Source organism: Anoplopoma fimbria, chromosome 6 (assembly GCF_027596085.1).
Source record: "Anoplopoma fimbria isolate UVic2021 breed Golden Eagle Sablefish chromosome 6, Afim_UVic_2022, whole genome shotgun sequence".
NCBI lineage: Eukaryota > Metazoa > Chordata > Actinopteri > Perciformes > Anoplopomatidae > Anoplopoma > Anoplopoma fimbria.
In genome coordinates this window covers 2,973,958-3,111,457 of record NC_072454.1, presented here as the reverse complement: position 1 = coordinate 3,111,457, position 137,500 = coordinate 2,973,958, and the positions used below count along the sequence as shown (strand labels likewise).

At 38.8% G+C, this 137,500-nt stretch overlaps 2 protein-coding genes across 2 annotated transcripts; one reads left to right on the top strand and one right to left on the bottom strand.

Annotated features, from left to right (window-relative positions):
• Positions 1-1,478: 1,478 nt before the first annotated feature.
• On the bottom strand, positions 1,479-4,217 carry ciao2b (cytosolic iron-sulfur assembly component 2B). Its single transcript, XM_054600453.1, has 5 exons — positions 4,000-4,217; positions 2,819-2,898; positions 2,309-2,434; positions 2,024-2,069; positions 1,479-1,925 (listed from the first exon to the last, which is right to left on the bottom strand). The coding sequence occupies exons 1-5, from the start codon at positions 4,124-4,126 to the stop codon at positions 1,822-1,824; spliced, it is 483 nt and encodes a 160-aa protein (XP_054456428.1). The 5' UTR covers positions 4,127-4,217; the 3' UTR covers positions 1,479-1,821.
• Positions 4,218-49,414: 45,197 nt separating this feature from the next.
• On the top strand, positions 49,415-124,096 carry LOC129092700 (contactin-associated protein-like 4). The gene is made up of 23 exons (XM_054600718.1): positions 49,415-49,499; positions 73,784-73,894; positions 78,691-78,884; positions 81,746-81,893; positions 84,878-85,081; positions 93,227-93,399; positions 93,503-93,649; positions 95,056-95,323; positions 96,139-96,288; positions 96,700-96,871; positions 101,272-101,378; positions 102,851-102,970; positions 103,127-103,327; positions 104,278-104,440; positions 105,391-105,518; positions 105,644-105,814; positions 109,415-109,654; positions 111,604-111,837; positions 116,361-116,494; positions 117,349-117,436; positions 119,325-119,540; positions 121,178-121,249; positions 123,897-124,096. The coding sequence occupies exons 1-23, from the start codon at positions 49,415-49,417 to the stop codon at positions 124,094-124,096; spliced, it is 3,726 nt and encodes a 1,241-aa protein (XP_054456693.1).
• Positions 124,097-137,500: the final 13,404 nt, after the last annotated feature.

The following is a 137,500-nucleotide window of genomic DNA, read 5'->3' as shown; positions in this document are numbered from 1 at the left end:
AATGTCATGGTTGACTGAACCCTGGCTATACACGGCTCTGGGTTCGGCTAATGCAGCTGTGCCGGCTGGGTCTCTTATGCAGGGTTTTAGCAGTGATGCAATGTTTCCAGATGTGGAGCTTGAGAAGAAGAAAAAAAAAACATCTAGAGGCTATTAGTTGAGTTTTAGGAACAACAATTATTTACCCACTAAATATACACTTAAAAGGTCTGTTGTTTTTTTTACGATGTATACTTAAATAGGATTTTAAAGTAGAATTGATATAGGGTTAGGTCATGGTTTTTATTATCAGGGCCTGCCAACAATCACCCAGTTGGTGCTTTTGGAACAGAGTGGGAGCAAAGATTAACAGTGGGATTACATAACCATCTTTGCAAAGTATTTTATTTTATTTCCTACAATAAAGGACAGACAATAACGACACTGTGTTTACTGTGAGATAATGAAATTATATTTATTCGGCAGAAGTCCAAAGTGACTTACAATAAGTACATTTAACCCCCAAAACCCTGTGCCATGTTATGAAGTTAATACCCATGTGGAGAAGATCGTACAAAATCGTACAAAAGGCCCCATGTCATATATATTACTTGTAAGTTTCAGATAAAAGATATAAACATTTGGTAAAATGTATGTATATCTTTTCCATATGGGTAGAGATTTGTAGCAGTATTACTTTTCCTATTTGTGTGAGAGATTAGTGAGCTTGTCTGGTGGAATATGACGTAAAGGAAAGTGCATAGCTGCTGAGTGAGTTCAGTCAGGTGGGAGTGGGTGGACAAGCATGTTGGACGACTCTGCTGTGTTTTGTTGCTCCAGATATCCTCCTCAGTTCTGATGGACAGAGGCTTCTCATAATAAGTTTCATACGCTGGATAAGTACGCCTCCTGCTGGACAAATATAGACATTCAAATAAGTTGTTTTACTGCTTGGATAGTTCAGGACAGTCCACACTGCTTTTGAAATATTCCCATGAATGATTAAAACTGATGTTGGGTTGGGATGTGTCACTTAAGACACCACCACTATACAGCCTCAAAAATAACCATAGAAGAGACAAGCCTCTCTCTGACACGACTGACAGCTTTATTGAACTGAATTAACTTGAACAATATATCACAAATTAAATTGAATTTCCCTAAAAACAGCTCTTGGCCTGCACATAAATAAGTGTATATTTATATATACAGTACCAGTCAAAAGTTTGGACACCTTCTCATTCAATGTTTTTTCTTTATTTTTTCTACATTGTAGATTAATATTGAAGACATCCAAACTATGAAGGAACACATATGGAATTATGTGGTAAACAAACAAATGCTCAACAAACCAGAATATGTTTTATATTTTAGATTCTTCAGAGTAGTTGAATGAGAAGGTGTCTAAACTTTTGACTGCTACTGTATATATATACACACATGCCTACCTTTTTATTCTTGTTTCACCAAAGAAAAAAAACACACCCAGACATAATCAGTTGAATTTTAATTTCCATTTTTAATAAAATGTCAAAAGCATCAATATTATATACAGGCAGGGAAAATCCCAATATTATTCTAAATATGTTTCATTGCATATGTTAAAATAAAGATTTATTCACAAAAAACAGGAATTACACTGACAACCACAAAATTCACAGATGGAAGTAAAATTGGTTTTGCTGCATCAGTGTCCACCAGTTTCAGCTGTTCACACCTTGACTGATGATGGGAAGGCCAGATAGAGAGCTTGGCGACAGATCTCAGTTGTCAAAGACAAGAGTCAAACATGATTGGCTGATCGGTGGCTGAGAGCAGAAGACAACAAAGCTGATTGGCCGCTCAGATGCCCCTGTTGGGGGTCAGGCACTGGTTGACCACCTCCAGCAGCGACGAGTTCTCCAGAGCTGCAGCAACCCTCTCTTTGTCGGCCAGCTGTTTGTTCACTGCAAAACATAAAACCATGTAAGAAAATGAGTGTTATGACTAGTGGAAATATGATCTTATAACTCCAACATGTCTGCTATCGCTGTATCATATTTACCTGCTTCCTCTGAGGCGTGAGTCCCGGGAGTGATGTGAACATCAATCTGAGAAGAAATAGAGAAACATAAAACACTGACACCACTAACCCAACATTGTGTCTTGTTCATGTTAACTAACACTAAAGCAAAAGAGGTGATTTTGAATGTGCGTCCATAGCACCAACACACACACACACACACACACACACACACACACACACACACACACACACACACACACACACACACACACACACACACACACACACACACACACACGCACACACACACACACACACGCTTACCTTGAACCTGTCTGGCAGAGAGCGTAGCAGCTTGACTTTGATTGACAGACCAATGAGTGTTGCCATGCTGCAGTGGGGGATTGTAGGCGTGAACTCAATGCCCACCATGCTCTCTGCGTCATTAACCTGAGGAAAAAGGACAATCGCATGGAAAGGGACATCATGAACATCATATTTTCTGTAAACTTGTTTAGGATGAATGGTGATTTTGCAGTGTGACAAATGTCTTCTACACCACAGCAATCACAAAAGACAATGAGATCGAGTAAATGTTTACATTGCTGAAGAAGACTGCAGCATGAATGTTATTAATGTCTTTTGTAAGCTCAGTGAAACAGTGTAAAGTCACACATGATGATGAAGTACAGAGATGAATGGGGGTCATGTTCAGGGTTGCTTTAACTTTGTCTTCAATCTTATGCAGAATGTATTTCTTGTGTTTCCTCATTCAGCTTGTAGTAAATACAACTTCAAAAATAACCACCAAAACACACAATTATAGGTCCGTACCTTGACTCGGACCTGCTCCACCACATTGAGCTCCTCCAGAGACAGAGGATGCTCGGGGTCGCTGATGGATCTGATCAGATGTGACTTCAGTTAAAGAATTTAAAACACCACAAATAAAAACAACACAACTATTGCCTCCATGCTGCACTTTGATGTAGTCTGAATGTTAATATTATGCATCATGGGTGACATTAATACTATTCCAATGCTTTGTGTGCAAAAAGCAAGTTATGTTATTGTACATTTACTTTAAATAACCTAAAAGCACAAAGTAATAAACATCATAACTAAATTAAGAGATGTTTGTCACTCATTTGAAAGCATATGTAGCTATATTTGTTTTAGCATTGATCCCAACATTGTCTGTATATATATATATAATATATAATGCATATATATATATATAATATATAATGCATATATATAAAATATAATGCATATATATAAAATATATAATACATATATATAAAATATATAATGCATATATATATATAAAATACATAATGCATATATATATTCATATATATTGCAGCCCATATATAAATATTAAATGCAGATAAATAATTTCCCCATATATAATAAAGGATTGATTATTATTATTATATATTATATATATATAAAATATATAATACATACATAATACATATATAAATAATATATAATACATATATAAAATATATATATAAAATACATAATGCATATAATACTATATATATAAAATATATAATACATATATAAAATATATAATACATATATATAATATATATATAAAATATATAATATATATATATAATATATATACTATATATATATATATAATACATATATAATACATATAATATATATATTATAAAATATATATATATATATAAAATATATAATACATATATATAAAATATATAATACATATATATAATACATATATAATACTACATATATATATATATATATATATATATAATAATATATATATACATATATAATATATATATATAAATATATACTACATATGTATAAGATAAAATCAGTGTTTATAGTGAGTTGAATTCAGTGTGACAGACACACGTGGTATCTGTCAGCTGTTGGAGCAGCCTGCAGTAATGTGGCTAAGCTAACGTTAGCTCCGGTGGCTAAGCTAACGTTAGCTTCGGTGGCTAGGCTAACGCTAGCTAACAGGATATCGAAGATCTCCCTGTGGTCGATGGGGTCGTGGACGTCTTCATCCTCGTCGTTCGCGGTCAGCAGTCTGTCTCCGGACCGCTGGAACACCATGGGGTTCGCGTTCTCCAGTTGGGTTCCTCCAGACATTGTGGAACGTTGTTTTAAACACTAAATACCTCGACGAGAACCTGCGGCGCTGCACAACACCTGGCTACGGAAAGCGACAGAGTCCAAAAGCGCGAAGTCTTAAAGGGACAGTACACCCATCACGTCCTTCCTCGAAATAGATGGCATGCACAGTGGTGGAAGAAATGCCTATAATAAGTAAAATACAGAGGTATTATAAGCAAAGTGTACTTCAATTTTTAAAATATTATATATATATGTATTATATAGTTTATATATATATTATATATATGTATTGTATATATATGTATTATATATATGTATTATATATGTATTATGCCATGCACAGTGGTGGAAGAAATGCCTATAATAAGTAAAATACAGAGGTATTATAAGCAAAGTGTACTTCAAGTTTTAAAATATTATTTATATGTATTATAATATATGTATTATATATATATATATATATATATTTATATATATATTATATATATATATATATATTATATATTTATATATCTTATATTTGTTTACTATATTTTACCATTATCACTTGATTTTATTTATTTTATTTTATTTTATTTTATTTTATTTTTTATTTTTTTATTTATTTTATTTATTTTTTTTTATTTTATTTATTTTATTTATTTTATTTATTTTATTTATTTTATTTATTTTATTTATTTTATTTATTTATTTATTTTATTTGTTACTTTCCTCTGAAAAGTAGTGTGGTTAGCAAAATTGTAAATACTTAAGTTAAGTAGAGGGTCGTCTTTGAACACAAGACTGGCGTTCGATCCCCGTCTCCTAATCCCCGTATGTCAAAGTAGCCCACTGCTCCTAAAATGCTTTGGATGGGTTAAATTATTCTATATGTACTTTATTGCCATTAAAATAGAGTTTAAGTATAAGTTTTTTTAGAAGACATTTAAAAAAAAAACTGTTCACAACTAGATGCATTTGTAATTTTACAGAATGAACCAACCTTTTTCAGCTGTAAAATGTGCCAGCTTTTAAAACTTGCGTTTAATTCTAATAATATCTATTATGTTCTAATATATATATATCTTTTCAAATTTAGTGCCTTTTTATTGTTTCAGTTTTCTTAAAAATGGGATGTATTGTCTCTAGAATGCTTGAGTGTCTGGTGGGTGAAATGTAGCACAAAGGGAGAAGTTTGCCTTCAGGGATTACTGCCAGAAAAGGTTTGAACATGATCTTCTCCTAAACTTTACCAAGTAGGTTTTTCCCCAAACCCGGGGCAGGCACATTTCTCCCTTTTCAAATGTCCCTCATCTGGTTGTTTTGTGACTTCCTGTTTGTCCTGCAGATGGCAGAAACTATCCATTTATCCCTCAGCAGCCGAACACCACTTAAATACTATCCAGCCTGCAATATGATCACTATATTCTGATAAAGGCCAGAATAGTTCCCAGAAGCTCAAAATGATCTATTAAACAGGTAAAGGCCACCACGCTGTGCTGATTTAACTACCTTAACATCATGGCACTGTGATTAAAATGTTCAGTTTGTTTTTGTAAAAAAGAGATCAAGAACTTATAACTCTAGTTTAAAGTTTGCATGCTGACAATTATGACTGATTATATGAGTCATTTATGCATTCAATAATTTGTTTTCAGTTGTGCACAAAAGTCACAATCAAATTTAAACTGGAAAATGGGGGAAAACACTCAAACACGTGAATTCATTTTAAATTTCAAACGATGTTGTGTTTCCCCTTCCAGTGATTTGTCTTGAACAACTCAACGTAGGTGGGTTGGTGGATTAGCTATATGTCACTTTCACTTTCAGTGTTTCCCAATAGACAATTAATCAGCCTCTCTGGAATGCAGAAAAATGGCATTTTCTGTCCATATTCACAGCTAAATTGTTGTCAACAGCTGTGATGTAATTGTCAAATATGCTCAAACTGTTCAGTCTAATCCAGAAATAGCTGTCAATTAATCTCAGAAAATGAACAGAAAGCACAGCTGTCATGTTTTAGCTTCTTTTTTCATTTTTTTTTTTAAAGAGATTGATCTTTAAAAATCACCCTTTGGCAAGAAAAATATTCCGTTCTTATACATTCTTCACATGCATACTATCACCACCTTGTGGATTTTATCAAGACAGAATCTTAATGAGTTGCTGAAGTCAGTTTAAATGTAGGAGACGGGTCGATATGAGCAACTCAATCTCAACAGGTTCACCTTTTGGGAAAAAAGGTGTGCATGCAATATAATGAGGCTGCATAAGGCTGCTGACGCCTACATGACACTTTGTAATATAAATGTCATGCAGAAGGGCAGCAGCAGAGAGGAAAGGGCAAAGCATTTTCCTAATTGCTGTAATTTGGACGAGCAACCTTAAGATTTTGCAAGCCCACCTCTTAGATGGCAAACTCATTCACGAAAGATGGCTTTGATGAAATAAGTACGGTTGCCCTGAGGGTCAAAACACAGCGGTGGTGGGGCCGGTTTGAAGCACCATGGCTAGACGGAAGGCATTTCAGAAAACAACCCTTGCTTCCTTCTTCCATTATTACCTGTAATATGTAAACAAGGTACGAGTGAAAACAATAAATGGCAAACAATACCCTTTTGAGTGATCATACAAGGGCTGCAAACTGATCTGCAAAGATGCCAGAGATGACATACTAACATGACATCCTAACTAAAGAGAAAGAATTTCACTTCCAGCTAATGATAACAAATCCAAACCATAAAGGTTTTTCCATCTCCCTGTTGGGCATTTCTGAACATTTCGATGTGAAGCCAATGTATAAGTGTCTTAAAACTGCATTCTCTCTCCTGTCCATCAGGGGGCGACTCCTCTGGTTGTATAGAAGTCTATGAGAAAATGACTCTACTTCTCTCTTGATTTATTCCCTCAGTAAACATTGTAAACATGAGTTTATGGTCTCAATCTCTAGTTTCAAGTCTTCTTCAATACAGCATGATGTTCATTTAGTAAATGATGCTCCATTTAGAATCGAACAGACCATAAAGCAGGGGATGCTTTAGGGCGGGGCTTAGTGTGATTGACAGGTCTCTACCAGAGACAAATATGGTAATAAAACCTTAACTTCAGTTCATCGGTTGCATAGAAGCCAAGACGGTGACGGTGAAATAGCCGACCACAAAGTCCACAAACCAATGGGTGACATCACCATGACTAAGTCGCTTCTTATTTACAGTCTATGGTGATGCACAAGGTCCTTGAACACATCTTTAGATTATCAGAGTGAAATGGGAACAGAAATCCAATGCTGTAACATTTTCTACACACGTTTGAGTCCTTGAAGTGATACGAGTCTGATGGTGCTTTAATTTGGGCAGTTTTTCCAGACAAAAACAAACTTTACATTTATCTCTAAGACCATAATATGACAATTATTGACTTTCTTACTTATTTTAGTATGAGTGCACCTTTACTGATTATTTTTATTCTTATATGTGACAAACCTGCAGGTTGGCAGCTGTGTATTAATTAATAAAGCAAGCTCTTTCAACCTGACAGGTTTAGATTGTTAAACATTTATAACGTAGTCCACGGAGTCCACAGCCTTCATACTACATAGCTGTAGGTCACTGGAGAAGTACTCCGAATGTATTATACATGTTATTATTTTTGATAGAGGCTTTGCTTTTCTGTAGAGAGCTGCTGTGTTTTCTCAGAAAGTGAGATGCTCTCCATCATTTATGATTAACTGAATTAAATATACAATTGTGAGGTCAAAGTTAAACTGAAGTCTGCGAAATTCAAACTAGATAACTTTTTTCAAAGCTGAACAGTGACGGTTAAGTTTAGAATATGCTGAATATAAACCAGCGCGGTCTCACAGGAAAAGCCACCGTCCATCATTTGTGGTTCACTAAATGAAATATTCAGCTGCAAGGTCAGGTCAACTTCTGTCTCAGAAAACAAAATGAAAATGCTCAGTGATGAGAAGTCCCAAAATCCTGTTAGGAGTGTTTTCAAACTGAAGAGAAGCGACTCATTATTCAGTCAATAAAGATAATGTTGCAATCGAAAAGCTGATAACCAAGTTTTGCAACATTAAGCTTATGGACCCTCATCCTGGTGTGAGCTGCACAGACACTTTATACTCGATTATTTTACAAGCATGCAAGACTTTAAAACAGACTAATTTGTAAAAAAAAAAAAAGAGATCCATAATCTCAACATGATTAAACTGGTTAGTTAAAGGTTTGAATAAATTAAACAATAAATAATTACTAGAAGCCTTGTGCTGTTTTAGTGATGAGAGGTTTGATGGGGTTTCCTCCCTGCGTGTGTGTTCATTAATTATGCCACAATCTCAAGGGAAGGCGTATGAAGAGCACTCATTTTGGGCTTTTTGCACGTAATTTTATGCCGCGCCATTACCGTGAGAGTTAAGGCAACAAAATCACTTACATAGTTTGAGGAAAAACATCATGGTTGGGCTTAAAATAAGAACGTAAAACACAAACAATGTAACATTAGTAAGGAAAACAGGTCACAAACATCCCTAACTTCTAAATAACAACACTTTGGGACATGAACAAGGGTCTCCTGGTTGCAAGTCCTGTATGATTGACCCACCTCGCCTCCCACGTTGTACTACATCACTTGCTCTGAGCAAAGTGTGATATTTAAATGGTTTGAAATGACACACAAAAATAAAGAATGGCGTTGTTGTTGCATGCTTAATAACGTACAAATTGTTGCTTCATTCATAAAGAATGGCGTTGTTGTTGCATGCTTAATAACGTACAAATTGTTGCTTCATTCATACGCCATTTGATGCACCATGCTGAAGACATAGAGAATAAGAGAGAGAGAGAGAAAAGGTGAAAAAAGAGGGGAGATGTGCACAAGTTGTTGGTTCAGACACTCATCATCTCTGGGAACAGTCGGGGTTCTCGTCACTCACTCTTCTGAATGTCAAGAGAGCTGATGAGACCCACTTCAGTTCAGTCACTGAGAAAAAACAGATTCAGTTCAGTCACACTGACATGAAGTAAACTCCAGTTCAGAACAGAAACCTGTGCAGGAAACCCCTCTTTGGAAAGTGAGACACTTTTAACTGTAAGCTTGTGGAAGACCATCTAGTGTGTGTAAAGAGAAAAACAAGACACCGAACCTAAATATATTTTCAACAGTGTCATTATGTCTCTCAGTGAATTTGAATCTCTGCCAGTATTTTCTCTGCTGACATCCCCAACTATAACTGAGAAGGAGAGCTTGTTTTTTCTGTAAAAAACACCTCAAATGTCTCAAAAAGCTTTGTGTAATATTTAGGACAGACACCGAGATCTCCTTTCATTTAGTTAAAGTCTGAACACCTCTACCCGCTCCACCTCAGGGCCATGTATGACAATCTCCGCTCTTCATTTAGTGTCATTTAGCTCCACAGGTACCAGACCTGACACCCCCGTTCAGCTCCGTCTTCACAAAGCATCATCACCAAGGTGGATATTGAGTCTGACACTTACCACGGCGTGGGACTCGCATGCAGCTCTTCCAGCTAATTGGTGTCTCTCTCCTCGCAGCTTCACTCTCACTTTATTTAATGACAGTCACACAGTCGACTCTGGTCCCCAAAGCTATCTCCACGTATCAGTGTTTCCCGGCTATTTGTTGGCTTTCTGGATGATGCTGAGGGGAAATGAGCCTTCACAAAAGGGAGAGCAACATGACAGCTCCCTGATAGCGACATGTAATCCTTTATAGCCACAGATCTCTGCTCTACAGCGGTGGCAACGTTATCCATCAATCACACACACACACACACACATGCTGTTGTTGACTATCTCTTCATCATGCATTGAAAATGTCCTCATCATTTCAGCGTCAGATTTAGATTCATATCTTCAGAACATAAACAACACTAACGATATAATCATAAGTAATGGCGCAATTAAAGAATGCGCAATACAATATTTTTCATATTTAGTGGTGGAAGAAGATTGTTTACTTAAAAAAAAGGCGGCAATACGACTCAATAAAAATACTCAAATCCAAGTAAAAGTCTTAAAGGTAAAATTACAGAAGTATTAACAGTAAAATCTATCTTAAGTATTACAACTTTAAGCACATATTGGGCAGAATGGTTTCTTTCAGAGTCACTTTGTATAACTGCTATATATCTTGTTGGTCAATCCTCAATTATAGCTACTAACGAGGAACTTTCATTTAGTCTTGATTTTGGCGGTCCCTGTGGACCAAAGTGGTAGTGTTTAAAAAACCTCACATTATACTGCAGCAGGTGTCTGACCGTCTGCACAAGTCAGTTCTGGTTCTGGTTCTCCCCTGCCTCCCTTCCTTCCAGAGGGCCCAGCAATTCGGCCCGGGTCTCCATCCGCCTGGTGTTGACTCCCAGAGAGGAGGAGGAGGAGGAGGAGGAGGAGGAGACGCTGCTGCTGCAGAACACTGAACTCTCCATGTTCTGATGGAGCTGCAGCGAATCCGGATCTGGGTTCATCACAGCTGGAGGCCCTGCTGGAGTCTGAGCTGAAGGAGTTTCTGGTGAACCTTCATGATTTCATCTGATTTCACCAGAATCCGACCCGGTGGCACCGATGACGAGCTTTAAGAATAACTTTATAGAAAATCTTCTTGCTGATGGTCTTTTTTTATACTTATGTAGGTCATATAGAGGCATCAGTATTAGAATAAAACTGTTTCATAACCAGTAGAAATTTCTCACAGTCATTTTAATTATCAACGGCATTTTTATGGGTAAAAAGCGAAATATTTCCAGCTTCTGAAATGTGAGAATCCAACGATCCAGAGGGAATTTAAAGAAGCTCACCGATATAAGATATGCTTGACATAAAAATGAAGTTCTGAAGATTTTCTGTGTGGTCTGTCCAGCCAAGTCCAGAATCTATAGTGGCTCATTAAATTCTCAGCACAATCTTCAGGGTTTAGTCCTATCACGGTTTTGAAGGTTTGTGTGGGCTGAACCCTTGGAGGTCATATTTTCCAGACATTACTGTTTGATTTAATGCCCAAAATCCACACTGGCAAGAACAGAGGAGGAGTTGGTTTTTTCTTTTTTTCTTTCTGTGTAAACATTTCAGATGTTGGAGAGATAGACGGATGCTTTGACTTTCCATCAGTTCTCTTGTGTTTTCTCTGACTGACCGCTAAACATTTTGACTGCTCGAGTGTGTGGGATTCACGAAACAGTAAATATCTTACACAATTTATGCTTCTTACTTTCTGCAGTAACATTTCAGAAGCTTTTACTTCAGGCTGGACCTTTGATTTCTCTCTACAGAGCATTTTGCTTTAGTCTTATATTCCAAAAGACCTCTAAAACAGCCATGACGCTGGAAATACTTCTTAAAAAGACATTTGAACGTCTGAACTCAGTCAGATTTCCCAGTGTGAGGGCTGGTGAAAGAGACTCACAGTGAATTATGAGGACATCAGTTCAAATCCTGACTCAAGTAAACATTTAGCCCTTAAAGCCACAAAGTGTAGAAATTTTTAAAGTGATTATAGCATCTTTCAAAAATCATCTTGCAGTTTTTTGTTTGCAGAAAAGATTAAAATGGCATGTTTGGACTGGGAAGAAGTCTGTGTCCTGTTTATGGGCGGAATAAGAGACAATGATAATCTGTTCACAGACGAGGACCCACCAACTGTACCACATAGGAGAAGGATACACAAACATCATAGTTGTTGAGCTTCTTTTTGTTGTTTTATATCTCTTTTTTTACGAGTCTACATTTTTTTGGTTCTTTTTGACAAATTTTGTCGGTTTACGTCTCTTTCTATTTGTTTGTGTATCCTGTGGTTATTTTGTGTCTCTTTGTAGTCAATAAATGTCTTTGTAGTAGATTTGTGTGTCTATGTAGTAAATTTGAGTCTTTATGTTCTTACTTTGTGTCTTTTTGTAGTCATTTTGAGTCACTTTCTAGTAGCTCTGTGTCTTTTTATAGTCCTTTTTAGTCTGTTTGCAGTTGCTTTTTGTCTGATTTTAGTCATTTTGAGTCACTTTGTAGTTTCTAAGCATATAGTCATAGTCATTTTGAGTCTTTTTGTAGTTTATTTGTGTCTCTTTGTAGTCATTTTCAGTGTTTTTGTAGTTGCTTTTATGTCTCTTTGTAGTTTATTTCTGTCTCTTTGTAGTTTTTTTGGTCTCTTGTTGTTATGTTTCTTTGTGTTCGTTTTGAGTCCCTGATATTTTGGACCCCTGGCCCCTGTGACCAATAGACCCGTTCAGTAATCCATCCATGTGTGTGAGATTATACACTAGAGGTAGATTATAAAAACAGGCCGAGAGAAAACCAGACAAACACAGCTGCTCATTCAGCAGCCAGCCAGTAAACTTCAGGACGGCTTCACATTTTTTAGGTGTTTTTTGTTTTTTCTCCTTTTTCAATCACATTTACTTCATATATGAAAGACTATGATGAATGTACCTGCTGTCTGAGGGAGAGACGGAGAGAGAGAACGTTGTTTCAGAGGCAGAGTTCAGTGTTAAAGGATCGTATGTTTCAGACAGTGACACATGAGGGTGGAGAAGTAGAAAGGATTTCATATGGATTCAACCTCAAACCCTAAAAATAAACACAAGCTCACCAAAGCTTTATTTCTTTATTGGGAATCCACATGTAACTTTGTGATCTCGTAGTGATTCGCTCATGACTCATCAGATTAATGAAAAGGCTTTAAAATGTCACACCAATGGAACAAACCTCTTTCTTTTATCACATGATAAGCTTTTTGACATATTCCAAACTGGATTTTAATCTCTCCATTCCACTGAAACCACACCGTCTGAGGTAACAAATTATCTCTCAGTTATTGAAGCTGCTGCTGCATCAATACTGTTGATCTCAGCTTGTTATTACACTGTTTCCACGACTACAGTCCAGCCCTAGTACAGCCACACTTACAGGGAACTCCGCAATTTGTCTCACCTGAAAAAAAAACAAGGCTTACAGTAAAACACCTTCAGCATGTTTTGGTTTTCTCAACAATCAACTTCTTGTGGTTAATACTAATGATACATTTATGAAAAAATTACCCAAATATGGAAAATCCATGGTTGCTTGACATTTTAATGAATGAAGCGCCCCGTTTTTGCACCACCATCTGTTTCTTTTGTCAGTAATAAAGTTTGGGCAACAAAAAATTAGGTTAAAGTTACTGTTCCTGGCCAAAACAAATGCTCAACACATTACCCCAGTTCCATGAAAAATTGTCATTCAAACATTTAATTTTATTTACTGATTAAACAAATTAGATTCAACATGTTAACTTGTGAACTTTAGAAATTTGCAACCTATAAATACCTGGGTCGAATGAATAAAAAATTGCTATTGACGGTAGTTTGTGCAGGATGTCTCATGACGATTCTCTGGTACCAACTTCTGCTGAAGGAAATGTGAAATGAACCGAAGCAAACTGAACTTGATTGAAATGGACTTCTTCATAGAAAAGCTGCTTTTGTTCCAACAATCCAGTTGAGTTCAGATCAGACCTCCACGGCATCGCAAGATAACATGTGCAACAAAACACAATTAAGCAGTGAGATAACAGCGGACATTGAATATAAAATGCAAAATAAATGATTGCACAATGGGAATGTTGGAGCTCCTCACAGTTGCAAAAAATGAATTGCAAATGGTGACAAAATAGCTCCAGTTGGGGGTCAATTGCCGTTCGGTGGCGCACAAATGACATAATATCATGTTAGTACAGCACAGTAAAGGGCTGACTTATTGCATGCTAAAATAATCATTTTAAAACCAATATACCATGTTCATTATGAGATTGTTGTGGGACACCACCAACAGAAATTGCATCCAATCAAAAAAATCCATTCCACCAACAATTATCCGCCAATAAAATCAGTTTAAAATTCTCCCCTTCAACAGCAGAGCATCTGCGGTGTATTAGTGCAGAAGAGCATCAACGGTAATGCATTACAGTAGCAAAGGGTTCATCTGCTCTTCTGTAAAACCAACAACGGTCGTGAAGTGTCGATGGCTTTGCTTTCAACAGCTCGGTAACGACCTGCAGCTGCGTCTCCGGCTCTGCCAGAGGGGCCTGACGCTCTCCGGCTTCGGCCAACACTTCCCATCCCGTCATTAGAGCAGATTGGGTCTCCATTGACCTTTTACTGTAATTATGTTCTGTCAGCGCGGCCTGTCTGCTGCTCTCAGTCTAATTCATATTTGGCTCCAACGGAAGGAGCTGACCGACCGCTGAATGGGGTCTGCAGAGATGAGTGTTTTAATCCGGACAGCGAGAGCTAAGACTAACTATCACCAAGGAAGTAAAATGGGTCTATCTATCTATCTATCTATCTATCTATCTATCTATCTATCTATCTATCTATCTATCTATCTATCTATCTATCTATCTATCTATCCATCCATCCATCCATCCATCCATCCATCCATCCATCCATCCATCCATCCATCCATCCATCCATCCATCCATCCATCCATCCATCTATCTATCTATCTATCTATCTATCTATCTCTAATGAAACAAAAAGCACCTTTCTTGTGGCCCTCTATTTTTCCAGGGCAGTGAAAACCTCCAGCTGAGCGTCGACCTATTTCACTCCTGAAATGAGTCGCCGTGAGGAAGAGGATTTTTTTTTCGGACGGCACTGATGTCGTTGTGTGATCCATGAGGGTTTTAGAGTTTTAGCGACCTGATACCTGGTAGAGGAGAGAAGTAAAGGAGCAGCACAAGGGGTTTTCTACATATCACCCCTGTATGATACATATGGAGTTGGAGTCCTTCACTGTTAAAAAAACTACTCGTCATTTATTAGTTCCTTGTCCTTCTGGATTTATGCAAGAATTATGTTTTTTCTCCCTCTTTAGGCATAAAAAAAATATACTGAACACAACACTCTCAACACTGACTAAATATTTACAATAAATAATAATTAATACAATTTTATATATTATGTGAAAGAAAAGTATATATATTAAAATGCTGTTAAACTTGTTAATATATCTTAACATGTACTGATACTGTTCTTACTCTTACTTCCCTACTTCTCTGGAACTCTTATGTTTTTTCAATGAACATTTTCTACAAAAAAACAAAAAATTGATTAGCTTTATATCTATTTTGTTGTTTACGTCTGTGAACTTTCAGTCCGTGCTGTAAATTGAATATTTTTTTGTGTAACCCCCCCCCCAACACCACAGCTATGGCCATGTTTTGTTTCCAGCTGCCATCCGCTGCCAAAGGGGTGCGATTCAATACATAGTGTGGTCTCTGAGGGAGATCTCTATTAAGATAGACCTGAGTGACTGCAGGCTGTAAGAGCTGAGCAGCTCCTCCTCAGCCTGTAATGGGATTCAAACCGGACTGAAACAGGACAGGGATGAAAACAAGCAAAGCAGAAACCCCACGGAGAGCCCCATTCTGTATTTATGGGCTCTTTTGTTCTATTTATGGACTCCATCAGAACAAAACGACAAACATTTTGTTTTATTTATTCCATCTGTGTTTACAGGGAGGGTTTGCCTTGTGTGCATCCCTCTCTCTTCAGCACCGCCTCGCTTTACTTTCAGGCAGTCCCACAGCGCAGAGAGGATAATGAGAATGTTAAAGTAATAATATAGTTTTTTCTTCTCATACACATTTTCACTGCTATTTAAAAATTCTCCTAGAAAATGCCTTGCACACAGGAAGTGATGCTTTATATGCGTACCTGGCTCTATTGCACCACAGTTTCACAATGAAATGAAATCATTTTTACACTCCAAACTGATGGGGTTGTGCATTTCAAGCCAATTTGGTCTCAACGTGCAACAGATTGGTGCATCTATCTTATACATAGTTGTTTTTGGATGTATCACAAATACATTTCTAATAATCGTCTGCATAATATTTGGAACATAATCCACATGTTTAAAACAAGACACATAGATGGAGAGCGACTCCATACCTTAGCTTACCACTGCTCTTGCCAAATATCATGTTGGTGTCACAGAAACAGAGACGGGCTCTTTGGAAATAGGACTGGAGTGCTGAAGGCAAAATCTCTGCTAAAAACAACTCACTTTCTATGATCTTAATTTACAACCACAGCATTAATCCAACAGCGAAGAACTTGTGACCCTTTTGAACGCCCCTCTGTAACATTTATGATCCTAGAATATGGGGAACAAAACTGCACTAAATAACTGATCGGGTCAGGTCTGACGGCTTTGTAGTTTATTCAGTAAACTCATATATTAATCTTATTACTCAGAGTGTAAGTGTGTATTCATAACCTGATCAGGTATGGGCGAAAACAGATAGAAAATATTCCTGTGAATTTAGCTCTCTGAACCAGCTCAGTTCTTACTCTGCAGTCATCCCTGACCTTTGCAGCCTGCAACATAAAGTCCAGTGCTCGTATTTATTTCACCTACCTCAGCTATCGTTTCCAGTTTGTTAATGTTCTTCTCTCTTTTCCTCTTTGTGGGTAAATCTCAGTATAATGGCATTTACTCCGTGTGGGAGGTGACACAAGGGCCAAGTCCCAGATTGTGGGGAAGTAAATGGTAATGTCTTTTTGTGGTCAGTGGAATAAGTCCGTGATTTCATTTGAACCACCTGTGAAGAGGCACATTTGTGTTGATGCTGTTGGCAGTCAAGCTTTCGGACACTGGGCCGCATCCAGAGAGTGAAGCCAGCAGGCCGCAAAAAAATGACAATGTTGGGTTTGTCATTTGTGTGTTTGAGCGTCCGTTATTTGCAGGCCAAATAAAACACAGCATCCAAACGTTTCTCTAATAATTCCCTGTTCCCAGATGCTTTCAAAGCAACTCTCTCTTCGCTCTTGTATTCAGGAAATGTTTCAAAGTTTTTGAACGATTTTCTTTTTCTTTGAAACTTTCATTCCCTCCCTGAAGGTAAAAAACCACTGAAGACTCGTTTTCAAGCTTAAGAGCAGAAACACCCCGAGGATCAACACAGAGCATCCTTACTCTCATTTTATGGCAGACAGTTGTGCTGGTTTTGTCTCTTTTTATTTTGTTTACATGTATTTATATATATTTTAAAATACAAAAAACTGTAACATGCCCTCCAGTCTTTTGTTATTTCTTCATCTCTTCCTCTAAAAGTATTCTCAGCTGAGTTTCCTCTGTTAGATTATCAGGATGTGACCCATCATCAGCATGCACGTGTTGGAGTATCACAGGTCGGCTTCTCCTTGGTACAGATATGTGGTTTATGTGGTTGAAGGATCTGCTCTGGCTCTTCTCACATCCCTCAAATACCTTTCAGCTGAACAGGAAAGCAGATCTGCAGCTCTATGTATACGCAAAATTTGTACAAAAATGATAAACTCAACACTTCTGTTTTTGCTCTCATTTTTCACGAGTTGAAATAAAAGTTTCAAGACTTCTGCTAAGCACATAAAGGGCTTGTTTTCCTCAAATTTTGTTCACAAATTTGTTGAAATGCATCTGCATTGACAGGCCATCATATAAACTGTGTTTGGTGTGAAATATTGATACTCTCCTCTATTGTTCAGATGAGAGAGAGTCACCAATCTTGCAGGACCTGGTAAAGCTGAACAGGAGGTTTCTGGGTGCTGAACCTTTTCATAGACTCATATGAATTCTCTCCACACGGACCAAAAGGTGCCATTTTTCTGTGACATTTTGTCTTGATGATTGACAGGGGAATGGCATGTTCCTGAGTTAATGAGATTTATCCAGAAAGGCCAATCTGCTGATCGAATGGCATTTCTTCCCCTTTTTAAATTGATCGTTTAGCGGCTACAACAGCAGACTTTTCCCCCCACAAGCTAAACAAGAGGGCATGACTCCAACTTCACACCATTAAATCATCTAGCACTGGAAACCCTCTCAGGAACGAGGCTGATTCATTTCATAGCTACAGTAAAGAGCGGCAATCATTAGAGCGGATAACATGATAAGGCTTAAAAAGAGGCACAGGCACAAATGGATCACATTACCTTAAATGAGGACGACAATTTAACACATACAGCACATAAAAGCATGACTACTATTAGGGGAAAGATCCAACAGGAGCGTGTTGTGAAAGGAAAAATCCACCAACTTGTTCATTTTATTTTATTTTGTCTTCAGTTTTGATTTTCTAGGTGTGTTTCATTGTGAATGTGGTTAAAAACTGAGATTTTAAGGTGTCTCCACATTTAAATTTTATCCTTGAAATCATGTTTAAATAAGCATCATATGTTACGTAAATGTCCAAAATCCTTTCACTCTTTTCCACCACATGTATGTTGGTTTTAACGAAGGTTTGTAGACAATCTTTTATCCTGTAATGGGACAAAATAAAAGTCACATGGAGGTATTGGTAACAGAGAAGGACACGCTAACGAGCTAACTAATTAGCCATCCGTCTCCGGAGCTTCATCCACATTCTTCCTCGTGATCTGCGACATCATTTTATGGCCCAACTGAAGTGTGTTGTCACCATGACAACTCACAACATTCACAATTTTCTTTAGAAAAACAGTTAAATGTCCGTTATACTCTTATTCTATTTCTATGTGTATATGAAAAAGAGAGTCCTCACAAGTACAGTTCAAGTTCAACTGTGTGTGAGTGATTGTATGTTTTATTTATGCATGTATGAGTTGCATTTGAGTGTTTTCTATAATTCTAATCAGGTGTGTGTGTGTGTGTGTGTGTGTGTGTGTGTGTGTGTGTGTGTGTGTGTGTGTGTGTGTGTGTGTGTTTGTGTGTGTGTGTGTGTGTGTGTGTGTGTGTGTGTGTGTTGTGTGTGTGTGTGTGTGTGTGTGTGTGTGTGTGTGTGTGTGTGTGTGTGTGTGTGTGTGTGTGTGTGTGTGTGTTGTGTGTGTGTGTGTGTTACCCCCTGACAGCATACAACGATAATCCTTTCATTCTTTAACCAACAGGCTTGAGGGTTCACTGGTTTTCACCAAGGACAAATGCTAATCAGATATTAGAGCAGATTATACGAGCGTCAAGAATCTGTTTTTCATATATTTTATATTTTCAAATAATTAACAGTGTTGGCTTCAAACTTGTTAGTGAAGCCAGCTAGTGAAGTTTCAGTGACTGAGGTCGATTTTACTTTCTTTTTTTCTTTTTGTATTATATAATTTTCATGTGTATAAATTATGTGAAAATCTGTGAAAGAAATGCAAATTATTGGTACTGTATATATTTATATATATATATATATATATATATATATATATATATATATAGTACCAGTCAAAAGTTTGGACACACCTTCTCATTCAATGTTTTTTCTTTATTTTTATTTTTATATTTTTCTACATTGTAGATTAATATTGAAGACATCCAAACTATGAAGGAACACATATGGAATTATGTGGTAAACAAACAAATGCTCAACAAACCAGAATATGTTTTATATTTTACATTCTTCAAAGTAGTTGAATGAGAAGGTGTGTTCAAACTTTTGACTGGTACTGTAGATATATATATATATATATATATATAAATAAACATACTACTCAGACAGCTCACAACTTATATAAACTACTAATGAAAATCCTCCACAGGTGTGCACACAGCATGCTTCCTCTTCCTTTCCAGATATTTCGGCTGATCACCATGACAACGATGGGTGAATCTTGCTGTGTGTCATCTTCAACTGGACACTCGTTGAAACATTTCAACGGCAACCAAACAGATGCTTGGTTGATTGAATTAAAAACTTGTGGTTGCCATTGACGACAGCTTGGCCATTTATAAACGGCGAGTTTGTCTCCTGCTTCTAGTACTGGTTAAGCTGGTGGTGGTACCGAGGATGGAGTCGATCTATTGGTACCATCTACAACTTTTGCTAACGGAAACATAAAAATAACTGTTCTTATGCGTAACAAACTGAACTGAAATGCTTGGAGAAAACACGGCTTAACAAGCCAATATCAAAATAATGATATTAAGAATAACATTATTCACAATATCTCCAAATAAAACATAAGTGCAAATAAATTACAGAAATTCACTTTTGCAAAGTATTTTGTGTACTCTGTGGATAAACAAAACTCAACCGTCCATGTCGAGGTAATTATTTTCATTACATGAAATCTAAGCATGGCTAAAGAATGGAGGGGCCTAATCTGTAAATGTTTCTGTATAAATAAAACTAGACTGAAGTTTTGTATGTGCCATCAGTAATTCTGAAGTTGCCCCGTTTTCCACAAAGGTGGAGATTTAATATTGGAAAGAAAACAAAAGGCGAAAACAAGCTTTTCAACACAAGTCATTACAAATGCATGTGTTCCATGAAAAAACAAAACTAGCTACAACAACATCCTCGTGATGAATTTCTTTCAGCTATTGTTTTGCTTCACAAGAAATTGGGGCTGTGATTTATTCGAGAGCAGAACCTGTTAAACCTACAACGTATGGGACTGAATTAATAACACAAATCTCCACAGCACCTGCCATCTGTTACTGTGTGTGTGTGTGTGTGTGTGTGTGTGTGTGTGTGTGTGTGTGTGTGTGTGTGTGTGTGTGTGTGTGTGTGTGTGTGTGTGTGTGTGTGTGTGTGTGTGTGTGTGTGTGTGTGTGTAGTTTTACACCCTCACAGATGCTTGTTTACATGTTTGGAATCACCTCCAGTCATCGGTCTCAACAAGTTCCACAGAGAGCAGACGTGTTTTCTCCATAATCAGCAGCGCTATCACCTCCATCTCTCTCTCTCTGTTTTTTTTTCTTTGTCTCTCTTTATTTTCCTTTACTGTGTTCTCATAAATAGGCTACTGGATGTGCATTTCTTCAATTATGAAAAGAAAGGGCCATAACAAGGCCTGGATTCCTAAAAATCCAGTTTCCATACAACAAAACTGCACTGACAATAACATATCTAAGGAACCATATTTTCTCACTGATTAGTTTTTATATTTAACAAATTATAAATATGTGAAGTTTGTGTGGGGAAGAGGAGGCTGGGATGCATGGATGGGTCAACAAACAAAGGACTTTCACCCAGCAGGCCACTGTTCGTGTCCTGTGTGAAACCAAAATGAAACATTGACTCATCCTAACTTGAATGATGTAACAAACGTACTTACTTTAAGCCAAAGTGATGTTTTTTTTGTCTGTATGTTTGAAACTGCAACTGTAATCTTGGAGATTTCCTTCGAAGCATAATTGAGAATGCAGTTCCGATGAATGGGAACGTATTTTTGTAAGAGACAGGGTTGGACAAAGACATAAGGGTGAGGTAGTTAACATGCATAGAAGTTATTAGGGCCATTTTCATACTGAATATGAGAAAGTCCAACTTATTTACCAAAGCAAGTATGTTGTGATGGAAAAGCAGAGTTTTCTCTCAACACAATGAAGAAATTTTGTTAATTAGCATATTTGGGAAGTTGCAAAATGTTGATACTGATATGTTCAGCTCTCTGCTCCAGACAAGAGGACGTTCTACCCCTTTTGAGGCTTTTGCATCTTCACTTTTGCCAACAAACTATCCTGATTTTCTGGGTTTGGGTCATTCCCTTGCTTCTTTGCGCTCCACACCCCTTGTATTTCTTAACATTTAACTGAAACCATGATCTTTTCCAACGCTGGAAAAAAGTGCATTTGTTTCCTAAACCTGACCACAGATGGGAATCAGGATGTAAAGCCTGGACTCTGATGTTAAGGTCCTGCACAGTGTAGTCTACGTCCACCATGCAACCCATCCACCTATCCATGCAGAAGATAAGCACAGCGTTTCATTGACTCAAAAAGCCCTGTCTCTATTTACCAATTATTGATTTTCAGGGTGTTTACAGTCCTTTTGCTTTATAGAAAACATAAACAAACAAAGAAAATAAAAATGGAGTAGAGCTGTGTGTAGAGAAAAGTCTTCTATACATTGCTAATCAATCTGTTTGCTTTTCTTTGGAGGTAAAGACATGTATTCTCCTTTACTCCCCTCCACTAATCTGTGTTCAGATGAAGTCTCTGCCAACACGACATACTCTGGCAATCACAGCCACCAGAATCAGTCTGGGAAATCACTGAGCAGTCAATCAACAGCACCAATCACAGGCAAGGTGAGATTAATCAGGCCGGAAAAATCAATCTGCTCCATGTAAGCCAATGTTAACGGCTGCGAGGAACAGGCAGCGCTGCTAGAGTGAAGCTATTTCAGAGCAGATTAGTTTAGGACTGATTAGCTGGTTCTGCCTTACCACACTGCTGCTGCTGCCAGGCGGACAGCTCCAGGCAGCCGGTGAAGGTTTGAATGTTGTGTGTGTGTGTGTGTGTGTGTGTATGTATTTTGGGTAAAACTCATTTATTCGTTTTTTTGCATTTCTCTTGAAGCACTTTCACAGAAACAGAAAAACAGCCAGGAATAAGGACAACAAAGCTGGACAAAAACCCAGTAAAAAATGGTGTTTATAGGGTTATTAATGTTTTGTTTATTGTCCCTCGAAAGGGTAAATATTTGTTTCATTGTTTGCTTTTCAAAAAGTTGTCTGTGGTCAGTTATTTGAAATAGTGTGGTCTAAGTGAATAGAGTTATTGGATTTTATTTTGTTTATTAAGAGTAATATCAGTTTCACTCAAAACTGATATTAAACCTTTGTGGTAGCTACCTTCGAAAAAACGAACCCAAACACAACATCATTCCAGGAAAAAGGTTTAAAGAGCAACTGCTAAAGAGCACACACACACACACACACACACACACACACACACACACACACACACACACACACACACACACACACATATATATATATATATAAATATATAGAAAGACCCAACAATGACCAACATTGGATTTATATCTAAGTCCATTGTTCTGAAAGTTGTTAACAGTACAAATAGTAATACATTTTCGCCTGAGAACACATGCTTTCAGCTTTTCTGGTAAAATGTCTCATGTTCGCAGCGCCTTCATTAACCTGTTTAATCCGGCTCAACCTGCTGTTCACTCCATTTTACAGAGTCATGCTGAGCCGCCAGCATCGTTCACAAACAGAGAAATCCATTTTAAACTCTGGAAGAGTCCAAAAGTGAATACGAGTGCTGAAAGTGGAAATATGTCTAAATTGATGCACAAGACATCTAAATGATCATATTTAAATATTCATTGTTTTTTAGCCTTACTGAAAAACTGCACTTTGTAACTTTAAGTCTGCTTGAGAGGAAATTTAAAGGGACTATTGGAGATCAAGAGGTTAGAGCATCTTCATTTGGTGTAGTCTGTAGAAGTCAGAGACCTGAAGAGAATCTCAACCCCCTTGCAAGTCTTGATTTTTGCCGACCTTGCTGCAGTGATGCACAGGTGTACTCCAGGACCAGTTATGATGCGGATGGATTAATATTAGTGTCATACAGACACTTAATGATTTGCTGAGGGGCTCTGATCAACAGGCTGTATTTTACAAGTTGTGAGTTAGAACAGGTCAGATTTGTAACGTCTTTTGAAGACAAGGACAAAGATGTCATCTCGCCGATAGTGTCTGTGTGTGCGTAGTTATAAAGGACAATTGCTAAAAAACAATTTTATTGTTTACTTTGGAGGACGTGTTCAGCCTCCCTCCATCTACCTTTAGGCTCTGAGTCGACCTTATCTTACCTGTAGAGTTAGCATCGTCTCTCTTTTCACTCCCTGCTGTGCTGAGTTTGTTTTTTCCTTGTGGAGAGCATTGAAGAGCCTAGACCCAAATATTAATGTTGTAAAAAGATTTTAATTATCTGGTGCCTTTCTTTGGAGTTCATTTTGAGAACAGAAAGTCTTGAAACACTGGAGGTTAGTAATAAAGGTAGGACGTTGTGGTTACACAACATGCATCATAACCATCGGACCGCCGGGACGCCTATAAATGTTATGTTATATAATTAAAATGATGAATACTTTACCTCATAAACACTGACTAACAACCAGAAGAAGAACCACTGTCTGCCTCGGAGTCCTCACAGTCGCCTCCTCTGCTCCGTTAAATCCTTTTTAATAAAACGTACCTTCATCAGAGGGATTAAAGCAGAAACATCCTCGACTCTGAATAGCTTCCATTCAGACGGAGTGCAGAGGACAGAGCTGCCTCATGCCTTTGTGTCTCTAAGCTGCTCTGAATAAAGAATTCATAATTACTTCTAAGGGCCCACTGAAAGGTTTTCAGTGACCTGAAGCACAATAACCTTTCATGGAGTAACTGCTCGGGCTGAAGGCGAGATGATTAGATAAAACCTGGCACTTCTGCAAAACACAGGGTGCAATAATGGAGGGCCGGTTAAAACGATAATTTGTGAAATGAATGGCGGCTAATGAAGCCACAGTGGCACTCGCTGAATGAATAATACACACAGCGTTTTAAAGGTTCAGCAAACAGGACCTTGAGCAGTTCCCAGGGTGCAACAGTCTGGCGCTCCATAAAACTTCAACACTTTAGACAGTGACGGCTCTCTCACAGAGGAAATCCAACACAGTTTTCTTTTATTAACTTTTATTTTATATATTTATAAGACTTAGTAAAAAGCCCCTTAAATTCAGGAGGACATTCGTTATTTTCTGCATGGACTGAAAAACATTTATTCTACATAGAATGTTTAACATGAGGTTGAGATTTTGGATTCTGGTCTTTGACTTTTTACCAAATTCTGTTTCCAATCAAATTATTGAAGTATGAAAAAGAAACCAAAAGACTGGAAAAGCAATGCTGAAGTGTCTTAAAGCTGCATTCTCTCTCCTGTCCATCAGGGGGCGACTCCTCTGGTTGTATAGAAGTCTATGAGAAAATGACTCTACTTCTCTCTTGATTTATTCCCTCAGTAAACATTGTAAACATGAGTTTATGGTCTCAATCTCTAGTTTCAAGTCTTCTTCAATACAGCATGATGTTCATTTAGTAAATGATGCTCCATTTAGAGTCAAACAGACCATAAAGCAGGGGATGCTTTAGGGCGGGGCTACACACTGATTGACAGGCTGCTACTATGGCGTTGTCTAGTCTGGGAGATGTCAGTGTTTTCGTCTTACAACTTTAACTATCTTACATCATGTTTTCAGTTTATTAAAATGAAATTGTAACATTTTTGTCACCTAAAAATGTCTCATTCAGCTTCTTGTTGTACTCCATCGTCTCGTGTCACCTCTGGTTGCAAAAAAACCAAGATGGCCACGGACAAAAAAATCAACAGAACACGCCACGGTGACTATGTCCCCTTCTAGTCATGAAATTATGAAAAATGTACATGACAAATTACTACAGATGGTTATAGGGATTATTTCAGTAAAATAAAAAAATCTGTGCACAAGTGTAAAGTTTTTTTGTTTTACACTTGGTGTTGGATATTCTAGCATTAGCACCTTCTGGAACATTAATTAGGAAATCCAAAGCACAGAAACTTTAAAAACTTTGTGGTCAGTTTATTTTGATCGGAAAGACGTGACAGTTCATCATCATCTGTAAATTAATTGGATAGTAATGACACATAATTAATGTAATGTGTCAAATTGATGTCCTGTCACAACCCCTCCATGCAAGTGTTTGTTTACAGTCACGATCTGACAGCAGATGATTCCAAAATGTTCTCTGTCACGCTGCTGTTTCTGTAAACAAACTCAGCTCTGACGCGGGTTAACGCTCCCTCTGTAACTTCATGCACACTTTTTTAAAGATAATGAGGCGATTTAACACTTTTTACATCAATCATGACCTAATGCTGTTTTTGTCAGAGCGTCGTCGTAATGAGGTGGATAATTATTTTAGTGTACCAGCATCCTAATTCCCTCCTGAGAGTCAGCGATGGAGACGCTTCAGAGGAAGGAGGCTGAGCATAGATGATGTTTTTCTCCGCCAGTGATCAAACAGAAAAAAACTGTATTTTTGTCTTTGTCGAGGCAGAAGTTGCTAAATGAGCCATCTTTAACACCAATATACAGTCTTTGTCAAATGACTTATGATAAATTGGTGCAATTACTGTAGGCAAATAAGGTCTCTAAATAACGGTACATTTACGAAAATATCACATTTATTAGCGAATGGATGACTTAAATTCTATTTCTGATCATTCTTATGGGTGAATATCATATTCGCTGCAGTAAATGGAGGAGCAGTAAGCCCTCCTTTGTTTGTTGTATAAAGGATTTAAAATAGTTTTTCTTATCACAAACAATTTTCTGTAGTAAAATAGCAAGAAATGTTTGCGAGGATATATCTCCATTATTGATGTTTTGATTAATGCCGTTATTATGACACATTTTCTCCTCTTTGTGTTTAAGAAACTACTATTGATTTGTATACTTATTTACATACTTTCTTATAAATCCCTCAATATTTCTTATTTTCTTAATATATTGACATTTTATAACATTCATATTGTATTGTGTCAACCAGCATAAATGTGTTCTCTTTGAGTGCCTGTTGCTTTTTAATGTGTGCTTAAAAAAAGCATAAAAATGACAAATTCTCGACTGAAAAGAGGCCGTCACCTCTGGTTTGCTTCTGCAGCTCTCTTGTTATTCTGTAAAGCAATGTAACTCATTAGATGTGAATGAGGCAGAACATAGTGTAAAGGTCAATAGATGCACATTTGTTACTCTTTATTATGATGGTTTGAAGCAATAGATCAACATTTTGGGAAAAACACCTGTTAGCTTTCTTGCAGAAAGTTCGATGAGGAGATTGGTACCACTCTCACAATAGTGATGTCAAAACAGCATGTAGTTGGAGCCAGCAGCAGATTAGCTTAGTTCAGCATAAAGACTGTAAACAAAGAGAATAAAATCCCCCCACCAGCACCGCTGAAGCCCAAACATCATGTGTCCCTTACGTAATCAGTTTTACAGGCTGGTATGTGCTGAACCAGAAGTTACCAGAGAATCAGTGAAGGTCCCGTGAATTGGTTGGAGACCAGAGTTCACCTCCCATCACAGACCTGCATCAATATTTACATTTTTTTTTATCTTAACCATGATCTTAACCCTTACCATACCTTATCCATATTTTATTTTCCTCATAAATAATATTATTAACCTTGGGTTTTCCAGAATTTTCCAATGTTTAAGATACGATACTCCTATCCAGGTTTCTTGTGCGTTTCTTTTTAAGTTTATTAGTAAATTGGTTATCTTATCAAACATTATTATAGGCAAGTATTTCACAGGATAAACTTAAAGGTGCAAAAATTGATATTCTGAACATTAATAATTATGGTCTATGTAGAGATATAATGAAGTATGTTTACCTGAGCAGAGAATGAAGTCGCTCTCCTTCTGTGTGTGTTGTTATCTGTTAGCACCGCCAGCTGCCAGCTGCTAGCTCAACCGTCGCCATGTTGAGAAGCAACAGATATGCTCTGATTTACATACAGAACCTATTTGTAGTTTATAGGAGGAGCAGTAAATTGGATGGATAAAAAACTCTGGTTGTCATGGTTGCGTACAGTCAAATACAGAAAAATGCTTCATGACCACGTTATCTAGGCTGAACTCAAAATAGAATCAATCAAACATGCAAAACATAGACATTTTGGCTCTTTTGATGACATTTGAATTCTGACTTTTCTGAAACAAAATGGAAAGAAAACAACAAAAAAACTGTGATTCTTTTATTTCTACCAACAAAGAGCCGGCCAAAGGACGAGCTCTCCTCTCAAACAGATGGAGGCTCTTCACACACAGCAGCCAAACACACAGAGGTCGACCAGAGTCCAGCATTGGGATGGTTTCAGGTTTGTATGAACGCACTACAGTAAATGTGTGTGGAGGAGTGAACAAACCTAAATGTGTCATCCTCTTAATCCACACTGTCAGAAATACAAACCCAGCACCTGGCTCACAGCCACCAACAAAAGAAAAGCTGGAAACATGCAACAGTGAGCCCTTTGCAGTGCATATATAATTGAATAGACCATGAAATATTGAATATAATGAGGAAAGCGAGGCAGCACTCTCTGTGGGCAGTCCGGTCCACATTAACATACTGCAAATTCAAGAATTTTAATAGCCCATCATCCAGACCTGGAGAGCTGTGTTTTTCTTTCCCTCTGCTCGTTGTTTTGCAGTCGCTGGTTCTTCCTTCTCTTCCACTTATAGCAGCACACCTGGCTGTTTGCATCTGCTTCTTGCAGCCGTGTTTGTTGTGAAAAATTGTCACGGTATTTCAGTGCTTTTAAATTGTCTTCGAACCGTCGTCAAACAAATATTTGGTAACATAGTGCCGTAGTTTACACGGAGCCTTTATGGACAGGTCCCCAGTTTAATAGAGAATCAGACCAGCTAATGTGATATAATTATTAGCATTGCATCAGTCTTTCATGTTCTTTTTTTACCTCCAAGGCAAGTTGGTCATAATATTGAATGGCTGGAGAACATTTCCAAGAGAAATGTGATTTGCACAAGTTCAACCAGAGAGTGAGAAGCTAATTAATGCAATGCTTTTTTCTCTTCCGTTGTATTGCTGTTTGGATGAGACACTGATGTGGGAAGGTGACACATGAAGGAATGAGAGCGATGTCCATATTCAAAAGAAAAAGAAAGAACACAAAGATAGCACACACTGTCTGCTATCATATAGCCCTATCACTAAATAGAAACATGACTTTAAGAATCTATTTTCTTCTTGTTCACCTCAATGTGAAGTTCATGCGCAGACATTCTTTTACAGCTTTCCTAGCAATGCCTACGGAAAATGAACGTGCAGTAATTCCTATGAAATCAATTCTTATGTAATCCATGTAATCACGTACCAGAATGTATAAACACCACAAAAACCCTCAAAGGGTTGGTTGGAGTGAAGGTGGTTGGGTCAAACAAACACTTGTCCTTCACCCAGGAGACCGCTGTTCATGCTGCATGTGAAATTAGAACGCAACGTAATTTAATTACCAAAACGTAGATATTCTAACCTAAACAACTATCTTTCCCTAAACCTAACTAAGTTGTTTCCTATGAAGACAGAGGTTTATTTTTAAAGGACATTATGCATGTAACCAGTGGAAATTACCAGTGGTAACCGCATGAAAAATGAGGAGTAACTTATGCATAAAACATCATACGAACCGTTGTATTAGTATACGTTGTCTTAAATCACCTTAAGCGTGCTTCCACTCATATCGGTAGCAAGAGCAACATATAGCAGACGTTCTGCACACACAAAGAGGTTGTGTTCATTTCTCCCTCGGTGAAACACAGAGATCAGAGGAGAGAAACAAGGGTAACAGACAGTAAACGACAGCAAAACGCAGTAAATACTGAGCTGAAATGAAACCAAAACTCCCGATTATGTTCTGTCACTGCATCGATGTAGAACTGTTCACGTCCGCATCATGACCTCAACTCTCTATGTGTGATAATGAAACAACATCTGCATGCTCCGGCCTCAGTTAGACACACATTGGTATGCTTTAACACGTCACACCTGCAATTCAAACAAATACAATTTTATTTGTAAAGCCCAAAATCACAAATTTGCCTCAGGGGGCTTTGCAATCTGTAAGCACACGGCATCCTCTGTCCTTACACCCCCGCATCGGAGGATATCAAACCCCAAAACCATGTTGTTTTCGGTCCCAACAGTTGGTCATCATCTGTTACTGCGGCCGTGTTTATCCATCAAAAGTTGACTCACAGATAGTATCGCTGACACTCTGTTGACACCGAGCAACCACTGCAGCTTTTTAATGAGAGACAAAAACACACTCTTATCCTCTCCTCTCATCCTTTCAGTTCCTACAGTAGAGTGGCTGCAAAGCTCTAAACACATTTGCTAAGCGTTTCCATGCCTCTTGCTGCTTGAGATCTGTGTGTGTGTGTGTGTTTGTGTGTGTGTTTGTGTGTGTGTGTGTGTGACAAAGCGAGGTTGCAGGATGAACACTGAGTGAAACAGCGAGACAGATGGAAGACATAGAAAGCGGGATGGAGACAGAGAGAGGGGAAACACGACAACACTGGGAGCATATGGAGGAGCAGGTGGAGAGGAATCCTGCGTATCGCTCCTCTTCCTCCCGTAGTCGTATTTCATGCCTGCGCTCCTCTTAACACCTCAACAGTTATCAAATCATTAATTAAACGGCATCAGATCTCCAGGGCTCAGCGAGGGGAGAGAAGTGGAAGCCATCAAACACCATCAGCCAGCTGCTCCCAACGTGCTCCGAGCAGAATAAGGAAATATTCATGATGATGCTACTGATATAAAAGAAAAGCAAAGAAAAAATCTCCCCCTAAAAAAAGAGTATTTGTTTTTTTATTGGTTTTATCTCTTGTTGTTTTTTAATGCCCCTGATCTAAAGCAATTTCCTAATCTTGTTTATAACACAAGTGTCCTTAATAATTAAATAAGAACAAAGGTAGTTCTGTTGCCTGAACCCAGGCGGCAACCTCTGAAGAGTGAGGCCAATGCTGAAGTGTCTTAAAGCTGCGTTCTCTCTGCTGTCCATCAGGGGGCGACTCCTCTGGTTGTATAGAAGTCTATGAGAAAATGACTCTACTTCTCTCTTGATTTATTCCCTCAGTAAACATTGTAAACATGAGTTTATGGTCTCAATCTCTAGTTTCAAGTCTTCTTCAATACAGCATGATGTTCATTTAGTAAATGATGCTCCATTTAGAGTCAAACAGACCATAAAGCAGGGGATGCTTTAGGGCGGGGCTACACACTGATTGACAGGTTCTTACTAGAACTGTAAGCGGCCTCTTTACATCACTCCTCTGCATTCCAAACATGGTAACAACTGAAGATGGAAGTATATTTTGAAAAGACTTATTGCATGTAAGGAGCGAAAATTGACATGACCAGTGTATGTTAAATAATCACACCAGACCAAACTTAGATATGAAATTGCAATCATTTGTAATGATTAAATAAGAGGGTTATGAAATGAAAGTGTAGGGTCTCTCTACGTCTCACTTTCAAGTTTGACAAATCTGTCACCTCAACTATGATCTAGATTTTGTCTTCAACCATCTAAAGCAGCCTCTCTTTTAAAAATATGATTAGGTTACATGATATTATCCATGTCCATATCCTAATTGAATACAGTTCTCAAGGATGATGAAATATCTGCAATATGCACTTTTTACTTTATTTATGCAGAATCAAACCTCATCGTTCACCAGATAAAACTGTAGGCCAGTAGAGGACAGCTGAAGGTTTGTTGCTGACTCTTGTACTGCTGTAGTGTCTTTGAGCAAGACTCTGAAGTCCACCGGGAGGAATAAAGTACATTATCGTGACCTCAGGAGCTCACATCCCTCCTGTCACTCATCCTGATGAGCTGTCTGCTTTGAAACAACATCGGTCCTGAAGCTGAAGCGACACGCGTCACTCAAAAGCACCGGAGGAGCTGAAGTAAGAAGACAGCAAACACAAACTAACAGAGGATATGTGATGCTCACAGTGTTTTTATATATACATGTATGGCAGCGTGTCGAGCAAAGTTTTGACATAGTTCGGTTTGATTCAGCACTTCTTATCATAGCTGGCCTTTGGTGGCCATATTTCATGGTACGGATCTGCTAACTTCCAGTTCATAGTCCACTAATGGAGCAGAGCAGGCGGCTGCACCGACTAGTGATTGGTTTGAAGCGTATGTGTGTGTGTGTGTGTGTGTGTGTGTGTGTGTGTGTGTGTGTGTGTGTGTGTGTGTGTGTGTGTGTGTGTGTGTGTGTGTGTGCGAAGTTGATGACAGGTAAACCTCACAATCATGGAGTCCTTTGAACAAACAAAACCAGAGAAATCACGATGAGGAAGGCCGACTCGTCAGCCGTGTTGACAAAAAACTGTCATTTTTATTTCTTAAATGTAATCAAAGCTCTCGGATCGGCTCTGATTGTTCAGAGCTGCCAAAGTGACACAGTCTCTGTTTCTGAAGTCATAAACAGAATACAGAATGGTGTTCTAGCGTGGAGCAACTGCACTCTGAAAGTAAAAGCTTTGAAGAACATTTAGAGGGTTTTTCCCCAAGAAGCTTCCTTCAGATGATTCATGATAATACATTCTTTGAGTTCAGATTTAAAGATTAACGCCCGGACCACACTGCCTGTGTGAGCAGAGCCTGCCTGGCTTCGCTACTGCTTCTCTATCTTAGTGAGCAGAGTCCACGCATACAGTTTGACTTTTATAACATTCAGAAGTTTCATTTCATTTCATTAGAAATTAAATTTATATTTGTTTCAAACAGAACATTTAAAAAGGTGTGTTCTCATTTATAAATAATGATATTAACCCCGCAATTAAAATCTGGTACTCTTATTTGGAGCTGTGCAAGGTAGTTCTCCAATCAGAGGATCGGTGGTTCGATACCCGGCTTCGGCAGTCGATGTGTCCTTGGGCAAGACACTTAACCCCAAGTTGCTCCTGAAGGCTTGCCATCGGTGTGGACTGGATGTTGCATGAATGTTAGTTAGAGTCTGATGGTGGCACCTTGATGGTAGCCTGTCATCAGTGTGTGAATGGGTGAATGATATGTAATATACTACTGACTGTAAGTCGCTTTGGATAAAAGCGTCTGCTAAATGACTGTAATGTAATGTAACATTGTCCTTCAAAATATTTCAGAATAAAAGCCTTGTGTTAAGAAATTAAGCGATTGTGTCCACAGGAAGATGCTAGGATGTGTTGACATGCTCTTTTTTTAATGTATGTGACATGATCAACAGATAAAGACATCAAACTGGAGGAATGTTGGTGAATGCTGGTTTGATGTCATTATACCGTGGAAAGATCATTTTTACTGTAGGGCACGCAGGCTGTTCTCATACAGTGTTTGTAGCTAAACATAAAAGCGATTCATAGATATCCCACGTAATCGATTTGTATGTAATCCATGTGATCATGAACCAGTGAGTATAAAGACAAAAAAACACGCCAGGTTAACGAACAGAAGAATTACAGTTTTTTTATTCTATATTCTTTTATAGTGCAGAGTTTTGCTATCACATTTGCTAGAAGGCATCTTTTGGGGTAAAATGTAATTGTGTGGTGTGTTCAAGGACAGCCTGACATTGAAAAATATGTCAGCTTCCAAACAACAACCACAATGTTAGATTCTACCAAACCAGAATTTTTCTTTTCACGACTCTTCATGCTTTTGTATTAATTCTCTTCTGAGTGACGTTTCACTCCCAGATGGAGAGCTTATTTGTATTTTCCATACAAATAACACATTTTCCACTCACGCAAGTGTCAAGTTTCTGCAAAGTACATTACTACACTTCAAATCAAAATGAAAACACAGACTGCCTGTGTGACTATTCCAAAACTTTAAGTTTGCTTCAGAAAAGGTTCATTATTTAACGCACAGTATGATTTCTACTTAATGGTCTTAAACATCTAAAAACACCAGTATGGTCCCTGAAAGAACCTTTGATACATTTCCACATTTTGTTTTTCAGTGTGTGATGCTTCTAAACTGAAGGACGACAAGAGGAGGTTAAATTATTTTAAAAAACTTGGAGGAGATCCAAGCTCTCCTTTCCCATTTCCCTTATCAGCGCTTTCAACCGCCAAACTGAAATGCAACAGATGACACATTTACAAAATGGGCATGAATACATTAGACGGGCGGCTCGCTGCGTGGTGCGGACTGAATGCTTCCTTTCATCAGCCCGGGCCTCGTCACCACTTCACTATTATCGTTAAATGGACACGAAGGATGCAATTTTAGCTGTTTGTTGATGATTTCATACTTAAATGTCGACAGTTTGAGAGCAATTTTCAATCATTTGTGTTTGTCTCTTTCTAAGTGTTTCAAGTACATGTTGGTTTTTGGCAGAACCATTGAGGGAGGAAAAAAGTCCCACGACAGGAAAACAAATTGAAGGGCATGACTGCTATGTGACACACACACACACACACTCACACAAAAACACACACATGCACACAAAAACACACACACACACACACACACACACACACACACACACACACACACACACACACACACACACACACACACACACACACACACACACACTAAAACACACGCACACACAGAAACACACACACAAAAATACACACACACAAACACACGCACACACAAACATACACACACTCACACAAAAACACATACACACACAGGTTTAAATGAATGCAGGCAAGCTCGAATTTACAATTCCCTCTTGCACTTATGCAAACACACACATGTGCACAGTCTCTCTCCCATTACAACACACACAAACACACACACACACACACACACACACACACACACACACACACACACACACACACACACACACACACACACACACACACACACACACACATTTCAAGAGGAAAATTGGGATTGTTAATCCAGATGGAAGTAATCTGATCCAAAACGGCTTCGCCCATTTTCATTAATGACTTTAACATCAGAATTAAAATAAATGAACTCAGATGACAAATTCTTCAGCTTTCATGGAGAGTTTCTGTCTCCTCCAGGACTTCCTTTCATTTTATAAATCATAAGCAAAACCAAAAAACAGTCAACTAAACAATCGGTACATTCAAAACTCCTCCAGTGTCGAGGTCACAGATGTCAACACTGCAGCAAAATGTGTCACCGTCTCACTTCAGCAAAAATAAAGTTGGTATTCTTTTTTTTTTTTCTGCAGACTTCTTTGCCCCCGCAGACAAAAGGAAAAGTTAAGTTATCTGATTTATCGTCCTCTCCCTCCAAGCAGACAGAGAGAGAGAGAGAGAGAGAGAGAGAGAGAGAGAGAGAGGGCCGGGCGGCTGTAAATAGTTTCAGCACAGATGAAAAATTGCCGAGATTACGACCTTCAGTGACCAGAAACAGAAGATAAAGACAATGTGGAGAAAACAGCAGATGTGGAATCAGTATGTGAAATTCTGAATATATTAAACTGTTTCGACTGTTTCCTGAACTTGTGGTCCAAGATCTTCAGTTTCATTGGCACAGATTATATTTGCTTGTGACTCTATATCAGTTTCTCTGGATTCCTCCAAATAAAACAACAAAATATGTTGTTGGTTAACGCTTTCCAGAAAGTCACATTTTAGCATTTTCTAATCTGGCCCCACTATTGACAGGATGACATCCCGTTTTAAAGAAATACAAAATAATTCTTCAGTTGTTATGGTTCATTTTATTTAAAGATTTCGGCATAAAAGCAAGTTGGTTAAAGTTACAGTTCACCCCAAAATCTAAAATAAACATGTCATTTCACCTGTTTTTATCAATCTAGATTGTTTCTGTGTGAGTTGCCTGGTTTTGGAGAAACTGGCCATTTAGATGTCTGCGTTCTCTTAAATATAATGAAAAAATATATAAAAAAAATAAACTCAGTTCCTACATGAAACTGCTCACAACAAGGTGTAGGATTATCTTGATTAAGCAGGTCATGATTTATTTTGTTGTGGAAAAATGCAGCAAAAAAAGAGCCTGTTAAAAACCTTTAAGGAGAGCTGCTTGCAAATCTATGTGTCTCAACTGATCCATTACACTAATAAAGTAAGCCTACCAAATAAATAGTATTGTACATTTGCAAAGTACAGGAGAAATAATAGCAAATTGGTCAAGAGTGAGATGGACAAAAGATGAATGACAACGACAGATATTGGTTCTTACTTCCTGTCGTTTTTTTTTGGTTTACATCACAAAGTTCGGACAGCTCTGGTAACGTCATGACGAAGAAATATGATTCCAGACCTCCACACTCTTTCCTAGATGTCGTGCCATCGCCGTTTTAAAACCAGTAACACCCCATTAACCCAGTGACCCTGAAGCCACTGAAGCACAAAAACCTCCATTACCACCCTGTTCTCGTCGTTAGGCTCTCCATTAATTTGTCACCTCTGTACTCTGCAGGTTTAACGCAATAAAAACTACCAGGGCAGACAATTCAAACAGCGGGAGTGATTCAACGTGCACATCTTTAGTGTGATTGAGATGAATGTTGTTTCAGAGCTCCATGATGTCGGGCTCGGAGGGAGAGACGCTTTAAATGCTGAATTAACTGTGAAGGCTTGAAGTTCGTTAAATGAGAGGAAGCAATTTGAGGTGTTTAATCTGGTGCTTAATATGAAGAGAACAGCTGAGCACCTTACGTGGGATTTATATTTTAAATGGGAATGTGATGAAAAAAAAGTCTTATCGGGAGGTTTGAATACAGCATATTATAATAACTATCTTCTTTAAAAAGCTTCCTGAAGTAGTTGTTTTTGCTGAAATTTTATGCTGAGGTTTAATATTTACAAACTTAACAAAGTCTCTTTTTTATGACACATTTGGTCAACCAGACCAAAGCCTTCATCAGGTTAAAAATAATGCTTAAATTATAAATTTGGTCAATTGACATAAAATAAATCCACTAGAATTCTGATTTAATTAAACTTTTCAGTCATATAACAAGGAAAAATGAGACATATTCTTTCCTTTGAGCTTCTCAGGTGTGTTGATATGCATCCTTGCTTTGCTGTTTTTTTTGCTCTTTGCCCTGCAGATGACTGATTGGCTGATCTGGAACACCTGGTCCCGATGTTTCTAGTTTATTCCAGACAGGACTGCAGCTTTGTCTCTCTCTTTGGTAAACTCCCCAGTCTGCTTCTCTTCTATCTTGTTTGGTTTGGTTTTGTCATGTTGCTGTAGTTTACCTTTAAGTTTTGTCTTATACACAAACACACATTTTCCAGTCTTGCACCAATGATTTCCACATTTGATACAGTTAAAAATTGAAGTTGTGCATTTTTACTTTGGTATAATTTGTTAAATTAAGCTTCTTCTTAAATGTTCATCATAGTGTGTCACTTGAGCCATGTGACTACAAAGGTTAGTTGAAAGGTTGTTAGGTGCAGCTGATTAGGTGATTTGGTTCAGCTGTGCGCTGGTTTTGATTGATTGCTTTATTGTTTCCAGATCTCCTTTAGTCTCTGGTTCTGTTCTGGTTCTGTTCTGGGTTTCTGAACCTGTTGGATTGTTGTGTGCTATTCAGAAGCTAAGTGTTGCTGTTTTAGAGAGATTTCTTTGTTAGGTGGTTTCATTTCCTCTATGGTTTGAGTCTGTTTTTTCCGTGTTGTGTGGTGGAGAGTGCCGACCGTTCCTTGCAGACAGCTATTTCAGAGGCACATCCGTGAGATTTTGTTTAAAGACTTTTTGCTTCCCAAACTTGCTCAGTGTGCTCTTAACTTACCTGCTGTAAAACCACAAAAAGCTTTGGTTAGGCGGTTCATTTGCTCCAGATGTGTATCTGCAGTGCACACATTGTTTTCTGTATCAAATAATTTGTAACTTTTGTTTGCTTGTCAGATGTTTTTGAGGTGCCTATGGTGGCGTTTGAGGCATTAAAGTTGAGTTGCAGGGAAGAAATGTAAGATGAAAAGTTTGGTTTTGTTGTCTTTTTTCGAACATGGTGTGGTCTCACCTCTTCAAGAAGTACTACCCTGAGCCTTCCTCGTAGCACTTATTGCATTCGTATTAGTTGTTGCACTTACTGTATTCGTTTCGCTGCACTTATTGAATTTGTATTTGTTTACTGCACTTATCCTATTCGTAGTAGTTTGTAGCACTTATTGTATTCGTATTAGTCTGTTGCAATTATTGTTTTCGTAGTAATTTGCCTCTGCACTATACTTTTGCTCTGGTTTATGCTTTTAGATGCTTGTTTAAGAAAGGAGATGCACTTATGACTTCTGGTGACTAGTAGTTCTCTTGAATACCTATGTTGAATACACTTCCTGTAAGTCGCTTTGGATAAAAGCGTCTGCTAAATGACTGTAATGTAATGTAATGTCTGATTAAGCTGTTAAACTGAGAGAAACATCTGGAATAGCCTGCTAAGCCTGCTTTCCCTGGATAAGTGGAAGATAACAGCTGGATGGAAGTAGTTGTGGAGATTTGTGGTTTAAGAAATCTCATGAAGAGGTCCATTTCTTTTGATGTGATGTTTCCAGAGATGTGCATAAGGCCCCGCTGTATTTTACCTTGCATTTAAGAAGATATCGGTTTGCTCAGATTAACGCTGCTCTTGATTGGAAGAGAGGAAACAGGTGTTGGCGGTGACGGACAAGAAGGACGTTGAGAAAACAAACAAAAAAAGAAGAGTCAGATAGCAACAAAGAATGGAGGCAGACAGAGAGGGAACAGTTAGTCTGGATGTAGATGGTGAGTGGGTCGGAGAGCAGAGGTTATCTTTGTGTCCGTTATAAATTCTCCCGACTCTGAGCCGGAGCAGCAGAGATACGTGCCGTTTGGAGAAAATCTGCAGAGCAACTGCAGAGAGATTTTTACCGCCATCATAAATTTAGTGCGGCAACTCACAGAGAAATGAAACAACAGCCAGCAATGTGGGATATTTATGGAGCTGCTGAATCAGACAATGAGAGAGAGAAAAGGAAAAGAAATCTGTGGGGTGAGATTTAACCGAATGATTACACAGAGAACGGAGGTCAGAGGTCATCGCTGTGACTGATTTACTGACTCAGTGTTATGCTGCTAACAGAGATACAGGTCAGACAGAGCGATATCAATCTTTAATCCAATTTCACCGGTGTTAGTGGAAACTGATCACATCTGTTTGACGTGTTTATTGTAAGATGTTAACAAGAAAACGACAAAGGGAAGTGAAAGAGAAAGGATCTGGGTGTTTGAAGGCAGTCTGTGTTTCCATACAATACAGTCCATATCTTGGATAATGTTTTTGATTGTTCAACTCTCTGTCCAAAATATCTCAGGAACATCTGGAGGGAATTTCTTCAAATTTGGCACAAACATCCAACTGGATTTGAGGCTGAACTGATTCGTTTTTTGCAATCAAAGGTCACTGTGATCTCACAAAACACATTTTTGGACGTAACTCAAGAATTCATATGCTAATTATGACAAATTCACATAAATATTTAATAGAATATTGGTATTAAGTGATGACATTTTGGACAGACGTGGATGTAAACTGCAACTTGACTGGTTGGTGGAAGGAAACAACCACAAACTGGTAATTCTTGGTTTCAATTTGTGCAAAAACAAAACAAAAGAGATGGGAAAACTAAAAAGTACCCGTCTTACATGTTAAAACATTATGTTTTAACAAATTGAACGACTGAAAAACTAATGCATTAAAGTATCATTTTCCACAAAAAGGATGACACACAAGCTTCCAAACCATTAAAGGAAACCTGAAAATAGTACTTTAAGAGCTGACTGACCGGCTGCTAATTTCCATTCACTAATGGTTAAAGTAAAGTTGAAGTCAGTGGTGGACTCAGGACAAAAAAAACTAAAAGGGCACAAGGCTGCAAAAAGCTTTCTATTATGTTGAGCAGCCCATAAAACACTGCATAATCAAAAAAGCACTCAAACAAAAAGACAACAGGTCAAATCAAAGGTGAATCCAGCCGAATCAAATTCAATATTCTATTATTTTTACAAGAAACTAAATCTGTAGGAGATGAGAGAAAATTCACAAACCTTAAAACTATTTTCAAACCATCATGTGAGACTAAATCTTCTAAAAAATTCACCACTTATTTAATGTGTGTGTACGGTTGAGTGTGTTCTGTGCAGTACGTCCCATGTTGTGCAGTAATCTGTGTTCTGACAGCAGTTCTGCCCCGTTGTGGCACAAAGCGGCGTTTTCTTCCAGCTGAGCGGCTCCTGTCTCTCACCGCTCAGAGGTCGCCGATGCTTTCGAGATCGTTACGGCTCCGAGGAGTCCCGGCGCGAAAGACCTGCACCTAATATCACGCTTCACAGCCCCATCAATACCCCCACAGCACAGCAGAACAGCCACGCTCGGCCTAAACGCTCCCAGAGCACCAAGAGGACACACGCATTCACCCCGAGGCCCACCGAGGTCAAAGCCAACCGGAAGAAATCAGCCGTCGCATGTCTGGAAGGAAATGTAGGAGTCAAGTCAGAAAGACAGCCCGTTAGCTAGTCAGGCAGTCACTTAGTCAAAGTCACCGCTTGTGGAGTCAAGAGTTTTTTGTTGACTTGATGTCATAAGCTGTGCACGGTTGTTCATGGCATTCATTTAAAAATGAAGGTGCTTTCTCTTCTAGTTTTATACCTTTAGGGATATCTACACTTTGATTGGGAACTGCATGAACATACTTGCAGAAAGCTCAGATCAAACATGATGCAACCAGAACATTGTTAAGTTTATTATGGAGGGGATATATACTTTTGCTCTGGTTTATGCTTTTAGATGCTTGTTTAAGAAAGGAGATGCACTTATGACTTCTGGTGACTAGTAGTTCTCTTCAATACCTATGTTGAATACACTTATTGTAAGTCGCTTTGGATAAAAGCGTCTGCTAAATGACTGTAATGTAATGTAATATACACAATAAAGATCTTTTCAGACGGAGGAGCAACACTCGCCTGGAGTCTCCCTGCACTCCTCTTGTGAAAAGACAAGCAGGCAAGGGCTTTTTAAAAATATTTTTATTTACTAATCTGTTAATATATGAGATATATATATATATGAGATTTTTAAATATATATTTTTCAGACAACAGTCCTTGTTGTTTCTGACTATTGCCGTCACACCTTTGTTCAGAGAGGCTGTTTGTTGGCGGTGCTTTAACGGCTGAATCCTTTTATGCAATTGTGTATTCTCTCTCCTGATTGGTGTTTGTGCTTCACCTGTGTGTATAAAATTGCCATTACTGCTGGAGTAATTACGCTGATGATGGCTTCTGAATGTGTTTTTATTTATTTTTTTTGCACATACTAAACAAAAAGACCCTTAATCTGTGAGTGCCTGTGCTATGTTTCCTCTGTTCTGCTGAAGGAACAAAAGGCTAGATATACCTGGCTGTTCTTATGTTCTGCTCTCCTCTTGTTGAAAATGAATAACTAGGCTCCATCTGAAAAGATCTTTAATGTGATTAGATTTAGTTGAATTTGAGTGTCACTTTCTGCCTCTTTTTCTCTCCAAACCTCCCCACGCCTGTTTGTTGCCATCCACTTCCTGTCCTGACTTTTCCAGCTCACCTGACTCCCTCGTCCACATGCTCACCTGTTTCCACTTTCTTTCCTCTTCCTTACCTGCTCACTATCCTTGAGGTCAAGATTTACTTGCCTGTTTGACCTGTCTTCATGTTGCCGACCTGTAAGCATTTGTTGATGCCTACAGGGCAGTGAAAGGAACAGCTCCTTCCTATCTCCAGGCCTTGGTCAAGCCCTACACCCCCGCCCGACCACTCCTCTCTGCTGCCTCGGGGCGATTGGTTGCCCCGTCGCTCAGAGGTCCCTGCGGCCGATCCACCCGGTCACAGCTTTTTTCTGTCCTGGCCCCTCAGTGGTGGAATGAACTCCCCACTGACGTCAGGACAGCAGAGTCGCTGCCCATCTTTAGACGCAGGCTGAAAACTCACCTCTTCATGAAGTACTACCCTGAGCCTTCCTCGTAGCACTTATTGCATTCGTATTAGTTGTTGCACTTATTGAATTCGTATCAGTTCGCTGCACTTATTGAATTTGTATTTGTTTACTGCACTTATCCTATTCGTAGTAGTTTGTAGCACTTACTATATTCGGATTAGTCTGTTGCAATTATTGTTTTCGTAGTAATTTGCCTCTGCACTATACTTTTGCTCTGGCTTATGCTTTGAGATGCTTGTTTAAGAAAGGAGATGCACTTATGACTTCTGGTGACTAGTAGTTCTCTTGAATACCTATGTTGAATACACTTCCTGTAAGTCGCTTTGGATAAAAGCGTCTGCTAAATGACTGTAATGTAATGTAATGTAATGAATGACAAACACTTTGTGTTAGAAGTTGATAAAACATGAAACGTAAACAGGTTTTATGTCTGTTTCTTAAAGAGCTTTACTTGATCTTTTTGGCCATTTACACCACCTTTAAACAAACATAAGAAACAACCAGTACACAACTTATGAAATAAAAAAAAAGTTTGCGTCCTTACATTTCACTGTATTTGAATGAGTTTGTGACAAATAAAACCTTTGAAAGTAGAATCTAATAATGCAGCTTTAGCGGTACAGAAGTTTTCTTTAAAAACATTACTAGCCGAAACTAGAAAGTTGACCACCGATGTTCAAAGAGAATTGTTACAAGATATCCTGCATGCCCACGATTTTTTTCAAAGCCAGGCTACCATCAATCGCAACCACTTTTTTTTAAGTTCACTCAACCCAGATTTAGAAAATAGCAGCCCACTAACAATTTGCCACCAAACCTTGAAGTAGAAATGAGGCACAAGTGCTTTCAGGAAATACACAAATTGGACGATGAAAGCAAAGGCAAGCAGACAAGGAAATAACAAAATGTAAAACAGTATTATAAAAGTAGAGGAAAAAGTAAGAAACAGGCACCATGGAAAAAACATAAAACACTCACTAAGGCTTAGATGCAAAATAATATATAAAGAGAATCTCGATGTGCAGAGAGTTGGAGAGTTTGTGAACTTTACCTGTAAAGGTCTGGTCAGCAGAGCCTCGTCCACTGATCTGAGGCGAAGCACATGAGGAATCAATAAATCTGTGATATTTTTTGAGCGAGGCCATTTGAAGCTTGAGAGCCGCAGAGATATCGTAGATGACAGCTTCCCCGCCTGCAGCAGATGGAAAAAAGACATGAATGCAAGACACGGGAGAAACTTAACTACAACACCAACTCCTACAAGGCGCTGAAACTCAGGAATCAATAATTCTTACAGTAAACGCACAGAGTTGCCTGACATGGGTTTTTCAAAAGATGGAGAGAGTTTCATCGATGTTTCTGAACATTATTCATGAGGAGATAGTATCCAAGGTAACTGTTTGGAGGGCAGCCACGGCACAAAGAAAACACCCCGTGTCTTCTGGTCAATAATGGAAAACAAACTGGAGTCGATAATGGAAAGAAAGCCACATCTGTGAAATGAGCAGCACCATGTAGAGCTGCACATAAACCCCCTCTATGCAGAGGAGCTCGCTTGTTACTGTTTCAGAGAAAGGCTTGTGCAATGAATCGTAAAAAATAAATAAATAAATAAATTAGTCCTGCTTTCAAACTGCAAGAGGAAGCAGTTTTCTAGGAGGGGAATGCTTCAGGCGTCCCAATAAACAAGGCATGACTGTGCAGAGACCCCTCGTAAACAAGTCAGTCTGTTGCAGGTTAATCATTCATATTCAAGGTGAATGAGGACTGAACATTAGCATCTCATTTTATTTTGTGCAGGTTGGTCTCAGCCAGCATTAGTAGCTATATTTTGAGCAAAAAAGTGCCATACTTCGTAGATATCACACGAAAGCTAAAAAACCTTTAAAAGCCCTCACAGAAGGGGGCTGTGGAGGTGTTATTTTTATATTTTGTCTCGTAACTTGCGTACTATAGAAACAGCACTTCCCTAGTTATTCGAACCCAATTTCAAACCTAGCCAAGTTTCCTGTGAAGACAGATTAAAAAAAAAAAAAGATTGTATGCATTCAACGAGTGGAAATCTAGACGAGTTGTTGTCTTTCGTAGGAAAATGCACGGAAAATGAGGAGTCATTTTTTGTAAGATATCATACCAACTGTTGTATGAGTAAACATCCCAGTGTCTTTTTTTCTAGAACAAAAGCACTTTACATTTCTAACTAACTCCGATACCATTAACTCCATCCTGATAACGATTCCGATACCTGAACTTGTGCATTAAGCTGAGTACAGATCCGATCCATGTCATTGGTGGTATTTTCCAGTGTAAAATATTGCCATTTTGCTAGCTCTAGCTTACATTACACTCGGCTAACATTTCCCAGATGAGTACTACAGATGTGCCACTCTCAACAGAGATGAGAAAGAAGTGCAATGGCTCTCTTGTTAGCTACTTCATCTAGGACCTAGCCATCATTTTTGATGATTGAATGTGTGTGTTAGAATGATGTGCTGCAATGACAGGAACAATTGAATTCTTAGGCAACTAAACCACTCAGTTAGATTTAGGAAAAACTTCATGGTTGCACTGAGAAAAAGTAGACGAAAAGAATTTCAAATAAGTAGAATAAGTCATGAATGTAACTTCACAAATACTCAACAATGGTCTACTGATTGAAAATGTTGAAAAGTTCTGTGTTTGTTTGACCCATCCACCCACCATAAGTAGTCTTTCTCACTGTATACATGAAAAGAGATGAGAGATGTGTCTGTTGACCAAATTGACCGTTTACAGCTAATAGCAGAATCCCCTTTTCTCACAATATCTCTACATTTAGGTGGATAGAAAACGAGTTCTGTATATTTATTTTTCTGTCAGGTACAGCATCCCCGCTCACCTCTTAAACTAAGAGTCTTTTCTGTTTTGGCCGGCCTGCTTGCTGGCCAAAGCCAAAAATCCCCACACAGCTTGCAGCAGGTGTTGTGAATATAAAGTAGAGTGGGAGTGCATCAGTCGTTGGCCGGCTTCATTTGGTATGCAAAATAAAAATGACTTATACAAAACGAGGCCTGGCAGGGGGCTGCGGAGGGGCTCGAATACAGCTGCAAAGCCAAGTGACAAAGTCCAAGCAAAACACAAAATCTACTGAAAAAAACCAACATAATGTCAAAACAAAGTCAGTTGTTTCCCTTAAAAACAATGTTGTCAACAATGTAATTAAACTCATAATGAATGCATTTAATCATAGCAAGTTGTTTCTTCACAAATAAAAACTATTACATTTCAAACTCCTGAGGACTAAGTCTCTACTACTTCTTAATAAAGTCCTTGCCCTTCAGTAGATTTGTTTTGGTGACTCTGACTCATAATGAGTGAATTTGTTTGCTGTGGCTTTTCCAAAACTATGTGCTAAAAGTTGTGTTGAATTGCAGAAATATTTCTAAATTGTCAGACAGCTGTAACAACTGTGACAGTTGAATATGCCTCTACATGCATTCTTTCAGGAAAATGGTTCTTAAAAAGTTGCAATATCTCTGTTTTATTGGTGTGATAGCATGCTTTGCAATTATGGGAATATGTATTGTAGTTATTAGGCATCTGTCGCTGCATAAGCACATCAGCTATAACTCCATCAACAGTTTTCAGCAATACCTACAAAAAGAATGCTATATAATTCAAATATAATCCACGTAATCAATTTGTATGTATTCCAGGTAATCATAAGCCTGGACAGGTGAATTAATGTAAAAGAGTGATAAAGTACGTATATGGAGCAGGTTGTGATGGATGAATGGGTCTAAAAACACTGACTTTCACTCAGTAGACTGCTGTTCATGTCCTGTTTGAAACCTTAAGTTACTTTGACTTATTTGTCCACCCTATTATGTACGAAGTTGTTTTTTTTGCCTAAACTCAACCAACTATTTCAGATGTAAAGTTACTTATTTTAACCCAAACCACGAACTTTTACTGAACCTAACCAAATAGTTTTGTTGTCTAAGAAAAGCATGGACTTGCACTGGTGCACAGATCTCATGAAAAAAAAAAAAACTTTGTAGACATGCCATCGGCTCTATGAGGCTTATAGACACAAAAGTTATTACAATTCATCCTCTTGGGAACATGAAAGTTGTTGCCAAATTTCACAGTTTATCACCAAACAAACCAACACTACCATGGGGTAGATGTTTCACTGGATGGTTTCAGTTCAACATTAGTATTTAGACAATGCATCAATAAATGAAACACTGAATTATTTGCAAGTACTGAGTACTGAGCAAGTTCTTTTCATCACTTAGACAAAGCAAAGTGAGTAGAAACCTTTTTGAAATGTTGACAGTCCACCCAAACGTGGGCACAAAATCCAGAAATGAAAGACATGATTAGCATACTGTACACTCTGTGTCACTTTTTCTCTGATTTGTCTCCACTTTACAGACACACAGATGAAAAAACACACATTTCTATCTGCTTTCTAAAAGGTTTAAAACAAAAACTCGTAGGAAGCATTGGTTTCCTGCCTCATTCACATTCTGCTCCTGAACCGCCTCTCTGACATGTGAAGTCATCATGGCAGATAAAAACAACCACATGACATGATCCTGTAATAGTATTATTAACCGTGATAATACTGATAAGGAATGCAGAATAATCTCTTTCTTCACTCTGCAGAACTGAGATATTTCCACCGTATTGTACGTGAAAACCAAATTTGGACAGATGAATTACTTCTCTCACCTTCCTATTGTGTGGTGGTTTTCAAAAGATGACTGTGATGTGATTGTGCCAGACATATTGAAAATAATTCTATCCAGGAGACATAGCATCAGTCCTCTCTTCCATGTATTTTTGTTTAATCACAAAGCCTGGAATTGGTGAAAAAAAACAGAAATACATTTTTCTCATTTAATCGTCATTTTCAATTTGTATCTAGCCCTGAAATCTGTGTTTTAAATGTCTTAGCTACCACATAGGACTACACCTATAGAAATAACAAATAACTGAAAATTTGGTCTTAAACAACAATAAAACAAGTTGAATTTAATTTGGTTTCTATTTGGGATTTTACGGCAACCCTTATGTTGCATTGCTGCAAAACTGAAATGCAAATAAAACCCCAATGAAACAAAACAGAACACTAAGTCTATCGTTTGACATGTTTTAGCAATTAACCAAAACCAAAGCACAGACAGAATAATGCTTTCAAAAGAAGTAAGCGTAGATCTAAACTAGAAATCCCAGTCCCCCAAGATGACGTCACTTGGTACATTTTGATTCTGGCTGATTCCTGCATTTAAGAGCTCTGCTTTAGGGGCGCATCTTTTGATCTGGAAAGCCAAGATGTCCCTCAGCACAGATATTAAAATGACGTAAGGCAAACTCATCTGAATAATGTACTGCCAACATAACTTAACAAACCAAAGATATGTGTCTGTTTGCTGGTGTATGTGCAATGTGCACAAGGTCAAAAGGACAACAAACTATCAAGTAAACTATAGAAGTGTGTGTGTGTGTGTGTGTGTGTGTGTGTGTGTGTGTGTGTGTGTGTGTGTGTGTGTGTGTGTGTGTGTGTGTGTGTGTGTGTGTGTGTGTGTGTGTGTGTGTGTGTGTGTGTGTGTGTGCAGGAGGGTTACCGACATTTAAATCAGCTTTGTGGCAATAGATGCAGCCAGCACCTTCAAAATCTTTACTGGAACAGCAAAAGAGATGGTCCACAGTTGCGTTGTCCTTTCCAGGGATGTGGTGAACCTGAATGGCTGCAAGGCTGGTTCCACCACTGACCGGTGATCCATTGGGGTCTTTTCATCCTCTCCAGCCGCTGCAGTGTTTTCTGGTCAGTCTCACCAGGAGATCACTTGATCGCCAAGACTTCGACCAAGGTTGAATAGTGGACCTATCTGGGAAATTGCGTGCAACTCGTACCTGCAGAAGCTCTACTACCTCTCTCAGATGCATCAGTTTGAAATATGATTCTGGACTGTGGAGAATTATGTTTTTACTCTGGGATTTGCTTGATGTTCTTGAAAGCTTCCACTGCTTCTGATGTCCACTGGACCTTGTTGGGGGACTGTTAGCTGGTCGTGTCTGTTAGTTGAGCTGCCCTTTCTGGAAAGTTTGGTGTGAACCATTGATGGAAGTCTGTCACATCCCCTGGAAGGATCTGAGCAACTTCCAAGTTTGCGTGGCGACACATTTCAATGGCATGGCACTTATGGACTTTTGGTTTAATCACGCCACCTCCAAAGATGAATCACTGTGTTTCAGTGTTGGCCAGGACACATTTTGCTGGATTGATGGTTCGGCATATATTGTCAGGACAATTTTGTCTCGATAGAAGAAGCTGGCAGAGCAGCTGGTCTTAGGAACCGTGGAGCCCAAAAGGCAAGATTCTAAACTTGAAGAGTCCCTGAGGAGTCTTAAAGGCTTTCAGCTCCAAAGACCTCTGGGTAAGTAAGGGGTTATTGCCAGTAAGACGGTCAGGTATTTTTCTTTCCCCGGGCGCTCAATGAGATCAATTCGTGGAGTTGGATGTGAATCAAACACTCACTCGCCTGTGTATACTTGTTTTGAAAGCAAAGTCAGTACGGACGGCCTCTCGTGGTTCAGCTGTTGGTTCCCATGAGTACAGACAAAGTTTAAAATGAAAAGGTCTAAATTTAATTCTGATGCCTTTATATGAAAAAACATGAGTAAACAAGACCATCAGCGTCTTCTGTTTGCTTCCCTTCTGTAGTAAATGAGAGGTTTTCTAAAGGGAGTCTGGTGCTCGGGAACACTACTGCCTTTGTCCACAGGGACTGCCAAAATCAACACCAAATTAAAGTTTATTGTAGTAGCTTTAAAAGTTCACGTCTAGCTCAAATGACAAAATACGCTGTTTGTCAACGCCCTCCAGAAAAACACATAAAACAATTTTTAGATCTGAGACTCCTATCGGTAGATGACTACTTCTTTGAAGTTAGGAGGCCTTTGTCGTCATGGTTACAATAATAAAACCTTGGTTAAGGTTGTGGAACCATCGTGGTCATGCTTTAACACACCAGACAGTAACTAATAGTAATACTAGTTAAATCATTTTTTTAAACTCAAATATCTGCAAGAACATGATTTTCAGTAAAATGTTCTCTTTAAATACGCTGAACTTCCCACTTGGAACGAGGTAAAAAATAAACAATTTTCAGTGTTTATTATTCAAGTCCATTTTAAAGGACTTGGATAGATAACACTCTTGGTGAATTGTTTTGTTTTCCAATTTATTTGGATGTTTTTTTGAAACTTCAAATACTTGTTTGCTCACTTTAACTGCATATTGTTTATACGCCGTGACTGTGAAGAGCCTGTTTATGTTTTCTGTATTGAATTCATTGTCACAACAATGTTTTATTCTGCTTCTTTGGTCTAACAGATTATAATCTAGTTGTAAAAGGAAGAAAAACAGCCAGTTTCACTTGATTTCTTTCCCAAAAAAGGCTGAATTATACACTGACAAAACCTACACTTTGTTTGTGAATAGTCATTTTAATTCACAGTGGGTTACTTTCAATTGATTTGCACTGACTGAGTCGCTGTGCTGGTGCTCACTTCCGTGACCATCGGACCTGAACTGCTGCATTACATGATGACAAACAGACTGAGAGCAGCCGACCGGAGACTAACGGGACCTCAGACGACTCTTTCTCAAGCATTGTTGGAGCAGAATAGTGAAGCCCGCAGGGGGTTTTCTGCTGAAGGATTCTGGCAGAGCACAGAGTCTTCAAGTCCTCTTAAATGACTGAAGTACCTTTTCCTCTGGAGCTGTGACAGTAGAGAAAGCTCTCTCTCTCACTCTCTCTCTCCCTGTGTCTCTCTCCTCACTCTCTTCCTTCCCCTCACTCTGCAGAGTGCAGCCGAACAGAGAGTACCCTTCGCTGTCATCACTGTGGAGCCGGGCGGATGCTGGTGAGGACGCTGCAGACGCAGAAGTGAAAGAAGTGTGAGAGTGGGGATTAGAAGTGGAGCAAAGAGGAGGAGGAGAGGAGAGGTGAGGAAAGGTTGTCTCCCTCTTTCACCCGGTTGGACTTTTTCTGCAGCATCCTCCCATTTCACCATGGATCTCTGGAGTAAAAAAGTCTGGGGAATTATCACGCAGGTCACCCTGATACTTGTCAGCTCGTATGGGGCGACACATGGAGGTGAGTACAGTGAGGTTTTATTTTATTTTGGGTGACAGTAGAGGTGGAGTTGAGGATATGCTGATGATCAGTTTACGTTCAACTCAAATGTCTGAAAGTGTTTCTCCAAGTGAAGGAGTAACAGATATCATACAGATATTTTACCTCTCTCTTTGTAGAAACTTTAGTTGTGCATGTTGTAAATCAACTAATGCAAAGGAGTCTTTTTGAAAGGCATCTGAATTTAGTGATTTCTGACATCATTGATTTCTTTCCATGCACCACTCTTCAATGGGGCAGTGGGAGTCCGTGTAGGAAGCTTGTGGGTGCAGACGGTGATGAAAAACACTTTCCTCTCACCCACACATATTAAACAGTTGCCCCCGAGCAAGGCACTCGAGCTTCATCTGCTCCAGTGGAGCTGCTGAAGAAGTCGGCGGTTTGAACTTTTAAGTATGACTGCCTGAATATGAAGAGGTACATATTTCTTATTACTCCTTTTTGGAGTCATTTTCATTTGTAATTTATACATTTATGATTTTGAGGGTTTCTGTGCTGATGTTAGGGATAAAAAATTAAATGTGTTGTTCATAGAGAAGAAAATTACCAGCAAGTGGAGAAATTTAAGCTTTACTGCTAGATTATTGTTTTCTTCATCTTCTTCAGTGTCAACTTGTGATTTCTTCAAATTGTCATTATTTGGTAGAATTTTTCAAAGGCACTTGTTTGTTTTACATGTAGTTAAATTATTTATTGTATATATATATATATATATATTTATGAGCTGCATGTGTAAAATCCAAGTTATTGTTTCATTTTTAAGTTGCCATTCTGAAAAAACAATTCCAGAAAGCCTGAGTCACAAAAGCGCACAACATAATTTATGGTCCGTTGGGAATCCTGATCATACACTGTGTTGATGGAAATGTCAACATAGGGATCATTTCTCACAGGAGCTGTTTGCATGTGCCAAACACTGGCACACGAGCGGCAGTTCTGCTAACACGACCTTATCAAGCGAGTGTCAAAGGGTCGATGTTTATGTGATGCTGTATCAGAATGTATTTTGAGTCCACAAGCCTGGGCAAATATGATGTATTAAACATCTGAGGAAATAATGCCACTAAGGGATTCTGTGTGGGCGGAGTGGGGACAAACGGATAAATGTTAGATATTACCACGTCAGGTCTATATTCCCTCCGGACGGACAACAGCTGCTGGAGAGAGACACGTTGAGGTTATGGGCTTTGAAAGAGTAACATAAAGGAGATGAAGAGCTTTCTTTTCCACAAGGGAAATGGTTTGGATTCAACAGATTGCGTATCAGAAAACCAAAAGAAGAAAATGTGGCTGTCTCTCTCAAAATCAATAAAAACTGCTCGAAACCCTTTGTTGTCCTCTCAGAGAGAAAACATACAGTTCATCATCGTCCACTTTATGATCTCTGATGCCCAGACCTCTCTCCACATTTTATTTGACTTTGTGTTAGAGCTGAAGCACCGCCACAGGCAAGGTCTGACTAAAGCTATTTGTCGGAGTGAACAAAGGAGGTGAAACCGTCGTGAGAGGGCAGATCTTTCTGTTTTTTTGCAGCACGGGGCCACAGTGACGGTGACCTACGCAGCACTGGAGCAGACCTGGACTTATTTAGGGAAAGGCAGTGGGTGGAGAGACATTCTGTGTCATGATGTTTGACTGTCAGTCTGGGATGAGCAGCACCGAAAACGTCCAACAGAGAACCACAAAGCAGCAATTCTGCATAATCCTTCTAAATGTTAAAGTTTAACAAAAGAAAATGTTAAGAAATCATAACTCTGGAACCTCGATTTGTATCAAATCACACAAACAGACAAACATGCTGCAGCCATAGAGTGTATATAGGACGTGGACGTAGTCATTGTGACGTCAAACATTGTTCTTTTCAGCGATTTTGCTCTCGCCGTCTTGGATTACGGTTGTCGCCATGATGTGTTTTTTGTAGCCAATGCAAGCAAGTAGGAGGAGGAGTGATGCGTTTACTGCTCTTGTATTGGCAGCGACCTGTCAATCACAGTAACCCCGCCCTAAAGCATCCCCTGCTTTATGGTCTGTTTGACTCTAAATGGAGCATCATTTACTAAATGAACATCATGCTGTATTGAAGAAGACTTGAAACTAGAGATTGAGACCATAAACTCATGTTTACAATGTTTACTGAGGGAATAAATCAAGAGAGAAGTAGAGTCATTTTCTCATAGACTTCTATACAACCAGAGGAGTCGCCCCCTGATGGACAGCAGAGAGAATGCAGCTTTAAGACACTTCCACCTTGGCTTCTGACAGCTGACAGACATTGTAGCAGAAAGGGGTGGGGCTTAGCAAATGGTCAATTTACATATTAACATTCAGCATTCATGCAGAAAGTATTGTTCCATGTGTGTGTCTGACTTTTACAGGAGACTGGAGTTTGTGTCCCGTCACAGACACTTTGTCTTTCTATTAATCATTACCAAATTCCTTCACGGACCTTAACCATTATGTTGTTGCCATGGACACAGATTTTGGAGGATGCAATGATTTGGAAAAAAGTTGGCACTAAAGAAACATGATTCATTCTAATATGAGCTTTGTGCAATGATGTTTTGTATAAAACTAAGAGTTAATTCATCGTGATGTTTCAGAACCACCTACATGTGGAATCTAATTTTTAGGATGATGCAGAAGATGTACAGGATTTGGCAAAGCAACTATATAACACATGTTGACAACCTTTCTTTATATATTAGTGCCAAATATGGTGAAGATTAGATGGAGTTTTTAGAAAAAGGTATTTTTTTGTAAAAAAAACAATAATAAAAGAAAGATCCTTTACTGATAACTTTGTTGTGAATTAAGGATTCACATTAGAGACATCAACACCAGACAATTAGACAACAAACATTTGGCGAGGAGGCCATTTATCACAAAGCAAAGTCATGCAAGATTTATAATGCAGGTTTGGGGAGGGGATTGGATGCATCCTGAAATGTATGTTTCAAACCGGGACTTTCAGGGCTTTGCAAAAGCAATTTAGAAGAGATGAATGTTGTCCACAACACTGTTACTGTGAAACAGAAAAACCTCACATATACTCTACTTTTAGAAAATATTTCTCTACAACAGCCACAGACTTGGAGAGGTAGTGAGGGAGCTAAGAGGCTAATTGGATGTGGATGTCTGTAACCTCTCACGGCAGGTCTCTAGTAGAAACAGTTACTGCAACTCGTTTATTGAACCCTTTTCCTGCAGATATAAGTTGCCTAGCAATATCACACAGAACTGAAGGAAACAGTTTCTCAGCAACAGCCGAACTATGTTACATTTATTGTGATGTTTCACTTCTACATCATCAAATTTAAGAACAATTTCAGTCTTATAAAGATATACATTAACTACATTTGTATGTATTTGTATTGTAAGACCAAAGTTCTTTTCAAAATGGTGCAAATCTGGTAAATTCTGGCGATCTTTTTATCCCTGGCAAAGACACCAATTTATGCATGAAAAGTATGACATTTTACCTTATACTCATTTTACATAAACATATTTAAATATGTAATTATATTTTAGAGTAAAAAAAACCCAATATATGTACTTACTTTCTTATCAACCCTAAAGGCAACCAGAATCTACATCAGTCACTTTTATTAACATGTGTTTCTGCAGAATAAAAATCTTTACTAATACAAATGTCAAAGACAGAAAAATATTCTTCCTGCTGCGGACTGTGGAAGCATTTTGCCGCACTAAGCCCCGCCCTAAAGCATCCCCTGCTTTATGGTCTGTTTGACTCTAAATGGAGCATCATTTACTAAATGAACATCATGCTGTATTGAAGAAGACTTGAAACTAGAGATTGAGACCATAAACTCATGTTTACAATGTTTACTGAGGGAATAAATCAAGAGAGAAGTAGAGTCATTTTCTCATAGACTTCTATACAATCAGACTTCATTTTGAAACTGGCAGAGTCGCCCCCTGATGGTCGGTAGAGAGAATGCAAGTTTAAGGCACTTCCACATTGGCTTCACTCGATGAAAATGGCTGTTGCTGCCTGGTTCCAAGCTTACGTTTGTCATTCTCCCGCCTTCCCTGTGTGGACTACCTCGCTCTTAATACCATGCCAGTTGCTCTGTAATTAGGACTTGAATGGGTTTACGTGGGAGTTAGTTAGCGCGGTGCATTGGTGTCAGATGCCGAGGGGCTCTGACCAAGCCTTGGTATTTGATAAGTTAGGAGTAAGACCTGGTTGTGTGCGCTGTCTTGCTTCTGCTCTTCAAAGGTGTAAAATTTCCATCAAAAATTGGCCCACACACAATTTGCGTGAGCTGATTAATTCCAGGTGAATGCACAACCACTTATCTCCTCCAATTATCTGCACAATGCTCCCTCAAATGCATGCAGAGAATGCTTTCTGATGAGGGATGGCTGTTGTGTCTGATAGAGGAAACTCACCCATGACACTCAAAACAGGGAGCGAGATACTTTCCGTCTCTCCAGTGTGGCTGCACGAGTCCTCCGTGGCGTTTTTTTTTATCTCTTCTCGGCTGATTTGGAGTCAGTGGAGTGTCTGTTCTAATCGCAGCCCTAATGTCAGATAACAGTGCCGCACCCCGAAACCTGCGTGTCGGCTCACATGTATCCGTGCGCTCCAGGTTAGTGCATGTTTGTGTGTGCACCCTGAGATAAGAAGCAAACGGCCACATGTGAACGTGATGAAAGGAGTGAGAGGGAATGCTAAGCAGCGCTGCAGCTGTGTGTGTGTGTGTGTGTGTGTGTGTGTGTGTGTGTGTGTGTGTGTGTGTGTGTGTGTGTGTGTGTGTGTGTTGTGTTCAGATAAGGAATGACTTACCGCTCACCGTCACCAGTCTCCGAGGAGAGAGGTTCTCAAGTTTAAACTAATGTGTCAGTCGGTGCAGAGGAAGTGCTGTCTTCTTCTCTCATGTCAGAGACAGCTGGTTTGTCCCAAAGCTGTTGACCGATGATGATGATGATGATGATGATGATGATGATGATGCTGAGCTGTAGATTCTGCTGTATTTGCACGAGACTAAATGATAGTTAAAAGTATTATTTATTTTATTTTTGCTGCCCAAAATGCATTGAACGTTTCTAAAAACCACAGATATATTAAATGTGGATGCTTTCGACTGTTACTGAAAGTGGGTCACACTTTCACCCAGGAGGCCATTGTTTTGTGTCCCGTGTGAACTATAAAGTGAACGCTGACTTAAAGCTTGTTACGTAATGTGGTTCCCCCTGTTACGTAATATTACGTTTCCTTACGTTACGTAAGACAATCGTTATTTATTCACATTCTTAGGCCATAAGTTTTTGTATTGCATTTTTTATAAGTAATGTCTTGTATTTTGTCAGCACCCTGAGTCTGTAATAACGTTTTGATGAAGCTCGCTCCGCTTTTAGTGATGTTTTTTATTGTTTGAACGCAAACCATGATCTTTTTTCAAACGTTATCCAAGTACTTTTGTTGCCGAAACCTGACCTATCGTTTCACAACAATAACTATATGTCAAAGTGTGTTTCTGCAAGCGTGATACGAGGCTGAAATGAAAAGCATTTATGAAACAAATCTTTGGCTCAGTAGTTTGCAGAAACACTATGCTTATGTTGCATAAAACACACATTGTTGTGCAGTCAGCTGCTGAGACGCATCACAGGAACCAACGATATTTTGCATTTGTTTCTGTAAACAGGAATAATACATGATCATTGTTACTTCACCACAAACATCTTAATGACATATGTTACAAACATATGTCTTTAAAGTCAGGTTAATGGTTAGAGTCTATATATGGCAGCTAAAAGGTGCAACTCGATCCCACGAGTCTGCACACAGAACTATCAGGGCTTTTAGTTTGAATCTCTTTCAGAAGATGATATTTGCTGCTATTTTTCACCCCATTCTTCACCCCAAAAAAGGAATCCATCCCTGTCATTGTGAGATTTAATTTGTTTTGGTTTATACTGTGCTTGAGTTGAGTTGAAGGTTTTTATGTCTCTGATTCTGACAATCAGCCCACACTTGAAGAAAAATTGAGGTCTCAGCTGGAGAAATAAAAGGAAAAAAACATTCTGTCGTGTAAACTTTATTATGACATCTGTATGTTCTTCTTTAGGGCTTCAGGTTAATTTCAAAGTCAGGCTTGACATTGTTGGATTTTGTGGTCCTTGTTTTAAACATCTTTACTGCATTGTGCAATAATAAGACATAAACAAGATACAGAAAGAAGTGACCGGCGATGTGATTTCCCTTCTGGTTTGATCATCCGAGTTATAAAGAATGATGATGCCAACCCAGTCACCAGAAACGAATGTTTTCAATGTACGTTTCTGCAAACTACGGATACGTTTAATGCAGACTTTTCCTAACCAAACATGTTTCATGAATATGTATAATATCAAACTCGCCGAAACACACAATTCCACGTGGTTAATGTCGGACCAAAACTACTTGGTTAAGGTTAGAAAAAAGATCATGGTTTGTGTTAATCTAGTACGCAACGTACCATCGTAATGTAACAACGTAACGTAAGAATGTAAAGTATCAACGTAATAAACAACTTAACATTGTAACGTAACAACGCAACGTAACAGCTTAACAACTTAACATTGTAACATTGTAACAATGTAACTCAACAACGTAACAACTTAACAATGTAACAACGTAACGTAACAACTTAACAATGTAACAACGTAACATAACAACGCAACGTAACAACTTAACAATGTAACAACGTAACGTAACAACGTAACGTAACAACGTAACGTAACGTAACAACGTAACGTAACAACGCTAGGTAGCAACTTAACAATGTAACAACTTAACAATGTAACAACTTAACAATGTAACAACTTAACAACAACTTAACAATGTAACAACTTAACAATGTAACAACGTAACAACGTAACAATGTAACGTAACAATGTAACGTAACAACGTAACGTAACAACGTAACGTAACAAAGTAACGTAACAAAGTAACGTAACAAAGTAACGTAACGTAAATGGCATTCTGTATGTAACAACGTAACGTCACACGTAACCTAACACTTGCCCTTAGTGTTGCTCGATATAATCACTTTTGCTTACTGAATTCAAAAGTGGAAACATATAGAACTTGATGATTTATTGCACTCATTTAACTTTTATGAAAATAAAAGCCAGCAAATTAACACCGGTGTTGTGCGAAGTACATACAGTACTTATATACAGTTTATACATTTCAGCAGGGGAGCATTGTCTCCCAGCTCATCTCAGTCGGTGATATCGTTCTCCTTTAAAAAGCGAAGTGTAACTTGTATCGGCTGGTGAATCTAGTCTGCTGTGTTGACAAAACACTCCAAGGTTTAGCTCTGAACCTGCAGACTGTTTTGCACCAAATCATCCATTTGTACCAAACAGGAGTTATGAAGGTAGACAGTCCTTAGGAGACCTTCGACGAATATATAACATAGTTTAATCTACTCCAGGGCCTTCCTCAGTGGTCCTCATCTCTCTAGATGCCCACAAAACATTTAACTGCATTGAATTTAAATACTTATTCATGGCTCTTGGGAAATTTGGCTTCAGCCCCAGCTCAATCTTTTAGATAAAAGTCCTTTTCTCTGCTCCACAAGCAGCGGTTCGCACTAATTACATCATATCAAAATATTTATCTTTCTTTTAAGAATTGGACAAACACAGAAATGAGTTTGAGTAAAATGATCGAGCTTCGTAAGGCTTTTTAAGAAAAGTGCAAGTCAGCGGAGGGTCTTGAATTACCAAACTTCCTTCATTATCACTGTGCTGCTAATATCCATAAAATGGCATTCTGTATGTCCCCCGGCTCCCTGTTATGTGCTTCGCTGCCACTGAGTGGAAAATATCACTCAAACATTCCAGTGGTCAATAGCTCCCTTAGGATCAGGTCACAGTTTAGGATACATTTAGGGATAAACTAATCTTTTCCATCCCCATAGTCAGCAATCCTGCTTTCAAGTCCGCCCTATTAAACTCTGTATTCCACATGTGGCTTCAGAAAGTACTGAAATGCTTTGCCGATGTTTTTTAACAATGGGGTATTTTAATCCTTTGAACATTTGGCTGCAGAGTACGACATCCCAAGAAAACTTTCTCTCTGTCTCAGCTGCCCCACCTGATAGTTGGATGGATGGCTGTTTTTTTAGACTTTAACCATTATCAGGATGTCTCAAGGTTATGTAACATGATTCAAAATATCTCTAGCCCCTTCTCTTAATAATTAATTAATAATCTGATACGTGCCTAGGAAGAGGAGTCGGGGATGGAATTCATTGATGAGACATGGTGGTCTGCAACTGAGGGAGTACACAAATCCTAAATCTGTGTGAGACAAGGAGTACTTCAATTCAAAGTGGTCTCTGCAGGACCAGGCTGGCCAGGTTTTATCCGGAGGCCGATCCAATCATGGTGCACACTGCTACTGTATGTATCTTTTATTTTTTCCTGACAGTTGATTGCCATATTTTGGTCCTCTATTTTTGAAACCCCAAACATTATAATGATGGACTTTAGAGTTCACCCAGAGGGCTGGTCTCTTTTAAATAGCAAATCAGACTCTCTAGCAGGGCCGCCGTCTAAATTGTCTTCGGACAGGACTCCTCCATCACAGGTCCGTTGGGTCAAAGATGAACTTAAAACTAGAAGAACTGAGGAATCTTGGCCAAGAGTATTGAAAACTACCTCAATGCGTGGCAGCCTGTCCTCGACTATTTTAACAACCTCCCCTGTACCAGTCTGACTGAATACAACGTTGTAGTTGCAGCTATCATTATGGGTATAATTGGTTCATACTTCTTCCTTTGTAACTGTTTGTATCTCTTTGTATCTGCATATTCAAGTAGACGTCTTTCGATACCCATGTGCCATGGTCTATCTGATCACTGTCCATGCAAAAGCAAGTAAAAACTGTTGAAATAAACATTCTGTGAAAGGAGCTGCAGGGAAATGTCTCTGTGCTGCCAATGTCTCACAAAATATAGGCATTTAGTCTTTCTTAATGAGCTGGAGTTCTTGAGAGGAACATAAACCTGTGAATATAATCTGATTAGTGTGAATATTCTGTGAATTCCCCTGCAAAAATAAGCTCCACTGTTCTATTTGATTCATGAGTTCATGGAGTTTCTGATGGCGAGAGGAGGAAGCCCCGTCTCATATTTCCTCTTTAGTGTCATTTATGAAAATGTGTGTTCAGAGAAGGAGAGCCATGAAGGCGATCTGATGAAGTCAAGGCTGCGTTATGGCAGCAGCGACCGTCAGTCAGCAATCTAGATTTATTAACCCAGGGACGAGAAGTTGAGTGATAAAGCCGAGGCCTGCAGTCCATCCATCTGAGTTTGTGACCCATTGATATTTGCTGAAGGCCATTCCCACTGGAGCCCTGGCACACCTAAACACACTCTCATTCATCACACGGCCCTGCCATCACCTCAGATGACTTGTAGTTGGTCCTAGAGGCTGTCAAACTCTGCTACGGTGCTCCGTCACTCGGCACTCTGCACTCTGTCCTGGTTTGGTCTGAATAACAGCAACACTGGCTGTAGGAGAGTAAAGTTTTGTGAAGGAACTGCACTGCAGCTTTGAGGATTCAAACCCTTGTGGTGAAAAGCATCTTCTCATTGAAGCGTATGGAGCAAGGCATTAGAATCTCTACAAGCTGCAGGAAGTCTGATATAAGATCTGACCTCTGACCTCCAAATGAAGGATGCTAGTGAAATGATTATTACCATGAGATACTTAGTTAAAGATCAATCATTTATAATGTAAATTCATCTCTACTGGAAGAAGATGATGATGATGGTGATAATGAAGATGATAACGATGATGGAAAGTTAGAAGAGAGGGTCGACACAGATAAAGTATATGACAATGATGATGATGATGATCATGATGACAATGAAGAAGTAGATGGGGTAAATAATATCATGATGGTGATGATGATAAAGAAGATAAAGCTGAGGAAGAGAAAGAATAATAATAAGATGATGAAGATGTTGACAACAAAGAAGAAGTAGAAGGGTTAGAAAATGAAGACGAATACGACCATGTTAGGACGACTGTGGCTCAGTGGTCAGAGCAGGGTCATCCTTCAATCAGAGGAATAGGGTTCGATCCCCGGCTCCGCTAGTCCATGCCGATGTGTCCTTGGGTAAGACACTTTACCACAAATCCCCCCTGCAGGCTGTTCCATCATTGTATGAATATCGGTTTGAACGGTTAGTTAGAGTCCTGATGGGCTGGTGGCACCTTGCATGGAAGCCCCTTCCATCAGTGTGTGAATGTTTGAGAATGGCAGCAAGTAAAGTATGTTGATGTTGGTTTCATGTGAAACGTAAATGAGCTGATAATTGATATAATAATATATTGGATCATTGCATAGACTCGCAAACCCGCAGATATCCAGCATTGTAGGCTGCATTGGGGGGCATTTATAATACTGGTATCGGTACAACTCTAGTTGTGAAGGGAAAGAAGAAGATTGTCAGTTTGCAAACATATAGTGTTTTAGGTTTCATCAGTTTGCTTGAAAACATATTCAAGATGTTCGGCAGCTGCGTTGCTTGAAATGCTGTCAGGAATCGAACCAGGAACCAGGTAGAAATGTCAATTAATCACTGACGTTTATACTTTTGTTGTAGAAGTGAACCACTGTTTTGATTTATGAACGTGGTCGCCTCGTGTTCAGCGTTGCTCAGACAATACTATTGTTTATCAGGTTGACTTGTCACAAACTGCCACTCAGAGCCAATGTGTTGCTTACAGAATTCAGTAAACAAGTCTATTATTCGATGGAATCTATCTCTGAGGCGCATCTGAAGGAGTCTTGGCCGCGATTTAACAAAACATGTAGACACTGGAGCTGCCTCCACATTCCTTTAGACTGTAAATCGCCATCTGTTCCCTCTTACACTGCAGGCTGCCACCATAGATAATTAGATCAGCTGCAGTGCATTGGTAAATGTGAGTGCAGGCGAAATGTTATTGGTATTAGAGGCTGCGGCTGACATTGAACGCAGCACGACAAAGCTGAGAGGAAGCCGCGGCTTTAAGATGCAGCAGAGATGAGGTATCTGGCGAGCAGCTTAATGACTCAGTTAATGAGATGGAAGAGATAGCAGAGAACGAGGAGAGCACACCTGCAGTTCCTCCAGCAATTCTGAAACTTTCTCTCTCATCTTTTTATGGCGTTTCAGGTCAGCTGTCTAAGATTCAATGATAAAATCTACAGGTTACTGAAAACTCTGGTGTATTTTGTGACATGTATCATGACTCTTATAAGATAAGATAAGATAAGATAATCCTTTATTAGTCCCGCAGCGGGGAAATTTGCAGGCTTACAGCAGCATAGGGTAAAGTGTTGTTTCTTTGTTGTGATTCTCATTTGTCAATTTTGTGCAGAAACGTGCAAGATTGATGGCATGTGCAAAGGTTCACAGTACAAACTATAAAAACAACATGCAATGCACAGAGGTATAGTCCCAAAGATGTTAGCCAGTGTAATGCATATAGACAGTGTGAAAACATTACCTCTTGACAGAGCAATATGTGTTGATGGAACGTGATGTGTTAAAATTAGGTACAGCCACCAGGGAAACAATTTAACATTTAGGTTAGGTTTAGGCAACGAAACCACTGAAGTTAGGAAAAAAAAACATGGTTGGTCTCAAAATGACTCGGTAAACAAAGTAAAATGTCCTGGACCTTTTGGTCCTGATGGAACGCATGCTCCTGCCAAAGGAGAGTGGTTCAAAAATGGTCGTGGAGGTCCTTGAGGGACGGCAGATTACAGCCAGTCAACTTCTCCACAGAGCAGATTATATGCTGAGATCTGCCCTTGTCTTTGGCAGTGGCAGCAGCGTACCGGGTGCTGATAGAGGTGAGGATGGACTCAATTATGGCGATGAAGTAGTGCACCATCATTGAACTTCTTCAACTGCTGCAGGAAATACATCCTCTGTAGTGTTTTTTTGATGAGAGAGCTGATGTTCCCTTGGGGTGTGAAGTTCTCAAAGGTGTCGACTGGGCAGCCATCTCCATAATATTAATAATGTTAATGAATTAATTATAAAATATATCCAACTATAAATCTAAGTCTGATATTCTGGACTGAGTGTTACAGGGAACCTCATTTTGTTGAATATGAAATAATTTTACATAAACTTCATATAATAATACTGCTTCAACAATTGAACTGCACTTAACTATTTCAATAAAAGTGTCCGTGTCACCATAAATTTCTCACTGCTTCACAGGTGATTTTTGTGAAATATGCATAAAGCAGAACTTTGAATATTTATGAAATTGTATGCTGAGCTCAAACTACAGCATACATACTGCATGCCTTACACAGTAATTTGGTTATCGGGCTGTTTCTTGGGGTCATCATTTCTACTCAATATTTAACATAAACCATGTGGTCATTGTTTTTATTTCCATGCTGATAATTTACATTACATTTACATTACAGTCATTTAGCAGACGCTTTTATCCAAAGCGACTTACAGGAAGTGTATTCAACATAGGTATTCAAGAGAACTACTAGTCACCAGAAGTCATAAGTGCATCTCCTTTCTTAAACAAGCATCTTAAAGCATAAACCAGAGCAAAAGTATAGTGCAGAGGCAAATTACTACGAAAACAATAATTGCAACAGACTAATCCGAATATAGTAAGTGCTACAAACTACTACGAATAGGATAAGTGCAGTAAACAAATACAAATTCAATAAGTGCAGCGAACTGATACGAATACAGTAAGTGCAGCAACTAATACGAATGCAATAAGTGCTACGAGGAAGGCTCAGGGTAGTACTTCTTGAAGAGGTGAGTTTTCAGCCTGCGTTAAAGATGGGCAGCGACTCTGCTGTCCTGACGTCAGTGGGGAGTTCATTCCACCACTGAGGGGCCAGGACAGAAAAAAGCTGTGACCGGGTGGATCGGCCGCAGGGACCTCTGAGCGACGGGGCAACCAGTCGCCCGAGGCAGCAGAGCGAAAGTGGTCGGGCGGGGGTGTAGGGCTTGACCAAGGCCTGGAGATAGGAAGGAGCTGTTCCTTTCACTGCCCTGTAGGCTAGCACCAGAGTCTGTAACTGGATGCGAGCTCTTACAGGGAGCCAGTGTAGAGAACGGAGAAGGGAAGTTGTGTGGGAGAACTTGGGGCGATTGAACACCAGACGTGCTGCAGCTTTCTGGACAAGCTCCAGAGGTCTGATGGCCGACGCCGGGGCTCCAGCAAGTAGTGAGTTGCAGTAGTCCAGGCGGGAGATGACCAGAGCCTGGATGAGCACCTGCGCCGTCTCCTCAGTGAGGAAGGGGCGAATCCTCCTGATGTTGTAGAGGAGGAATCTGCAGGAGCGTGTGACCGATGCAATGTTTGCTGAGAACGACAGTTGGTCGTCCAGGGTCACACCCAGATTCCTCACAGTCCGAGTTGGCGTCACCACGGCATCATCAATGGTGATGGACAGGTCTCGGTGCGGGCAACCCTTCCCCGGGAGGAAGAGTAGCTCGGTTTTGTCCAGGTTCAGCTTCAGGTGGTGTGTCGTAATGTAAACCCCATAAAAATGCAAACATCCACTTTAACGGATTGTACCAGTTGTACAGTGCTTTGTTTAAAGGTTGGATATCGGTGATGCATGGTTACATTTTTTACGAAAATATATCCCATGTTGGTGCGTGTGACCCTGGGCTTTAAAGTCGACCATCTCTGGGTGTAAATTAGAGGCAGTACGGTGACGTTAAGGAGTCTGTCCTTCAAACGAAAAAGTCTGGCTTCAGTTCACCGTGTCAGCAGAGGCCTCTTCTGAAATGTGTGACAGTGAACGCCTGCCAACTCCACGAGTGCTGATCAGTAGCTCAGTCTGCACGCTGATCTACCTGTGAAACACTGCTTCTGCAAATCAATAGAGTAACCAAGGAATGTTGATTATCCGTGCAATACTTTTCAACAGGCGATTGTGTTCTTCGAGGCAGAAGGCCATAACACGAAGTCATAATGATGTACGACTGCAGCGACACTGAAATGATCACTGACCTGCACCACACACACACACTCACACACGCAGCGTCTACCTTTGATGTTTATGTATAATTCAGGCTACTGCAGTGCCGGTGAAGGCTAAATGAGCACACATGGTGTGTATTGTACAAAACCTGGATGGTACAGAGACCAGCTGGCCTCGACAGCATGGGTAAATAGCTGCCACTGTACTTTAATATCGCGTAGAAGTTTTTCTGTTGAGGCAATACAGCCTTAGAGTGTTTTGAAAGTTTTTGTCTCCATCTGCCTTTTCTACTCGCTGTTTTGAAATATATATTTTTTTCTTACTGATGGAGTGAACAAAGATCTTTTTCCTGTTATTTAGCTGAACTAAAGAGCCTGAGGACATTTGTCTGTCTTTGCCCAAATGGTAAAAAGTAAAATGTCCCCTGCTGCGACAAAAATAATCATGTTCAAGTTTATATCATTAGCTAATAGCTACCAGCTATTTTAAGACATATGATGTTGGACTCAGTGTTTTAATGAGTCTAATGTTTTTAAATAATGAATATGGAACAGTAACAAAAAAAAATCCCTTTCGCCAATGCACAAATACTTTGTTGCCGTTTTGTTCCTTTTATTCACACATCACTTCTCTTTAAATGCTTTGTGCAAGGGCACAATGTCAGTAATATTTTTCCTGCCAGTTTAGCGATTAACACTTTTTCTTCACAAGCCAGATTGTGTAACCTTTCCAACATCGACAGATGTTTGTGTAGATGAGATGAAAGTTAAACCTGGCATATTCAGAGTATAAAGGATCTACAGAGGAACACTGATCCTCTGATGATCAAAAGAGAGAAATGGTCTGTAAAGTATAGAACGAGTTGATTTTAAAAGAACAGCAGTGAAAAGTGTTTCTGAAGTAGCTGTTAGTGCAGTGGAAATACGTTAAAGTTATGTCTCTACAGTCAAATTGATCACAATCAGTGGATTATATTAAAGTAATTAAACAGACAGCTTCGTTATCTACTGAATTTTATTGATTGATTCAAAATACAGTATAGCTTTTTTTTTAATGCAACCACATTTGTTTCGAGGAAAGCCCCTATGTTTTCAACCATAGGGGCTTTCCCCGTTGTACATTAGTTTCCAGCCTCCATTCCCACCAGCCATGACTGTTCATCCATGTTTCAGTAGACGACACAAGGTCGCCTGAGGAAAAACAAGTATGCTGCTGCTGAATCTTGTTGGCTTGTTTTCGCCAGTTTGTCATAAGCTTGGAGGAAACTACGTTTTTCATTGAGAGAAAAAAATGTCTTCGCCGTCATGAGTCCAATGTGCATGCAGCACCAGCCTCAAGTAGTAGATTTACCACAAGGCAAAGTATCATGGGAAAAATGTTTTTTATATGTTACGTATGAAAACACCTGTAAACTTGATCATTATAAGTGGTTTCTATTTTTTCAATTTGAATGAAATGGTTGTAATCACGCTTGCATGAAGTTTCAATCGTAGTGCTGCTTCTAAACAGAAGTTGTGATGAAGAAAGCTTTAATGAATCTATGAACTACTGAAGGGATTGAACAAGAATCCCTCCCTTCTTTTGCTTCTCAAGGTTCTACTTTTGTTTTTTAATGCCCTTGTCCTGAATTAGATGTGGGTGAGGCAGTGACTACACTTAGGACACGCATCAGTGAACACAAGAGCAGCACCAACAGGAAAGACTTTTAACTTTGCTGATGCTAACAACTTCCTGCATGGAGTGGAGACATTTTTACAGCCTTCACATTCTCCACCATGCAGAAGGTCAGGCCCTCCCACCAGGGGAGGAGACTACAAACACGTTCTGCTCAGAGCAGCTGCCCGCTACATTTTTAATCTGTGTACAGTAGCAACATATCAAGAGGGACATAATCAGGAACTTCAGCTTGTGTGTTTATTTTATAATCTTGTTTTTTGGTTTCTCTGTATGATCTTTTTTTCATGCCCTATAGTCTATTTTACTCTTGAAGGGACGCCCTGCTTTATGGTCTGTTTGACTCTAAATGGAGCATCATTTACTAAATGAACATCATGCTGTATTGAAGAAGACTTGAAACTAGAGATTGAGACCATAAACTCATGTTTACAATGTTTACTGAGGGAATAAATCAAGAGAGAAGTAGAGTCATTTTCTCATAGACTTCTACACAACCAGAGGAGTCGCCCCCTGATGGTCAGTAGAGGGAATACAGGTTTTCAGACACTTCCGCATCAGCTTTACTCGGCAGAACAGGAGGTTGTCGCCTGATCTAGACATGCAAATTGTTTGGCATTGTTGCAATTGTAACACTTCAACAACACTTCAACAACAAAAAAAACATCTGATGAATTTAGTTTAAAACTGGTTAGAGAGCTAAGGGACTTCAGGTCGAGTCTAGCCTTAATATCATTCCAGGTATAAGGCAAAAATCCAAATGTACTACTTTTTCCAGCATAAGTCTGCATACACCATAAAGACCAGCCAATTATTGGACATAAGGTTTTAAGTATTGTGAATGTAGAAATTTAAACTATATGTCCTTGGGCAACCTGCCTAGAAAATCTAATTTATATCTAACCAAATGCCAAAATATTTCTATGTGTGAGCAAATTTAGTACCAACCCCTTCAAGGGTCTTACTATAGATAGAAGGAACCTGAGTATTATCAGATGCAAATAGCACAGCCTTACCTTTGTTTGCATTTAAAAGGAGTTTCAAACTGATGAGGGTTAAAGTCAGACTGCAAGTTGGCAGCCGCAGTCTCAAAAGAAGGAGCAGTGGAATACAGGACTGTATCATCAGCATAACTATGTTACATTGAGTGTTTCATCTATTTACAGATATCATTAATATATATTATAAAGAGTTAAGGCCCCAAAATAGACCCTTGTGGAACTCCCTTTTTCAATTCAACAAGATCAGAAACAACCTGACAAATGTCATGCAACCTCTTAAATTACTCAAACAACTGGCCACAGGTTGCTAAGTGTCATGAACTTTGCAATGCATTTTTGTGTGTGGGAAACAGGAAAAAATTCTGAAAACTGTTTGTCAGATTATGGAAGGTTTTGCAAGCACGGAGCATACAAATACTCTATGTTTGCAGAATGAACAGGTTGTTCATGTTAGAACACAGGCATCTGTACAATATAATGCAAAACCTCTGTAATGAATACTGTTATTGTGTCAGCAGGGTGTCAGGCAGCAGCAATGACTGCACACTCCAACACAATACTCAAAAGTTGACATTAAATTAAATTACACTTCAACATTATATGCCTCATTAATGCAGTGCCTCTGCATTTGTACTATGAGTGTTTTTGTGAATTTATCCACACCTTGTGCAGTATATATACTGTATATTTTACACAGACAGTATATTGAGCGACTGACTGACATTTTCTGACTGGATGAGCTTCAGAAGGCTCAAGTCACAAACTGTCAGATGAAGGGCTTGAAACATTGTTTTTCAGCCTCCGGGCCGAGGGTGTGCTGATCCTCACAGCTCAGTAGCTGTTTGACAGACAGGCTCCTCTGCTCCAGCCAGAGAGACGTGCTGGGAGGAAGTCAGACAGGTCAGAACAGAAAACAAACAACACCAGTCTGATGAAGTAAAGCACGACAAAATCACACCAAGTCAAAATTAGTGCCCTGTCCGTGTCAGCCCACTGATGGCTCAAAAAACCTCAGTAGAAGTGGTGCAGAAAACATCATAGTATGATTTTTTTTTTCAATTAAATAATTAATATTCACATCTCAGACTAAAAACAATAACCGATATGCTACTTTTTCTATTTCTAAACTAGAATGAACGCCTCAGGGGTTCTATGTCTGCGCCGACCAGTCAAGCTGCAATCAGAGACTTTATATAAGAGTGGACATAGACATTGTGACGTTACCCATTGGTTTGTGGATGCCTGTTTTGAAGCCTCAATTTCAGCATTTTTGCGGTACTATCTTGGCTTACGGTCGTCGCCACACAAGTGGACAAATGTGGACGGCTAATATGGCTCTGGTATGTAAGCGACCTGTCAATCACAGTAGCCCCGCCCTAAAGCATACCCTGCTTTATGGTCTGTTTGACTCTAAATGGAGCATCATTTACTAAATGAACATCATGCTGTATTGAAGAAGACTTGAAACTAGAGATTGAGACCATAAACTCATGTTTACAATGTTTACTGAGGGAATAAATCAAGAGAGAAGTAGAGTCATTTTCTCATAGACTTCTATACAACCAGAGGAGTCGCCCCCTGATGGTCAGTAGAGAGAATGCAAGTATAAAACACTTTAGCATTGACTTCACTCGTCAGATCGGGAGGTTGAATTCTTGAGTTAAGTTTTTGGTGAGGTCACAGTGACCTTTGACCACCAAAATCGTATCAGTTCATCCTTGAGTCCAAGTGGATGTTTGTGCCAAATCTGTAGAAATTCCCTCGCGGTGTCCTTGAGTTCTCGCCTTTAAGAGAGTGGACCGGACGGACAAACATAATAAATGTCTGTCGATGGCACAGAGGCAATAAAAATTTAATTTGCCTGAACATAACACAGGACAGCACAAGATAGAAGTACATATTCTCCTGGGATTAGTCTTGAGGAGTGGGAGGAATTATCCAGTGCTTAATTATATCAGTCCTTGTTTTTCAATCCGTGACTTTTATGATGTTATTTAAGGATCCTGAAATCTTTAGGATGTAATATTATCACTAGTATATCTTTAATACATGACTTCACTATCTGGAAAGTGTCCAGTAACTTTCTCTGAGCAAAGGAGGAGGGCTTCTCTCAGAGAGCTCTCAGGCACTCAGAAAGTCACTTTGGATAGAAATGACATCTTTATAACAAAAATGTCAAATGTAATGTAAATGTACATTGCATGCACTATTCATGCTGCTCTCTCGCTCTCTCTCATTTTTTCCTAATATTACATTTAAAATTTAATGAGTGCCTCCGGGGCAGGGAAAAGGCATGCATTTAATTCCTGCATAATGAGATTTAAAAAACAGATTCTTAATACAAATGAACATATTTAATTGGAAGGATGAGCGGCCTTGGCTCTTATTGGTCAAACTGGGGATTGAGTTTGAGCAGGTTTCGCAAAGAGAGATAATTGCAAAGGTTATGGTTAATGTCTGAGGCCACAAGCAGACCGTGGTGTGATTGCTGTGCTCAGAGATGCATGGCTTAAAGGTAGCATCGCTGTGAGGGATGCACACTGAGCGCCATTGAACTATGTGTGTCCAAGACCCTTAAAGAGCTCTGAACCTGTAAATCTACTGATCGCTGTTGTTATTGAAGTGGAGGAAGATGCCCATCAGCTTGATTTAATCATAAATGTTGCAGATACAGTGCTGCTGCAGCAGTAGATGCCGTGGATGGATAGATATCTGGATGAGAGGATGCTGGTGAAGCTCACTCTACTGGATGAATTGTTATTAACATGTGTTGTGAGTGTGCAGGGCAGTGAGACATTTTGAGTGCTCTCAGACTCACAGAGCGTTGGATGTGAGAGCTGACAAGGTGAAGAAGACTAATGAGTCACAATATCTCTGTTTTGGCCAAAGGCTGTGGATCTAACACTCCTTTAACAGCCATAACACTCGGTCCTCTGTGTGCTCCTGAAGTGCTTCTACAGTGTGTGTGCACTGGCTGTGCATGTTTAAAACTACATTAAGAATATCTAAAGTCTGAGAAAGTACGAACCAGTTACTAATCTAACAGCACAATAAGTTTCAAAATGGACTCAGTGTAGGATTCTGTTTTGTATGAAAGCAACAAGATCCAAAGCTGTCCTTAAAAACAAACTGTAAGAAACAAGCAGTTCAGCTGACCAGCAGTGTTTGTGCAACCAAACATGATAATATACAGCCATCAAGTATTTTTCTGTTCTCACTAGCTTAGACTGTATCTAAGAGGTGGACGTAGTACTATACAATGCTGTGGTAGAGATTACAAGCACACCCTGCTTTATGGTGTGTTTGACTCTAAATGGAGCATCATTTACTAAATGAACATCATGCTGTATTGAAGAAGACTTGAAACTAGAGATTGAGACCATAAACTCATGTTTACAATGTTTACTGAGGGAATAAATCAAGAGAGAAGTAGAGTCATTTTCTCATAGACTTCTATACAACCAGAGGAGTCGCCCCCTGATGGACAGGAGAGAGAATGCAGCTTTTAGGCGCTTCGCTTTTGTCTTCACTTTTCAGACCCAGCGGTTGCCGCCTAAGCTACCTTATTTTAGTGACTATATTTTGTAGTTATTAGAGCTAGGCTATGTCATAGTTTAGTTTTTCCAATGCAGAGCTTTAGAGAGTTCTGAGCTAATGCTAATGCTAGATATTGGAGAAGCACTTTTCTCAGTGTTCATTCAGTTTATGGTATGTGCAGTTTTTTGCCATGTTTACTTATTTGTAATAAAACCATTAAAATGTCTTATATCTATAAGCTATACAGGGAATTATATTTAATTTTGCCATCTGTTTTTAACGGATTTTGGAGTGATGCAATTAATGACGGCATTCTACAAGCTAACCAGAATGATTTAGAGCTTTTGAGGAAATGAACATTGTTTTTTTCCCTTTAACAGCAAGAATCAAAAAAAGGTAATGAGTGTTGATTTCTTAATTTTCTAAGGAGGAAACCTCCTGGTTGCCTCAGCTTGCAGAATTAGCTATTAGCTCCATAGATCCCATCGGAGAACCAGATTTCAATAAGAAAGTGGATTTTTCTGCATTGAAGGAGCAGGAATAAACGCCTTCTTTAAGATAAGACAGCTCTCACCGTTTGAGCTGTCCGTTAAAGGCTGTCAAATGAAGAGAGTATTAGTTTGTTGGACTTTGTGATCAATACTTTGCTCATAAGTTTGACATTTGTTGAGAGTTTCAGAGTGTGACTCGACTGCTGATGGAGATGCATCCCGTTATTACGCTTATGTCTTCAGACAAAAAAAAATATGTGTGCAGTCTCTTTTCAAGATACTGTGTGACTGATCAATAATGTTTCTTTCTTTTTTTATGGAAAATTGCCAGGATAAAAAGGACACATTCCAAGGTGAACAAAAAAGCTTTATTTTAAAGCTGTCAAAAGAAAAAATAATAACTGCACCAACTGGACCTCTAAATGAAGTTAAGTTTGCTAAGGCCAGCTCTCTTTAAACCATTAGGACTGAATCTTGAAAGTAATTTCTTTAAACAAATGAAAATTCTCAAAAGGACTACAGCAAAGCCCCTTGGGTTGAGAGAACAATATTGTATCTTTTAATATTTCACAAGCTTATATCTGGATTTCAGTGTTTAACAGTTTGCATTCATGTTGTGCTCCTCTGGTTTCAGTCAGCAACCCAAACTCAACTGAAGTGAATACATTTTGTGTCCTCTTCATTTTCTATCTACCACTGAAAGGGCTTTTGCAGTGGTCGCCTACAATCTTATCTTTTTCTCTCTGGGCCAGAAGTCTTGGGAGGTCGTAAAATTATTTCTGGGGCAAAATCTGATAAAGATCTGTTGGTTCTTGTGAAACTTTTGCTGCTACGCTTCTAGGAAATAATTAGTGAAGCAACCTTAAAGAGAGAGAAAAATAATATAATGGTCCCGGTTTCAACTATTTTATCTCACAGAAATTTAACAGCGCATCACATGTTGGTTGCATGTGATGTGTAAAAATTACATTTCAGCACCATGGAAAAAATGTAACGGTAGGTTTAGGCAACAAAAGCACTTAGTTATGTGTGGAAAATATGTCATGAACTTAACTTCACAATATCTCAACACTTTGGGACTCAAACACCGATCTTGATACCAGTCTGGTAGTTGGAAATCCTGTTTTTATTTGTCTTTATATGTCTTTTTCTCTGTCTAATAATATGCCCTAGATCTGACTGCTGCATAGTCACGAAGATGCGTTTAATTTGTGTGTCCACCACGAAAAAAGGATCCTAATTGACTTTCCATTGGCATTGTTTTCATGGTTCCGACACACAAGAGTTTGTGGCCATTTCAGATATTTCTGTGAGATCAGGTTGGGTTTCAATGCTTCTACCAGTGTTGTGAGTATAATTTCCTTGCACAGAAAATACTTTTTTTGAAAAGCACAGTGAACACATCTCTTACTTTAATAGGGAATTGATTTCTGGAGCGTGAAAACCATTTCTGTCTCTGCCACTTCTACTGAGACTCACAAGGACATTGATAATGGCAGTTGCACCGAATATTACATTAACACATTATCTTTTTTAATTTGCCTACATGTCTCTGTAAAGCACAAAGAAGGGCGACTTATAGACATTTATTGATCCTTTTTTTTTAAGAGATTATATTGGTCTTTTAGTCTTTTTCCTCTCACATCTATTTACTTACACCATTGTCTTTACTGCCAGTCACATCTTATCTCTTTTGCAAAATAATGATGTTAATTTAAGTGCATTTTTGGGTCCCTCCCTCGGTTTGCCATGGTCCTTTGAGCCGTTCACAATAAAACATATCAGCTCTTTTGGTTCCCCTTCTAGATGGAACAATATATATAACCATGTTTAAGGTTTACTCCAACAATTGCTGTAAATTAAAAAAAGAAACACTGTGTATTGAAACATTTTCAAGATCTCACACTTTTGATCCATCTCAGAATATGTAATTTTGGATCGTGTTTACATAAAGACATGGTACTTCTTTATTGTTAAAACCTGACTTGGTTCATTAAGTCCTTACTCGATGTATTCTTGCATTCAGTACCACAGCTCATTGGATGTAAAATAGACACAATTCTGAAGCCAAAGAATGGGAGATGAACGCTAAAGCAGATTAATATGAATATCAGATGGCACCTCATGAGGGAAAAATGTGGAAATGCAAAGATTTATTGCAAAACAATAGACTTACATTATTTGATCAATCTAATTCAAGTTTAGGCATAAAATTTAATCTTTAAAAGACATTTCTCTGCATTAACTCTCTTTCAAGTGCCGACTTGGCATTCTTGGATTTTTATATAAAATATTCTCTTTAGCATCAGGAGTTGTTCTCTTCAAATGCCAACAATGTGTTGACTTTCAGCTTACAGATCTGGATATTAGCGAATTAAAAACAAATCTACGGAGTCAGAACTGCTTCTCTGCAATCAAGCTTTTACTGATTTTGCTCATTTCAGATATGTTTCAAACCATAAACAAGTCTGTACATAAGTATGTCTCAAAAAGTTTAGTTGTATTTGGCTACTGGCTAATTTACTTATCACAATTAAGTCATTAATTAAGTCTGTCAATGGCATGCTAAGTTTAAAATATCAGCAAATGTTTTTAATATTATTTAGGAAGTAAGAACTTGTACTATTAAAATCCTTCACACATGGCTACTATGTCCAGTTTTGAACAATGTTATAACTCTAATCATCTTAATGTCAGCGTGCATGGCTAAGTTATTATATATTTATTGAGCATGGTGCAAATAACACACAACAATGCACAAAAAGCCAGAAACAATGAAAGTCCTACCAAAGAGAGACCAAAGTCAAACCTTCTGAGTAAGTTCCCTGATCTGGCAGGAATCCAATATCAAAGCAGCGAGGCCAAGTGTGATTAAATCTCCACTAAACAAAGTAAAGACAGCTCCAGATCCTTCATTAATATAATCTCTCCAGGAGATATCTCCCTCTCAGCGATAGAGGAGATATCTATTATCAGAAGGGAGGGGGGGGGGATTCAGCTTAAGGCTTCACAGGGTCACTTCAGTTTGCAGTGCGGTGCATATTAATGGGTTTGATCTAATATGAATTATCGTAAATGTCAATATCTTTGTGCAGCTTACAAATATGAGCTCACCATAATTTTCCTGGAGTGAACATGAACTTGTTTTCTTCACCAGAACACATTTTAAAATGCAATAAAAACTAATAACCCACCAAACAAACAAAAAGCAAAATGTTTTTTCTGTCTGTAAGTCAGTTAAAAAGAGTGTAAATCAGTGTTTAACTGTCGATAAAGTATGGAAAGCCTCCTCTGTTTGTCTCACTAATGTGTCTGCTCTGTCGATCAGTAAGGAAACAACGCATTATTTATCCAGCAGCGTCTCATTATAAGCAGATTTCACATGGCTGATAGCAGGACAAGTAATTTAGGGTTTAGCCTCCATAAACCACAGGACTTTCACGTGGCATTCTTATTGAGACGTCTCAAGGCAGTACCACTAGGTTCCTTAATAATTGTGTCATGATTCTAAACCGTCTGTTCCTTGTGTTCTGTGGTTCTCAGAGGTGTGTCACAGTCCTCTGGTACCCACTCTGCTGCCGTCGTCCTTCAGAAGCTCCTCACAGCTGTCGGGCAGCCACGGGCCGGGCTTCGCTAAGCTCAACCGCAGGGAAGGTGAGTAACAGTGAAAACAATCGAAAGTTGAAAGAAAATACATGTATATTTATATATTTCGGTCAACATCTGAAGAGAATACTGACTTCCATCACAATGTGCATTCTGACCTGGTTGCAACTTTTTTCTACTTCTAATAAAACCAAACCACACATCCATGTGACAAAAGCCTCCACAACTGCACTTATACCTGCCCCGTGAGATACATGACAGTATGACAGCTACAGTAGCTTGGAAAATATATCCAATATGGGGCATTACATTTTGATTTACTCTTTTTCAGACCACAAAAGATAAAAAAAAAATCTGGTCATTCGCCTAACTAAAGTTTTGCGTGATAACACAAAAGTACATTTGGTCTTTTTTGTTTTTAACTTGTGATTTTCTTCCCCTCCATTTCACTTTCGGGGCTCTGTACATATCTAATGTTTAATGGTTAATAAATCTGTGTGGTGGGCTCTTTCATTATGGCTCCATACTGTTCGACTAGGAAATGTTGATGAATTTGTTTGCTCGCATCCGTCTGAAATCACAAATCACATCCGTGGTCCACTAGGCTCCACATGATGTACATTTTGTCTTTTTGCGTGCCAAAAAAAAAAAAAAAAAAAAAAAACCACTCAGTCAAGAAAAACCTCAATGTTGGGCTTAAAATTGGTGTGTTATCTGATTAAAATATATAAGGAAACCACCATTAGCAGGCAATAATCCAAATTAGCATCAGGGTTGTGTTTCTGTATGTTTGTTTATGGAGTAATTTGACTCGAAAAAAGATCTGGGTGTTGATGTTTTTTTCAGCTGCCTGATTCAGAGATGGGCTTTATCTTCTCCATATAGATGCACACTTCACCAGTCCTGTGTGAATTTGTGCACATGCATAAAACACACCTCAGTGGAAGTATGCTGTGTTAAAAGAGAATATAATGAAGTTAATGTTTATTTTCTAGAGTAAGATAAATTGTTAAGGATTATGGTAATATTTGACTGATCATCATGGGACTGTGTGTTACTGTGTGACATGTCATCTCGGCCACAGTGTGATCTTTTCCACCTCTCTATCAGCTACACTCCCCCAGAGTTCATATAAAATTTAACAGTTTATCATCAATAAATTAACGCTGCAATCTTGTCCTCCTTCCTTCTCACTCTTTCATTATTATTTTTTTAAAACCTGAGTGTTTTTTGCACCGGTTGTGCAGATAAAATAAGAAAAAAGAAGCTCCCCTCTGCTTCTGTTCTGATGTGTTGCAGCAGCAATGCTCGCCTCCTGAGTCACTGCCCTGCAGGACACACGGCGCACAACATCAAAGACAAGTCTCAGTAGGATTCTCACAGTCTGGACAGACACCTCATGGGGTGAATGATGGACTGACGGATAAAACCCACAACAGTACAGTGGTCTATTGGATGGATGTGCTGATATAGCGGCTTTGAGAAAACACACATCTGTTTTTGTTGCGTTGTGGCAATAGGTTGACTGATAAACACTACAGAGACAAGAATCAGACGGAAGCACTCTGGTGTCTTTGTCTTCGACACAATAGAGGATCTGAATGGTTTTCACCACCCAGGAGACTGCAGGATGCCTTCTCCTTTGTGTGTGTGTGTGATGGCAAACACACACACACACACGCTGTGTTCCATCACTTCAGCCAACCTGCAGATCTGAGTTCAAGCTGCGTTATCAAGGATCTGATGCCTCTAAAGGAAGATCAGACGCCTCTGCACGGCAAAACACAAGTTAGTTTATCTGCACGGAAGAAAAGGAGAGAAGCAAAGAGATGAAGAATGTACGAAACGAGACGGAAAAGGAAAGAAAGGACAGTGAAGACACTTTCAGTTTTCTTTCTTTTTAATCTGACACACAAGAAAAGAACCTAAAGATGCTGGAAAATGAAAAAAAAACATTTACTAATCTGCAAACATCATTTGAACATTAACCAAGTCAGGCTGGTCTCATCCAGCACTCGTTAATTTGTAGAAATCCCACAAAATTATTTTGTAAATCATCCACCAAATTTTGAATAAGGAAGTATAAAAAACCACTAAAGCACACACAGGGCAGACCAGGAGACCACAGTTTGTTCCCCATGTGGAACATCACGTCATGTGACATAATGTAGTTACAGCACTTCTTTAGTTTGTTTACCCTTAACAACAATATATTTCTTAAATCAGTTAAGTAATTAATGCAACTGAACAGTTTCCTGTGAAGGTGAAAGTTTATTTTGAAAAGACCGTATGCATGTGACAAGTAGAAACGGACACATGTTTCTGACTTTTGTAAAGAAAAACGCACAGAAAACGAGGAGGGACTTTTTTGTAAGAAATCAAACGAACCGTTATATGAGCAGATAGAAACGTACTGTTCATGCATATACATGCCATTGTGCACACAGTCTCTTAAAGATGCATCTAATTTGCAAACAAAGTGCCTTATAGATATTAAATATACATGCATATATAGATGCACACTTAAAGTTTGCATATTTAAGTGTGCATATGTATTGAATTACAGTTTAGAACTGATCAATAAATCCGATCAGTTTTGAAAGCAACAACATGGATTAACAAAGTGTATTGATTTAAAAATGAAAACTGCTTTAATTCCTGAATCCCAGCTGTTCTCTGGAGAAGTCATTGGATAATTGAACTTCTCTGGCAGCTGCTAACGCTGCTCATCCTCCACAGTCTCTCTGAGGAGTCGACTCATTCGGAGTTAATTTAGCAGCCAAATGAGCAGAGACTCGTGAACACACACAGCTCTGTTTAAAAAAGAAACACTGACATATCTCTAATTCCTCCAAACACTCTGCAGTTGCACTATTAACCTGCGGAATGACGGAGCATTGTTAAGAATGCAAATGTACATAACTTATTAAAAGCTTAGGAAATCTTTTTTTTAAACAAGTGGCCAACTTTTTGGGGGTAAATCACTTGAATCATTAATTAAAGACTTCTGACTCTGCTTCAATGTGCATCCTTATTTAATAAATGGTCAAACATCATCCAAAATATTGTATTTCATAATTCTGTGAAAAGTGCAGGCTTTTTAGAGCGGCATAAATGAAATGAGAACTAAACATTTAGAGCACTGAAAGCGAAGCCTACTCCTCTTTTATTAGCTATGCAGTACCACAAGCCATAACTCAAATGTCTACCAAGTAATGGAAGTTACTGTGAGGAACTTTTAACTGGTTGTGAAATACTGATGAGCTACATAAGTAAACGAAACCATCAGCGAGATCTATCTTTATATAGTTATTCAATCAGTGTGGCATCTGGCAGCGACAAACCTGCAGCAGACAGATCCAGATCCAGAGCTCCAAGACATTTGTTGAGTTACAACATTTTTTTCCGCAAGAAATTGGAGTACTGTACTATAACAAGCTTTGTGGAGTAAAATGTTAAACTTGCACAATATGACTCTACTTTAATTTTCCCTGAAGGCTTTTGCAAAACCGCTAACTCTGATACTGATACCAAGTGGCTCTATTGGCAGAGAGCCCAGGCTCAAAAGTTCTCTTCTTACAGGACTTTGTTACAAGAAATTAATATATATGTCTATAATCTATGGCTGTCACTACAAAGGGAATTGTACACTGATATGGTCATGATGAGCAATCATCTTTTTGAATATTGAAAAAAGAACAGCTACTTTATGACCTGTTATGACTTATTATACAGAAGTGCATTGACCCAAAAAAGTTATGTCAATGCTAAAGTACCTTAAACCTGCATTCTCTCTCCTGTCCATCAGGGGGCGACTCCTCTGGTTGTATAGAAGTCTATGAGAAAATGACTCTACTTCTCTCTTGATTTATTCCCTCAGTAAACATTGTAAACATGAGTTTATGGTCTCAATCTCTAGTTTCAAGTCTTCTTCAATACAGCATGATGTTCATTTAGTAAATGATGCTCCATTTAGAGTCAAACAGACCATAAAGCAGGGGATGCTTTAGGGCGGGGCTACTGTGATTGACAGGTCTACCAGAGACGTATATGGTGTCTCCTCGTCACTCCTCCACAGTCCAAATATGGTCACTTCTTCCTGGTGACGGAGCTGCTGATCCCCCTCAACGTCATGAACATCCTTACAAAAAAAAAGTTACAAACTCATGCATACAACAAAATCCATCCATCTGATGTTCTGACAGCAAGACGTCACTTTGGGACACACACACACACACACACACACACACACACACACACACACACACACACACACACACACACACACACACACACACACACACACACACACACACACACACACCTTTCGGTATTTTAATTATTTAATGTGTCTTCATCTCATGGTTCTCGGATTATATGAAGGTCTGAAATGAACTGGCCACTTCAATATTGTATAAGTATTGCTTAATGCCTCCGCTGCAGCATATATTATACAGAGAACAGTCCTTAAGCTACAGATTAAACTCTTTTGACTGTTCCAAATTAAACATCAAAGACATAAATTGATAAACTATTTGTGCTCAGGGCTTTTTGAACTATGGGAAAGTTTGTGTCTGATTAAATAAGTTTAGTACAATTTGTCTTCTATTAACAACTTTGCATGTATGGATTTGAATTTGTCAGATATTTTTTGTTCTTGCAGTGTTTAAAGGATCCGGCAGTGTTGATCTTTTCACATAGCAGAGTCTTTGTTGTTATGTTTTAATTCATTTTATTCCCCTTTGATTTTTACAACACTCATAACTCACTCTTTAGAGAAAGTGTCTGTTTTTATGTTGTGAATAAGTCATACTTTATTAACTAGTGTTTCTCTCTTCTTCCAGGAGCTGGAGGTTGGTCTCCTCTGAGTTCAGACAGATATCAGTGGTTGGAGGTCGACCTGGGCGAGCGGACACAAATCACTGCCGTTGCTACACAGGGTCGCTATGGCAGCTCTGATTGGCTGACGGCCTACCTGCTGATGTTCAGCGACACGGGACACAACTGGAAACAGTATCGGCAGGAGGACAGTATAGGGGTGAGTGCACTGTAATATCTTTTTGAAGAGACTAGACAAAATCATTTTGCATGTAATGTGCTGATAAATGATGTGCTCACTAATTTATTTAACAAATTAAAACATGCAGTGAAATAAAAATGTTTAGGATAAAGTTCCTCTGAGGATTAAGGCAGAATAATTGGGGAAATAATCTTTTATAACTCATAGTTGAAAAAAATATATTCAGTACAAAACCAGCTCACTATAAATGTTTCTTTCCCCATTAGAGTTATTGTAGTTTCTGTTGTTTCTTGGAATTTTTCTTAAATTGTTTTACATTATTTTAACCCTAACGATGATCTTTTCCTTATCCTAACTAAGTAGTTTTGTTGCCTAAACCTAACTAAGATGTTTCCTGTGACGATAGAAGTTTATTCTAAAACACTGTATGCATGTAATAAGTGGAAGTTTACACATGTTGCTGGTGATATCATAAAAATATGAGGATACATTTTGTGCAGAATGCCTCGTCAAAATACAAACTCCAACTCAAGGACCCTCAAATTATTTGAAATATCCCAAATGTAAAGGTTTTAGCATCCCATTAAGTCCTCCAACTCTTCAAATGCTCACTGCATTAACCCCATTACACTTTAGTCAGCATTACCTCAAAGCTCTAAGCATAGACAGACAATTCTCCCTATTACAGCAACGCTGTGACGAACAGCTTTGATTTTAAAGCCGTTGATGAGGAAAGACTCTCGCAGCGAGGGTAAAACTAATGTCAGGCTAAGACTCCTTCACACAGAGAACAGAGGAAGTAAAGGCGCTTCTCGCGGCTTAAAAGCTTGTTGATTTCACACTCAACATAAATCAGGGATAAATCCACAGCAGGTCTCCAAAGTCCTCCTAAAGCTCCACATGTTAGTCAGACTAGTGTATTCAGGCTTTTGTGGAACAGAGTCGACTGCTAAACCGCTTCATCAGTCACAATTCCTCCAGGATTTCTCTTTTTCTTTTTAAGCTAACAGGCCAGAGTTGGTGAGGCTGAGTAATTCTCTCCTCTTTTTCTCTTCACATCCTGTTGAAAAGGTGTGAAAGAGGCGAGCAGATGGTGTTGGAAATAAATAATTTTCCTTATAAGGGATTATAGCATCGTTAAGTGGTAATGGAGGCGAAGAACATCTCAGATTTCCTCTAGGAACGATGAAGACTGTGTTAATGAGCGTCATACTGAAATGCAAATATGGGCTCTATGTGCGAAAAGAGAGAATAAGTGGCAGTAGATTAACATAAAGTGCAGAAGATGTGTGATTCGTTTAACTTTATTGATCTAGTTTCATTAAACTTTACTGACAGTGTCAAACCAAAATCCACCAGTCAGCATGTTTACTTTAAAATATTGCCAAAACCACACCGTTTATCAGAGCCAGAAGCTGATAAAACGGTGATAATCGGCATATTTTTTATCTTTCCGATTGTCCTTGAACACGCTTCTGTCAGAAAAAGCAACCGAAAGTAAGCTTAAAATTGCGATATTTCATCAAAAACATTTTACTCTACATGTCTCATTTAAAATCTTGCCCTGAATAAACTGTTTGAAGTAGCCATATACTGTAATAAACAATAAATTCTGAGTTCCTATGCGCAACTTTAAAGTCATGAGACCACCAGTCAGGTGACAAAAATTCCTTGAAACTTTGATTGAACTGCAGACTGCTGAACAAAGTGCATTGAGGAGAGGTTGTAAAAATGTGTATTTGAAGCCAAATTCTGTTTTTCATAAACCTAATGTTCATTTGTAAATGTCCCGAACAAGAAATCGTTCTGAACACAAAAAAACAACATTTGTATCTATGTACACAAAACCAATAGATTGCATTTCGTGACTCTTTCACAAACAACCTTGAGTCTGTGTTGAAAATGAAGGTCTCCCTCTAAGGGCATCAAATCTCAAACTTTCTGCCTATTCTAAGATAACAACATCAGATGGAAGTTTTAATGCCTGTTCAGATATTCTCTAACTGTTTCCCCCCTCCATAGAGAGGTCAGAGGTCAGCATCAGCTACAGACCAGCAGCACAGAGTTAGCACAGATTCAGTGGTTTCTTCAAGGACATTTCAGTCCCTCACTTAGTCATCCTGCAGCAGCTTCACTTCCGAGCAGTGCTGAAATTCTGCAGTTTGATTGTAGGTTGAGTTTGCAGTATTTGCATATAGATTAAAAAAAAGAATAAAGTGATCAGAGCCGGTATGCAGACTGTGGTTTTTCTAAGTGAAACACAGAAATGGCAAGGGGGCCGAGAGAGAAGAAAATCAAGACAAGAATCAGACGCAGAGGTAATTTAGGAGGGAAAATCACAAAGAGATCAAGATTCAGACTGGAACACAATCAAACAGTATTGTTAAAAGTATTTTTTCACTTACATAACACTGTTTTACTTCTTCGTCTGTGTGAAAAGAAGCAGAAGTACCTGAAAAGCAAAAGAAAAGTAGATAAATAGTAAGGAAAATGTTCATGGTTTATAGTGAAAGTTGATAAAAGAGCTTAAGATCACCTTTAAAAAGGTTAAAAAAAGGAGTGTGCAGGGTTCACAGAGGTTAATGCATGTTATTCTCCATGGACCAAGTGTTTACCAGAGCGTCTAAAACATAAAAACTACAACTAGAGCTTCACAAATCCAATTTTCTACCTGATTGAGACTCCATTCACCAGGAACGTAGCCCTGTCTCCACAAAGCTCCCTTCATTAAGAGGAAAATTAAACCAATCGCCCCTCACAGAAGCCTTGGGGGGGGGTTGCACTCTAGCTTTAATATTAACATTTACATTTACCTTTGTGGTGTCAAAAGATGGAGTAAAGCCAGATAATGACTTTCTGCCGTTGATGTGTTCTTCCAGGCTTTTCCAGGTAACAGTAATGCAGACAGTGTGGTCCAGCACAAGCTCCAGCATCCGGTGATCTCCCGCTACGTCCATCTCATCCCTCTGGACTGGAACCATAACGGTCGGATTGGACTCAGATTGGAGACCTACGGATGTTCTTACAGTCAGTTTGGACTTTTTTTTTTTAATCCCCCACTTCCATATATGAACTGAAAAGACGAGAGATTAGTAGATTCTCTTCGTATCTTCAAATTTAAGCTTTTTTATAAATTAGCAGGTTTTAATGTGCAGATTAAAAATGTTCACATAAAGATGGATGAAAACACACCTTATATTTATACAATATACACACTAATTGGAGATGAGGAGCAGATGGGAAGCAGGCAGCAGATCAGCCTTGATTAGAAATGAGCCAAACTGTGAAGTGAAGAATGGACAGGAAGAACCAGAAACAGCATGTGAGGAGAGGCAGTGAGGGCAGAGGAGAGGACACAGGAGAGGAGACAGGAGAGGACACATGAGAGGACACATGAGAGGACACAGGAGAGGACACAGGAGAGGACACAGGAGAGGAGTCAGGAGAGGACACATGAGAAGACACATGAGAGGACACATGAGAGGACACATGAAAGGAGACAGGAGAGGACACAGGAGAAGATGCAGGAGAGGACACAGGAGAGGATGCAGGAGAAGACACAAGAGTGGACACATGAGAAGACGCAGGAGAGGACACATGAGAGGACACATGAGAAGACGCAGGAGAGGACACATGAGAAGACACAGGAGAGGACACATGAGAGGACACAGGAGAGGACACAGGAGAAGACACAGGAGAGAAGACACAGGAGAGGACACATGAGAGGACACAGGAGAGGACGCAGGAGAGGACACAGGAGAGGACACAGGAGAGGACACAGGAGAGGACACAGGAGAGGACACAGGAGAGGACACAGGAGAGGACGCAGGAGAGGACACAGGAGAGGACACAGGAGAGGACACATGAGAGGACACAGGAGAGGACACAGGAGAGGACACATGAGAGGAGAGAGACACAGGAGAGGACATGAGAAGACGCAGGAGAGGACACATGAGAAGACACAGGAGAGGACACAGGAGAGGACACATGAGAAGACACAGGAGAGGATAAAGGAGAGGACACATGAGAGGATGCAGGAGAGGATGCAGGAGAAGACACAGGAGAGGACACAACAGCTGAGAAGACACACAGAGAGAGGAGAGGAGGACGCAGAGAAGACACAGGAGAGAACACAGAAGACTGTCAGGAGAGGACACATGAGAGGACACATGAGAAGACACAGGAGAGGACGCAGGAGAAGGACACAGGGAGAGGACAAACAGGAAGAATGGACAGGAAGAACCAGAGAGGACACAGGAGAGGACACAGGAGAAGACAGCAGGAGAGGACACAGGAGGACACATGAAAGGAGACAGGAGAGACACAGGAGAGGACACAGGAGGGAGGAGAGGACAGGGAGAGGACACAGGAGAAGACACAGGAGAGGACACAGGAGAGGACACATGAGAAGACACAGGAGAGGACACATGAGAAGACGCAGGAGAGGACACATGAGAGGACACAGAAGGAGACACATGAGAGACACAGGAGAGGACACATGAGAGGAGAGGACACAGGAGAGGACACAGGAGAGGACACAGGAGAGGAGAGGACACATGAGAAGACACAGGAGAGGACGCAGGAGAGGACACATGAGAGGACACATGAGAAGACGCAGGAGAGGACACATGAGAAGACACAGGAGAGGACACATGAGAGGACGCAGGAGAGGACACAGGAGAGGACACAGGAGAGGATGCAGGAGAGGACACAGGAGAAGATGCAGGAGAGGACACAGGAGAGGACACATGAGAAGACACAGGAGAGGACACAGGAGAGGAGAAGACACAGGAGAGGACACAGGAGAGGACACAACAGCTGTGCTTGTGACAGTAATAGAAGTCCTCTTCCTAAGTCTGCTGGCTTACAGAGGAACTTTGATTCTGTTACATGAACGCAGGCAGAAGTAATTTGTCTGTAAGAAGCCAAGCCAGTGTAAAAAAGTTAATCAGTTGTTTTTCGCCACCAAACAGGATTTCAACACTTGTCATGCAAATCCATCTATGTGGTTAAAGAAACAAATAAAGACGATGCAGAATGAGAAAACCACACACTGCACATGCTGAACCAGGGATTTATGACATTTGTAAACTAGAATACAAATATAAAATTACATTTTGATATCAGAACACGAGGGACCAAAACAACTCAATGCATGAAATATTGTTATGATATGTTTTGTAACTGTGGTGCGAGAGTGAATCATTTTTAAAGAGTGTGGTTAGGAAAGAAAGCAAACGTTTGCTGGTGGGTTCAGCTGTCAGCTAGAGAAAAATGGGCTTTGAATTAGTTCATTTTGCTGTCAACACTTCCTCGTTTCATCCAAAAGGTCAAGAGGAAGGGAAAAAAACCTACTCAGCTTTAACTTTTTTAAATAATTATTTGTAATAATATTTGGGTTTGTACTGTTTCCAGCAGTAAATGCATCGGATGCAGAATCTGATGCATCTCAGGTCGGATATTTGCAGCACAGCAACGCTTAGAGCCACAATAAGCATTGTTAATTGCATTATTTATTACTAGAGTGGCATGAAAAATGCTCCGTGGTCTATAATGTTTGTTTGTTTGTTCATCATAAACTGGAGGTGCAGAGAAATGATTTATGATTAAATCAGATTGTTGGATCTCGGTCCTCCACAAAACAAAATGCTGCCACCTCCTCTGGAAAGAGACAGATTAGCAGAGAGATGTATGTGTTTCAAGTACAGATCTTCTATCTGTAATTTATAATCTAAACTTTGGTGACATGTTGTTGCACGCTGCATTACAGTTGTCGTTCATGTGTTCTGCCAAAGATTAATATTTTTACATTTAAACCAATTTATGAATTTGTAAATGTGGGTTTTTCACAACTTAAATGTGACTGACAACTGCACTCTCTCAAAATTAAGACATTTCCCTTCACTTTTTGTGTATTGAAAGTCCTAAAAATAGGACTTTTAAGGATCTCTTTGACTAATGTCTGTTGTTAAAAGTCCTCTGAGTAACGTGTGGTTTTGGTTTGTTTGCAGACTCTGACGTGGTGAGCCTCGACGGCCGCAGCAGCCTTCTCTTCAGGTTGAGTCCCAGGCCAAGGCAGATGACCAGGGAGAGCATCTCTCTGACATTTAAAACCCTGAGGAACTCTGGGATACTTCTTCACGCTGAGGGACAGAGCGAGCACAGCCTCGTCCTCGAGTTAGAGAAAGGAAAGCTTCTGCTGCTCCTCCGAAAAGGTAAAACTCCTGAAATCCTTGTTCACACACTGTCATGAACATGCTTGTGCTAAAATGCACATCAATCAATCTGCTGATTAGTCCTTGGTTGTGTGATTAGAAATATCAGAAAGGTTTTAGGTGGCTGAACCTTACTGGCTGTTTTATTGCTCCCCCACATATATAATGGTGGACATTATCATGGTGTTTGTTTACTACTAGTTTCTGTTGTCTTGCTGGTGCCATTGATTGATGTGCTGTATTTTCTTTGGTGTTGTGAATTAAAGGGGGTTTAGAGCAGTACTCAGCCTGTGAAAATGTCTGAAAAATGTTTCTATAATTTGTACATTTTCTGATAAATATTAGTAAAATATATACGAAAAATAATACATTTAAATAATAATTTGCTGACATTTTTTTTTTATATATTTATAAAATATATAAAAATGTTGGTAATTCTTTTGGGGGGGAATTATTGAAAAAAATTATAATAAATGGCTGGAAAACATATCAGAAAAATTATTATTAAAATGCGCAGGAAGATTTTTCAAAAAATCTCAGAATGTTTTGAGTAAAAGATTAAAACATTTCCGAAAAACACATTAGTCCTAAAGGGAGTTTTCCAAAATCTTAATGGTTTAGTCACTGCAAAGTTATGGTGATGCCCACCTAATATAAAGTCAATAACAGTTACAGTTATTTAATGGCTTAGTGTAACTAGTTTTTCACAGTTTTAACACAATGCCGATAAAAACAGATATCTTTGTTTGAAGGCATCTTCTCTGCTAGAAATCCTTATGTGACTGAATTAAAGTAGAGACTGAATAAGAAGTTAAGTCTTTTTTAAAAGTTCGAGACCTTTCAGAGATTTTTATTGCCTCCATGTATTTACAGTCAGCTATACTTTTATACTTAATTATCATCAACTTTTATAAAATCAAATCCCTTTATCTATAAATGTCTTGCTTAGAAATCCTAGAAATAAGTTAATTAGTATATAATGAGGGCCATGAGAGTATTTCTGTAGATGGCAGCAGATAAATTATTAACAAAAGCAATATTCAATCAAATGTATTTTTATTTTTTTCTCAGAGCTTCTTTCACCTCATTCTCTGTTATAGAAGGTCAATTTAATTTCTTGATTAACTTGAATGTTTCGTCTGTCACTCTCCTCTCCAATCCAAACTCCCTTTGTTTCGTTATGATTGATTTAGCTTCAGATGCTTCAGATTTAAATGATTAGTTTAAACATTCATCTCCAGCTGGTTTTTGATAAAGACAATGACATCATCAGCATATAAGCGCTTAGCTGTAACCTTGGACCCATGTCTCACACGTGTACCAGACTAATAAGACTGTCAGAGTTCATCATTTCAATCAGTAAAGTAAATCCTTGCTTTGCTGTTCTTCAGTTGTATATAAACTGCTGAGCTCATGTCCTACAGTTCTATGCTGCTTCTACAAAAACATGCACTATGTTTATATCCATGCACTGAAGTTCTCTGCTCAACAGACTACTAATATGCATAGTAAAAAGGCCTGAAGGTTTTTATACTGGGCTTCTGTTTTGATGTGGTTGAAGGTAAAAACGTATTATTGTCACTCCCCATCTCTGCTGTGCTGAACTTGTTTGTGACATTTCTCTTTTCCTCTTTGTCCTCTACTCTCACTTTCTTCTTCTGTCTGTTCTTCTTTTATTGTTCTGCACTTATGATTAATTGCAGCCCTATAAATATGTCATGACAGTTCTCTGCTGGCTTTTTCTTCTTGGGTTCTGCTTTCAAACTTGGTTATTTACCTTCCATTAGGTGCTCCGTTGTGTTTTCTTTCTTTGTGTTATTCTCGCTCTTCCTCTTCGTAACTCCTTCTCCTGAGCCATTTACAATCTAAAATCCAAACAATTTTGATCTGTATCTTTGTGCATCTGCCTTGAACACATTTTAATGGATCGTGTCCTGTGATTTCAAAGTATACATTTGTGTTACAGTGAGCAGGAATTTATAATTTATGGTGTGTGGGACATGCACATGTGCCTGTCGTTTGTGCTCATGGTATGTTCAATGTTTCAGTGAGCTTTTTATATTTTGTAAATGTCAGATTGGTTGCTAACACAAGCTCACTGCCTGGCTGTGTGCAGCTTTTTGCAACAGCAGAACACTGCTGAGTGAAAGCTTGATCTTCAGTCTTGAAGTTGTGGTGGTTCAATTCAATTACTTATTTTGTTAATTACTTTGTATAGTGTTGTTTTTGTAAACGTTTAAAAAGAACAAAATCAGGACCAGAAATGGAAAACCTTTAGAAATTTTGATTTGAGTTAAATACAATCATAGAATGTTAACCAGAAAGCTAGCAGCATTTACATCACAACAAAATTAATGTTACAATGTTCATTTTTGATTTATTTAGTGATTTGATCAGATTTGTCACAACAACATGGGTGAGAGTTTGTATATTTGGTGTGCTCCAAATCAGGGAACTATAATGATTAAATAACCAGAGAACCGACCACCAGATTCTTTATTAATCCTGAAACATATCCTCTACAATGGTTCATATAATATCTTTGACAAAGTGTCAATTTTAAGCTTGTTTCACATATACAGTCTTTTCAAAATCAACTTTCATCGTCACTGAAAACTACTTAGTTGGGTTAAGGAAAATATTGTGGTTTGGGTTAAAATTACGACAAAGTGGTGTTACTCAAGAACGGAAGTTATGTGACAAATGAATCAAAACATTGCGGTGACCTAGGTGAGAGGGTTTTCGACCGGCTCATCCATCCCCACCTCCTCCAATCAATTTCAATAATTTAATCATTAATTACTTATTTTGTGCAAGGGCACAAAATAAAATAGACAAAAAAATGGCAGAAAATAGCCTTAAGGGATAATAAAAAAAAATCCCAGCTGACACATGCGAGTAGTAAAACTCAAACTTGAATTTGACTTAATTAACATCTGGTTATGAAAGACGTGCAGCTATCTTGGAGGAGTGACAGTGGGGTTAATCGTGTGGCATCGTCATCGTCTTTCTTCTCTGCTTCTCCTCAGAAACGTTGCCAGAGGCAGCTCCGTCTGTTTTGTTTCTGAATTGTGGCCTGAAGCAGATTTAGTCGCTGCATGTGTTTTCTCACAGTCTGCAACTGTTGGGTTTTGGGTTTGTAAATGCCTAGTTTGGTTATTCCTCCATCTCTGATCGCTGTTTTCAGCAGGAACTGTTTTAAAAAACTGATGAGAAATGCTATAATTGTCAGGCAAAAAGAGACGCTGCCATACTTCTATGATGATGATGCTTTTTGAACCAAATTCCGTCATGAACAAGAGGTCAGATATTTATTTTTTTGGCATTCAGCGACCGCTCTAAATGTGAAACATGACATTCTTCGAAACTGAAAAGATATAAAGAAGTAAGGACAGCATTACTCCAATTTCAACATGCACACATGTTTTTTGATGTGTTCATTGCTTTAGAAGAGTAAACCACAGTGCAGGATCCAATGAGCAGTTTCCTTGGTTCAGTTCTTACCTTTATACAAACATACCAGCCTTTCTAAATCCTTTGTGCACCCTTTTAAAACTTTAAAAGTTTCACTTTAAAAAACAGAGCTAATTAACACACTCACACCTCTAGCTGCATTAGATCCTCATCAGTGTGTGCCGGTCCAGCCCCGACTGTAACACCACATTATGAGAGTTTTGTTCCCCCGTGTAGCCCAAGCAGCTTTCAGCAGCACTTAACAGAAGACTCTTAGTTCTACTCTGTTTGAATAAATACACCAGGCTCATTGAAATGTATGCGCTCTCTCCCAAAAGCGTCCCATTTCCTCGCCGCTGTACACATTCATCAAAACGTCAGTTCATAGTTCTGCAGCTCACCGGCTCATAATTAAGCTCAGCCCTTTTATTTTGTCACTGGAATATTTTGTGAGAGTGAATATACCAAGGGATCAATGCTCACTGATCTCATGGCCTCTGGCTGAGCATTAGTTTGTATAAAGACAGGATTTAACTAATGTACACCTATAAAGTCCTTGCACTGCAGTTTGCTGGAAAGCATGCTGACGCTGCATGCAGATCTCTGTTGTGACTCAAAATCTATATATCTCTTAAATTGGAAGTTTATTTGCACAGAGGAAACTGATCAAGTAAGTGATCTGTTAAATGTATCAGTATGGTGTTAAAAAAAGGCTCAAATTCCTACCAGAGGAGCTGATGGGAATTGTTGAAATAGAGAAAATTGATTTGATGAGGGAAATGTGCACAAAATCGAGAATGTTGCACATTATGTTTAGCACAGAGAGCTCATGTAGCACTCATAATCGCTTGTTACCTGTGAAAAAATATGAAAATGATCCCTGTTATGTACTGTCATTGTTTTTCGCTGTATAAAAAAAGAGATGCTGCTGGGACACAGACGATAACTCATTCTGGATAAAGTCTGTCAGCTCAGCTGTCACAGTGACTGGTGGCCTGTGTGTAGCGTTCAATACTGCAGTATTGACTTGCCGTGTTATTCATCTCTATCCGTAGTGATTTATTAGAAGGCTTCTCAGCTGTGTTCGGTCATACGAGGTGGTAAATAAACAGCGTTCGGTTCAGAGAGAGAGATCCAGCTGTGCTTAACTTTAAAGCCCACAGCTGCTTCATTGATTCATGACTCTTATTCATAATGCTTTTTATAACAATCATCATAATACATTATATATACTTTTTGAGGTCAGGTACTTCAATATGCTAGATTTAATGATGTTTTTTTTCACTTTGCCAGCTCACTCATAACCAAGTTGTAATGTAAAATATCTGCCTTCGCCTCAGGGTAGTTAATGGTAATGCAATACGAATAGATTATAATAAAATGAAACTATGGGAATTATTATCAATGCAGTTGCCAGAATTTTTTGGGTGCATTGTACATTTCTGCATGGGATACATTGAATGATGAACTACAAACAAACTTCTTGTTTTAGCTTAGAAAAAAAGATCATGGTTTGATTCAAAATAAAAACATAAGACCGTAATGTTTCAAGCGCAAAAACATAACTACTGTAAATAACCATCAAATGTTATTACTGGACTTTCTTAAGTAGTGTTACATAAAAAGCAAAACAGCTTGATGTAAAACAACAATGATCCTTGCAACAAAAGTAAGTGAGTGACAAGCAATTATGAAGTATTGTGATACTTATAATATCATATGAGTAATTATATTATAAATCATTTAATAATCACTTAACTTGTAGGTGATTATAAAATGCTTTATAAAGTATTATGATTATTTTTATGAATATTTATGATTATAACTAAAATGATACAGTCCAATAGGCAGATTATAACCAGTATGTTTATTGAAAGTATTACCCAAACGTTCTTTCTGAAGGTTTTTCTGTTTCACTATGTGGAAATGTTTCTGATTTTGTTTACTTATTTTTTGGACAGCCATAATCATGAAATGTGAAAGAAAAAAAATATTCACAAAGTCTGATTCTAGCAGCAAGGACACAGTTCTTTTGACCATTTCAATGACAGAATGTTTAAAGTTTACTTTTATATTTATGCAATACATAAAAAGACTTTCAAAAGGTAGAACAGCAGTTGAATATCAATATAGCAATAAAATCTCTCTGTATTCCTTTTTTTTTTTGTCCAAGCTTCTTTTAAAAGTCTTCAAACACACAACGTTTCTGAAATGTTCTGGTTTGTGAGTAGGTCCAGAGGTTGCGCATTAAGCTCGTGTGTTGACTGTCTGTGCGTATCGTCTCAATCATTTAAGCCGAGCGGAATGAAATGAAATTCCCGAAACAATTACGGCAGTCTGTCATCTGATAAGAGTCGTCAATGTCTTCCAACAAAATTAGATTTAGAGCCGTAATGCAGGAGCAGACAGCAGATGATTAGGTGATATTGCCTTAGGGAGCTGTCTGGAATGATCTAACACAGGAACCTGCACTGTAAAAAGTACAAAAAAAGTCTTTCAGGGAACTTTTAGCAGCTTCTCGGGTCATAAAAACTGTACAGATCCCTTAAAGAAGGCGACCGGAGTCCTGAGGATACGCACTGAAAAAGAAGACGAGCTCAGTGAACCATTACTGATTCTGGAGATCACACAGGGGAACTCCCTAAAGATTCTTGCAGTGCTGCAGACATGAAGGGCAAACATTATCGATGTGAAGGATCTTACATGCTGGTAAAGCTACCTGTAATTTAAACAAAATAAAATACCTAAAGGCTTTCAATTCTTTGCTCATCTTTGGAGTATAAAAGAAAGTTTAGACCTTATCAAAACCTTATTCTTATAACTTTGTCCTTCATCAAACTTTTCTGACTTCAGATAAATGACCAGTGTAAACATGATGAATGCCACATGTGCGTAGTTAAATGTGCATTCATTAGAATTGTATAAAAGCATAACTAACGTCAAAATATCACCATATTAGGCTGCGTGTCCTGCCACATATATGTCCTATATTGAAGTGCTGCTTTCAGGGTTTCATCATCAAAATCTATAATTTTCAACAGCAGAATTAAGAAACCATTAAGAAACCAGACAACACCGTGGTAGCCCCGCCCTAAAGCATCCCTGCTTTATGGTCTGTTTGACTCTAAATGGAGCATCATTCACTAAATGAACATCATGCTGTATTGAAGAAGACTTGAAACTAGAGATTGAGACCATAAACTCATGTTTACAATGTTTACTGAGGGAATAAATCAAGAGAGAAGTAGAGTCATTTTCTCATAGACTTCTATACAAGCAGAGGAGTCGCCCCCTGATGGACAGTAGAGAGAATGCAGGTTTAACTCACTTTTCAGAACCGCAGGTTACCGCATGATGAAATCTAACAAAATACAGTAATAAATTGTCATAGAACATTTTGTTGATATTTTAAATATCAACATTTTACAAATACCTTCATATACAAATGAAAACTAGCAGTATATAAGCATAATATTTAAGAGTCAGGGTTGCAATGCAGGACCAGTATATGTATCATTAATGACTAAATACATTTGACTTTACCTTGATTTCCCCGTCTCTCTCTCTCCCTCTCTCTCCCTCTTTCTGACATGTTCAAACATCAGTCTGCTGATCAATGATGATGAACTCCTCCTCCCTCTTTCCCTCTTTCTGTCTGTATCCTTCCCTCTCTGTAGTCTCTCCACATGCCAAGTATCCGTCTGACAGATCAATGATGATTGATGACTGAACACATCTCCATGTCTCCATCTCTGTCTGTCTCCCTTTCTCTTGACTCCTTTTTTCCCAACACGGACAAAGTTTCAAACAATATCTAATTCATATTTAATGACCGAGTGCATTTAGCTCCGTCTTTACCTCCTTCTGTGGGCAGTGAACCAGCAGCATTTCCTTTCATTTATTTATGCCGTTCCACCTCTTTGTCCGTTCCCTTAAGTGTTAATCATGTGTTATCACTGACTTTTTTAGATCTTTATCAGTTCGTGCTGAGATGTGATCCCCAGCTGGAAACTGGAACAGTTTAGAGACACGGAAAACTGCCGTTACTGCCAGTTCATGAGGAGTGAACTCCGATACGGTGCACTAATTTGTTCCTAGAGAGAGAAGGAGATGGAGGAGGTGGAATTCTTTCCTTGATTAAAACATTAGAAAATAATAAGTTTTCTCCATATTCTTTGTAATAAAATATTGTATAAATCAGAATGAAACTGTTTGGTGTATGTAAGAGCTACTGAAGTGGAGATTTCTGGATCAGAGTCTGAGAAAAAACTCATTTAGAGAAAACGGCCTTTAAAGATATGTTTTGTACATTACATACATTTTGAAGACACTACAGGTGAATAGGGTAAAACAATTAACTTCTACAGTTGATTACTTACATTAAGACTATTATTTTTTGTATTACAAGTTTTCTGAAATGTTATGTTAAGTATGCAAATAAGGGAATATCTAATGGTAAGTTTGGGTAAATTTAGGAGAAATCTACAGACGCAAATAGACAAATTATTAAAAAATGCACCTTAATGTCTATTTTTGATGTTTTCTTTCCTCTAGTCTGAAATAAGTCATGTTTTGGAAGCAAAATCTCTAAAAATCAAATTTAGGTTTCAACTTTCTCCTCCTCCTCCCTCCTTCATCTATTATCTCCACGTCTTCATCTCACTCTTCCTCCTCCTTCCACTCGTCCTGCAGGCCGGAGTTCTCCCGACAGCCAGCACCTGGTGTCTCTGGGCAGCCTGTTAGACGACCAACACTGGCACCACGTCGCCGTCGAGCATCACAGCACTCACCTCAACCTCACCGTGGACAAGAGCACACTGTGGGTGCAGATCCCACCGAGACTCACCCACTGGGACCATGACCAGGTGAATGTGTGTGTAGGTGTGGGGAGCACACAGAACCAATAAAAACCCACTTACAGTCTCACCTGCTCATGTTTTATTGTTTAATAATTGTCTTGTTTCCCAGATGAGTGTGGGAGCAGACTTGACCCTCGGCTCTCGGAGGTCAGTCGGGTTTAACAGAAATTTCCACGGCTGTTTGGAAAACTTGGTTTACAACGGCGTGAACATGGTGGACCTCGCTAAGAAGAAAGACCAGCGGGTCACTGTGAAGGTAAAGTGGCTAACGATGTGATAATGAGAAGCGTATTTGTGTGTTTGTGTTTGTTTGTTTCCACATGTGCACTGTAGACACGCTAGACATAATACAGTATGTGTTTGGTAAATGCCACAAGGGCCCTACGTTTGGATCCACTGGTGAATCTGATTAACGTAGCCTCACAAAATGGTTTGTAAGATATCCTTAGAAAAGAAACTCTTCATTTTTCGTGCTTTTTCCTATAAAAGTCCAGCAACATTTATTAATGATCTCTCATTACATGCATACTGTCTTTTGTAAATAAACTTCCCTTTTCACAATTTAAATTTAGGAAAAGATCGTCGTTTGGGTGAAAATAACTACGGAATTGCTGTTACTGAAATATGTACGTTACGTACCAAATAAATCAACATGTACATACAAATATAGGACAAACCGCTGTTTGTTTGTTGTTTTTGCAACCAGAGGAGTCGCCCCCTGCTGGTCAGTAGAGAGAATGCAAGTTTTAAGACATTTCCACATTGGCTTCATTCAGCAAAAGCGGAGGTTGTCACCTGGTGGAAACCGACACGCCGTCCCTGACACTTCAAAACTGATACTAGATGGTAAACATAGTTTGAAGCTTGTGGACACTGACCAAGTGTCGTTATATGACAAGTTGAGAGTTAGAATGTTTGGGTTTTGCTGATGAGGTGTTCATGAGCAGTATCATGATACAAAGAAATTGATTTATAGTGAGGGAGTTAAGTACACAATATATATGTCGGAAACGTAATTTATGAAAAAGTAAAATGTTATCTTCAAGCGGGAAATACACCCTCAATTAAATCCCTTTTTACTGTAAATGAGAATGCATGTTTGTGTGTGTGCTTATGCACAACACCGCTGAACCTCATGTTGCACTCTTCGCTTTAACTTCCCCACAAAGAGCTTTCACATTTGTTTAAGTGTGCGTGTGTTGTCTACTCTGCTAAAAATAGAAACCCAGTCGGAAGCCTGGGATGTAACACATCACTGTTGGTGCCTTGGCAGAGGATTTACTGCAATTACCACTTTCTCAAAACTGAGCCTGCATACAGAGATGACCCACTGCTCCCAGTCCCTTATTCCTCTGCCCTCATGTCTTCCTGTCTCTCTCCTCCCCGATACTTCCTCTATGACCTTAGAAAGCTGCTGGTGACATTGGTGCCCTCAGTTCAATCTCCTGGTGCTATTCTAAGTGTTGCCATTATCATTATGGTAATACTCTGATGCTCTTTAAGGAGTTGCTGATGAGATCTCGGTGCATCAGGGCGCCGCCACGCAGCCCTGGATATTAATTCAAATTCATGCGTTATCGTGTTTTCCCTCTTTTGTGGTAATAACTTTATCTCCCTCCGTATCTTTGCCCCCACCCCTCTCCTCCTCTCCATCCACTTCAGGGCAATGTGACCTTTTCTTGTGCTGAACCCGTTTTTGTTGCCATGACGTTCACCAGCCCTCAGAGCTTCCTCCGGTTGCCAGGGGTGACGGAAGCGTCATCGTTGGGCACGTCGGTGGGGCTTCAGTTTCGGACGTGGAACAAGGCGGGGCTGCTGCTGACCTTCGACCTCCCGGAGCAAGAGGGTTCGGTGTGGCTGTTTCTGAGCAAAGCCAGGCTCCACCTGCAGATCCACAAGTCTGGCAGGGCGCCGCTGGAGCTCAACGCAGGTCAGTGTGACCCCAAACCTCCAACTTAAACCCTCATGTCCTCACCTCAAGGGTCTCCATTTAAAAAAATTATAAATAAACAAAAAAATTATAAATAAAGCAAGGCAATATAACAACAGAAAGCCCAACAAAAGCAAAACAAACCAAGGTAAAATTTAAACACTGATAAAGCACTATAGATGACAATAAGATCAATCAATTTTTTTTAATTACAATTAAATAAAATGTATTTAATTTTATTTAATTTATTTAATATATTTAATTTATTTTAATAAAATACAAAGTTGCAAAGAATCTTATTTTTTTTTTTCAAATTAAATTTAATGACGACATCACATAAAATATTTTAAAAAGATCACTGTGCAGTTACATTACGGTCCAGTTAACGTTCCAATATTCACAGCCCAGATGCACCAGAGCAGAAACTGACTTTATTTTGAAGGATGTAATTTCTTTTTTTTTCTGTCAGTAGCTTCTTGCGGTAAACTGAACACTTGGCACAATACTGGTTACTTTATAAATTCACTATAAGACACAGAGCTGACACAGGAAAAACACAAAACACATTTGCACACATTACCAGAAACTATAAAACTATGAAATAAAATGTCAATCCTGAAACCTGAAGACCAAAAAGGATCCATTTGGCCGTCTTGCTGTAGAGTCTTTGAGCCAGAGACTGATTCACTTCCAGCTTAAAGAGCATTGATTTGTGCCTGTGACCCTAATCAATAAGCGAATGACTTAAATTCTAATCTTAACCTTTATGAAATGAAAATCCAGACAGTCAATACATGTGTCTTTCATGTCCTCAGGCTCAGCTCTGAATGACGGTCAGTGGCACTCTGTGGAGCTCATCTCCAGACGAGGACATCTGTCTGTCTCCGTGGACGGAGGTGACGGAGCCACAGCTCACGCCAGTCCTCCGTTTCTTATTACCACCGGGGGTCAACTTTTCTTCGGTGGTAAGCGATGGATAAATAAGTGAATATAAGCACACAATCCTATGATCAAATGTTACATTACATTACAGTCATTTAGCAGACGCTTTTATCCAAAGCGACTTACAGTCAGTAGTATGTTACATATCATTCACCCATTCACACACTGATGACAGGCTACCATCAAGGTGCCACCATCAGACTCTAACTAACATTCATGCAACATCCAGTCCACACCGATGGCAAGCCTTCGGGAGCAACTTGGGGTTAAGTGTCTTGCCCAAGGACACATCGACTGCCGAAGCAGGGTATCGAACCACCGACCCTCTGATTGGAGAACTACCTTGCTCTCCACTACGCCACAGCCGCAATATGCAAGAATTATTGCAGACTTTTAAATGTTTTCCTCTGTTTGCTTCCTCTCCTTGTGTTCAGGTTGCCCCGCTGACGGGAGCAGCCACGAGTGTATGAACCCCTACAAGGCTTTCCAGGGCTGCATGCGCCTGCTGACGGTGCACAACCAGCCGGTGGACTTGATCCCGGTGCAGCAAAGGCTCATGGGAAACTACAGTCACCTGCAGATTGACATGTGTGGCATCATCGACAGGTCAGACCATTTGTTTGATGGGGGAAGTCGACCAAAGCAAAGGATTTGCTGAAAGCTAAACTGGATCTTACCTTGATTATGAAAGTTTGGTTATTATATGTAACACCAAATTGTGTGTGTTAGAAAGCATCATCAGAAAAGAGCCCCAGTAAATCCTTCTTAAAGCTCTGTGACTGGTTTCCTGTGAAACAGTGTTACACATGGATTATTAGACAGCGGTGGATTGGATACAGAGGGAATTATGACAACAGTGTCCCGCAGTCTCCCAGAATGTTTCCTCGCGAAGAAAACAATCCAGTTATTGTTTTGTCTTTCTAGCAGCATATGAGGCGTGCGGTATAGCTTCCTCTCTCTCCGCTGAAATGTGGTTCTGCTTTCCTCAAAATGTGATTTATTTGTGAGAATCAGAGTCAGTTGGCTCTGTACCTCAGCGTGGGATTGAGTTTTGGAAAAAATGTTCAGAAGTGTCAGAGAAAGAGAGCACTGTTAGATTCCACTAACCCTGTTCTCCCTGTTTGCTTTCTGCGTCTGCTGTTCGGATTGTTGTTGCCAGATGATGGTCATCATTATCATCATCTTGCTTATGTTGATTGTTTTTTTATGTTTTCTGGACTCCAACGCTCTTGGAGGCCGACTCTTCCCTTAGGGGGAAAAACTGTTTTAAAGTGTTATGAATAACAGCTAGAGCTTTATGGTGAGGGGAATCTCCTGAGCTGAGATTAGAAACACTAAATGTCTTAATGTATTTAGATTACTTTAGATTAAAAACACTTCAACAAATGAAGCTGCTGGTGCGTTATGGTTCTTTTTTTTAATGTTAAATGCATCTGTTTGGGATAAGAGGCCTTTACAAACCTGGGGCGTGATGAATAAACAACGTTAAAATGCTAAATACTTGCCTGCAGATATTATATGTCTAGGGCTTTTATTGTGAAAGGATAGAACAGGAAAAAGTTTGCCAACTTGGTTTGGACTACAGAGCCTCAGTGTTAATATAAATATGAATATAAACAAAGGCGCAACAAGTTCCACAGCGTGATTAGTTGATGCTTTTTTGCACAACATAAAAATTATATTATATTATATATTTAGACGTAAAAAGCAATAAAAGACATTTGAAACCTGGTGCGTTGCTTTTAAGGGGCAATATTTCATGATATAACGATATTAGAGCCGTATACATGAATGCCAAGCACTAAAACGCTGCTGAACCAACACAGATATTGTACACTGAAAAAAAATCCGTTACCACCGTTGGACAGAATCATTATTATAGACATTTCCGTATCATCAAGTGCTGGAGGGACCTCGGCCTCTAATATGCATGTTTTCACAGGAAATGTCAAGCAGAGCTCCGCTGTGTCACTTTAATGTTGTGTTGTGTTTGAGCAACAACACGTCGCTCTCAGAACATGATATGAGACCGTTTTTTCCCGAATCATTAGAGCCGACTGGTACACGGCGTGCATATTATCCTCCGAGCCGCCGTTGTTTCAATGAAATGTCAACTTGAAAAATTGATTTTCACTTCTCACAACCCCTCACCTCCAACCTGCAGTGTGCTTTCCTGAAAATAAGCGCTGCTCGACTGATCATATGCACACTGAATCTATCAGAGAACTCGGAGGGGGAAAAAGACACTTGTTCTGCAAGATGCACTTATGCATATTTGCAGATAAGCAAAGCAACAATGGACTCCCGGAATTTAAAATGCACGTATTTAAAAGCACAAAGTACCCACCTGCCTCCATCCACGCTTACTTTTTGAGATAAAAAGAAAAGCAAAGACATTTGTGCTAAAAAAATAACTTAAACATCTTGCCTGCTGAGTAAGACTTTTGCTAACCGACTAAAAGATTAAAAATACATGCTGCTCGCCCGCTCTCTTTTCTCTTTCTGTCTCTCTGCAGTCACAATTCGCTGACCTCATTTCTTTTCCAAATATGTTTACCCGGTCGCCGCTGAGCTCCATTCATCCAAACTCTCATCCCCTTTGTTGCTCCCTCGCTCCTTCCTCTCCGTCGATCCATCTCTCAACCTTAATTCCTCTTCCTGGATTTCTCTCTCCCTCTCTCTCTCTCTTTCTCAGCAGCATCTTCATCATTTTGTCTCTTTCCTCTCATTGTTTCTCCTCTCCTAACCCTTTCTTATTCTTTTATTTTCACGTCCTTGTTGTGCTCGCCGCCCCGAGCTCAGTCCTGACACTGGGAAGGAAAAAGTCTAGATTTAAAGCAGCAGAGTATTTTCCAATCAGATAAATTCCTTCTTGTAAGCAAGGACAAAAGCTACTCTCAAGTCTTGGCCCTCATCTGAATGTGTGTGCGTTGTTTACAGAGCTTCGCTCCATTCAGGGTTGTCGGAAAGATGCTTCAGATGACAGGAGCATTGTTGGACAACCTTCGCCACAGCTGTTATTGGTGTAGGGTTACGTTTCTGATTACACTTCACATTTTTTCCCCACATGAAGTTACAATCCAGGGCACTGACTGCTGTTGTTGAAGGTGCAACAAGACATAATTGTGTTTGGGGGGGGGGGTGTTGGGTCTAACAAACAGCGCTCTTTGCTGCACCTCCGTGGTCAATTTAACCAAAACGAGGATATTTTCGTAAATCTAACTTCAGTAGTTTTGTTTCCCAAACCTAACTGAGTTGTTCCTGTGAAAACAAAAGTTTCTTTTGAAAAACACAAAAAGCGGAAATTGTAACTGTTTGCTGGACTTTCGCAGGAAGATGCACAAAAATGAAAAAACTGTTAGTAAGATATCATACGAATCGTTGTATGATACGAGGATACGCTGACCATCCTGTAAATTACAGTCGGTGTGCATTTTCTACCGTATGAGAGAAAACAATTCCATTGCTTTAGATTTAAATCCCTGATCCTTCTCCATAAAAACAAAGAGGAACATGAACCTACCCATAAATAGTTCATCCTACGGGCCATTCGCTCAGCACAGTCATAAAGTATACTAACGCCTTTGGAAAGAAGGAATAAAGGAAGGAAGGAGGAAGAGCATTTTCGATTTACTCCTCCTGTCTACAGTTTACTAGTCAATCCACATATTCATGCAGTCAAATGCACCAAACGTTTAAAAGCAGGTTATATTATTATTAACAAATTACTTGTGAAGATAAAAAACACCACTGAAAGAAAACTCTGTCTACTTATAGCTCTGTATTGCTTATGCCTTTGTTCCATTTGTGACTGTTGTTGTCCAAAAACTGTTAAAAACTCATAAAAAAAAGCCGTACCGTTGCAGTTGGTGACATATACTTTTATTAGGGTGATAAATGAGGTGGTGCAGCCAGAAAAGAAGAATAGTTTGGATATTAGAGTTATGGTATTTAGGTTAGGGCTGCCTTTACTTTTATCTTCTGTGATCTCGGTTCAACTTCCACTTACAGAGGAAAAACTTTTATTGGATGTTTTTGCTTGCGTTGATGTTAAGCAGATTAACTTTGGTGTCTTATTTTGTGCTCTTTTCATCTAATTCTTTACCAGCCTTAAAGCAACGGTGGTTTAGTTTGTGAGTCTGTGTGTGGAGACACAGACTGTAACAGAAACTACCACAGAGGAGATTAGATGACTTTTCCAGGTGTATATATATACTGTATGTCTGTCAGCCGTTGACACTAACTGCCCGTTATTGATGATCCATGTTGGCAGATACAGATCCCTTTCTTGCTTGATTATAGCAGCTGGTCTACAAAGATCCAGACTATTCTTTTTGCCATTGTCCAAAAATGTATTTCAACCGCTCTGAAGTCAGTGTAAACCATCAAAAATTCTAAATGTATTACTTTTACGTTGTTACAGTCATCTATAGTTGTTTTTACTGCTTCATAAAAACACACAATTCAAATGATAAGGAAATAAAAGATTGTGTTTTCATTGATTAAAACAAATCCTGTCATTAGTTTTAATTTGTAATTTAAGCAGCTTAGAGCTAGTGATAATAAGTTAAACAGGTCATAATTCATATTAATGTGAAAACGTCTCCTTCAAACAACTCCGTTTATTCAAATTTCTCACCAAAAATGTATTTAACAAGGTTACATTTGACCACATCATAACGTAATAATTTACCTTCCCCCAAAAATAAATTTTCACTAAACAGAGCCTGAACGCATCATAATGTAACCTCCGTCCGTTAGCCATTAGCGGTGCTGCTAACGTTACTCACTCCCCTCCTGTTGATTTAAACACTGATTGGTTGTTTACATGTAACATTATCAGATATCGGCGACTAGAAAAGCATAAATGCAGATGTCCTGATTACATATTTTACTGAATATTGTCGGATAACGATCCTCAATAAAACTTGACTTCACACTGTGTTGGTTGAAGTTTAACTGTGTAATTAATCAGCGGCTCACATGCGTCTCTCTCGGCCTCTCAGGTGTTCTCAGAGTCACTGTGAACATGGAGGCAGCTGCAGTCAATCATGGAGCACCTTCCACTGCAACTGCTCCGGCACCGGCTACAGCGGAGCCACCTGTCACAGCTGTAAGGTCACCGAGCTCTGTTAAAGGTCACACACACACACACACACACACACACACACACACACACACACACACACACAGTATGCACTCTGTGTTTGTTTGCACTTGTTCACATGTTTCCTGTAATGAGACAACCTGCTGCTTTAAAGTTGAAGTCCCTGCAGACGTTGTGGCAGAAGGTCAGGCCTATTTCCTGCAATCACCATTGTGTGAGCGTCGGGAAGTCTCAGTCGTCTCAGGGGAAGAGATTTAGACGAGTAGGAACAAGGGAGGAAGATAAAGAAAACTACAAAGATTAAAAATAGTTATATAAAGTATATAAATAAGAGAGAACCTTGTGTGGATCTACAGGAAAAGTAGTAATTAATTAGGAATCAGATTCTTTAGAGAAAGGTGTTGTTAGTTATTTTTTACCATCTTCACCTTTTAAACAAAGTACGACTGCATGTTTGTATTTACGTGTGCATGAGCTTATCTTTTACTTTGAAAAAGCAAAGCTCAAATAAAATGCTTTTGTTTTATTCTAAAGAACAAAGAGCTCCTTTGACAAGCAAAGACGTTGTCACAATAGTTAGGCGTCTTCCTTCCGTTCAGAAAACAACAAAGTCTTAAACCAATAAGACATCCACGTTCAGATAAATAAACATACTCCTTTAATTTACAGCTATATCTATTTGTTTGCTATCAGTATAAACGCCAAAGTATATTATTTAAGAAATCATATATCATTTTATATATCACATTAAAAAAAAACTATACATAGTTGCACAGTATAAACTTCAGCTATAGCTATTAGAAAAGCAATTTACAGTTTTGATATTGGAAAAAACTACCTCTGTTTAAAAGAATATAAATTGCATTACAGCTTTGAATTTAATATTTTGTACAAAGCCTTGTACTTTGTATATTAATTGTGGAGAGGAGTTTCATGGTGGATCTGGAAACTTTTTAACAACCCAGTGGCCAGAAAAAACGCACAATGCGACCTGGTTGAGACAACATTTTACTTGGTTAAAGTTTGAAAAAACGTCATGGTTTGTGTTTAAATAACGTAACAACAAAACCTTACAACCTTGACAACGTAACTAACAAAAATAATGTCAATGTTAACTTTTGGCTTCAAAAGGGACACGAACAGTGGCCTCCTGGGTGAAAGTCATTGTTTGACACATGAACCAAATAGTGGACTTTTTTGCAATTTATACTTATTATTATACTTATATTATTCCATGTGACTTTAAGTAACAGGCGCTCCATATACTTCGTCACTGCCTTTCTCTAATGTCTCTTTTTATACCTTATACACTTGCTAACCTGAATAAAATAAATCCATATTCAATTTATCCCTGGTTTGCAGAAACGGAAAAAGGCCCAAAAAAAGAGAATCCTGGCCACTGGGCTGTTTTCTCAAACCAAAAGCAGACAAAAAAAAGCGTGACATTTATGATGATGATGCCGTGTCTTTCTCCTCAGCGATACACGAGCAGTCCTGTGAGGAATACAAACACCAAGGCAACACGTCGGGCTATTATTACATCGACGTGGACGGCAGCGGACCCATCAGGCCACAGCTGATGTTCTGCAACATGACAGGTAGCTGACACACACACACACACATCAAACAGACACACACACACACACTGCTGTCCACTTTCATCCGGCCTCTGTTTCTGTCCTGCTGAGTTACACACAAATAGAAAAGAACAATAAGAAACATGCAGTATGTTTATCTCTCTTTCTCCCCACCAGAGGACAAAACCTGGATGGTGATCCAGCACAACAACACGGATCTGACGAGAGTCCGAGCGTTGCCGGGGAAGAACCAGCACTCGGCCCACTTTGAATACGCGTCCGAGGAGGAGCAGCTGGCCGCCGTCGTTAGCCAATCAGAGCACTGCGAGCAGGAACTGACCTACCACTGCAGGAAGTCACGCCTCCTCAACACACCGGGTAAAGCTGGATGATATTCTGAGACGTCACATAGAGATTATTTAAGACTTTGTTGGCTCATGAAAAACGTGGACGATAAAAAGTCTGCTGCTGTCTTGAAGCATCATATCCTCATTTAACATGCAGAGGTGCCAGTATTGTCAGTCCAACAAAGTATTCTACAAGACAAGCATTATTAATGTAAGATGCCATAAACTGTTCATTGTAAAGGCAAAATTTTAGTCCTACTTCTGTTTAGTCAAACTGAATTTGCCTGATTTTTTTTGTGCGAGGATTGCAGCTTTTGTGCATTTTCATGCATTTCAGTATCATTTTTCTATTTTGTCAATTTTGACATATTTGAGGAATTATAGAGTGGTGATCAACGTTTCCTCGTTTAATTGTATGATATCTTTCGTCAAGTTAATTCAAATTTTTCATGCACTTTCCTACAAAAGCCAGTCTTTTCAAAATAAGCTTTTGTTTTCACAGGAAACAATTTAGTTTGGTTTAGGCAGCAAAACTAGTTTTAGGTTTAGGAAAAGGTTTTCGATTTGTTTCTTGATAAAAACAAAAAACAAAGAATACATGACAAAAAAACTATATGTTACACAAAAAAATCAACTTGACTTTTAGTTTCTCATGAGGAACAAACAGCGGTCCCCTGGCTGATTGGTTTGGTGTCTGTTGGGGGAAAAAAACCATTTATTCATGTGCAATATCAATATTCTGTGTAATATCAACATTTCCTATTTCATATGTGCATAATGTGAACTCAACCATTTGGTCTGATTATATCTTATTACAAGTTTTGTTAGTTTTACAGTTTACATATTCATTATCTTTACTGTTTGATTACTTATGTAATCCTCTCTTTGTTGCACTATCCTCTCTGCTGCTGTAATAAACTGTAAAGGCCCTCACACTGCGGGACTAATAAAAGACGAACTTATCTTATTGTTGTGTTGCAGACGGCCCTCTGCTCAGCTGGTGGGTTGGAGGCCCAGGTGGAGGACAGGTGCAGACTTATTGGGGTGGAGCTCCACCAGGAAGCCAGCAGTGCTCCTGTGGCCAGATGGAGAACTGTGTGGACCCCAGACACTACTGCAACTGTGACGCTGACCGCACTGAATGGTACTGTGTTATTCATTTATATCAACACAATGAGAGACCAGATAATGTACAGATTTTATTCATAAGACTACTAGATCAATGGACTGGGAGGAGGATAATGTATGGTCATGTTTGCAACGCTCAGTAAATAAATATAAAAAATTCATTCGATCATCCAAATTCTGTTCCCTAGAGCCAACTATGTTAATGTTGAAAGCCCTTTAGAGTTATTTTTACATTGCCATTTTAACAAGATTATTTTATGAGCATGCACGACTCTGGAAACAGTATTAAGTATAATTTGAGCACTAGCTACTGTTCCTAAAATCGAATGACAATTCTTTAATTTTAGCAATTTGCTAGTTGTTTTAATTCTGTCATCTCTTACGTGACATTTTTTTATGTTTTTATATTGTTTTTAACCTTTTTCTGTTCAGTTGTTTCAGTCTGTCATCACTTTAATGTAACTTTTTTATGTTTTTATATTGTTTTTAACTGTTTTCTATTTGGTTGTTTTAGTCTGTCACCTATTTTATAGGACATTTTTTATGTTTTAATATATTTTTTAACCTTTTTCTGTTTAGTTGTTAAAGTCTGTCATTACTTTAATGTGACATTTTTTATGTTTTAAACCTTCTAAAAGAGATTAATAATCTTAATGTGAGTATTATTAAAAATAAATATTAGTTTTCTCATGCAAGTGCATCATGATTGATCCTTCTTTTCTTTTTTTCACTTTATTGATTGTAGAAATAGTGATGAGGAATTTTCTTTTTTGCTCCCTGATCATCTCCTTTCCTACTTATGCTCATTTTTTCTTATCTCTCTCTTTGCTCGTTATAAAAGTTCATATTTTCCCCTCCAGTCTTTAGCTTCCTCTTTGAATTCAGCTTCTTCTTCTTCTTCTTCTTCTTCTTCATCCTCTTCTTCTATCTTCTTCTTCCTCTTTGTTTCTTTTCCCTACCCTCCAGGGCGAATGACTCGGGCCTGCTGACCCATAAGGAGACGCTCCCTGTCAGATCTCTGGTGCTGGGCGACATCCAGAGGCCCGGCTCAGAGAGCGCCTACAGGGTCGGGCCTCTCCGTTGTCATGGAGACAGTAAGTCAAGCCCAGAGCCCTCTATGTCACCTAGTACAGGTTTTTTGAAATGATGCATGTGTGTCAGTTATACTGGCATGTAAAAATAAGCTGAATTCCAACACCATGATGACGATGGTTTGCAGAAAACGTCTGGAACGCTGCTTTTTTCGACAAGGAGACGTCGTACCTCCACTTTCCCACATTCCACGGAGAGCTGAGCGCAGACATCTCATTCCTGTTTAAGACCACTTCATCCTCCGGCGTCTTCCTGGAAAACTTGGGCATCAAAGACTTCATTCGGATTGAACTCGGCTGTGAGTTAAAAAACCTTTCTGGTTAGATGTCTAATCCTGACTTTGCTTAGATGTGAGTACAGCCTGAGCAGGAAGGATCATGAGTTAGAGGTTCACCTGGATTGAACTCAGCTGGAGGTGACCGTCCTGCCTCAAACTCCACCTCAGAACTTCTCTTCTCTTAAAAAGAAAAAACACTTTCCAGTGTTTCCGCCATTTGTTCTTTTCTCCTCTGGGAAATCACTGCAGTGACATTGTTCTAGTTCGCTGCAGTACATTCTCTTTATAACCACCAGAGTTTATAGTTCTGTGTGTCTTGTGTTGTATTGGATTCATCGTACTGTACCTCTTTATGTTTGTTCACACAGTGTGAGCCATTGAAGCGGTTCTTTAAGACAACAGATCATGATAAAGTGTTTTAAATGTATGTGTTTGACAAAGAAAACTAATCCACTAATGTAAACTATTTATAATCGCTTTACAATCCAAATATATCCACACAAGAAACTGGGCTATGCAATAAATCAGGATTGAAGGAATACTTCACATCCAAAATTATAATTTACATATTATTTACTATCCCTTGTTTCCTCAATTCTTAAAGGAAACTTATTTTTTCTCTCAAGCCTCCACTGTGAACGAAGAATCCAAAATACTGAGAAAAGTATTGATGAATTGAAGTAAATGTTAAACAACAGCAAAACTATATTAAAACATCTGTTTACAAACCCTCACACAACTCGTGCAGAATAATCCAAGTCTCATTTATCCATTCCTTTTCTCACTACTTCACAAACACATGCATCTTCACTAAAACACTTATGGATGAATAGAGCGCCTGCACAAGCGTGAGACTGTTCATGCTGAAGTGTTTTAAACAGAAAGGTTTAAGCGAAAATGCACTTGTATGGTCCTGCAACCAATGAGATACACAGATTCAGTGTATTGTGCTGTCTGGTTATTGATCCATGTTGAAACTGGCAGATTTAAGAAAGATCAATTAGACTATAAAAAAATCATTTTTCCGAAAGGTCAACCTTACTATATATACCTTACGTAAAGAAGTTTCAAACTATGAAGCTCTATGTTCACCTTTGGTATAAGATGTGGACGTGTCAGTTTCCTCTTGTAACATGCATGGTGTCTTTTCAAAATAAACTTTGAGGTGTGGTGAATGGTTCAAACACGGACTTTCAACCAGGAGACCACTGTTTGTGTCCCATGTGAAACTTAAAGACAACGTTGAGATTTTTTCACGTCTGTCCTTCAACGTATCCTCATACAACGGATGATATCTTACGAAAAAAGTTACTTCTTAAGAAAACGCTGATCACACGCATGCAGTATTTTCAAAATAAACTTCCGTCTTCACAGGAAACATCTTACTATATTTCAGGCAACAGAACTACTTGGTTATGTTTAAGAAAGGGTTGTCATTTGGGTTAAAATAACTACTAATCAAGCAAGTTACCAATCAATTGAATAAATGCTGACTGTGGAACAAGCCGAAGTCTCTTGGGTGGAAGACCGAATTTAGTTTGACCCATCCACCTTTACTCCCTTCCAGCCCAGTGTGGGTTTTTCCGCTCTTTACACTTCATGATTCTTGATTCACATATGAATTGATTTCCTGGGATATCTACAAATAACAGCACTTCAGTTTTTGTAGGTGAAGCTCAACAACCTGAGTCGTAGGTCAGATGAATTGTTGGTCAAGTTAAAGTCAACCAGGCTCTTTTCCTAAACTAAGTAATTTAAGTAATGTTGTTGCCTAAAGACACTATGCATGTAACGAGGGGAAACTGGCACGCTATCCCTGACACGTCCAAAACTGAGGGCTGCTCAGAGCGTCATAGTTTGAAGCTTAAGTCCACTGACTTTGACATTTGGGGTGTGAATGTTTTGGCGAGGCATAGAGGGTGAGTTTATGGAAGTATTATCTTCATATACACTTAATGGACTGAGAGAAAATCCTCACAACTTGATAGAAATAATCTCAAGGACGATGCGGTGGAAACTTGTGTTTGTGGTCAGTGTCCTCAGGGTAACCTTGGAACAGTGTTTGAACCCGGTCCATTCGTTAAGTTGGTCCTTTTCCTAACAGTTCCATGATGAAACTCCTGATATGAACCTCATCATCTCTGCAGCCCTGGAAAAGCTGTTTATCTCATCACAGCAGTCTTGAGGTTGCCAGTTTGGCACTCTGAGACAATTATAATGCAGCAGAGGCTGAACTCTGAGGACAGCTGGAGGTTGTAATGGGAGATGTTGGGAAACAATAACTTTTTGGAGTTTAAAATCAACCCTGGAAAGAAATAATGTTACAGTCAGTGAGACTCGGACAGATTGACAGCTCGCCATCTTCCGCATAATGAACAGCATAATGATCAGCACGGTGCCAGACAAAAGTCAACACCTTGAATATTTCACCTGCCAGTTTGTGTTTCACTATGTTTCATCAGCTCATCTTTTTTTAAAATTCAGTAGGAGGGTGTTGACAAATCTTTGTTTTCGGAGGTGCAGAGTGTGTTCAGCTGTTCATAATAAAATCACATATCAGTCTGTGTCATTCACCAATTTGAGATTTGCCTTTGTTAATTTCCTTACGGTATGAAAAGACTCTTTCTTAGGCCACATAACATCATCTGCATATATTTTTGATAAAGTTATATTACTGTTATGAGATAAAGCAGTGCAGACCTCCCAAATCATCCCCACCCACGCTGCATTTCCATTCAACAACCAAGGAACTTGGAAATCTAAAATAAAAAAGACAGAAGAAAGTTTCATGGTTGTTTTCTTGCATCATTCAGAAATTAATGGAAGCCAGTGGCTGCATGGAAAGTATGAAAATACATAAAAAATCATAAGAAATTCACTTCGCTTTGAAAAATATTCAGCAGTAATTAAGTAGTAGTCATGATTTGTAGCTTAAACATGCAAAAGAACAGGTTTGGTCCTATAATGAATCATTTTACAATTATATTATCCAATCGTCAAATAAATTAGGAAGGGGAACATAAAGGAAGGTGGCTTGAAATGGCCGTAAATTACAATTATATATATTTACTCATACATCATTTACCAAGACTGCAATGATCTTTCAATGTTCAAATCAGAAATCAAAACTCACCTTTTCAGAACTGCGTTTGTGTGACGAATGCTGTGTGTTTTAAGTTTTTTTTTAGTGTGTAGCTTTTAATGATGATTTTAAATGTCTGAAAAGCGTCTTTGAGACCTTTGAAAAGCGCTCTATAAATAAAATGTATTATTATTATCATATCGTTTTTTGAAGTTGAAGCATCAGCTTTCAGAAACAGCACCTTTGTGCACGAGGAATGTGTGAGATCCTTTGTAGTCAAAAGCAGAAAAAAGTGGATTCAAACATACAGCACATCATATGATAGACAATATATTAATTACATTTTCAAGTCTTTAATTAATTCCTCTGGTTCCAGCTTCATAAATGTGATGAATTACCGCATTTATATTATTTTTATCATTTTAAATGTCTTCTAGTTTTGGTCAGTTGCTTGGACAAAACAAGCGACATTAAGAAGAGATAATATTAGAAATAAAGAAGATAACGCTGACATAGATCCTCCATGTGTGTGTCTTCAGGCGGCACGGCCTCCAGGCAGAGGGGCTTTCGTGGTTGTATTCGCTCTCTGCAGCTGAACGGCGTCACCCTGGACCTGGAGGAGAGAGCCAGGATCACTCCGGGGGTTCAGGCTGGATGTCCGGGTCACTGCAGCAGCTATGGATCTCTCTGCCAGAACCAGGGTCGCTGTGTGGAGAGGCCCAACAGCTTCTCCTGCGACTGTGGCTCGTCTGCTTTCACTGGAGCCTTCTGCGACAGAGGTACTCCTCGTTTATCACCCAGTTACTATGTTGCCAATTTTTACTTAATATCCAAAGTAGGGGAAACAATGTTTAAGGTGGGAAAAATCATCTTTTCCACCCTGTCTGCCAATTTCATTTATGTATAGTATCAGTTCAACCTTTTTCCAGTGCTTGTGCATCATTTTATAAACAGAAAGTTAGCCTGACATATTTGATATCTTTGGTAAGATAAGATAAGATAAAATAAGATATACCTTTATTGGTCCCGCAGTGGGGACATTTGCAGGATTACAGCAGCAGAGAGGATAGTGCAAACAAGAGACATAGTAAAAAACAAGATCAAAACAAGTATTATGAATAAGTAAATAAGTAATCACACAATATTAAATTAGTAAAAAAAGTAAAAAATCCACAATAACTAAAATATAAAATATACAGACAGAATAATTATTGGATTGCACAGATTTTTGATATTGCACAAATTTATATTGTCAGTTTTGTGGTCATCATGTAAATTAAAATTAAAGTTCTGTTGCTTTGAGACATGTCTGGCTTTTGGTGAGCAAGCTGACGTCCAACATGGCCGCCTGAATATGTCTGAAAATGTATTTTATATTAAAAAAAAACAATTTATAGAAACATGGAGACACCAGTCAAACTAAAGAAGTCAGACACACTTAAGTCTTGGAGGTGCACAAACACACAGGAGCATTTATTCACACATATTTTATATTTAAACAGGAGCTACAGATATTCAGTTAACACCAGACGAGTGTGAAGCCAACACATCACATCAATATTTGTATACACAGCTGTTAATCATCTTGATCCTGTGGGGAACATAAATGAAGTCATAAATGAAGTCTGTAGTTGGCTGATAATTTGTCTAGTTTTGACCTTTTTCTTCTTCAAATGTTGTATGTCAAAATTTTTCAAAATCTCTCTAATGTAGTACATAATATCATTCTGTGCAAGTGCTCAGGTTTTCGCTGATGGTAAACACTGTGGTTATTATACTGCGATAACGTTTTCACAGTATTTAACAGGTTGTCTGACATTACTTTCTATTTAGTGCAGAAAAACACAAAGTCAATAATATTTTGGCCTTTTTAAATTGTATTATACTAAAGTGGAAACCCAGAACTGTGTGCAGATTTTTGACTCAACTTGTCTTTGATTGTTGCCCACAAGTTCTCATAATAAACACCTGCACTTCTTGTTACTAAAGTTATCAGAGAAGCATTGAGTCATCACGTCATCGCAGTAACACAGCCTCATATTTATGCAATAATTAACAACTCAAGCTGTGTTGTTCGTCGGTGGAAATCACAGCTCTGATACACGCCTGTGGTATAATTAGCAGCCACATTTTGCATTGTTCTTTTCACCTGCCAGGTGGGGTTTTTTTGTGGTAACAGGATGCTCCTTAATTATGGGTTGTCAGTGCTGCAGACAGTATACGAAACCCCCTGCAAGATTAGTTCTTTGCAAAGACATTCAGGAGCCTATATACTCATTTTCTTTTAAACAGGCCCTATTATACTCCACCTCCGAAGAATGACAAACAGAAGATGGGTCACAATGGCTTTCAAACGCAGGCTTCCTGGGTGAAAGACTGCTTTCATAACCACTACACCATGGTTGTTGTGAGCTTCAACTTCATCTCTCTCTTTGAGGGTCAAACTAGCCGGAAGGAGTTTTACGTCACTTCCGTAACATTGTGATCTCATAAAGTTACGGAAGTGAGGGAGAGAATTCAATGGAGCCAATTCAGGAGCTCAGGAGCTTATGAGGGGGAGGGTAACTCCTTTAAGGCATGGACTTCAGGTTTTACACTCTACGGACCTTTTACATGTAAAAATATATATAACACACTAAAGTAGATAGAAAAGGTGGAAAGCATCAGCAAATAAGACGCTTTGTAATTAATCTTTCTGACTTTATCTCCTCCCTTCTCCCCCCTGCAGAGGTTTCAGCCAGCTTCAAGTCGGGAACATCTGTCAGCTACACCTTCAAGGAGCCGGCGTTGAACGAGCCGAACAGGAGCAGCAGCAGCTCCCCGTCCTCCTCCGTCCACTTGGACTTGACCCTGAGAGCAGAAAACGTCTCCCTGAGCTTCAGGACCAGCCAGAGTCCAGCTCTGCTCCTCTACGTGGGCTCCGACCACAGAGAGTACCTGGCTCTGCTGCTCAACAAGCACGGTGAGATCCTCCGACATGTATTGTGTTATCAGCAAAGAATACTTCTCTTTTGATGCTGATTTTAGCATCTTCATGAGGTTAATCTCTGTCTCTCCATTCTGAATGAAGGAGGAAATTTGTTTCTCCCTCTATTTTTTCTTTCTCTCGTATACTTCACTGGATGGTCCTGACTGTTACAGTTTGCCAAATATCAGTATTTATAGTGCATTGTGCTGTCACTAGTATGGTTTTAATTTGTCACAACTAATATAGGGCTGTGTATAAGTACATATCATGATACAAGCGAGGTGATATATTGGGATTTTTTTTAAATCTAATTTTAGGATAACTCTCATAGTATGAGGAATGCACCATCATATGAATACAATATTAAAAAGTTTACTTTTTTAATGCAATCAGAACAGTTGAATCTGTATTTTCATTTATCATAGTCTTCTTAACATCTTATTTTAAAGCTCCACTTCTTGTTGTAGTTGTTCCAATACTGATACCAGTATTGTAAATGCCTCCAATACAGCCTTAAATGCTCAATCCGATATCTCGTTATAATATAATTTATCAGATATTTCAGACTACACAAGAACTATATATATATATATTAGTATTTAAGACACTGATATTGGATAGGTTCATATATCGTAGTCGCTATCAGAAACAAAAAACTGGCATGTGAACATCTCTACTTTTTGTGGAATCTGAATATTTGCATGAAAACAATTACTTAAAAATGTTTTTTGAGAATCAATATAGTGTCCAAAAACATAATATTGTCATACTCAAGTGTATTGGTATTGTGTTACACTCCTAAATGGAATATGTTGGTGGCTTATAGATCCTGAATAAACATGCAAGAAGTATTTGTTGACGTATGAGAATTTCTGACGTTTGATGTTTGTGTTGCTTAGTTGTGATGCTTTGTAGAAATGGACGAAGTTGAAGCCTCCTAACTCTCAGATAATGTGCTCAGAATCGAGACATTGTGGCTGTTTGGATCATCCAGAACTCCTCTTCTCCTAAAAACAAACTTCCTCTCAGGCTTCTCCTCTTCGTCTGCTCCAACTCCTTTCTGTTCTCTTTCTTCTTTCCTTCTTACATCCAGTTCTCCTCTGCTGCCGTTCACGTCAGTGTTAAATCAGAAGAGAGGCAAGTGGGGTCATTTGATTTGGAAAGGAAGATCGCTCATAAAGGTTTCTTTTGGGGATGAAACACTTTGCGACATTTCTAAAGATCTACATATTTAGTGCCACAGAAAATGGTTGGCTTTGTTTACAATAAAAAATTCCTTCATTATCTTTTAAAGATCTGAGGGAGACTTGAAAGTTATGATAACAGCCCCTCCTATTCTTTTGTTAGAGTTACATTATTGTTGTGTTGTGACACAGCTGTGAGCAGAGACACTTTTTGTGAAGTTCTGCTTGTGAGTGCTTTCGTCTGACATCAGTGATTATAGAGCTGAAAGCAAAGAATTCACAAGCTACGTTATTTGAAAATGAAACCTAGCAGACAAACAAAGCACCAACATGAATGGATATCATAAAACACATTATTGTAAATGCATTGCTTTCTTGTATTAAAATGAAGGGTTAGAGGTTTTGTTTTTTAGCAGCTTATTCAAATGCCAGAGTTCTCATTCAGATTTGTGCTTTTACGCTCATTTTCTATGCATAGAATCCAATCCATCAATTTCTTCTTGTGATTGAAAATAAGCGTATCAGGCATACCAACAAACCCCAAGGAGTGGACAGGTATAATCACAGACGGCCCAATTCCTAAATTACAGATACACAGACTCGACTGTCTGCGATGTAACATGGATGGATTGTAAGCAATCGTTTCTTTCACAGTAAATTAGGCCATTATGCAGCAATTTCAACTTGTTTCTCTGGTACTGCACCACTGAGCACATGTGGCTCAATATGAGAGATACAGAGAATTTGTTATTGGCATTGAATTGTTATCAATCTGCAGTTATTATGAAGTGTTGTGTTGAAGCACAAGTAATTTTATTGGCAGGTTAATCTTGTGTGCAAAAGCAAATTAAAACAAACTTGAAATCTATTAATTTTAAAAATTAAAATTTGTACTGTTCCCAATATCTATGTTGTTATTTGCAAATCTTTATTTGACCCTCAAGTAAAGCAGCTGAGTTGGAAGGGAAAAAACGTTGCCATTGAACGCCTCTATAAACATCGATTATGTGTATTGTCCACATTATTTTGTCTTTTTTTTTACATACGGTCAGAACAAGTTATGTAACATATTGAGCAGCCGTTATTGAAACAAACACAGGACTTTCTGTTTGTGTTCTGAGTGAAACCAAAAAATAGTAATTGACTTAAAGCTAGGGTGGGCGATTTTGGAGAAAACAGCCGTTGAGATTCCGTCGCGTGCTCTCTGGCCTCTCCCTGCCACGCTACCTGCTGTAGCTCCTCCCACCGAACGTCAGTTATGCGCGTTCATGTGAATTCAGTTACATTGATAGGAAGACGAAACACGCAGGGACGCACCAACGTCGTTGCCAAGGTGACCGGACAGTCCCACAGCCAATAAGAACGGAGAATCGGAGCCTCGCTCTGATTGGTCAAAGTGTACATGAGCGGTGGCAATTTTTGGGTGCGGCCCACAGAGGCAGGGGAGAGCAAAGTTATGAGCAGATATTCTCAGAGCACTTCACCTACATATAGCTGACTGGCTATTAGGACAGTTTTGCCAAATATTACAGTAAAGAAATTACCCACCCTAGCTTTAATGCTTGTTAAACTTGTTTCATCAGGTAAGAAAGTCCACTGGCAGCGTTTGTTATTTGTTATTTATTCCTACTACTTACGGTTGTGACGTTACGCAACATTACGTTATGCGTAATAGTATGTTGCTGCGTTGTTCGGAATCAACATCGGTATCATTTTGTTGCATTACGTCATTTCGTTGTGTGACGTCATGCCTTACATGGTTACGTTATGTCTGTACATTACGTTACGTCGTTATGTAACATCGTTACTTTGTTACGTTACATTGTCATGTCCTGTTGTCATTTTACATTATGATGTTAAATAGTCATGTTCTGTTGTCATGTTACGCTGTTACATCACGCTGTTACAGTGTTGCGTCGTTATGTTAAGTTATGATATTAAGACTTGCGGCTGAGTTTGAGTAAAATTGATTTATTTAGGCTTCATTTGTCTTCGGACAAGCCACTTGTGGAAGTGTTACTAAACGAACAGTTTGGCTTATCTGGATTTTATTACTTAATGTGTTGAACTCAGGTAGGAGTAAGAGCTGAACATTATAAACCATGTTAACCGTATATCTCGTCCTTTAAATCATTTTGATGTACTAGTATAGCTCCTGTAACCTAAGACAGCTAGAGAACTAGTGTGATAAACAAAAATATTATCCTTCATATTGACTCCTATTCTTCAGTACAGGATAACGAATATGTGGTAATCTGCTAACAACTGTTGAAAGGATGAAAAATTCCGCCAACACCAAGTTTTCACTTCACTTACAATCTCCATGTCAGCGTTGTTATCTGAGTCTGCCAGCTCTGTCGTCACCTCCTGTGACTTGTTAATGGTGGTCATTGTGGTGTGAACTCACTGTACATCTGCCTCTCACTTTCTCCCTCTCTCCTCTAATAAGTGTGGTTAAAAAGGCAAACGTTAAGTGTTAAAAGTAATTAGCAGGGCCGAAAAATATAAATAATGCATGATTCCATAACCTCTCCCGCTTACGTAGAATCTCTTCTATCCTGGTCACTGTGGCCTCAAGATTCATGCATTCACAATTATTCCCAAGATATGCTCATATGAATTTCTTCAATGCTTTAATAGGCACTAGTTAGTATGCATATGCTCAGTAAAATGAAAAATATGCTTTCCTATATGTGTTATCATCTACACAGCCTGCAGATCAAATTGTATTTCTGTGAACCCAATGAAATAATCCATTTTAAATGACACAAACATTATGTTAATTAATTTGACTCTGTTTACCATTTTTGCACAATGTGGCCCTACTTTTCTAACTATTTAATTATTTTTGGGTTAATTATTCAGCTGCTGTGACACTTGACCATCCAGATTTCCCTTGAGCAATATTTATATATGTAACACGTTTCTTTTAAAGTAGAGGATTGGTACGTGGACAGAAAATATTTGAAGAAAGTTTTACTGGTTCTGTTTGGATGGCTTTATGCAAATATATGAAAGTTAAATGTTTATTTTAGATGTCAAAATCTTGAATATTAAAATTGATTGTATAAATGAAGAATGATAAATGGCTAATAATATTTAGTTCATCATTTGTTAATCATCTGTGTGCCAAAAACTCTGTAAAGCCCGAGAAGAATGAATGTAATTTCTATAATTTGTATTATTTATCAAAGAAAAAAAATTCTTTGTTCATGAAAAGACCGTATTACACAAGATTTGCTTAAATAATAAAAGGTTATTTTTTAGATCATTTTCTTATTTTAATTACCTCTTTCAGCTTTCTGTGTTTGATTTGTTGACTTGTGTGTGCAGACATGCTGGAGGTGAGATACAGACTGGACAGCAGCAAGGATGCTGAGATCCTGAGGAGCAAAGTTAGAAACCTCGCCAACGGACAGCTTCACGCTGTCGTCATCAGCAGACTGGCAGACGCCGTCTCTCTGCAGGTAAACACACGAAAATATTCCTCTCAGTCAGCTCTGAACCCTGAATCATCCTGGTGTTCCCAGCAGCCTCTCTGTCAGCCGACTTCAGCGACAAGAAGCTACAAGAAGACAGCAAGGAAGCAACTGCAGATAATAAAAGCTGAGCTGCAGTGAAACTGTTGACCCAAACATTAGCAGCTTGGAAACAACTTTTTTCTGTTTCCTTCAAAACAAGACTTGCTCTATAGCTTTGGGCACTAGATCTTCCTGCTTAAAAAGGTCACTGTTTTTTACATTGTAACATTGGGGCACCTGATTCACAGACATAGTCTTTGCTTAATGATAATGTAGCACTTCATATGCTGATGATACACCGCCGTACCTTCAACTGTGTTTCAATCAACAAACACCACCAACCCGCTCTTACAGAGTTTATTTTGAAAAGACACTTTGCATATAAAGAACTAAAACTTAATGACACTTGCAAGTCTGAAACTGACTCTAGAGGGGAAAGCTAGAGCGTGATAGTTTGAAGCTAAGGGCCACTTACTAAACGTTGGGAGTGAGAACATGAACCACAGATGGACCTCTCCTTCACTGTCTCTATAATTCACATCTAAGGTCCTGTTAGTACTCTACCCATCTTAGTATATATCATAATTTTGCTTTGTTTGTTTATCAGGCTCAGATAAACTTACTCCAAATTTTGCAATTATGAGGAAAATCACAAAAAACTAAAGCATTCTTATTTTGTTCTTTGCAAATTACAAAATGTTTCAGTCCAGTTATCCAATGTATTCTTTCAAGCATCTACATACCAGCAATCTTGACTTTGAAATCTTATTTAATAAGTCAAACCTTTCATTTTCTTTCAGGTTGACCAGAAGACCAAAGAGGACTTCAATCTGACATCTGATGTAGAATTCAATGGCCTCAGGTCGCTGGTTCTCGGCAGGCTGCACGGTAAGTGAGACGTCTACAAATATCCAGATGAGTCCTTTCAGACTGAAGAGCACTCAGACAGACTCATTTCAAAACGGTTCTGCCTCATCAGACAATAAGGTATTGAAAACTTTCATGAAGATGGTCGGATCCCCAGGACAGCTCTAAGACGATGATATATAATAAGTAAATAACAGACATAGAAATAAATCTGAATGCCGGCTACTCTCAGCACTAAGATGGGTCATAATTCAAATCAGATCAATTTAAAAAAGTGTTTATTTAAAGTTTTTTTATAAAACTGTAACTGAACAAAATCTATAAATATTAAATGCATCCTTGACTCATAATGAAGATCATTGACTTTTCCTGGAATAAGAAAAGGGCAGACTAGAAAGACTGGATGTAAATAATACAATAAGTCAAACAATACATCCAAAGTGTGATCCAAACATTTGAATTATAAAATCATAATTTCCTTCATAAAAGAAAAGAAACACCATGAAAATAACTTCAAATGCTTTGTTGAAGAAGACTTGAAACTAGAGATTGAGACCATAAACTCATGTTTACAATGTTTACTGAGGGAATAAATCAAGAGAGAAGTAGAGTCATTTTCTCATAGACTTCTATACAACCAGAGGAGTCGCCCCCTGGTGGACATTAGAGAGAATGCAAATTAAAGCACTTCAGCTTTGGCTTCACTTTTCAGAACCAGAGGTTTTCGTCTGGTATTTTGATATACAACAAAGTATCTGAAGCTTTGGACTGATGATGGCCCTATATTAAAAAAAACCAGGGGCTTACAAATTATCCTCAGGGGATCCTGATTGTTGGCAACAAATTGCATAGCAACCTATCCAAAAGTTATTGAGACTTTTCACTTAAAACCATAAAAGTCACCCTCATGTTGGCGCTAGAGGAAAAGTAAGGGGATCACCAAAGTCAGTAGAATTCATCTTCCAAGCACCATAGATATCTGTAGAACGTTTTTAATGGAAATCTATCCAATAGTAGAAGATATTATATATATATATATATATATATATATATATATATATTGTGATCAAAATGGTGGTTCCAATCGACAGACTGCCATCCACAGAACAAAATCCTGTCGTGACGTTTGACTTCATACACTGCATAATAAAAGTAGAGAACATTCTTTATTGCCACGATGCATTTCTACCACATTGCTCTGTTAACACCACAATTATGCAAGTTGTCCTGAACAGACAACAGTTTTAAGGCCAGTGCTCGTTTTGCACAATGTGCACTGTGTTTTTTTTACAAGTTTTTGGTCATAGATGCAGTCAAAATGTACGAATGCAGGCTGGTCCCATCCAGAAAAACTTCCCAGACAGGAAAGGCGTTTAAAAGCCTTTGAGGATATTCTCTTGGGAGGTTATCGGTATTTCAATGGAGCTAATGACTCCTTCACTTCATGCATATTGCATCTTCTTTTGACTAGTACATTGTGGTAATAGTTGTTTTGGAAAGCTGAAGCGGTAAAGTGTAGAGTGCTTTTAGCTCTTTCATATTCTGTAGGTTTGTCACAGTGTTAAACAATGACGTTTTTGCTTCCCTCACAAAGACAAAGTAGACTATTCTTTCTAGCTGGTTTGCTTCAGACAGATCTGACATGTAACAGAGACACAGCTTAACTGTCATACTCTTTGTCATGACCTAGTTATATTCTTATTGAAAAGCGTCTTCAGAGACGGACTAAGAAATAGGTTGTTAATAAGATGAGAAGCTGTGGGACTTCCCTCATCCAGATGAAGCGCTGCCACTGCAAACCCACTGTTAAAAGTAATGCTCGTCTTTTATCGGCATGATTCGATTCAGCCATCGAAAAATCAGACTAGTGCAAGTGTCGCAGGAAGTATCTGTGTATCTTTCTCTTCAGAATCTGGTGACTTGGATCCGGAGCTGTCTCGGCTTGCCTCTCTGGGTTTCACCGGCTGTCTGTCCGGCGTCCTCTTTAACTCCGTCAGCCCTCTGAAAGCTGCTCTGCTCCACCCAGACACCAGCCCTTTGGTCATTACCGGCCCACTGGTCCAGTCCATTTGTGGCTCCACTTCAGCCAATCCCTACGCAGCAGAAACAACGCACCACCTATCAGGTCAGAGGAAACGTTTTTCACAACGTTAGGGTCCATGTATTTGCAAGTGTCTCAAATCTTTAAGAAAATCTGGAGGTGAATCCAAACTTAACAGTACGGTAGGTCTTCCTTAATGTTATGAAGGGACAGCGACTTAAATCGAAACACTGTTACAACGTTCATAGTCTGTGATGTGCTTCAGTCATTTGTTCATCAAGTCAGGCTGGTCTCATCCAGTTTTCTTAGCTTTACCTACAAAAATGAATGTCCCTTATTTCGTCGATATCCCACAAATTAATTTGTTAGGTTATCCACTTAATCATGAACAAGGAAGTATAAAGACCCCAAAACACTCACATGGATGGTGGCAGTGGAGGTGGAAGGGTCCAACAAACAGCAATCTTTTAGTCAAGAGGCCGCTGTTCGTTCCAGTTGTGAAACAAGGGGTCAAAGTTGTTTTTGGTAAAGGCACTTCTGTAGTTATTTTAACCCAAACCACGATCTTTTCCTAACTTTAACTAGGTAGTTTTGTTGTATTTCATGATCTTTTTGTTAATAGACCGAGTTGTTTCCTTTGAAGACGGAAGTTTATGTAAAAAAGTCACGAAAAAATGAGGAGTAACATTTCAGAAGATATCATACGTATCATGAGGATACGTTGATTAAGTTGATATTTCTTCTCTCAGCAATCACGTCTCTAACTTTCCTCAAATATGTCCAAAAATGTATTTATCCTCTTTTAGAAAAGGAAAAAAGTATTCCCCCATAGCTGCAGTAATATCATACTTTATTTACCATTGCACAGAACGTGAGGAGAATTCAGTTTTCCACTGCAATCTAAAACAACCTGTGCCTTTCACACACGAAAAATATATTATTTCAGGCTAATTTTGAATCCCTGCACATTGATTTTCACAGTTGATGAATGATCAATTGAATGACAAACACATAAATCATGGATAACCAGAAGAGCCCCTGAGAAGACGAGAAGTAAATCTCAAATTTATCCTCGGGAGACAATAATGCTAAATATACAGATTTGTAATTTAAGAAGGGGATGTGTTTCCTGGACTGAAGTCTCTCTCAATTGTTTCAAACATTCTGATTTAATAAGAGAGGATAGCGGCCAGCAAGTAGCAAACTAATTGTTGATGTGTTCCTACAAGTAGAGCGCCCACTTTCTCAAGGGACTCACATTAATAAATATTATTGAGGATATCGTAGGCGGTACTGTCCAGCTTTTTGTGTGGGTGCTACCTCTCAAACTTTACAATGGGACCTTTGGGTGTCTAATGATGTAATGACACTGGGTTAATGAGCGATACACGAGGCAATTAATGCAGTTTTTCTTTGCCTTATCTTCCCCCTGTGGTCGACTTAGTGGAGGTGTGCTGTGGTGTCTATTATCTTCTCTACTCAGACTGACGCTCTACGATTCCTGTTGATTCCTGCTGTTCTCTCTGCTGTACTCTTCATTTTTATTCTTCAGGTCACTAATGACCTCCTTGTTCCTCTATGTTTCTGCTCACCTTCATTTCTTCTTTTTCATTCCCCTGTGATCCTTCCCCTGCATTTGTCCTCTCTGTTCTTTCCTTTCTGCCGCCACGTCTGCATCTTCGTCCCTCCTGTCTCTTTTCTTCTTTGTCTCTGTGCTGCAGGCCAGTCTGGATCAGTGGGAACGGGTCAGCCTGTGGTGAATGCCATCAGGAGTGACTCCGCTCTAATTGGAGGTACTGTTGCAGCAATGTTTCTCACTGTAACATGGCCATTATCCTCAATCATGAGACAGGGACTGTCTGCAGAGATGATATGATGCTGCCACGTTCGTAGATAAAACCTCAAAGGAGGCTTGAGCTCCTGCTGTTTGGCCTGCTAGAGGCCAAAGAGACTGTTCCTCTTGTTATTATGAGGAACAGTCTCAATTTAACACTGATGACTCTATATGACCCTCAAAAGCAACCGAGACCATCAGAGAGAAGATTGTATGTTTCTATATAGTTATTATTAAAGCTCGGGTCGGATTCTGGTGAAATCAGATGAAGTCATGCAGGTTCACGAGTCCAGTCCAAGGTGGTGAAGTTAACATTTGTTAACAATAAACCAAACAATGGTGAGATGTATGCCTCATCAGTTAGATTTGGTTTTCCACCTGCGATGAACCGCTTCTATAAACTTTGTCTCATTATGGAACCCAAATGGGCTTCTTTGTCTGTCAAACGGTCTTGCAGGAATACTTTTATTGAAATTTTCTGACCAGATTCTCAATAAATCCTCATTTTATTCTCTTAATATTACGACTTTTCCCTCAAAAAAGTACAACTTTATTCTCGCCTTCTCAGAGAACACAGATATGAGGGATATGTTTTGCATGTGCAGAAAGTTTTGAACGTGAATCTTGCTGAAAGATATACAAGCTATAAAATGTCAGTTTATTTTTTTTTTTTTTTTTTTTTTTTTTTTTTTAATGAATTGAATTAAAAAGGTTACTTCCTCAAACAAAAGAACCAAGAGAGGGCTGAATAATACATATGATCTACAAAGGCTCAGTTAAGTTGCAGTTTAAGACTCACACCTCAGTACAGTGAAATGACACCTAACAGTGAAATGACAGATACAATTACAAATTTCAACGTGTGCTGTATGAGTTTTGTGGAGACCTTTGTCTTTATATATTCATTGGTTGTACGGCAGGATTGTTTTCATAAAATTTGCATGCCGTGTACCCATTTGAATGAAAGCCCCGAGTTATCACTCAAAACAGCGTGACTGTTACAGACTCACAAAGGAAACCACAGCTAATTAGAATACAAATGACTTCATTCTCCGGGAGCAACGACTGTACGTCTTTTTTAACAACGGTGCAGAGACCTTCTATTAGCCGGAATTGCCCTGCGAGCCTGGAGAAAATTAGCTGGCTGCACCTCTAATGATGGAGAGAAAGCAATCTCATGTTTTCTCGCTGCCCGTTGGGCCACTGACCAGTTGCCGTTAAGTCGGAGTTTTATTTTTTTATTTCGCTCTTTCATCTCCAATTTGGTTCTGTAGTTCTAATCTGTCAGATTTGAAATCAAAGCTTATAAAGCAATTATTTATAAGTTTACATGTAAACGTAACGCTCACTATGTGAATGCTATTGTAGTAAACACAGCTGAGAAATGTGTTTGGATCTAGCTGACTATTTTACAGCTGCTATTGATCTGTGCATCTCCATTTTCAAAACAAACACAGACATTGTACTTTTCAGTTCACCTCACCTTTATCATTGACTGCAGCTGTTACACTTTTCTGTGCAATAATTAAGAAAAGTCAGGAGCACAAAGAAAGGTCCACGGCTTTATCTTGTGATGGTTGGACTGTCAAACTTCTGGCGTATGAAATCATGTAAATTTCTAGTTAAACTTTATTTTGCAGGAAAACCTGCTGCAGAATGTGTGTGAGGAGACAACAACCCCAAACTGAAGCTAAACTGCAGGAGAGTACGCAGGAACTTCTGCACAACAATGTTTAATGTCCTGGAGAGGATCCAAAGTTCTTAACAGGACTCGAGAAAAGCTTCTCATTTCATTCTCATTAGCCAGACCTTTAATGTGTTGGCAATGAAGAATTGGCACACAAAAAAAGTGTCCAGAACAGGCGGCTACCTCCGGTTCTGCCAAGTGAGGCCAATGTGGAAGTGTCTTAAAACTTGCATTCTCTCTACTGACCATCAGGGGGCGACTCCTCTGGTTGTATAGAAGTCTATGAGAAAATGACTCTACTTCTCTCTTGATTTATTCCCTCAGTAAACATTGTAAACATGAGTTTATGGTCTCAATCTCTAGTTTCAAGTCTTCTTCAATACAGCATGATGTTCATTTAGTAAATGATGCTCCATTTAGAGTCAAACAGACCATAAAGCAGGGTATGCTTACTGTGATTGACAGGTCGCTGCTGCTACCAGAGACGTATACGGCGTCTCTACGTCAGTCCTCCCTATTATAAATATGGTTACTTCTGTTTATTGGTTGCTAAAAAACAACTACATGGCGACTGCCGTAATCCAAGATGCCGACGGCAGTCCACAAACCAATGGTTGACATCACAATGGTCATCACTTGGTCCACTTCTCATATACAGTCTATGGTTGAGAAGAAAGTGTCCAGCTGAGTAAAACTGATAAAGACAAACAGGGTGCCTCTGTTAAATTATGATGCGAAAAAAGTTTAGTTTTGCATGTAATTCAGGCAGATTTTGTAGATTTTCAATGAAAAGAAAAAGGTGTTTTTTCAGTTGATCCATGTCAAAAATATCCTATGATGGAAAACATCATGATGTGTGTAAATAAAGCCTACATTCCCACTGAGCTGCTGTAACATAAGCGTTTCCTCCGCTCTGCAGGTGTGATAGCGTTGGTGATCTTTGTGGCGGTGTCTGCGTTAGCCGTAATGGCCCGAGTCCTCTACAGGAGGAAAGGGACGTTTCAGAGCCGGAACGTTAAAACAGCGAAGCCCGAAGACGGTCCTGCTGAGCTGGCCTTCAGCAGCCAGACCAGCTCACAGAACGGTCCAAAGGACAACCAGAGGGAATATTTTATTTAGGTGTAGGTTGGACCTGCTGCTGATTGGACAGCGTTGGAGCTGACGGAGAAGGAGACAGAGAGTATAAACAGTATAAACTCTGTACAAACTGAGCCCGAGCAGTGACTCCAAGCAGAACTATACACTTGTGTTCTGTCTTTTGTTTTTTTCGCTTTTGTGATTTGTAAAGACTGTATGAAAGATGCACCAGAACAAAGTGTTGAATTTGTAATAAGTCAATACTGCCAGAGAGTAGAGCAACTGTAAATATTTAAAGACGTATGACTTTATATCGATCTGTCCTTTTCTCTGTCCTGTTGAAGCGATTAAATGAGGAACTGTATTTTTCATGGAGTTGTTGGTATGACAGTTAAAACAGCTTTGTTGGGTCTGAGGTGATTTAAATACATTTTTTCTGACATGGATAATGAATGTTTGCTGTTTCGAGTGAGTGACTCTAGATCTTTAAATTTCCAGTTGTTTTTTGTTGTTTTGTTTTGTATTCTTTTTTTTGCACCTGCTGTGTGAACTGCAGCAAAGTGTTCACATTGAACATTGAACATTTTTCTCAAAAGTTTTGTGATTGTCTTTCATTACTTTGCAGCTTGAAGCCAAACTGAACTCATATTTATTTTCCTTTGCTTGGTTTTTCTTCTTTCTGTCACTTTCCTGCCTCAAGCTCTCAATGTAGTTTCTGAACAGTAAAGGTGTTGAGACGGACCCGGTTACTGTGGACTTTCTGTTCATTCCAACTAAAACATTTCATGTATCTTTTAAGCTCGAATGACATTTTCTGAAAGAGATTCAGAGAAGCAAAATAATTATATAAGAGTGTGAAAAATCAACTTGCTGTGTTTCTTTACAAGATTTTAAGAAAGGTCCAGATTTTGAGGTTTGGAAAACTCCAAAAAGCATATTTCCACTTACATATTTTTGCTGTGCCCATGTTGTTAAAGGGACAGTTCACACTAAAATCGAAAATACATATTCTTCCTATTATCTGCTGTGCTATTTATTATTCCAGATAGTTTTGGTGGGAGTTGCCTTGTTTTGGAGATATCGGCCATATTGATGTCTACCTTCTCTCCAATATAACAAAACTAGATGTCTATTGGTTTTGTGTACATGGACAAACATTATCCTTTGTTTTGTGTCATTCAGGACAGAAAGCAAATCTAATGGAAAGTCAATTACGATTGTTTTTTGTGGTGGACACAAAAATGTAACGCATCCAGGTGACTATGCAACGGTCACGTATTATCACTGTTTTGTTACCTAAACCTGACTGTAAGTAGTTATTTTAAGCCAAACCATGCTCTTTTTCCTAAACTTAACTAAGTGGTTTAGCTGCTATTTTACACTTTTTAGCGTATTTGTCATCCCGAAGATATAGATTGCATTTTGGGACTATTTCACAAACTGCCATGAGAATGTGTGGGAAAAAGTCAACAGCGATGTATCTTCTCTGAAATCATGAACCGATTAGGAAAGATAATCTTTAGATTTTGTTGTGATCAGTTTCCAGAGAAAGGTATCTTCATACTATGGTTTGTATGATAACCTACCAAAAGTTTCTCCTCATTTTTTGTGCGTTTTCTTTCGAAAGCCAGCAACACAAGTCAATTTCCACTCATTACATGAATACTGTCTTTTCAAGGTTAACTTTGTCCTCACAGGAAACTCACTTAGGTTTAGGCAACAAAACTTCTCAGTTAGGTTTAGGAACAGACCGTGAAATACTTAGTTAGGTTTAGGAAAATTTGTGAAATTGTTAAGTTTAGGCAACAAAACTACTTGGTTAGTTTTGGGGAAAAAAACATTGTTTGGCTTAAAATAACTACGGAAGTGCTGTTACTGTAATACGCAAGTTACGTGACAAAAACATCAACATTGCCTTTTTGTTTAACACGAGAAATGAACAGCAGTCTCATGGCTAAAAGATCGCTGTTTATTGGACCCATGCTTCTGCAGTTTTTATAACTCCTCATCCAGGATTACTATGAACATTTACGTTGGATATCTGAGAATCCCGCCGCATTATTTTTTGTAGATCTTGCTTAGAACGCTGCATGAGACAAGCCTGCATAGAGACATTGCTGCTTTTCACATGTATTTTTTGTCGGCTCAAGTGCTTTCTTTCTAGCTTTGTTAAATTGGAGAGAAGGACATCAAAACGTCTAACAGTTGGGAAATAAGTGTGATAAATATTTAACTCATAATACCACGGTATGGTCATAAGTGAGACAGGGCATGCTGGGAAACAGGCTCAGCTTTCTACCAAACAAGCACTGAACATAAAGCCCAGTGATACGATCGGCTGCAGCCTGGTGATACAGTTTGTTGTGACAGAGCCACATAATCAGCTTTATACAACGTGAAGTGTTGATTTGAGGAATCAGTTTGTGGTTTTGGGGTGTCAATGATTTGGTTTCTCTCCTGGTACACGTGTACGATTTTAATTTGTACAGATTATTTTAGTGAGAAACACAATTCTGTTTATTGTAAATTAAATGTTTGATCTTTTCATTCCTTCCTTCATTCCTCAGTATGAAGGAATGTCTTTGTAGAGCCGAATCAATGAGACTCTGAGGTCGATCAATGGACCTCTTTTCAAAGAACCTGCAAAGAGCAACATCGTCTGAGGTTCAGAAACCTGAATGTCTGAATCAATTATTTCTCTGTTACCACACATTTACATCCGTGCATGTACGGCCCTTTTAAAAGCAGCTTTTAGATGGGTGTTTTCTTCACAATGTGACATTTCTGAAAGATATTAATATGCATCTCTCTGCAGAGAGGAGATAACTGTGCCCATCCGCTGCTTTGTGAAGCATCCAGGTGCTGGAGATGTCAGACTAATTCATGTCACACAGGCCGACCGAGCCTCTCTCAGGGCTGCAGCGATAACACACGGACGAAGAGCTTTGACATGTGATGGTCCTCCCACCGCCTGCTGTCCGCCCTCTACACACACACACACACGCACACACACACACACACACACACACACACACACCACACACACACACACACACACTGGTCTCTGGCGATCCAGATGACTGTGTGGTTGTCAGCCGGTTTTTCTTTACAGACACGGACGCATCCATGCCTCTTATAACGCCTCATTAGGGAGAACAACGTGAGGACGTGTTGTAACGACACGAGCTGCAGCAATTTATTTATAAAGTGAAGTGAAATTATATGAGGATCATGTTCTTCCAGCTAGACCAGGATTATGTGACAATGTGCTGCCATACATCTCATTATTACAATTAGACTGCAAAAGGAAAATAAATAATAAACTGTAGGAAAGCGAAGACAGATTCTGTTACGGACAGAAAACTGGCACCACTTTTACAGATTTAGTGAAAGTGTAATGTTTAATTATGCAGCAAATTCAAGCGGCCTATTTTTGTTGGCGTAAATCCAGACTGAGTTGGGTTTGGAGCTAAAATGTGGTCTATACTACAATTATATTTTAATACAACCTATTCTAGACTATTGTCTCGCTTCATCACACATTCACAACTCTGCATCCCCTACCCTACATACAAACATATGCGTTTAATGCTTATTCCTACAGGAAAGAAGTGAAATAGCTAAGACAGAAGATTAGACCTTCTGATTTTTATTTTTTTTAACCTTTAGTGTCAAATTGTCCTGATGTCACTCAGTTATGTTTCATAGAGCAGAGCTGTTCTAGGGTTATTTTTATCATATATATATTTAAAGTTTTTGTTTGTGTTGGACTTATGGTTGGCTAAAGTTACTGTGAGGAACTTTTAACTGGTTATGAAACAGTCTAAATTGAATGCTGATGCCTCAATATGAAGACACTACACTGCTGGAGACCCAGGCCTTATTGTTGGACCCGCTGTAGGGAAGTAAGACACGGGAGAACCAGAACCAGGACTGAGCGGGACAGACTATCAGACCCTGCTGCAGTAAAATTAGAAGTTTTCTAAAGGGACTCTGGTGCTCAGAAACACTACCACTTTGGTCCACAGGGGCCGCCAAAATCAACACAAAATTAAAGTTACTTAATTTTTGGAGTAACTTTAACTAAATCTTGCTAAGAGCTGTTAAAGCAGATTATGATGTCACCAGTCTGGCTGTAAGACTGTGCAGTACACTCGCTTTATGGTTCATTTTGAGAGAGAGGCACGGGAGCAAACCGCTATTAAAATATAATTGTAGTATAGACCACATTTTAGCTCCAAACCTGGATTTACGCCAACAAAAATAGGCCGCTTGAATTTGCTGCAGAATTAAACATTACACGGCGGCTGTGGCGTAGTGGAGAGCAAGGTAGTTCTCCAATCAGAGGGTCGGTGGTTCGATACCCGGCTTCGGCAGTCGATGTGTCCTTGGGCAAGACACTTAACCCCAAGTTGCTCCTGAAGGCTTGCCATCGGTGTGGACTGGATGATGAATGTTAGTTAGAGTCTGATGGTGGCACCTTGATGGTAGCCTGTCATCAGTGTGTGAATGGGTGAATGATATGTAATATACTACTGACTGTAAGTCGCTTTGGATAAAAGCGTCTGCTAAATGACTGTAATGTAATGTAAAAAATGATGGACCTCATTATGGTGCAGACATCCTGTTCAAAAGAAGATTTTAAAGTGGACACTTGAGAAACTAAATGCTGATACTTGACTTTCAAAAACTTTCAGAAAAGTCAAACCACGACTGAATTGCACAGTATGTTCAGTCACTGCAAACCGGACTACTAAAATAAACAAAAACTGTGCATTTGATAAAGCAGCTAGAGGAGAGCCTCTCATACATACACTATGTGGTCTGGATAATTAACAGCCGCCTGCTATCAGATTAGAGATCCCACAGGACTGCAGCAGCTCAAACAGAAACCTGCTGATTATAAACGTCGGTGCAGTCCTCTCTGGCTCTGAATCGCCTCTGCATCCATCATAATCACACAGGGAAAGATGTGTCCAGAATATGAATGTGACACGTATCGATGTTGAAAGACTCCTCAGCTGTGTGCTGCTGCTGCTGCTGTTGGCACAGTCTCGATTCCTGCTGTCCCTCATGTCAGCGGGTTCTGGTGCAGTTAAAAAGCCCTCCTGACAGCATGTGGACGTCTCTGTTTGCAGTCGTCAGGGGTCAGCGACGTGTGGGCCACAGGTTGGACTGCTGAAGCAAAACTCCCACTGTGTCAGATTTAGCTCATGACAAAACTTCTTCTTTTTTTTCTCTTGGGTGCAGGGTTTTAAATGGGAAAAGACAGCAGAACCACGGCGGGCAGTTTTAGTTAGTCATCCTCGGAGGCTTTGTTTTTCGTACCACTTTATTCAAAACAGTGACTCTGTGATAGTTACCCTCCTACCCCACGCCGGAGATCACAGCATGGCTTTTCCCTTAGAACAGCAGGAGAGGGAGGAATAATATTTTGCACACATATTAAACTCATTTTAGATAATGCTAACAATAGGGACACTATGTGCCAGTTGAAAATTGCTTTGCATTTCGGCGAATAACTAAACTTTGAGGAAATCAGTGGAGGCCACACCCGTATTTATAAATAAATACGGGTGTGGCCTTTATATATGTATATATATATATATATATATATATATATATATTATTTTATTATTTTATCTTTATTATATATATATTATAAATATTATAATAATAATAATAAGAAGAAGAAGAAGAAGAAGAAGAAGAAGAAGAAGAAGAAGAATTAATTATTATTATTATTATTATTATTATTATTATTATTATTATTAATAATAATAATAATAATATTATTTTGTTTATTTTATTTATTTATTCATATTTAATTTTATTTAGTTTTTGCTGTTTTGGACACCACCATCTTTTAAAGCAATAAACCAAACATATAGTTAATTATTGATTTGACTGATGAAGTACTTTCCACATGTGGTCTAAAGTACTTTTCTTCACAATTCATCCTTAAAAAATAATAATTCTCAGAAAAAGGAGAAAACATGCATTTTGATGCAAATCACCATCAGATTACAAATTTAACAGAAATCTGTATGACGAAAATTTGACTATTAACTCTTCCTCGAAGTATTCATCAGATAATATAAGTACATTAAAGGCAGAGAGTAGAAGTTGATTTCAACTGGTTCTGGCTAATGCTGCCCTGCTAACACATGCTAATTGCTGTTTGTGTACGGTCCACGGCTGACTAACACTTCGCCAAAAACCAAAAATATCTAACTTTCTTCTCCTGCATCTCTAAGATGTGTGTTGGGACTCTGACTCAATTGTCTTTTTCTCTCATTCCATTATTTTAAAATGAGAGCTCTCATTCAGGGTTAATTCAGCTCTGAATAAACTATGATCTACTGTGGATTAATCTCAAACTGCTGCTGGTCTGTTGGGAATATATATGAGATTAATGTGGTTTCGCTCACATTAGGTTCTTAGCTTCTAAATGTAGATAATACTGGGAATATTGATGATGAATAAACACACCCAGAGGATGTCGGGCTAATCTGAAATGCCATAATTACAATTCAAGAGGACAGCTTCACATCTCAGGCTCTCTGAAGATGAGACGGAGTTCATCACTTTGTTTTTTAAGACGTCTGTTTTCATCCAAAGAGTCTTTCATCAAGAGTTTCTTACATCCGATTTTACATAATTTATCTTTTCTCTCTGCAGTAGAGCTGAGTATTTTGTGTCTTTTTAGTGTCATATCTGCCAGATATTGTTCATTTTAAGTAATTTAAAAAAATCTTTTTGAAATGAAGAGCTGCATTGGAAACAGATAAACTCAGCGTTTGAGTTAAGATTCAATAGATTTTAGCTTTGTCATGTAAGAATACAATTTTTTTATAAATAATCAAGAGTTGGCTTTAATTGTGAGCCCTAACTTTAGGTAACAGAAGTAACTTTACAAACTAGCCAGTAGTTCAATCCGATATCTACTCGTCTCACCTGCCTCAGCTGACACACCAGACTTCCATCACTTAATTATCTCAACCCTATAAATACACCTCTCTGTCAACATAGACCTTCTTTGACATTCACTGCTTTGAATTCAACGCTTTACCTGTCACGTCTTTCTTATCAAGACAAAGACCAGAGAAAGAGCTGTTTTGTTTTAACTGTAATGAACAAAGCAGCGTTTTGTTTTTGCAGTTAAACAAAAACAAAAAAGGCACCTTGTGCACCTTGAATATTTGATGTGGATCCAAGCAACCAGCACAAAAAAGCATGTCACTCTGAGTCTCTGGTGTCTTTTTCTTTTCCAATTGAACTGGTCCTGCAGCAGCGTGTTTAACCAGCCTGTCCTTCAGAGAGCATTCAAATAAAAGGCAGAGATGAGTGCATTAGAGTCAAGGTCATCGGTGTCGTATTGAGTCGGCTTTTCATCTGCTGCAGCTCAGGTGAGATGTCACTGATGAAACTTAACACATATCAACGCCGTCCCTTTTTTATTTCATTTGAGCAGATAGAATTATAATAACGGCAACATGTTCATCCAAACCTTATCTTTCATTATACATCTGATGGGGTTGCTAATCAAAAGTATTGACCGAATGATTACAGCCAAATTTTCACGGCCAGTAACTGAGAATATGTTGGACAGGATCAGTTCTTACAATGCTGTTGTAAATGTACTTCAAGAAGTCATACATTGACTTCATTGAGTTGAAACTGTGGGTGTTTTGGCCAATATAAGACTGTTATATCAGACATCTATTTCAAATCTTGGAATGCAGAGATAAAGAATCTAAAGAGACCATGATATATTGCATAATGTGCCTGTTTTGTTTCTTTTCTTGGATGATTTACACAACAGCCTCAGACTGACATTCAATAGAGACATATTTTCTCCTACATTGTCAGAGTCTGAAAATGTATTTAAAGATGCAAAAGGACACTGTGTGCACCCAGCAAGAGTAGAGAAATACTGACGAGAAATGAATTAAAGATGGAGGTTTGGATTAGCAACCCCATCAGATGGTGGTTACCTGGGGAATATGAATAATACATTTGTAAACGGATTTATTTAGGCCCAGATGAGCTTTCAACATGTATTTTGTCAGACAGCGAGCTGAAGCTGAGCAAACAAAGAAGTTTGATGGTTGCAGTTTGATTTTTCCATTTTGATACTTTGTTGTAATTATTAATCCAAGAAGGCGCCAGGAAGAAAATGTTGCCATTGCAGGAAAAACCATGGATAAGTGGAGTTGTTGTTGTTGTTTTTTTGAATGTGGAAGTTTTGCATTCGATCAAAGCAAATTACTTATGATCACGAGAGAAGCAGAGTAAGTGATGTAGTTTATGGAGTGACCATGATTGACATTTATAACAAACATTAAGAATGAAAAAAGTCAACAAAATTCAGGTGTGAAAGGTTGGTCAAACAAACACAGGACTTTCATGCAGGTGACCGTTGTTCGTGTCCCCGTGTGAAACCAAAACTAAAAGTTGACTTTATGCTTTTTATGCAATGTAGGTTGTTTATTATTTGAGGTAGTTTAGTTATGTTATTTAATCACACATCATGATGTTTTGTTGCACAAACAAAGTAAACATTTTGGTATTGTGCATTTCTGCAAGTGGGATGAGAGGTTAATATATTATATATCTTATTTTTGGTTTTGTAGAAATGTCAAATGCCAACATTTTTTTTATCGTGCAGAATAAATCCAAAGTATATCTTCATTTTTTTGTTGCACTTATTTTAACCTGATTATAATTCCTGTAATCTTACTTAAACATCATGCACAGGCCTGAGTTGTGACTGACCTTCTGCTGTGTTTGTATCATGTCATGTAACACATCAAAACAGACACACTCCCATGTTTCTAATTGATATTACTTTTCCATTTAAGTGTTTTATTCAAATCTTTCTCAAAAATAAAGCTGCTCTCGAAATGCATTATAATCGCAATATTTTAATTTAAATTCTTCAGTTTTTGTGTGATTTTTGTTTGTTAGAATAAAAATGTACATTTAAAAAAGTCAAGAGGCAGTTTTGATTATGAACCCTAACACTCGCTATGAGAGTTTCTCATCACCTGCCTCAGCTGACACACCTGACTTCCATCACCTAATTATCTCTCCCTATAAATACACCTCTCTGTCAACAGCTGTCTGGTTTGACACGCATTCACTCACTGCTTTTTCTTTAACACCTGAAGCTGCTTTGCTGCGCTAGAAAACTTTTCAAACCACTTTTACAACATTAATCCAAAGTTAATCCTACGTATGTGTCGTGTTTTCATTTTCACATCGCTCCGAAGTTCTTAAATTTTGTTTTTGTAGTAGTCATTTTTTGGCAAAGCGAGTAATTGCTAATAGAGAGTTCATTTTGATGCACTCCTGGGGGTTTCTTTCCCTAACCTGCAACGTTGCTTACTGGCATAAACTCCTCTCCTTTTTTACAGTTAAACTTTAATAAACTTCATGTTAAGTCCATAAGACGGAACCCTAGTGAAGCATCATTTTGCATATCACATTTGCAGCCATGTACATTAAACACAGACATTTTTTAGAGTGACAGCTCTACATGGAAGCCACCCTCGCCCGGTGTTCCAGCTCATCACAGTCACCACCCACACGCTGCTTTTTTATTTATTTTTCCTCCGCATTTAATCAGTTTTGCGACGGTTCAAATCTCACCTCTCTATCCATATTTATAGCCGCACTGCATGCTAAAAGGTCCTCTCCCGCTCTGCCTAATTATTCAGTCTCGGCCGCTGTAATACAATCAGTGATGCTGTTTGTGGCTCAAGGTCAGAGCCAAGTGTCCACAGAGCCGAGGCAGTGATGGATTACTGTTTTCCAGATCCTTGAACTCTGCAGGACAGTGACACATTTCAGCAAATGAAGAAGAAGTCTTTATTGACACCTCAGAGACCTGAAGAAATTGCCTCTAGAGTTTTCCAGCGTGTGATGCTCTGATGTGGACCGCCATCATCCTGGAGGATAAAAACACGGTTTCCCTCAAAGGACAACTTCTCCCTCTCTGCCACAGTCAACCTTTTCCACTCTAATCTAAATCTAATGGACTGTTGCTTTGTGGTAAACACATCTGCCTGTACTCAGCACTAATGTGCTTCTCTATATTAACATATATAATCACTACATTGTTTTATACAGTCAGGTGTTTTGTTTTTGAAGTAGTCAGCACATTCTGCCTTCATCCTTACAGTAGATCCTCAAAAAGAAGCTGATGTCGAGTATGGACTGTCATGCTATTACCTTAATTGTTGACAACACAGAGTTACATATGATATGAAAAACCTGTATGTGCAACCATGTCTCCTACAAAGTTATGTTTCCATATAATTAAACTGCACTCTCATTTACGATTCGAGGAAAACCTGTTTAGTCCAGGATTACGGTCGCACTTTTAAACACATGGTTAACATTGTAAAATTAAAAGAATACAAAAATGCAGCAAAATTACTTGGTTATGTTCAGTAAAAACATCATTTATTGGTTTAAAATAAGTACGTTAGATACTTTAAAGAGTTTACGGAAGTAAATGAAATCAAACCACATTGACTTTTGGCTTCACACAGGACACGACCTCGTGATACGTTAAAAAACAAATGTTATCTGTGAGAAAATACATTTAACCTTTTTTTAACCAGATAGAATCCATTGAGAAAATATTTCTTTTGCGATTGCGATCTCGGCGAAGAAGGCAACAAAGTTAAACATCAAATGCGAATCAATTGCATACATACAATGAAATATATTAAAGAATTACATAACATCCTTGCATCATCAGAAGAGGTTACATTGACACTGATATTATATGAGACATACAGATAAAAAAGGCATCAAGACAGGATACAATTTTAAGGAATTGTTGCAAGAACAGTTCTTGTTTAAACTTTCCTGTAACATTTGTTTGAAACTTCTAGCATGCAGATTATTTCCAGGACCAAGGGCCAAAATAAAATGTACTCCTTCCAGACTCATGAGCCACTGTGCTCTTAAACTGATTATATCTAATGGTTTAAGCCTCGCCACAACAGCTTTTTCTCAGCGTTTGAGTGAGCTGTCTAGACAGAAAGTGAAGACCATCCTACCAAATTGTACAATGTGCAGCGATAAATCCTGTAGCCTGAGTTTAAAATGTATCTCAAAGCAGCACGATGAAGTGGGTCAAGTATGGTACAGCAGGTATTCTGATATATAAAGTTAAGTGGACAATTGCCTGACAAGAGGTTACCTTGGCTGACTCAGGAGTATGGAAAACATCATGGAAGCCCACGCTCTGATTCCTTCCGGAAAACGCTGTTAGCTCTGTCAGCACTGCTGCCATTGTTAGCGCTGTTAGAATTGTTAGCTGCTCAGCTGTTACCATGTTTAGGTCTTAATGGTCTTAATTACTTATTGAGTACCTTTTATTTAAAGTCAGACTTTAATCTCGTAATCACAGAGTTGACCTTCATCATATAGTTTAATCTCATCTGTGATTATTGTTTGTCTTCTACTCTCCCCTCCTGAAAAATAAACCATTCCTCCTTAATTGTTTTCTGAAAAACAGGGGAAATCCCTTCTTTTTTTTTGCTGTTGCTTTTCTTTTTGTTCATTCACAGTTGAGCCTGAAAACATGAACACCCCTGAAGGTGTTACTCCAACAACCGCCATCCCACTCAATTTCCCAGCCGTGCTGCGGCTTGATTTTCTTTCTTTCTTTTTTTAACTCCAATCTCTGAGGTTTTTACCGAGCACAACTCAGAGCTCCGCAGGGCCTCCATAACATCAAGACAGCTTGATACGAGCATTAAAGTGCTGCAGATCAGAGGCAGAGGGCTAGTTGGCTTCAATAGAGGCTGCTTCTTTTATTACCGGTGAACAGGTGAGTTTTTTGAGATGCGATGCAGAAAAGTTGCTCTCAGCAAAGATTTCCCAAGTCTGCTGCGTCAGAGGAATTCATCCTTTTTATTGGCTTCTTTGGAGAAGAAGTTTTTGGTCTATGCATGTTGACAAAGACTTTATTGTGTGTGTGTTTATGCAAACAAGCCAAAATATGAATTACCTTCAATCTGTATTTTTTTATATCTACCATATGGCCACATTTCATATTCAGCAATAACACAAATTCTCACCAAACAAGGAGGCCTAATTAAATATATCATGCATTCACTAAACACACAACAACATCCTAATTAGTGATGATAAATCCACTCTCGGCTGAAAGATGCCACCTGCAGCATCGACGCGATCTGAATCCGCTCATGTGATCTCATCCGGAGACTGGTGGGGCTTTTCATTATGCAGAAAAATTGTTCTTTCAATACTTTTCCTTCATTGGAAAGCAAAAGAGCAAAACAGTTTGATTTTTATTCAGAGATGAGTTGTGCCATGTTTGAGTGCGTTAGGACACAGGAGGGTAAACAATAACCTCCGTTGGCTCCGTCGGCAAATCAACACATTTTCAGATTGCTGCTGCTTTTGGCTGGAAAGACAAATGAAAAAATAAATCCCATAAAGATGTTTTTTTTTCTGTTTCACACTGAACAGTTATTACTTTCCTCAAGCTCAGCACCAATTGTTTCTGTTTGTGTGTTTGTTGGTTAGCAGGGTATCTCAAAAGTGGGAATAGATTTTAATTGGATTTGTTGGAAAGTTCAGCTGTGGGTCAAGAAACAGGTGATTTGTTTTTGGTGCTGATTCAGGATTTCTGTGGGAAATATGTGAGCATTGTATCATAAACTTCTGCATTTATTTAAATATTAAAAAAACATCAAGCATATGCACTTACCATCTTCTCTGCCATCATTGTGTGATTTGATGTAGATGTGGATGCAGCTCCAACATAATTTGAATGCAAGATGTAATAAATAATTTCTAGTTTGCTTTGGTTCTGTTTGGCAGATTAGCTCAGAGGAGAGTTGTCATCTCTACTGATCACTAGTTTTAGATTGTGTTGATATATTTAAAATTTGGTAAGAGCAAGGCTAGCGGTTTCCTCGTTTAGCCTTTAAGCTATGCTAAGCTAAGCTAATTGCATCCTGGCTTTATTTCCATATTGTTGCACAAATGTTCTCATCAAGCTCTTTGAAATAAAACAAAATATTGAATTATTCCTTCCATCAATTGCTTTGACAGCCTTATAGTAGTTCACCAATCACAAGCACCGTTTCCTGTCTGAGTTTCTCCACATATTAACCCACTTATTAAAAACATTTATGTATAAACTGTTGCGGCTCACAAACAAAAAAAAGATGAATGTGTCTGTAAGATTACATTATGTTAGTTTCCTGGCAGGTGACTTGACACTGAAATTGAAGGAAAACAAATTAAGGCTTCATGTTTGCTCTGATAGATCTTCTTGCTCTGTCAATGTTGTTTTTCACACTAAATAAAATGAACAGCACGAAGCAAAAGACTTCTTCTGACGGGAGGAAAACAAGCTGTAACGTCTCTTATGCAGACGCCAGCTGGAGGATG

Excerpts from the sequence above, each read along its gene's own strand:
- ciao2b (XM_054600453.1), bottom strand. The coding sequence starts at position 4,126 with ATGTCTGGAGGAACCCAACTGGAGAACGCGAACCCCATGGTGTTCCAG. Across the intron at positions 2,435-2,818 it reads TGGAGCAGGTCCGAGTCAAG|GTTAATGACGCAGAGAGCAT; the intron begins GTACGGACCTAT and ends CTTTTTCCTCAG. Across the intron at positions 1,926-2,023 it reads TCACGCCTCAGAGGAAGCAG|TGAACAAACAGCTGGCCGAC; the intron begins GTAAATATGATA and ends TATGTTTTGCAG.
- LOC129092700 (XM_054600718.1), top strand. The coding sequence starts at position 49,415 with ATGGATCTCTGGAGTAAAAAAGTCTGGGGAATTATCACGCAGGTCACC. Across the intron at positions 105,815-109,414 it reads CATTCGGATTGAACTCGGCT|GCGGCACGGCCTCCAGGCAG; the intron begins GTGAGTTAAAAA and ends GTGTGTCTTCAG. Across the intron at positions 111,838-116,360 it reads TCTGCTGCTCAACAAGCACG|ACATGCTGGAGGTGAGATAC; the intron begins GTGAGATCCTCC and ends TTGTGTGTGCAG.